This window comes from Grampus griseus (assembly GCF_964374135.1).
Source record: "Grampus griseus genome assembly, chromosome: 6".
Lineage (NCBI taxonomy): Eukaryota > Metazoa > Chordata > Mammalia > Artiodactyla > Delphinidae > Grampus > Grampus griseus.
In genome coordinates, this window is record NC_139000.1 from 28,867,082 (window position 1) to 29,011,260 (window position 144,179).

A 144,179-nucleotide genomic window follows, 5' to 3' on the forward strand; every position below is an offset into this window, starting at 1 on the left:
TTTCAACATTCCAGATTTTGAAAATTGTTCATTCTAAAGAGAGGTCAATGTTAGATATCTAAATTGCATTTTGTATCATCCACAAAGTTGAGGGTCTCTTATCTAATTAATTCACTTTGTTTTTGTTGCTCCAAATTCTCCAAAAGTTATTTGAGGAGCTTATATTAGAGAAAATAGAACATGAAAAATACTTAATGCATTAAAAAATAGTAAAATGAAGTATAGGAAGAATGAAAGGGCTGACAAATAATATTCAGGTATAGCAGTGATGATGACTATGCAAATACATAAAATCTTTAGGCATCCTATTAAGGATAAGGGGATTAATATTTTTAATACAGGTGTTGTTTCATTTGTGCATCTTCCCTTGTTTTACAGACAAGAAATGGAGGTACCCTGTGGTAGTGGTGATGGGAAAGGATTTAAATCACAGTCAGCATGACATCTATACTACTGCTTCTCCTACTGTAGTGTGATTAGTGTGATGATTGCTTCCTCCTCAATCCTTCTCAGTAGCCTTAATTTGACTTGCTTAAATATACAGTGCCAGCTAATTAAGAGTGCCGTGTTTTATAAACAGAGTGCCAGTTGTTGAAGACGTTTCTGGGAAGCTTATTTTAACCTCTCAATTGTGTTGGAGTATTAGGTCCTCAGAAAATTGAAGTGTTGAGAACTTGAAAGTGACATGCTGAATGCTACATATCTTCAGAGTGACTATAGAATATTTCTTAAATTCTGATCTTGAGGAAAATAGCTTATTAACCGAGTAAAATCTCAAATGGCATCAACTTGATAATCAGCTGGCATATTCTACATCAGGCCATTTGATCCTGTGGGTGTTCAGTGAAAGAACATGCAGGTGTATAGATAAAAAAAATGCCTACTTTTGGGAATGCCCAGTGCAAATGTTTATTGCATGAAATAATGGCAGAAGAAGTAGAAAAAGGAGAAAGGCGGTCCCTAAAGTTGAACATAGCTAAGTCTAATTGCAGAATGGCATCTGAAACTTAATATGAAAAAAAACTATTTATAACTATATAGCAATTCCCTACACCCCTTTAGTATAACCTCTCTTTCTTCCATTGTATAGAAAATCGCCACACACAGCTCAGAAATTTTTATCGAGTCCTCAGGTTGATAAAAGTGAAAGAAATTGATTTAGTATTCACAGGTATAAACTGATATCTCTTCATATGTCCTGTACAAGATTGTCCAGATAATTTGTAGGGCCCAGTATGAAATGAAAATGCAAGGTTCCTTCATTTAAAAATTAATAAGAATTTCAGAAAGTGACAGAAGAGCATTAAACTGATCACAGAGCCCTGAGTGACTGTACAGGTGCATGCCGATATAGCTGGCCCTGTTCTTGGATTAGGTTTTCTCTTATTAACCAGGTTTTCCATCACACATACACACTCCTTTCTTTACATATTACCTACGCTGAGGAAGAGCCATGTAAAAGGTACCGAATTAAGAAAGGGATTGTATGTTTCTATTTCCCCATCACTCTAATTCAACTTCCTAGACCACACATAGGTTGCCTTAATTTATTATCTTCTTACAACCCAGGTACTGAGATTTCCTTTGTTTGGATCTGTCTTTTCCTGTCTAATGTCACTGTTTTATTGGTAGGGCCCTTCTCATTTGCTGTCAGCAGAGATCACTGCTGTCTTCAAATCTACTGTCTCTAGAAACACACGTCTTACTAATATTCTCTTCAAGGCAGCTTTTGACTCTATTCAGTGAGTATATTTTTGCGTATCTTGCGTGAAAGGCTTCTTGGGGAAGGAAATTCAAAGGAAAAAGAATCTACCATTAATACTTTTTGAAGTGGGGCACAGAACAGTACATGGAATCCCTGCAATAATCCCTCTTGATTTTCACTTTGAAAGCTAATAGATATAGAAGGATAAAATTGCCCTAGCCTTCTGCTGGGTTCTAATAAACTTAAAAAAAAAAAATGAAGACCATATCAAAAGCTATGAAAATAAGGACTCCATTGCCACTTAAGGTGCAGAAAGCTGGAAAATTCATTGTTCCCATGATAATACCAAGACAAAGTCAAATAATAAAAACATCTGTATTCATAATGACAGTGTTTTCTACAGAAAAGAATCTCAATAAATACACAATTGAACTACTAGAATAGATTAGTTTATCAAGTTAGTAGGATACAGGGTTAATATACAAAAGTACTTTTTATATTAGTAATAAAAAATTGGAAATTGAAAAAAATTTAAATACTATTTACTACAGCCTTAAAAGACATAAAATACCTAGGTATAAATCAAACAAAATATGTGTAATTTAAGATGCTGAAAATTAGAGTACACATATGAATCAAAGACCTAAGCAAAAAGAAATATATAATAGTTTCATGGATTGCAGATGATAATAAGATATCAAGTCTTCTCAAATTAATCTGTAACTTCAACTTTGGTTTTGTTGGTTTTTCTCTATTGTTTTTCTCTATTCCTTTTCATTTATTTTACCCCTAATATAAATAATTTCCTTTCTTCTGCTTGTCTTGGGTTTGATTTGCTATTTGTTTTCTAATTTATAAGAGTAAAAAATTAGGTTATTGTGAAATCATTTTTTCTTTTTTAATGCAGGCATTTAGAGAGATATATTTCAGTATGTACTCATGTGTATTAATGTATATTTATTTTGTAATCCAATTCTACTTTATTTATTTTGTCCCCCAACAAAATGTATGAGACTTTCAAGGTAATAACACAGTATGGACTATGTACATGGAAAAAATAGGGAATCAATAGAAATTGCCTCTGTAGAAACCCAGATATTGAACTCATTAAACAAAAACTTTAAATGAGCTATTATAAATATGTTCAAGGAAGTAAGAAAATTCAGAAATGATTTCTTATCAAATAGAGAATACCAATAAAGAGATAGAAACTATAAAGACAGAAATTCTGGAGCTGAAAAGTGCAACAACTAAAATGAAATACTAACTAGAGGAGCTCAGAAACTGATTTGAATTGGCAGAAGAAAGAATCAGTGAACTTGAAAATTTGTCAGTTGTGGTTATCCAATCTGAGGAGCAGAATGAAAGAAAAATGAACAAAACATCAAAGATCTGTGGGATGCCGTTAAGTACCCAACATACACATAATAGGAGTCGTCAAGGAGAGAAGATACAAAAGGAAAAATATTTGAAAAAATAGTGCCTGAAAACCACAAATTTGGAGAAGATACTGTCATCTATACATCCAGAAGCTCAAATAAGATAAGCCCAAAGAGATCTACTCTGAGACACATCATAATCAAATGGTCAAAAACTGAAGACAAAGAGAAAATCTTGAAAATAGGAAGAGGGAAATGTCTCATCATCATTTCAGACATACAAGTGATCCTCAGTAACATTAACAGCTGATTAATCATCAGAGAATCTGATCAGCTGAAGGCCAGAAGGCAGTGGGATGTCACATTCAGAGTTTTGAAAAGAAAACAATTGTCAACCAAGGATTCTGTATCTGTCAGAACTCTCCTTCAAAAATAAAGGAGATATCAAGACATTTCTAAATAAACCAAAGCTGAGAGAGTTCATTGCTACCCTACCTGCCCTACAGAAAATAATAAAAGGAATCCTTAAAAATGAAATAAAATACAACAACAGTATCTTGAATCTATATGAAGAAATAAAGAACACCAGGAAAGGTAAAAAGATAAATAGATAATAGGCAAATATAAAAGACAGTATAACTCATTTTTATGTGTAAATTTTTTATATCTGATTTAAAAGACAACTGCATAAGGTAATAAATACAGATCTATGTTTATGAACACAAAATGTATAAAAAATGTATAAATATGTAATTTGTGATCATATCAGTATAAAGGAAGGTGGAATATGGAGCTGTATAGGAGCAAAGAATTTATATGCTATTGAAATTAGTTTGGTGTTAATTTTAACTAGATAATTGTAAATTAAGATGGTAATTGTATTCCCTAGGGAAATCACTAAGAAAACAATTCTTGAAAATATATAATAAAATAAATAGCAAGGGGATTAAAATAGTAGATTAAAATCTATTTGTCAAAAAATAAGGCAGCAATGGAGGAAATAAGGAAAAGGACATTAAGATATATAGAAAAACAATAGTAAAATGGCAGAACTAAGTCTTCTCTTTTCAGAAATTACAAGAAATATCAGTGATTTAAACTCTGCAATTAAAATGCACAGATTGGGAGAACAGATTTTTTTTTTTTTAATGTGCTGTTTAAAGGAGACATGCTTCATATTCAAAGAAATAAATTAATTGTATGTGATACTTTTCCATAAAGCCTCAATCTTCATTAAAGTTACTAAACAATTGCCATGAAGAATGTTTTTAGTTTTCTGTGAAAATCTATTTTTTAAAAGAAGCACTTCCATTGGTGGGTAAGATCCATGAGTTTTCAAACTGTCACAAGCATCAAAACATACAAAGCTGGCTAGGAGAATAAAAGTTCAGTCAGTTAAATTATTTATTAAGATTTTAATTTGCCCAGATTGTAGCTTAAATATCTGAGAATCAAGACAGCTGTATCACACTTTCATTCCTATGCCTTAGAGAATTTTGAAGATTTTGATTAAGTGAAATAACTATGTTCTAGTATCAGAGAAATATATCTTCAATTGTTTGTTTAAATTAATATTGATAACTTAAAAAATATGTGTCAACTGTGATCGTGATGGTCTGAGACTTTTTTGAAAAAAGAATAAGGCACGGGTGTCAGCTCAGTCATAGTCTACATTTGCTAGAGACAAAGAATGAAAGACAAAAGGGAAAGAAAGTGAGAAATAACTTGCTTCTATTAGGGTTTGATACAAAAGTAGCATTGAGAAGAACACAAGGAGGTTAAAAAAAATGATAGAGGAAGTGTTCTCTTGTAACATAGCTTTATTTAAAAATGTCTGTTTATTTTTTCATAAGGCCACACTGGCACTGATCACTTACGAAAATATTAATAGTAGTTTAAAACCAGAGACTAGATTTTACATGTAAGACCCTGATAAGAGATTTTACAAGTGAAGAAGAAACAACAGGGACAGACTTTCTTTTCAGGGCAAATGCTTGGTAATGTTGCTCAAGCTTCATTACATGTCATAAATATCTAAACAGGTATCAGTGTTGTTGGAAGTTTGGGGGGAAAGAGTTGAAGATAACAGTTGGTCAAGTGTTAGGGACACATGAGAAAGAATAGAAATACTTAATGAAAATAACTTAAGAGTCTAATAATTATCTCTCTATAATATATGGTCCACCATGACAAATTCAGCATATTATGTTTTTGCCTTGGGAACAACATGACGTCAATATTATTGATTTAGAAGAACTTAGTTTGAATTGTGGAGCTCTGAGGCTTTTGGTGAGTTTCTGTTCTTCACTGAGCCTTCTCTTCCTGGTTGGAGTGAGGTCATTAAATTAGGTGAGTGAGTCAATGCTCACCTCATTGAATAACATGATACTCAACTAATGCTGTTTTATTAACATTTTCCTTCTTAAATCTGAGATATGTCTTCAGGTTACAGGGAATTTGGAATCTCAGGGCTGAGATCCATGATAATTTTAGTTTTCCAATCAGTAACACTGCATGAACACACAGCAAAAATATAATCTTATTTCTCAACCCTTTGAATTAATAACTTGTCCACTGCTCAGACTTATCCTAAGGATACTCTTCTCAAAACTCAGAACTAAACATTGTTTCTTCCAATTTCCCTGGTTCAGGTGTGACATTTCAGAAAATGTCTGTCATTCACTATGATCTGTTTTTGTCTGTGGATATAAGGACCACTTAATTTTTAAAAATTATTATCTTTTTAGAATCAATTTTATTTTATTATTTTTTAACATCTTTAAGAGTATAACTGCTTTACAATGGTGTGTTATTTTCTGCTGTGTAACAAAGTGAATCAACTACACATATACATATATCCCCGTATCTCCTCCCTCTTGCGTCTCCCTCCCACCCTCCCTACCCCACCCCTCTAGGTGGACACAAAGCACCAAGCTGAGCTCCCTGTGCTATGCAGGTGCTTCCAATTAGCTATCCATTTTACATTTGACTGTATATATGTCCATGCCATCTCTCACTTCCTCTCAGCTTACCCTTCCCCCTCCTCATGTCAAGTCCATTCTCTATGTCTGCGACTTTATTCCTGTCCTGCCCCTAGGTACTTCAGAACCATTTTTTGTTTGTTTGTTTTAGATGCCATATATATGTGTTAGCATACGGTATTTGTTTTTCTCTTTCTGACGTACTTCATTCTGTATGGCAGTCTCTAGGTCCATCCACCTCACTACAAATAACTCAATTTCATTTCTTTTTATGGTTGAGTAATATTCCATTGTATATATGTGCCACATCTTCTTTATCCATTCATGTGTCGATGGACACATAGGTTGCTTCGATGTCCAGGTTATTGTAAATAGTGCTGAATTGAACATTGTGGTACATGACTCTTTTTGAATTACGGTTTTCTCAAGGTATATGCCCAGTAGTGGGGATTGCTGGGTTGTATGGTAGTTCTATTTTTAGTTTTTTAAGGACCCTCCATACTGTTCTCCATAGTGGCTATATCAATTTACATTTCCACCAAAAGTGCAAGAGGGTTCCCTTTCCTCCACACCCTCTCCAGAATTTATTGTTTGTAGATTTTTTGACGATGACCATTCTGACCGGTGTCAGGTGATACGTCATTGTCGTTTTGATTTGCATTTCTGTAATTAGTGATTCTAATTCTGATTAGTGATGTTGAGCATTCTTTCATGTGGTTGTTGGCAATCTGTATATATTCTTTGGAGAAATCTCTATTTGGGTCTTCTGCCCATTTTTGGATTGGGTTGTTTGTTTTTTTGATACTGAGCTGTATGAGCTGCTTGTATATTTTGGAGATTAATCCTTTGTCAGTTGCTTCCTTTGCAAATATTTTCTCCAATTCTGAGGGTTGTCTTTTCGTCTTGTTTATGGTTTCCTGTGCTGTGCAAAAACTTTTAAGTTTCATTAGGTCCCATTTGTTTTTGTTTTTATTTCCATTTCTCTAGGAGGTGGGTCAAAAAGGATCTTGCTGTGATTTATGTCATAGAGTGTTCTGCCTATGTATTCCTCTAAAAGTTTTAGAGTGTCTGGCCTTATATTTAGGTTTTTAATCCATTTTGAGTTTCTTTTTGTGTATGGTGTTAGGGACTGTTCTAATTTCATTCTTTTACATGTAGATGTCTGGTTTTCCCAGCATTACTTATTGAAAAGGCTGTCTTTTTTCCATTGTATATTCTTGCCTCCTTTATCAAAGATAAGGTGACCAAATGTGTGTGGATTTATCTCTGGGCTTTCTATCCTGTTCCATTGAACTATATTTCTGTTTCTGTGCCAGTATCATACTGTCTTGATTACTGTAGCTTTGTTATAGTATGAGGTTCAGGAGCCTGATACCTCCAGCTCCATTTTTCTTTCTCAAGATTGCTTTTGCTATTTGGGGTCTTCTGTGTTTCCATACAAATTATGAAATTTTGTGTTCTACTTCTGTGAAAAAGCCATTGGTAGTTTGATAGGGATTGCACTGAATCTGTAGATGCTTTGGGTAGTATAGTCACTTTCACAATGCTGATTCTTCCAGTCCAAGAACATGGTAAATCTCTCCATCTGTTGGTATCATCTTTAATTTCTTTCATCAGGGTCTTATAGTTTCCTGCATATGAGTCTTTTGTCTCCTTAGATAGGTTTATTCCTAGGTATTTTATTCTTTTTGCTGCAATGGTAAATGGGAATGTTTCCTTAATTTCTCTTTCAGATTTTTTATCATTAGTGTATAGGAATGCAAGAGATTTCTGTGCATTAATTTTGTATCCTGCTACTTTACCAAATTCATTGATTAGCTCTAGTAGTTTTCTGGTAGTATCTTTAGGATTTTCTATGTATAGTAGCATGTCATCAGCAAACAATGACAGTTTTGCTTCCTTTCTGATTTGGATTCCTTTTATTTCTTTTTCATCGCTGATTGCCTAGGCTAAAACGTCCAAAACCATGTTGAATAATAGTGGTGGGAGTGGGCAACCTTATCTCGTTCCTGATCTTAGCGGAAGTGGTTTCTTTTGCACCTCTGAGAACGATGTTGGCTGTGGGCTTGTCATATATGGCCTTTATTATGTTGAGGTAAGATCCCTCTAGGCCTACTTTCTGGAGGGTTTTTATCATAAATGGGTATTGAATTTTGTCAAAAGTTTTTCTGCATCTATTGAGATAATCATATGGTTTTTCTCCTTCAATTTGTTAACATGGTGTATCACATTGATTGATTTGCATATATTGAAGAATCTTGGCATCCCTGGGGTAAACCCCACTTGATAATGGTGTATGATCCTTTTAGTGTGCTGCTGGATTGTGTTTGCTAGTATCTTGTTGAGGATTTTTGCATCTATATTCATCAGTGATATTGGCCTGTAGATTTCTTTATTTGTGACATCTTTGTCTGGTTTTGGTATCAGGGTGATGGTGGCCTTGTAGAAAGGGTTTGGGAGTGTTCCTCCCTCTGCTATATTTTGGAAGAGTTTGAGAAGGATAGGTGTTAGCTCTTCTCTAAATGTTTGATAGAATTCACCTGTGAAGCCATCTGGTCCTGGGTTTTTGTTTGTTGGAAGATTTTTAATCACAGTTTCAATTTCAGGGCTTGTGATTGGTGTGTTTATATTTTTCTGTTTCTTCCTGGTTCAGTCCAGGAGGTTGTGTTTTTCTAAGAATTTGTCTATTCCTTCCAGGTTGTCCATTTTATTGGCCTATAGTTGCCTGTAGTAATCTCTCATGATCCTTTGTATTTCTGCAATGTCAGTTTTTACTTCTCAATTTTCATTTCTAATTTTGTTGATTTGAGTCTTCTCCCTTATTTTCTTGATGAGTCTGACTAATGGTTTATAAATTTTGTTTATCTTCTGAGAGAACCAGCTTTTAGTTTTATTGATCTTTGCTATTGTTTCCTTCATTTTTTTTTCATTTATTTCTGATCTGATCTTTATGATTTCATTCCTTCTGCTTTCTTTTTTTTTTAATTCTTCTTTCTCTAATTGCTTTAGATGTAAAGTTAGGTTGTTAATTTGCAATGTTTCTTATATCTTGAGACAGGATTGTAGTGCTATAAACCTCCCTCTTAGAACTGCTTTTACTGCATCCCATACGTTTTGGGTGGTCTTGTTTTCATTGTCATTCGTTTCTAGGTATTTTTTGATTTCCTCTTTGATTTCTTCAGTGATCTCCTGGTCATTTGGTAGTGTATTGTTTAGCATGTGTTTGTATTTTTTACAGTTTTTTTCCTGTGATTGATATCTAGTCTCATAGCATTGTGGTCAGAAAAGAAACTTGAAACGATTTCAATTTTGTTAAATTTACCAAGGCTTCATTTGTGACTCAAGATATGATGTATCATGGAGAATGTTCCATGAACACTTGAGAAGAAAGTGTATTCTGTTGTTTTTGGATGGAATGTCCTATAAATATCAATTAAGTCCACCTTGTTTAATATGTCATTTAAAGCTTGTGTTTCCTTATTTATTTTCATTTTGGATGATCTGTTCATTGGTGAAAGTGGGGTGTTAAAGTCCCCTATGATTGTGTTAGTGTTGATTTCCCTTTTATGGCTGTTAGCATTTGCCTTATGTATTGAGGTGCCCCTATGTTGGGTGCATAAATATTTACAATTGTTATATCTTCTTCTTCGATTGATCCCTTGGTCATTATGTAGTGTCCTTCTTTGTCTCTTGTAATAGTCTTTATTTTAAAGTCTATTTTGTCTGATACGAGAATTGCTACTCCAGCATTTTTTAAATTTCCATTTGCATGGAATCTTTTTCCATCCCCTCACTTTCAGTCTGTGTGTGTCCCTAAGTTTGAAGTGGGTCACTTCTAGACAACACATATATGGGTCTTGTTTTTGTATCCATTCAGCTAGTCTGTGGCTTTTCGTTGGAGCATTTAATACATTTACATTAAGGTAATTATCGATATGTATTTTCCTATTACCATTTTCTTAATTGTTTTCAGTTTGTTATTGTAGATCTTTTCTTCTCTTGTGTGTCCTGCCTAGAGAAGTTCCTTTAGCATTTGTTGTAAAGTTGGTTTGGTGGTGCTGAATTCTCTTAGCTTTTGCTTGTCTGTAAGGTTTTAATTTCTATGTTGAATCTGAATGCGATCCTTGCTGGGTAGAGTCATCTTGGTTGTAGGTTCTTCCCTTTCATCACTTTAAATATGTCCTGCCACACCCTCCTGGCTTATACAGTTTCTGTTGAGAAATCAGCTGTTAACCTTATGGGGATTCCCTTGTATGTTATTTGTTGCTTTTCCCTTGCTGCTTTTAATATTTTTTCTTTGTATTTAATTTTTGATAGTTTGATTAATATGTGTCTTAGTGTGTTTCTCCTTGGATTTATCCTGTATGGGACTCTCTGTGCTTCCTGGACTTCATTGACTCCCATATTAGGGAAGTCAACTATAATCTCTTCAAATATTTTCTCAGTCCCTTTCTTTTCCTCTTCTTCTTCTGGGACCCCTATAATTCAAATGTTGGTGAGTTTAATATTGTCTCAGAGGTCTCTGAGACTGTCCTCAATTATTTTCATTTTTTTTTCTTTATTCTCCTCTGTGGTAGTTATTTCCACTCTTTTATCTTCCAGGTCACTTATCTGTTCTTCTGCCTCAGTTATTCTGCTACTGATTCCTTCTAGAGAATTTTAAATTTCACTTATTGTGTTGTTCATCATTGTTTGTTTGCTCTTTAGTTCTTCTAGGTCCTTGTAAAACTTTTCTTGTATTTTCTCCATTCTATTTCCAAGATTTTGGATCATCTTTACTATCATTAGTCTGAATTCTTTTTCAGGTAGGCTGCCTATATCCTCTTCATTTGTTTTTTCTTGGGTTTTTACCTTGCTCCTTCATCTACTCTGTATTTCTCTGTCTTCTCATTTTGTGGAAGTAACTGCATTTGGGGTCTCCTTTTCTCAGGCTGCAGGTTTGTAGCTCCTATTGTGTTTGGTGTCTGCCCCCAGTGGTAATGTTGGTTCAGTGGGCTGTGTAGGCTTCCTGGTGGAGGGGACTGGTTCCTGTGTTCTGGTGAATGAGGCTGGATGTTTTCTTTCTGGTGGGCAGGACCGTGTCCAGTGGTGTGTTTTGGGGTGTCTGTCAACTTAGTATGATTTTAGGCAGCCTCTCTGCTAATGGGGTGGTGTTGTGTTCCTGTCTTGCTAGTTGTTTGGTTTAGGGTGTCCAGCACTGTAGCTTGCTGGTGGTTGAGTGGAGGTGGGTCTTAGCATTGAGATGGAGAACTCTGGGAGAGCTTTCACCGTTTGGTGTTACTTGGAGCTGGGAGGTCTCTGGTGGACCAATGTCCTGAACTCAGCTCTCCCACCTGAGAGGCATAGGCCTGACACCCGGCCAGAGCACCAAGACCCTGTCAGCCTCATGGCTCAGAAGAAAAGGGAAGAAGAAGAAAAAAAATAATAAAATTTATTTAAATAAAAAATTAAAAAATATTAAAAATGAAAAATAAAAAAAGAAAGAAAGAAAGAGGAGAGGAACCAAACCAAAAAACAAATCCACCAATTATAACAAGCACTACAACTATACTAAAAACAAAGAAACAGGGCTTCCCTGGTGGCGCAGTGGTTGAGAGTCCACCTGCCAGTGCAGGGGACATGGGTTCGTGCCCCGGTCCGGGAAGATTCCACATGCCGCGGAGCAGCTGGGCCCATGAGCCATGGCCACTGAGCCTGCGCGTCCGGAGTCTGTGTGCCGCAACAGGAGAGGCCACAACAGTGAGAGGCCCTTGTACCGCAAAAAAACAAAACAAAAAAACAAACAAAAAATCATACCTACAGGACCCTAGGACAAATGGTAAAAGCAAAGCTATACAGACAAAAGCACACAAAGAGGCATACACATACACACTCACAAATGAGAAAAAGGAACGAAAAAAATATATGAAAAAAAGCAACCAAATCAATAAATAAATCTACCAATGATAGTAATGTAAATATTAATATTTACATTATTATTAATGTAATATTAATGTAAATATTAAACTAAGATAAACATAAAACTAGAAACAAATGAGATGCAGAAAGCAAACATCAAGTCTACAGTTTCTCCCAAAGTCTACTGCCTCAATTTTGGGATGATTCGTTGTCTGTTCAGGTATTCCACAGATGCAGGGTACATCAAGTTGATTGTGGAGCTTTAATCTGCTGCTTCTGAGGCTGCTGGGAGAAATTTCCCTTTCTCTTCTTTGTTTGCACAGCTCCTGGGGTTCAGCTTTGGATTGGCCCTGCCTCTGTGTGTAGGTCGCCTGAGGGCATCTGTTCCCCGCCCAGATAGGATGGGGTTAAAGTAGCAGCTGAGTAAGGGGCTCTGGCTCACTCAGGCTGGGGGGAGGGAGGGGTACGGAATGTGGGGAGAGCCTGCAGTGGCAGAGGCTGGCATGATGCTGCAACAGCCTGAAGTGTGCCGTGTGTTCTCCTGAGGAAGTTGTCTCAGGATCACACGACCCTGGCTGTGGTGGGCTGCACAGGCTCCTGGGAGGGGAGGTGTGGTTAGTGACCTGTTATTGCACACAGGCTTCTTGGTGGCTGCAGCAGCAGTCTTAGCATTTCATGCCCATCTCTGGTGTCCACGCTGATAGCTGCAAAACGTGCCCATCTCTGGAGCTCATTTAGGCGGTGCTTTGAATCCCCTCTCCTTGCACACCCTGAAACAATGGTCTCTTGCCTCTTAGGCAGTTCCAGACTTTTTCCCGGACTCCCTACCGTGTAGCTGTGGCACACTAGTTCCCTTCAGGCTGTGTTCAAGCAGCCAACCCCAGTCCTCTCCCTGGTATCTGACCTCCGAAGTCTGAGCCTGAGCTCCCAGCCCCCACCTGCCCCGGCAGCTGAGCAGACAAGCTTCTCAGTGTAGTGAGTGCTGGTCGGCACCAATCCTCTGTGTAGGAATCTCTCTGCTTTGCCCTCTGCACTGCTGTTGCTGTGCTTTCCTGCATGGCTCCGAAGCTTCTCCCCCCGCCCACCCCCCATCTCCACCAGTGAAGGGGCTTCCTAGTGTGTGGAAACTTTTCCTTCTTCACAGCTCCCTCCTCGAGGTGCAGGTCCCATCCCTATTCTTTTGCCTCTGTTTTTTCTTTTGCCCTACCCAGGTACGTGGGTATTTTCTTGCCTTTTGGGAAGTCTGAGGTCTTCAGCCAGTGTTCAGTAGGTGTTCTGAAGACTGTTGCACAAGTAGATGTATTTTTGATGTATTTGTGGGGAGGAAGCTGATCTCCATGTCTTAGTCCTCTGCCATCTTGAAGGTCCTTTCCTGATTCTATCTTAATTGGTGTTTTGAAGGTAACTTGGAAACATCCAGGAGAAGTCTCATACACAGGGCTTCTTTCCCAGGACCACTTTTAAAAATGTGCTTAGCAGTAATTTACTGAGAATGTTCTATGTGCCAAACACCATGCTAGATACTCTAAATATAAGGCAAACATGACCTACACAGTTCCTGAGCAATTATAATTTAGACAAAGATACAGGTAAGTACACAGGCAAGTTTAACGTTGTCAATAAATGGACCTGATACAGATAATACAGGGAATAGGAGCATATAGAAGAGGCATTTAACTAAACCACTGAGATGGGGGATGGAGAAGTCTCAGCAGTTATGGAAGCTTCCTAGTGCAAATGACTTCTAAGTGAGGCCTGAAGTATGAATAGTAAGTAGCCAGATGGAATAAGTCATAAAAATGAACACAGGAAATAACATGCCTGAACGCCTGGAAGTAATAGAAAAATGAGATGTTAGAGGAACTGAATATAATTTTATGTGCTGTAGCATTTGTGTGTGTGTGTGTGTGTGTGTGTGTGTTTGTGTGTGTGATGTCTAGACAGGGAAATATAAAGGTAAACAGAGACCAAATCAAATTATTTCTTGATAAAAATCACTGTTTGACATTGCAACAAAATGTCTGATTGCTCACACACTCACTTTATAGTACACATTACAAATCTTTCTTCTTCAAATTGTAACTACCACATTTAGTCTTGTTCCTTAGCACCAGGATTCTAAGACAGTCCCATTCTCACTCCCTACAGAAGGCAAAGCTTGAAAAAGGAAACACCCAGATGTTCATGTAAAAAGAAAATAAAACAGAAAATTGCAAGTGCCCTCTGTTAACATGACATACTATCTGCTCCTTATGTATTACTAACATGATTTCTCCAAACAGCAGACATAAAGGAATAAAAAATGTTTTTTCAGGGTTTCCTATCAAATAAAGCCATAGATTCAATTTCCAACAAGTTCAAGGAATAGAATGTTCTGCTCAGTAAAAATAATTCTAGCAAAACATATACTTACACCCATAATACATTATGAAATCATACATAAGGTATCTCTTGTTCATCTATTTATTAGAAAATCACCTTCAAGTAATGTTACACCGTGAGTTGAGTTATGGAACCAAATAAATGTTCAGACACACTCTTCTGGGCACCTTTATAAACTGTTGTCTGAATGAGCCTTGCTTTTGGTGGGAAGTGTCAGCCTTATTTGTTTGGATCTACTTCTTTCTAAGATGACTAACTCATTCTGAATTTATATATTCCAATAAATATATTTTCTTTCCACAACCCTGAAAAAGTCACATTTTAAAAATCCTTTATTGATTTCTGAGCATTCTGGAAAATGGTGGAAATTAACAGGCAAATTATTTTAAGTGCTTGTTTTGGGTTACTGCTGTTTCTTAAGAAATAATAGACTATTTAGTAAACTTCTTAGAAAGACAACACTGCTTTTCAAGGAATCGTCTAGCTATTCAGTTCTATAATTTAAATCACTGTAGAAGCATATGGTGTTGGTTAAGAAAAGTTTACATATATTATTTAATTAGTCCCCCAAATTTAAGGTGTGGATTTACTGATATAATTTTATTTCACTTTTCTATACATGATCATTAGGGTCTTAAATATTAGTTATTCAATTTTTAAACACTGTGTTTAAGTAATGTTTAAATAGTATTGGTGGCTAAAATGGAAGTTTTTTTTTCAAAAGTATTAGCTTCTCAAGTACAGAAATATGTACAGAGTTTAAAAAAATCCAAACCTTGTCAAAACCCATAAATAACGCACCTCACCTTAAAAACATTAATAATTCATGGCCAATGTGGACCTACCTTTTGTAGTTGTCCTCCCTCCTCTGATTCCTTTAATTTTTACATTCTCTTCACTGGGGTAGTTTTTACACAGATAAAAAGTCTGTTCTCTAAGACAGTGCTCAGTACTTCAAGTCTTCTCCCTGAAGATTTAGAAATACCCATGATTTCAGAAAGAGATCAGAGATCACTTCCCAAAGTATTCACCAGACCAGTAATTTAAGTAAAACACTTTTCTCCTCTAAAATAGCTGGGAGGCAGTACACTGTGGTAGGAAAACACTAGGCTAGATGTCAAGCGACATGAGATTTTATTTCAGGTCACAAATAATAGAGTTTGTTTCTTCACCTCAATACTTTTTTCTGTATTTACCCTCATGGGTTTTATTGGTGGAGGAGAATACTTCTAGCTTGTCAAAATAGATTTGAAAATGTTTTAGTAGGAATATCTGCAAGTATTACACTTTCCATATAGGTAAATATGAACACACAGATGCTGAGAGTTATAATCTTGTCCTGATTAACTTTGGGGCTTTCAGGATAACTATTTTCTACTGCTCTGAGGCATTCATTACAGGTTTAGCTTTTCTGGTCTAATCATCCATAGATATATGAGGGCTGTGGTTAACAACTGCACTAAGTGCTTTAATTTGCAAATGATTAAGATATATTATTTTTGATTTAAGTAAAGAAGGAATTTACTGAAAGGACATTTTAAAAATCAGTCAACAGATGGTTTGATGGGCAAGCTCAGAAAATGTACAAAAGTACAGAAACTCAAAAGTCATGTCACAAAACCAGTCCACTGAGGAAACCACTCTCACTAGGAGAGACTAAAACTGCAGGTTGTACCACTGTTACTGCTTTTCCTGGAAATTGGATGTGGTGCACTCTCTTGAATCCATTCTCTCTGCTTCTCTCATCACTAGCTCCTAATTTGGAGTCCTGGACAGACAGAGATGGGTATTTGGGTCTCAGTGATGCTTGAAGGGCTCCTGCTGAAATTATAATGCCTGAAAACTATGAAACTGACACTTTTTCTCAATAAAGCAGCAGTCCTGTTTGCATGACTGCCATCTGAAAATACATTTTGTCTTTAATTGTGGACTGCTAGTGATAGTTAGAGTCCAAACTACAAAAATATTGAAATGAAATAGTTTGTAAGTCACTGAATGGCATTTACATTATAGTCTGGCATATAATTTATATAATTAATATCAAGAAAATGTAAGTTATATAAAGAAATTTCTTATACAATGTACAATAGGAATGATACATTTTTATCTCAATAAAGGTAATAATTCCATGAGCTAAAACATCCTTAGAAGAGAAAATACTGTTCAACCATTTTCCATACTGAATAGATAAGAATGTTATTTTGTCTTCCTCTTTTATTAATATTTGCCCTAATAACAAGCCACTTTAATATCCACTAGGGTTAAATATAACAACAGAGGTATTACTATATGCATTCTGAATATAATTCTAACTTGTTCATTTATATGGTGAAATATCTAAGTTTTAGGAAAACTTTATTTACCACCGGTTGCTTTTAATATCAGATAATGCTATGTGTTGTGTGCACAAGTAAAAATTAAGATGTGACATCAGTTAATGGTACTTTTGTAATAAATCATATGGCATCTTTTCTACAGCGAAGTACTAAGGAAAGGAGCAGAGGGCTGAGGGACAGGGAGGACACTGGAGGATGCAATAGAGATAAAAAGAGACTTTCTGTCTTCCCATATACAAGAGGAAGGAAAAAAGATACAGGAAGGAATTATAGACAAAGATATTGAATTCCTCTCCCACTAATTTGAGAAAGACAGTGTGAATGACGATGCAGCTTGGTCAGAAATAGGACAGACAGGTAATTGTTATCTTATATATAGAAGTAAAGAAAACCAGTCAAAGACACAGCACTATTGCTGGGACTGGGGAGAAAGGAGATCACGGTTCCTCAAATATTAAGATGAAAGGACTTCCCTCGTGGTACAATGGTTAAGAATCCACCTGCCAATGCAGGGGACATGGGTTTGAGCTCTGGTCCGAGAAGATCCCACATGCCGTGGAGCAACTAAACCCGTGTACCACGACTACTGAGCCTGCACTCTAGAGCTCATGAGCCACAAATACTGAGTCCATGTGCCACAACTACTGAAGCCTGCACACCTAGAGCCCGTGCTCCACAACAAGAGAAGCCACTGCAATGAGAAGCCCGCACATCACAATGACGAGTAGCACCCCAACTCGCCACAACTAGAGAAAGCCTGCGGGCAGCATCAAAGACCCAGTGCAGCCAAAGATAAATAAATTTATACAAAAAAAAAAACAGATTAAAGAGAAGTCCTGATCATTTGATTTTTATTGATAGAGTCCTAGGGGAACTGAGAGACTGAAAAGAGGAGTAAGCTCTCATTGAGGTCATTTCTGCCCCACTATGGAAATAAAGTGCCAATGGATTAGTTAAATGGATTTTGCAGGATGAAGTCACTTAAAACTTTTCAGTGTCCAGATATACAGCTGACTTTGACTTAAATATTTATTATACAGAATTTTCTGTTACTTAGAGTTTTAATATGTTTTTACAAAAAAATTGAAAAGGCTCACTGTATTTTCAACCCTTCCTGGAAATGCTAAGAAAAAGGAAATGCGAAAACTAAGGCAACAGAAATTCCACAAAATTAACTTGCTAGAATGTTTGTCAGAACTTTTAAGTATGGTTTTGTGACCATTATTTTTATGGGTTAAGAGGAAACTTCAAACTAAAGTTAGAGCTCATTCACAACCCAAGAATAGTGAATGAAAAGAAACAAAACATGACCTATGTTATCAAAGAGCAGGACCTCCACAGGTAGAAGAGCAGGGATAGTAAGAACAGGAGAACAGACAAACCAGAGGAAGGAGAATTAGGTCTTAATAAAGCAGCTGATATGCCCTAACCTGCGGAGGTCTGTTTTCTTGTGTTCCGCAGTGAGCAAACATTTTTATTTTCCTGGTATTATTAAGCGGCCATTATTGCTGGTATACCATCTGTGGTTACCAATGGGTAATAACAAAGTGTTGGCCTTCAGAAAGCTCTCAGTGAAAACTAGATCAGATAAAAGATATATCATGCAATGTGAATTTGCTCTTTCCTTTCTATTAGTGTTAATGTTAGACTCCATCTAATATCATTTGGTTGACCATGGAACTTAAAAGTACTCAGATACGAAGCCCTCATCATCAGTATATTTTTATTGCCCCAATGAAGGATGTTGCTGTTTACGGGTTTTACTCTAGAGTAAGGAGTGAGGTGACACTCAAATTCAGCATTGTAAGTCCCTAAGCCATTTTATAAATCTCCTGCAACCAAATAACCAACCAGAGAATTTCATTTTACCTAAATTTTTTATCTTGTTCCTGCCTTCTCACACTCTGAAAAAACAAAAACAAAAACCCCAAACAAAATTAATGGCCAAGTCGAACTGCCGCATCTCAAAGGGGACCATATCTTTATTGAAGTATGACCTATATACAGAAAGTTTAGACATCAAATAAGTGTGTTTCAAAATGACCACAGCTATGTAATTCTCACTTAGGTCAAGATAAAGAACATGAGTTCTTTATCCAGAAATATTACTATGGATCATCCCAATGCCAACTACTCTCTGATTTCTATCATCATAGATTAGTTTTGACTAATCTTGAATTAAATTTAAGTGGAATTATACCAAACGTTCACTTTGACATCTAGTTTCTTTCACTTAAAATTATGCTAGCTAGATTTATTTATGTTTTATTTGTTGCAATAATTTGTTTTGTCATTGTTGTGTAGTATTCCAACAAATGAAAATGTGAATATATTACATTATAAGTATCCATTTTACCAAGGAATGACATTTGGGTTGTTTATAGTTTGAAACTATTACAGAAAATTCTTCCATAAACATTCTTGCACATGTTTTTTGCTGCACATATGTAATGTACATAGAGTATGTATATGCCAGTTTTAGTAGGTTTTAACAAACAGTTTTCCAAAGTAATTGTACCAACACAGATCATGCCATAATGGTAAGAGAGATCAATTTCTTTTCATTTTTACCTACACTTTATAGTTCAGTATTTTTTGTGCTTCATACCCTCCCCAAACTTTATTTATTCTTTGATCAAAAGGCTTTTTGATCAAAACATTTCTAAACAAACTGTACAGTATGAATGTGCCTAAGTGGGTTACTAAAGGGAATGGCTCTTAAATAATACTGAACAAAAAATAGTGTAATGGTCAAATACTGAAGAAATAGTACCTATTCTTTGATGAATTTGGTAACCAGGAATATCCCTAGTTGAAGAGCAGAAAAAAACCCAGAGACTGCTCCAAGGTAAGTCACAGTGTATCCTCCCTCTGTCTTTTAGAAAACAAGGGATAGTACATCTCTCCATATGAGATTTAGACAGTAATTATGTCCTTTACTGTTATTTGTGGTATAATGAGATACAGAAGAATATTATCTACAACTTTATCAATGTATTTAAATCTATGAATTAGATATAAAAGTAGTCTCCTGTTACATTTTTTCATGAGGCCTAACTATTGTCCTTCTAAGAAAGGGCAAATAATGACTATTATATTTTAACAATGAACATCCTGAGATCTTCTAAAGTCAAAAAAATTAGAAATACTTGACAAAAGGGAATATCTGAGTTTAACTCAAATTAACAGAAGATGAGCAGATGTTGGAATAAAACCACAATAATAGAAAAAAACCTGATATGTTAAGAAATATTGGAGTTTAATACCACATTAAACTTTGGCAATATACAACTAGGATTTTCAAAAAGATAAAATCAATCATTGGTATATAAAAAGTGGAACTATTTTTTCTACATACAAAATTGCAATATCATAATTCATCTCTTATTTAAGATAAGATTGACTAAGCTGAAAAAAGGGAAATATCCTCCAGTTTCAACAGAATGCATTATGTTCTACTTAAAGATATTAGTGATGAAACATGATAGCACAAAGTATTTCCTTTGAGATAGGAGTAGTTATACACAGTGACAGTAGTTAAAGGTTACAGTTATGTATCGTATGGACTGGAGCTTTGTAGACATGTCTCTGGGCTGGGCTTTGATGGATTGGATTCTATTTGTATGTCAGAAACTATTTTATTTTGTGACCTTGAACAAGCTGCTTAGGGTCCCTGTCTCATAATTTTCCATAAGCATAATGAGTTTGGTATTACTTTTTCCTCCATTCTGAAGATTGATTGAAATGCTCTTTCAGAAGAATGATTATATATTAATCTCATTAGTGTTATTTTTAATATTTCATGTCTTCTTCCTAGGATACTTGTGTGACAGTACTTCCATAAGGCTTTCAAAGAAAGATCTACACTAATATTCTGTGGTTATCATAAATGATAAGACTTGACGTTCACCTTGGAACTTGTATAACTAATAATACCATCAGTCATGAATAGTCTATACAGCAATTTTGCTCATTAAATTAAACAGTTCATTTCCCAAATTTTATGCTTCATAGAACTGTTTTCTGCCTAATCAATCCTGTCATCAAATGAGCAATTAACTTACCCATGGATATTCTGGGTGTTGATCTGTCATGAGCCTTAAGTTTCCTTCTGATAAATTAAGTATTGTAGTTTAAAATAATCTATATTTCTGCAATCATGTTTCTTCATAAGGCATCATTAATGGTAATGACTTGTCCACTTAATTGTTTGGAGAACTTTCGATAAAGTATATTATTTAATGTTATTTCCTTTTACAAAAGAATAAAATATTGCCTCATTAATATTACAAGTATCAGTCTTAGAATATTCTTAACATTAAACATGTTGAAAGATACATGACTTGTGCAAGAAAGGGTGAGGATAAAAGTTATCAACCCTGAAGCTTGATGGTTGGCAATGGGGACATCTCCAATCTTATTCATTATTACTTAAATTTCTTTGAAACGTTAATAGGTTAACAATGTTTATTTTCTCAGAACTCGACAACATTTATATACAAATTGTCTAACTTGTTCTAGGTGGGAAACAATGTTCCCTTTAAAATTCTAATTTCAGAATTTGAAGATTTCTCTACTTGTTAAAGAGTCTGAAATGAAATTCAGTTCTATTCTTGATTTCTATATATCATTATGGTATTTTTTTTTTTTTTTTTTGGTATGCGGGCCTCTCACTGTTGTGGCCTCTCCCATTGCGGAGCACAGGCTCGGACACGCAGCCTCAGCGGCCATGGCTCACGAGCCCAGCCGCTCCACAGCATGTGGGATCTTCTTGGACCGGGGCATGAACCCGTGTCCCCTGCATCAGCAGGCGGACTCTCAACCACTGCACCACCAGGGAAGCCCCATTATGGTATTTAATGGCACTCATTTAATGCTTTTTTTGGAGGGGGTAGTACTCAGTTTTATTTCACCCATCTGTAACACATGATCTGAGAATAGATAACTAATAACTGTTTGAGTAGAGAATAATGGATGTATTTACAGGTTTGCTTACAACTTACATGTTCTAGAGCCACAAAGAACCAACATTCTTTCTTTACAATTTACCTATTATTGTCATATTTTAACATTCCTAGCATGGCTGACAGCCTATTAAAGTAGGAGAAAAATGAATCATATATCATTTTTTAAAATTTAAAAACATCCACAGGAGAATTATTTATCAATCTCCACCCCACCCAAATTCTGGGTACTTACATTTCATGAGCACTTACTATATGCTAGACATTTTATAGAAATCATTTCTTTTAATCCTCAAAGCAGCCAAGTATATTGTACAAAAAGCCTTTTCTTTTTTTTTTTTTTTTTTTGAGAAGAAGGAGGGGATTTGGCCAAATCACAAGTCACGTGGCAGATAAATGGCATAGATCAAATTAAACATCAGGGCCATTTTACTCGAAACTCAAGGCTACTTTCAGTTTCCTCAATTATCTTTCTCTTTCTTCTATTTTTAGGATTGTGAATTAAGCTCCACTATTGGAGACTGGTAATCTCTGAAACTTTGCCAAGTCATCTGTCTTTTAAAATCAGGAGAAAGACAAGAGGGGATAATTAAAAGACTGCAAAGGAGTATGGATAGAGCTAAACTGGATTATAAAAATTTACATGTCAATCTTAGCACATTGACTAGGACCTTAGAGCTGAACTGAAAGTCTGACCAGCATGACAGTCTAAAAGCCCAGAGGCTTTGCACTTCAATGACTGCCAATATGGATCCAGATAAACAACAGTGAAAAGAAAAATCAACACTGTGTCCTGAATTTAGAGATCAAGAAAAATCACACAGTGAACTACCCACCAGCTCCTATCCCACTTCCTATACCAATAACATTAAAATGAACAGTAAGAGAAACCTCATGTGTATATCTGAGAAGTAAGAAATAACATACTGGTTAAAAGCATGGTCTTTGGAGACACACAGTTAGCTACTGGGACACTAATCGAATCCCATTGTGTCACAGTACCCTCTTCTGTAAAATGAGGATAATAATAAAAACTTCAGAAGTGGCAAGTACTAAATTAATTGTAGTTTTTTTTCTCTTTCTGTCTTAATGCTCCTAACTTCTCCTCATGAGTTAAAAGTAAGTGACAAATATAGTCCAAAAGTAAATGTAAGGAATGAGTGGGAAGGATATAGGTAACTAAGTGATGGACAAAGGGTTTATGGACTTATTTTTGCTATATAACAAACATAGGAAAGAGAACTCCTTCTCTCTTCTTGACTTCCAACAATAATAGTATTTATACAGAATTGTTAGGGGGTTAAATGAGTAATGTAGAGTGTTGAACAATATTAATATTACTATTTTAATCATCATCATCATATTATTATTAATATTATGACATATTATAGGATTGTTTGGAAATTCAAGGAGATAATATTAGTAAGTCTTTTAGCATAGTGCCAGATAATAATAATTATAATAAGTTACTTCTGACATATGGACACTGTCAGACTAACAGTGTCTAAACATATACCAGTTCCTATATGTTTAACTCTTTTATGCCCTCAAATTAGTAGTTTGCTATTGATCAGTCTCAAAATACTTACGTAATATTTCATGAAGCACTATCTGATAATTATGTTATGAAAGTAAAATAATGAAAATGTTTATCTAACATTTAGTAAAGTGGTTCCAAAGTCCCCTAATTGGGGACATTTAGCTTATATGGATATAAAAATATATTTTGAACTCTACATTTAAAAATAGAATTTTCAAGTGAAATTGAATTTTTCCTTTTCAAATGTTGTTGGCATTAGTATTAGCCTCCCAAAGTCAAACTGACTAGGTGCTGTTCTCAGTTGTAGCTGCCAGGCTGGGTCTCTAGTGCCTTCTTGCACACTCCTTCCTTGGAGATCTGCTGAGGACGGTTAGAGATCACGATGTCTCAGGATGGCTTCAACTCTGGCAAGATTTATTTCCCAAATCCCAGTGGAATAGCATGGCTAAGAACTTCATTTAAGAGCACTCCAAATAAACCTCTGAGGAGTGAATTTTAAAGAGAGCAAAAATAAACAAATGGGACCTAAATTAAACTTAAAAGCTTTTGCACTTAAAAAGAAAGAAAACCAATAATAAAATGAAAAGACAACCTACTGAATGGGAGAAAATATTTGCAAATGATATGACTGATAAAGTGTTAATACCCCAAATATATAAACAGCTCATACAACTCAATATCAAAGAAACAAATAACCTGATTAAAAAATGGGCAGATGGCCGGAATGGACATTTTCCCAAAGAAGACATACAGATGGATAACAAACACATGAAAAGATGCTCAACATCATTAATGATCAGAGAAATGCAAATCAAAACCGCAATGAGATATCAGCTCACACCTGTCAGAATAGCTATCATCAAAAAGTCTATAAATAAGAAATGTTGGGGAGGATGTGGAAAAAAGGGAACTCGTGTACAGTGTCGGTGGGAATGAAAATTGGTGCAGCCTCTATGGGAAACAATATGGAGGTTCCTCCAAAAATTAAAAATAGAACTATCATATGATACAGCAACCCTACTCCTGGGTATATATCCCCCTACCAAAAACCCCCCAAATCACTAATTTGAAAAGATACATGCACCCCAATGTTCATAGCAGCAGTATTTACAATAGCCAAGATATGGAAGCACACCAAGTGCCCATCAACAGAAGAATGGATAAAGAAGATGTGGTATATATGTACAATGGAATATTACTCAGCCATAAAAAAGAATGAAATTCTGCCATTTGCAACAACATGGATGGACCTAGAGAGTATTATGCTTAGTGAAATAAATCAGACAAAGACAAAATACTGTATGTTATCACTTATCTGTGGAATCTAAAAAACAAAACAAATGGATGTATATAACAAAACAGAAGCAGACTCACAAATGTAGAAAACAAACTAGTGGACACCAGTGGGGAAAGGGAAGGTGGGAGGGGCAAGATAGGGGTATCGGATTAGGGGATACAAACTACTATGTATAAAATAGATAAGCAGCAAGTACAGCACAGGGAAATACAGCCATTGTTTTGTAATAACTTTAAATGGAGTATAATCTATAAAAATATTGAATCACTATGCTGTACAACTGAAACTAACAGAATATTGTACATCAATTATACTTCAATAAAATAAACAAATAAAGAGAATGGCAGTATGCCGGAAGTATACCGAATATCGCCCCTATGGCAGCTACAGAGGCAAACTGTCCAAATCTCCCTTCAAGAAGTAACTTGACATTCATCTGCAAGGAGTGCAGTCAGTTATTAGTCTCCAGCTACAGTGCCTTCAAGATCCTCCTCAATTTGAGCTGAGGTTACACTCACCCAGGGGCAGCCCAGCCAATGCCCGAGCATGACATTAATCCCTCACGGGCAACTTTTGCTTGGGAGTTCCCCATTGGATTGGCCAACACTTCATCAGATCTGCATCATGATCCAGTTCATAGTCTGAAGCTCTCCCTGCTCAATCCTGCTTCTTCTACCATTCTCTAACAGATCTGCATCAGTCTGGAGGCTTTCTCTGCTTAACTCTGCTTCTTCCCTCTTTTATGTTTCCCATGCAATGATTTACAGTAAGTCACTTGTACTCCTAATTCCTTCTCAGTGTCTGCTTCTGAGAGGACCAGTCAACATACCTTCTCTGCCCAGTCATTATTCCAAGGGTTTAACACTCAGTTCTCATCCCCACACTCAAAGGCAATGCCTTTTTGACACTGTTTATTACAGGGACGCTCCTGCTCACTGCTCTCCAGGCATGCAAGCCCCCTTGCTTTTCTTCAAATGATCAAAGTCATTTCTGTTGCAGAACTTCACACTTCCCCCTGCTTGGAAAGCTCTTATACTATTAGTTCAGATTTGTGCCATGTGGTTCCTTGTCATTATTCAGGTCTCTGGTCAAAGGTCATGTTCTTTATTTTTGTCTGGATCATTTTATGCAAAACATGCCCCCTCACTCTGTATTCAATATTTATAGTCTTCATAATATTATTAGCATCTAAAATGTTATTATTGACATGTTTATTGACTGTCTTGCTCCCAAGAGACTGGTCTTTGCCTATTTTGTCTACCACTGTCTCTCCAGTGCTCTGGAGAATATTTGAACAAAAGCAAATTGGGCCAGTCATGCTAGCTGACAATAATTACATGAATGGCTTTCAGCTTTGAGACTTACTTGCAAAAAAAAAAAAAAAATAGCCATGTGTCTTAGAGAAACTGCATAATGTCTTTAAGGTGTTTTTTTCCCTTTTATTAAGAACAAGAACAACTACCTCACAGCAAGTTATGAGCATTACATGAAATTACATGAAGTAATGTGAACTATAGTATTTGTCCCTTAGTAGACCTTCAATAAATGTTTCTGTGGTCACATAAAATATTTATTTAATAAAACAATTCAGTATAGACAATGTATTAAATACTCATTTATATGCAAATTTTAAAAGTAAAGAAATTAAGGCTAAAAGAAGGCAGTTAGTTGTTTATAATTATAAAGTCAAAAGTGATTGATAATTATAAAGTCAAAATCTCAAACCCATGTTTCTAACCTGAATCTCTTAACTTGCTTGCTAAGTCATAGGGGTGACTAGAGAACTGTTGAACTCTGCTAAACTCACCAGTTCATTTCACTTTGAACAGCCAATAGTCATTAAGCACAATGGATTTAAAGTGGTGACCTAGAAATCAAAGATAGTGTATAACCTACTAACATCTCTTGAGCCATCCAGTCTGCCACCATTTTTTTTTCAAAGGAGTTGATTAATTTTTGAGCAGTATTAGACTACAGTAAACATATCAAGAGATCATTGCTCCTACTGTGGTTGAATTGTCAGTCCTCTGATAAACAGGTTCAAATACTCCATAATTATAACAAATTTCTAAAAATTCTGTTATTGATTAAAGAAATAGGATTATATGATTGCACTTAATGTCTAACTCCAGAGTCAGTAATATTAAAAAAAAAAGAAAAGATATTATATAGCCTGAAGGGTTTTTTTTTTTAACATCTTTATTGGAGTATAATTGCTTTACAATGATGTGTTAGTTTCTGCTTTATAACAAAGTGAATCAGCTATTCATATGCATATATCCCCATATCTCCTCCCTCTTGCATCTCCCTCCCACCCTCCCTTTCCCTCCCCTCTAGGTGGTCACAAAGCACCGAGCTGATCTCCCTGTGCTATATGGCTGCTTCTCAGTAGCTATTTTACATTTGGTAGTGTATATATGTCCATGCCACTCTCTCACTTCATCCCAGCTTACCCTTCCCCCTCCCCGTGTCCTCAAGTCCATTCTCTACGTCTGCATCTTTATTCCTGTCCTGCCCCTAGGTTCTTCAGAACCATTTTTTTTTGATTCCATATGTATGTGTTAGCATATGGTACTTGTTTTTCTCTTTCTGAATTACTTCACTCTGTATGACAGACTCTAGGTCCATCCACCTCACTACAAATAACTCAATTTCGTTTCTTTTTATGGCTGAGTAATATTCCATTGTATATATGTGCCACATCTTCTTAATCCATTCATCTGTCGATGGACATTTAGGTTGCTTCCATGTCCTGGCTATGGTAAACAGAGCTGCAACGAACATTGTGGTTCATGACTCTTTTTTTTTTTTTTTGCAGTACGCAGGCCTCTCACTGTTGTGGCCTCTCCCGTTGCGGAGCACAGGCTCCGGACGCACAGGCTCAGCGGCCATGGCTCACGGGCCCAGCCACTCTGTGGCATGTGGGATCTTCCTGGACCGGGGCACGAACCCGTGTTCCCTGCATCGGCAGGCGGACTCTCAACAACTGTGCCACCAGGGAAGCCCCATGACTCTTTTTGAATTATGGTTTTCTCAGGGTGTATGCCCAGTAGTGGGATTGCTGGGTCATATGGTAGTTCTATTTTTAGTTTTTTAAGGAACTTCCATACTGTTCTCCATAGTGGGTGTATCAATTTACATTCCCACCAACAGTGCAAGAGGGTTCCCTTTTCTCCACACCCTCTCCAGCATTTATTGTTTGTAGATTTTTTGATGATCAGCCTTCCACCAATTTTTTAAAACTTTTGATTTTGAAGTTGCTATGTCATTAAATAACATTTTCGAAATTTCAGATAAAAATAATGTAGAGTGTATATATGCTTCAAAACTTTAAATGTCACTGTAACTACTAGAGAAAGCAACAGTAATTTAGTAAAATCGGAATGCATTTTTTTCAAGTCTGGGGATCAGAGAGACAGAAGTTTTAGTGAGGAAATCGTTTATTTGTGTCTTGCCTATAACTAAAATTTTTCTCTTTCCAAATCCTATTCTGATCCTTCTCCCATTCTACTTTTCAGTGCATATCACCACGCTTTATTACCAATTAACACATAAGTAATTGTATGGTGATGATAATGATACAGTGGCTTTCCATCTCTTTTCTCAAGCAGCCCTGCAGATAAATTATAAGTGATCGATTCCTGCGGAAGTGAATAGATGGCCTAGTTTTACTGCAATATTCAAGTTCTTTTCCTTTGCAGTCAATTCCCAGTGTCCCAGTGATTTATCTACCTTTGCTAAATTCGTGTTCATGTTCTTTTAACAGTGGCATGGAATTTTAATTAGCTTTTGATAAAATGCATTAGGATACTCTCTAAACTAGGAATAGAGAAAAATTGAATTTTTTACTAACTCTACATGTCAAGATTTCTGCAAGCTAGTAGAAGCTAAAAGGCATTGATAGTTTGTGCATTTGTAACTAAAGATATATAGGGCTCAATGTGTGATAGTCCCTTGGTTAAGTCCTTTGAAATCTTAAGTTCTATTAAGTTTCTCAGTGCAATACAATGTGTTGAAAAACACCTGAATGCCTGTTTATCATTATTTTTGCCATTTTATTTTAAAATAATTTAAAAGAGAAAATTTGCAAAAAATTGTAAAAAATAACTGAATATTTTCTGCAGATTATTAATTTTAACTTTCCCACATTTGCCTTATTATCCTTTCTTTATAAAATCATACAGTAGATTCATAAACTTATAATACTTCAGCATGCATTTCCTAAAACCAAAATTATTTAATTACATAACACACGATATAGTAAAAAATTTAAGAAATTTAACATCAATACACCTCTTACATACTCTAACATTGAATATTCCAATTTCATCAACTGCCACAAAGATATGATTTATAGTTATTTATTTTCTAACATAAGATCCAGTCTAGGATCAGAAACCGTATTTAGCTGTCATGTCTATTTAGTTGCTTTCAACCTAGAGCAGTTTCTTGTATTTTCTTTCTTTTGTGCCATTAAAGAATACAACTAGTAATTTTATAAAATATTCATCAACTTGGGTATTGCTGATGTTCTGCTATGAAGAGATCCAAGTTATGCATTTTGGGCTTGGACACTACATAAATGATGTGTCTTTTTCAGAGTCTCACATCTGGTAGCATATAATTTTTATTTATCTCTTATTAATGAGGTTAATTTTGATTGCTTGTTGTATTAGTTATCCACTGTTGTATAACAATAGGGCCACATAATTAGCAGCTTAAAGTACACACATTTATTGTATGACAGTTTCATTGGGTCTGAAGACTAGACTGAACTGGGTCCTCTGCTTCAGAATCTTTGCTGCAGTCAAGATGTCAATTGAGGCTGTGATGTCATTTCAATGATCAACTGTAAAAGGATCTCCTTCAAATCTCACTTGGTTATCAGGAGAATTCAGACGCTTGCAGGCCACAGGACTGAGGGCCTCAGTTTCTTGCTGGCTAATTGTCTGAGGCTTCCCATATTTCCATGGATCTCTCAGTAGTGCAGCTCACAATACAGCAGCTTCTTTCATCAAAATCAGCAAGTGAAAGAGTTTACTAGCAAGATGAGTTACAGCCTTATCTAATGTTCTCTTATAAGTGGTATTCTACAATCATTGCTGTATTCTATTGATTTGAGTAGCAGTTTTTGCCACACCCAAAGAAATGGGTTTAGACAAGGCATGACTACCAGGAGGAGAGTATAATTGGTAGCCATCTAAAAGTCTGTCCAACACACCATAAGACGTGCTATAGTATTTTCTGATTCCTTCACCACTTAGATACAATTTTTCCTTCTGTCATTAATGAATTTATGGGATGGGCTATCTGAGGTTGTATAAATATCCCATTCCACATCAATCCCTCCATTCTATGGTTTTAGTACCCATCAATGATTTTTACCAGAATACAATTTACTACATTAATTCTAAAACAGTAGCTTTCCAATTCATAATCTATTCTATATTTGTTAGCATTCTATTATAAGAAAAGGATTTATCACATATTTGTCTGTTTATCTGCAGTCTATATGTGTCACATTTCTGACTGCCTTTAATATTTTCTCTTTATCTCTGATTTTCAGCTATTTAATTATTATGAGCTTTGATGTGATTTTCTTTATCCTAAATTTATTGTGGTTTCTTGAACTGTTTGAATCTATCCATGTATAATTTTCTTCATATTTGGAACATTTTGGCCATTATTTCTTCAATTTTTTTTCTGTCCCAACTTCTGGCTTCAACGGCTTGAACTGAATGTATGCTAGACTATGTGATATTGACCTACAGCTTACTGAGGTTTGCCTACTGATTTTAATTCCTTTGCTCTCTTATTCCATTTTGAATATTTCAAAACTTCACTGGTATTTTCTTCTGTTGTTTCAAATTTACTGTTTAACCTATCCAGTGTGTTTTTTTCTTTCTCAGCTATTGTATTTTTGATCTCCAGCATTCCATTTGAATTTTCAGTACATTTCTCTCATCATATTCAGTGTTTTCCTCTATGTTTATTAAACAAATGAAATGTGTTTATAATAGATCTGAGCACTCCACCTCACTACCTATACGTTCAGAGGTCTTTTCATTCTGAAAGGTGGAAACAAATCTATTCTCTGTAAACTATGAGAGTATTTTAGTATATTGCTCTCCAGTGATTCTTTTCCCTTTCTCACATAGTTTCCATCACACGTGCGGATTAGTTTTCAGCCAAAAATTTGAGGGGAATTTTTTTTAGATCTTCAAAGATCTCTATGAAAATACCTCTCAGGATATTCTAATTTACAATTCTAGCTACCATGTCTTTTCCAAATAATCATCTTTATCATCTCTATAGGCAAGACCATTGGTTCTCTTTGAATTACCACTCCTTGTACTGGGATCTGAATACTCTCCAAGTAGTATAGTGGGACATTTAGGGAACTAAACTAATTTTTCTTCTTTTCACACACAGTTCTGCTGTCTAAGGCCAGAAGTTAAACCTGGTTCTTCTGACAAAATCATGGTCATAAGCACAAATCCTAGCATAATCTCTTTGTGTGTGTGTATGTGTGTGTGTGTGTGTGTCATAAATACCCATTTAATGTTTTGTTTATTCAACAGTAGTGGTCAATATTTATTGAGCTAAGCACTTTTCTAACACTTCAGAGTCATAAACACTTTTATTTTATTTTATTTATTTATTTATTTATTTATTTATTTATTTATTTATTTCGGTATGCAGGCCTCTCACTGTTGTGGCCTCTCCCATTGCGGAGCACAGGCTCCAGACACGCAGGCTCAGCGGCCATGGCTCAAGAACCCAGCTGCTCCGTGGCATGTGGGATCTTCCCAGACTGGGGCATGAACCCGTGTCCCCTGCATCAGCAGGCGGACTCTCAACCACTGTGCCACAAGGGAGGCCCCATAAACACTTTTAATCCTTCCAACATCCCAATGAGCTAAGCACTGTTGTTTGGATATTTATTTTTATTCATTTATAATTGACATACAATATTTTATTAGTATCACATCAAGATACCATCTCTAATCTGATTTATTTGCTACTATTTTATTTTTGAGGTGCTGTGTCAATATGCATAAATGATATCCATCCTGTTATTTTCATGTTATCTTTGTCAGGTTTATTTATCAATTTAATACTTTGTTCCTAAAATACATTTGAAATTTTTCTCTCTTTTTTTTATGCTTTAAAGTTAGGTAGAATTAATATTATCTGTTCTCAAAGAAAAACTACAATCCTGCAGCCTGTGGAATGAAAGCCACATTCACAGAATGACAGACAAAATGAAAAGGTAGAGGACTATGCACTGGATGAAGGACCAAGATAAAACCCCAGAAAAACAATGAAATGAAGTGGAGATAGGCAACCTTCCAGAAAAAAGAATTCAAAATAATGATAGAGAAGATGATCCAGGACCTCAGAAAAAGAATGGAGGCAAAGACCAAGAAGATGCAAGAAATGTTTAACAAAGACCTAGAAGAATTAAAGAACAAACACCTAGAATAATTAAAGAACAAACAAACAGATATGAATAATACAATAATGGAAATGAAAAATACACTAGAAGGAATCAATAGCAGAATAACTGAGGCAGAAGAACGGATAAGTGACCTCAAAGACGGAATGATGGAATTCAATGCTGTGGAACAGAATAAAGAAAAAAAGAATGAAAAGAAAGGAAGACAGCCTAAGAGACCACAGGGACAACATTAAACATACCAACATTCACATTATAGGGGGTCCCAGAAAGAGAAGAGAGAGAGAAAGGACCCAAGAAAATATCTGAAGAGATTATAGTCGAAAACTTCCCTAACATTGGAAAGGAAATAGCCACCCAAGTCCAGGAAGTGCAGAGAGTCCCAGGCAGGATAAACCCAAGGAGAAACATGTTGAGACACATATTACCCAAACTGACAAAAATTAAAAACAAAGAAAAATTATTAAAAGCAACAAGGGAAAATGACAAATAACATACAAGGTAACTTCCATAGGTTAAAAGCTGATTTCTCAGCAGAAACTCCACAAGCCAGAAGGGAGTGGCACGATATATTTAAAGTGATGAAGGGGAAGAACCTACAACCCAGATTACTCTAGCCAGCAAGGATCTCATTCAGATTCGACAGAGAAATCAAAAGCCTTACAGACAAGTAAAAACTAAGAGAATTCAGCACCACCAAACCAGCTCTACAACAAATGCTAAAGGAACTTCTCTAAGTGGGAAACACAAGAGAAGAAAAGAACCAACAAAAACAAACCCAAAACAATTAAGAAAATGGTAATAGGAACATACATATCGATAATTACCTTAAATGTGAATGGATTAAATGCTCCAACCAAAAGACAGAGGCTCACTGAATGGATTAAAAACAAGACCTATGTATATGCTTCTACAAGAGACCCACTTCAGACCTAGGACATACAGACTGAAAGTGAGGGGATTGAAAAACATATTCCATGTAAATGGAAATCAAAAGAAAGCTGGAGTAGCAATACTCATATCAGACAAAATAGACTTTAAAATAAAGAATGTTACAAGAGGCAAGGAACGATGCTACATATTGATCAAGGGATCAATCCCAGAAGAAGATATAACAATTATAAATATATATGCACCCAACATAGGAGCACCTCAATATATAAGGCAAACGCTAACAGCTATAAAAGAGGAAACCGACAGTAACACAGTTATAGTGGGGAAATTTAACACCTCACTTACAACAATGGACAGATCATCCAGACTGAAAATTAAGAAGGAGACACAAGCTTTAAATGACACAATGGACCAGGTAAATTTAATTGATATTTATAGGACATTCCATCTGAAAACAGCAGATTACACTTTCTTCTCAAGTGCACATGGAACATTCTCCAGGAAAGATCACATCTTGGGACACGAATCAAGTATTGGTAAACTTAAGAAAATTGAAATCATATCAAGCATCTTTTCTGACCACAACGCCATGAGATCAGAAATAAATTACAGGGAAAAAAACGTAAAACACACACACACAGAGGTTAAACAATACATTACTAAATAACCAAGAGATCACTGAAGAACTCAAAGAGGAAATCAAAAACTACCTAGAGACAAATGACAATGAAAACATGACCAATCCAAAACCTATGGGATACAGCAAAAGCAGTTTTAGAGAGAAGTTTATAGCAATACAATCCTACCTCAAGAAACAAGAAATATCTCAAATAAACAATCTAACCTTACACCTAAAGGAACTACAGAAAGAACAAACAAAACCCAAAGTTAGTAGAAGGAAAGAAATCATAAAGATCAGAGCAGAAATAAATGAAATAGAAACAAAGAAAACAGTAGCAAAGATCAATAAAACTAAAAGCTGGTTCTTTGAGAAGATAAACAAAATTCATAAAACTTTAGCCAGACTCACAAAGAAAAAGAGGGAGAGGACTCAAATCAATAAAATTAGAAATGAAAAAGGAGAAGTTACAATGGACACCACAGAAATACAAAGGATCATAAGAGACTACTATAAGCACCTCTATGCCCATAAAATGGACAACCTGGAAGAAATGAACAAATTCTTAAAAAGGTATAACCTTCCAAGACTGAACCAGGAAGAAACATAAAATATGAACAGAATAATCACAAGTAATAAAATTGAAACTGTAATTAAAAATCCTCCAACAAACAAAAATCCAGGATCAGATGGCTTCACAGGTGAATTCTATCAAACATTTAGAGAAGAGCTAACACCCATTCTTCTCAAACTCTTCCAAAAAGTTGGCGAGAAAGGAACACTCCCAAACTCATTCTATGAGGCTACCATAACCCTGATACCAAAATCAGACAAAGTTACTACAAAAAAAGAAAATTACAGACCAATATCACTGATGAATATAGAAGCAAAAATCCTCAGCAAAATACTAGCAAACAGATTCCAACAACACAATAAAAGGATAATACACCATGATCAAGTGGGATTTATCCCAGGGATGCAAGGATTCTTCAATATACACAAATCAATCAATGTGATACACCATATTAACAAACTGAAGGAGAAAAATCATATGATCATCTCAATAGATGCAGAAAAAGCTTTTGACAAAATTCAACACGCATTTATGATAAAAACTCTACAGAAAGTGGGCATAGAGGGAACGTACCTCAACATAATAAAGGCTATATACGGCAAATCCACAGTAAACATCATTCTCAATGGTGAAAAACTGAAAGCATCTCCTCTAAGATCAGGAACAAGACAAGGATGTCCACTCTCACCACCATTATTCAACATAGTTTTGGAAGTCCTAGCCATGGCAGTCAGAGAAGAAAAAGAAATAAAAGGAATACAAATTGGAAAAGAAAAAGTAAAACTGTCACTGTTTGCAGATGACATGATACTATACATAGAAAATCCTAAAGATGCCACCAGAAAACTACTAGAGCTAATCAAATATTTTGGTAAAGTTGTAGGATACAAAATTAATGCACAGAAATCTCTTGCATTCCTACACACTAATGATAAAAAATCTGAGAGAGAAATTAAGGAAACACTCCCATTTACCAATGCAACAAAAAGAATAAAATACCTAGGAATAAACCTACCTAGGGAGACAAAAGACCTGTATGCAGAAAACTATAAGACACTGATGAAGGAAATTAAATATGATATAAACAGATGGAGAGATATACCATGTTCTAGGATTGGAAAAATCAATACTGTGAAAATGACTATACTACCCAAAGCAATCTACAAATTTAATGCAATCCCTATCAAATTACCAATGGAATTTTTTACAAAACTGGAACAAAAAAATCTTAAAATTTGGATGGAGACACAAAAGACCCCGAATAGCCAAAGCAGTCTTGAGGGAAACAAACGAAGCCAGAGGAATCAGGCTCCCTGACTTCAGACTATACTACAAAACTACAGTAATCAAGACAGTATGGTACTGGCACAAAAACAAAAATATAGATCAATAGAACAGGATAGAGAGCCCAGAGATAAACCTACACACAAATGGTCAACTAATCGAGGACAAAGGAGGCAAGGATATACAATGGAGAAAAGACAGTCTCTTCAATAAGTGGTGCTGGGAAAACTGGACAGCTACATGTAAAAGAATGAAATTAGAACACTCCCTAATACCATACACAAAAATAAACTCAAAATGGATTAAAGACCTAAATGTAAGGCCAGACAGTATGAAACTCTTAGAGGAAAACCTAGGAAGAACACTCTTTGACATAAATCACAGCAAGATCTTTTTTGACCCACCTCCTAAAGCAATGGAAATAAAAACAAAAATAAACAAATGGGACCTAATGAAACTTAAAAGCTTTTGCACAGCAAAGGAAACCATAAACAAGATGAACAGACAACCCTCAGAATGGGAGAAAATATTTGCAAATGAATCAACGGACAAAGGATAAATCTCCAAAATATATAAACAGCTCATGCAGCTCAATATTAAAAAAACAAACAACCCAATCAAAAAATGGGTAGAAGACTTAAATAGACATTTCTCCAAAGAAGACATATAGATGTCCAAGAGGCACATGAAAAGCTGTTTGACATCACTAATCATTAGAGAAATGCAAATCAAAACTACAATGAGGTATCACCTCACACCGATTACCATGGGCATAATCAGAAAATCTACAAACAACAAATGCTGGAGAGGGTGTGCAGAAAAGGGAACCCTCTTGCACTGTTGGTGGGTATGTAAAATTGGTACAGCTACTATGGAGAACAGTATGGAGCATCCTTAAAAAACTAAAAATAGAACTATCATATGACCCAGCAATCCCACTACTTTGCATATACCCAGAGAAAACCATAATTCAAAAAGACACATGCACCTTAATGTTAATTGCAACACTATTTACAATAGCCAGGTCATGGAAACAACCCAAACGCCCATCAACAGACAAATGGATAAAGAAGATGTGGTACCTATATACAATGGAATATTACTCAGCCCAGAAAGGAATGAAATTGGGTCATTTGTAGAGACATGGATGGACCTAGAGACTGTCATACAGAGTGAAGTCAGTCAGAAAGAGAAAAACAAATATCATATATTAATGCATATATGTGGAATCTAGAAAAATGGTACAGATGAACTGGTTTGCAAGGCAGAAATACAGACACAGATGTAGAGTACAAACATATGTACATGAAGCAGGGAAAGTGGGGTTGGTGGCGGTGGGATGAATTGGACGATTGTGATTGACATATATACACGAATATGTATAAAATAGATAACTAATAAGAACCTGCTGTATAAAAAAAATACTATCTGTTCTCCAAAAATATGTTGAATTTCCTTGTAAAACCATCTAGTACTAGTGCTTTTTAAATGGGATGTTCTCTTGATAACTTTCCATGTGTCCATATATGTGCAAATTGGTCTCTTTAATGCTTCAATCTCCGTTGTGATTCTTTTTGGTAAATTGTATCTGGCTAGGGAATTATCTAGTTTGTCTAGGTTGTTCTTCAAATTTATTGTATAGATATGTACTAAATAGTAGGTAGAAAATTAAGATTTTAAAAATTTCTTATGTGTGGATATTTTCCATTTGTCATTTCTTATTTTCTACATCTGTGTTGTCTCTTTTTATTAATCAAATTATTTACTGATTTGTCAACTCTGTTCAAAAAACCATGATTTCATTTATTAATATGATCTACTACTTTTCTGTTATCTATATTTTCTGTTATCTACTATTTATTATTTTCTTTATTGTGTTTTCTTTTGGATTGCATTGTTGATCTTTCTCTAGCATTTTTAGTTAGGAATTTAAGATCACTGCTTGACATATATTGCACTGGGAATCTTATGTTAAAGTATTTGGTATTTGATTATGAGAGTATTTCCTTTTCTTCCCCCATCCTCTGTAGTTTCTGCTCCATATAAGTGGTTGCTGGGTACATAGAAACTTATACATGTTATAAGTAACTTATACACATCTATATTATGATTTTTGGCTCAATAATTTTACTAAATTTTGTCTTGCAGTGGATTGTTCCAGGCCAATTTTCCCAAGTCCATGTGGATTTTTTGGTAAGAACATTTTTCTTGTATTCTAACTTTAAGCATTATTCTGGTTCTTTGTTTTCTTTTTCTTCTGCATATCATCCAATTATATATGTTGGATTTTTTTTCCTGTCTTTCATTTCAGTCACTTTTGATCTGATCCTTTTTAGGATCTAATTTTTATTCTACTGGCTGTTTTTTCCTATCTTTCTTCAAAGGCCCTTACTAAATTATCATTCAAATCTACCTCTCTTGGGCATTTTGTAATTTATTTTTCATTTTAATGATGAGATTAACGTTTAATAAATTTTTCTTCTTGAGTTCAATCAAATCTTGTATTTCATGCTGTGTTTTTTAAAATGCGAATTCACTCTTAAGTTTTGAATTGCTGATTCCATTCCTGTTTAATATTTGTTCATGTTTGTTTGAAGATTTGGAACGTTATCATCTTTCATTTTGAAGGTCTTTTGTTGTGAGAAATTTTAATCATCTGATTTACATTCTCTCTATGGTTACTTACTACAGGAGCTTCATATACAGTTGGTCTGACTTTTGCCTATTTCGGGGTATTCCATTCTGTCTTCTAGCCCATCCTTGCCATTTCTATGAGAAGCACCACTTACCTCTATATAGCTCCTTTTCTCCTAGAAAAAACAATGCTTCTCTGAGAGTGTCACTGTTGGCCTAGGTCTCTTTGAACCCCCTTCTATGTAGCTAGTGTTGTGAACTACCAACTCCCAGATGTGTGTTCAGTATTTTGACCTTGGTTTTAAGATTCTGTGGGTGACTTTATCTGTGCTTTGTCTAAGACCTCCACACTTTTCTCCTCTTTTGAGAGTCTCTTAAGTCTCCTCTCCCTCATTCCCTGCACCCACAAAATGCATTATTGAAATCTGGTGGTTATTTCTTTATAAATAATTGCATTTGTGAAAAATCTCCGCCTTCTAGTGTAGCTAAGTGGTGAAATATGTGTTTTTATTTCATATTTCTTCTGTTTTATTTGTTCATAGCATGCTCATCTGGAAGGACATGTTGAGAAATTCAGATTTAATCAGCTGCTATTATCCTAAAGCAACCTTATTTATTCTTCAAGTAATTCAGTAGTGTTGAATGGTGGGATAATAGTGCAACCATAAAAAAATAAGCAATGATGATTGATAGCATAACTTGTTCCAAATAATAAGAACTTTCCCTGTTTTTTTCATTTAATTCTTGCTATACTCTAGATAAATATAATTTATATTTTCATTTTAGAAATGAGAAAATTAAGGTTTCAATGGTAAGTGGCAGAGCTGATACTTCAACTAAGCTCTATTATTTCTACAATGTCTATGCTCTTTTCCCAACATTTTAATGTATAGACTTTTTTCTCAGTTCTGCTATGTATGTACCTTGAGCAAGCTTCTTAAATTATCTCAGTATTTCAACTTTCCGAAAATAATAGTTAAATCATAAATAATATATTCTACTTCATTAAGTTGTTAAAAGGGTTAAATGTATATAAATCAACTAGTTTGTGCCTGGTGAAACATAGGCACTTAAGAATAGCAGTTTCCTCTTACTCAACCACTGGATGTAATTAAGAATACAGTAATTTGTACCATGTGCTGAGTACATGTGCACATGTACATGAGTACATGTGCTCAGTACATGTGCCATGTACTGAGATGAAGTGAGATGTGCCCACTGACAATGATGGGTTCAGCTAAAGAGTCAGAAAAAGCTTAGAATCAGATAAAAACAGGTAGACTTAAAACAAATAATTTAACTGAAAGGGTAAGTTTGAGAGGTGTTTTTATAACATGAAACAAAGGAAAAACAAACAAGAACGAGGACTTCAGGTAGAACACAGAGAATGGAGTCAAGTTGCCTCTGCCTTTATGGGACATCTGAGTACGTGATAAAGGCTGGAGGTCAATAGTCAGCAGGCCTACCTGGTTCCAATATTAAAGAATGACTGAAAATTTTTCCTCTTTTATTTTTCAACTGAACTTCATGGAATTCATTGCTTTAGTTAAGGGACTGCACAGATTTCTGGGATTCCATTTAATATATTCACAATTAAAATAAATCAATGCCTAGTGTATAGTGTACATCACATGTTAAAAATCCATGTAATATTTGGGCCAATGTGATCTGTATTCTCTTTAGATTTCTTGTGCTAAATTGTAGCTTATGTTTTTTAAAAATAGGGAATTACTTTTGACAATTCAATTTTAAAGACATTATGTCTGTCTTTCACTATAAACACTAGCTAGAATTGTGTACACAGTGCGTATTTGTAGAAGTTCAGCTTTATAATCAAGTTTCTAATTAAAAAAAAACTTCTAAAAGGAATTTATAAGAAATTAAGATTTTGAAAGATACAATATAGTTGACTATTCAAGTCTCACATTAATAAAGCTAGTGAGTTTTTAAATACACATCTGTATTCCTACACACACATTTTGATCATTCTAATTAAATATAATTAAGCTGAATAATGTGTATAGCTAGGCACCATCTGCCAATTCCTGACGTTGATTCACAACTTATTAACATTTCTTGAATAAAATCCAGAGGCAGTTTTAGTAGAGAGTGGAAAAGTCAGCAAAACTAGGGTCATATCCTGGCATGGCACCTTCTTCCTGAATAAAAAAGGGCAATTCTCTAAATCTCTCTGAGCTTTATCTTGTTATTTGAGAGTAGTAATAATAATATGAATCTTATGCTATTGATATGAGAATCAAAAACAGAGTATGTATCATGAAATCTATGGAGGAAGAGGAGGAGGAGGAAGGGGGAGGAGGAGGAGAAGGAGGAGGAGGAGAGGAAGAAGAAACACCAAGTGTGCAAGTGTAAAGAGGGAGGACCACCTGCATGCTAAGGAGAGAGGCATCAGGAGAAATCAAGCTTCCTGGCACCTTGATCTTGGACTTCCAGCCTCCAGAACTATAAAAAAAAACAAATTTCTGTTTTTAAGCCACCCAGTTTGTAGTATTTTGTTATGGCAGCCCTAGCGAACTAATACAATATCCTATTTTCTCCCATTTATTTCCATATACTGAAACAAAACTGCACAGAACAAATAATATAGAAAAGATACATAGTTCTAAGACTGTAATACTTGTTGATGTAACTTCAGTTACATAAAAGTGTTGTTCTACTGATAAGACTTCACTTTCCAATACTCCCTGAATCCCTTTGCTCCATCTTTCCCAGAAAAATCCCTGTAATTGTCCCTTAAGAGTTGTGTTAAAAGGGCAAATCAAAGCATCACTCTTACAAGAAGCTCTTGCTTTAGTTGAACACTGACCTGATGTAAAGTTCACATGTGCATCTGGGAAAAAAAAAAAAAAAAAAAAAAACTAATGGGAAGGAAAGCTGACAGATGCAAGCAACAAAAATCACTTTTTATTTTTCTGGTACTATCACTTGTTTATAATCATGTGGATGATTGCAACATATTACAAAGAGTAAAGGATGATTGCTTTCTTTTTGAGATGTATTTGTTCACTGCAATGCTTTTGCAGCATCTGTTTCACTGTGGCTTTCCTGTGTCTGTTATTTCTTAAATCATCTTTGACTATCTCAGAGTCTGCTGGACTTCAAGTTCTAACAGGTTAAAAGCATGACTAGTTAAAATTAATCATTGTCTCTTTTGTGCTCTTCAGCTCTTCCATCAAATGTCTAGTGCTTTTCCTAAGAAGACCCTGTACCACTCATTTTAAAATAACTTGTATAATTTAAATGTACCCATTTAGATACACAGAAATAATTTCATTTTAAATTGATAGGATTGCAAACTTTAGAAAATAACACAAAATTATTTTTCTAAAATGCAATGCTTAAAATCTAAGTTATTGGCATGAAGTAAATTCTATAATAAGCTTATGTACAAAACTCTGTATTTCAGTCTCTCTTTCACACACTGCGAAGTCTCATATTCAAGAATGATCCAAGGAACAAAGTTTCTTATTCACTATTCCAGTGCGTGCACCCCCTCACCCCCACCCCCACACACTCATATGGTCATTGTCACAGAACCTCTTTGTTTAAATTTCAATTACCATGTTTTAGGGCTCCATTCTCAATTCCCAACAGCTTCTTATCCTCCTGTCTTAATTCGCTTTACATCCCATACATGGTGCTTACATGATCCAACTTCATTTATCAAATCTCTGATTCTATATTTTCCAAGTCTGTCACCTGAATAGTAAACAGTTTTTTTTTCCTTCAAATTTTCTAATTCTTCAATACACAGAACATATCAATAGAGGACTTCTGTTTGTTTTGCTTAAAATAAATTTTGTTTATAATTATGTGAAAACAGGGCAATGAATATTAACAAATACTAATAACTTGAGCTCATAAAAGTATTACAGTCTTGTCTGTGTCAAATTGCCTAAACATGTGTCAACTTGGCTAAGCCAGTGCTACTTCTCTTTATGGTTCCATTGTGATTGTTTCCAATCATAATAAATTGGCTCATCTGAAACTAAATTACGTAGAACACCAACTCTGATTCTAGGTTGACATTTGTCAAAAAAAGAAAAGATAAAAAAGAAAACCATAATATTTAGGATGTGTAAATGAAGCAGCGGACACTATACTTGGAATATGTCATTGTTGGAGGCAGAGTGAGACATGCCAGCAGCTTCCAGCTTATCTTTGTCCTTAGCCACTACATGTCCATCTCTCCTTCCTAACTTTTTGGCCCTGATGGCCAATAGCAACCCAAACCCCATGTCCAAATACTTGGCTGTGAAATTATGGAGGCTTTCACTATGATAAGGCAACAACTGCCTATAGAAAGTGAATATTTGGGTGACCAAAAAGTTGTTGCAATAGTGAAAATGACGGCATAAATGAACATAAGGAGTATAATGCATTTAATCTGTTACTTCTAATTGCATTGAAAAACTTGGAGAAATAAGATGATGAGCTTAGGCTTTTAATTATCTGTTCATACTTTGGTAAGGATCCAAAAAGCTTCTATAACTGCCCTCAAAGAAACCATTGTCTGCTAACAACCACAGGACTGACCTCCTCAAAACTAAACACAAACTTTAATCCTAGAGGACGCTTTATTATTCCACAAATTATAGTCACGATCTTGCAGAGACCATTGTTAAAGTTAAGGTTTTGATTGGGAAGGAGCCCCTGAAACTTCTTCTGGTGTCATCTGGGCAATTGCCAGTGAAGCTGAGGATTTTGAAGCCTTACATTATTTTGACCCTCCTTTGCCAGTACAAGCAACCCTTTTTCCACATCTGAGGTGAATCTCTCCTTGAATGAAGAACGTGCAATGACCTCTTCTAAGGTAATCCTGTAAGGGCTGCTGATCTACCCACATCACTTTTAATTGTTTCTAAGGGAAAAAAGTGACCAGTGTTTTGTAGTGGTGAAAATTTAAGCCACAGTGATTCTTATGATAGTGTGGAAAATGAAAAATACACCTAATGGAATTGAGTATTTCGGTAAGGAGAATTCTGAGCAGAATTTTGAAAGTGCAATCAGTTTCGATAAGGCTATCTATCTGTCTGTCTATCTATCTATCATCTGATACAGAATGATGAACTAATGAGAAACACAAGTTTCTAATAGAATCCAGAGAATACATTTCCATGTAAGATCCTGCTGGGTTTGAGGATAAAACTGTTTCACACAGGTCTCAAAATAAGAACTGGCTCGAGAGAAAAGATCAGATCCAGGGCTCTGTCAGTAAAATATGGTCTCAGGATTAAATCCCAAGGGTGTGGCCATAATGCTCTTTTGTAAGACCTCAGAAAGATTTAGGATGGTGCCTCATAAATCCTCTCAGCTAGACACAAAGGTTTCTAAGAATTTTACAGGCATTCTTCTTAGACCAACTCTTCTAAATAAGAGGGCTCCTATAAGTCTGTTAAAATATTATCCTTCAACACGTTGACCCTCAGCCCAAGGCAGAGGGAAGTTTGTCTCAAAGAGATTTGTGGTATGACTTTGGTCTAATGGAATGGATTATAATTTGATATACAGAAAGTCTACAAAGACTTCAAAGAAGTTACACAGCTTGAAAAGAGAAGTACAAACATCATTCAAAATGCAAAGAGACCTTTGACTTTCCAACTTCCTACAAGCATGAACCAGGCTAGGAGAGCTAATCAAATGTAAACAATGGACCATTTTTCCTCAAAAATGGAATAGTTAAGAGTCCAGTGGGCAAAGCTTAGTTTAGGAGAACCAGGGAATAGAAACAGAGCTAATCAATGGAGCAGGGGCAACTGTCAACCCATACCTGGCTGGATTTTAGCATTGCTAGGGACTGCTTTGTGTCTCCCATTTTGACATCCCTCTTCTTCTGTTATTATTTGTTCAGTTCTCCTGAACCTGTTTTACAATTTTATGCTGTGTATGTGGAGGACAGAATAACTTGTAATTTTAGTTCACAGGTCTTTGGATCAGGAGGAGATGTACATACCCAAGGAAAGTTATCCACACCTCACCTCATTTAAAGGTAAATATATTTAGCCTCAAGAGTGAGCTTTATGACACAGTAGGATAAGGCTTTTGGGGTTCCTGGGTCTGAGTGCATTTTTTATGAAAGAAGACTATTAATACTTGGGGGGCCGGGTCAACTGTGGTAGCCAATCTCTAAGGACAGTCTGTAGCTTGCAATTACCAACAAATATGGTGGATACTGGCATTTTGCCAGTTCCATTCCTTGACTTTAAGAGGACTGACAGCTTCTGCTTCACCCTCACATAGAACTCTTGCTTTTGGAAACTCTAACCCTCCATGATGAAAGTCCATCTACGCTGCTGGAGAGACCATGTGTAGAGACCCATGTGAAAAGCTATGTGGGAAGGAGAGGCACGGTGATTACATGAACAGGAAGAGAGATTCACTCATTCCAGCATCTCAGCTGAACCTCAAGGTGACTCCAGCATCAGTTGGGGCCTTCATGCACCTTCATGACTGTAACTGAGGCCACCAGAAGAACTGCCAAGCTGACACTATCAACCAAAAGAACCCGGACAGGTAATAAAATGAGTGATGTATTAATCCACTAAGTTTAATAGCATTTTGTTGTACAACAGGTAACTGTGTCTTTTTATCTTACTTCTTTTCTGATGAGATGATAAATAGAGCTCCTGCATTTATATTTTATTTCTGAGGATGCATCAACATTCTTCCCTGATCCTAATTTATCCTAGTTGATAGATAACATTTCCTTCACAATGGTCAGGATTAAGGTGAAATCTAGACATGAATAATGTCTCTTGTCCCCATGGGGTACTTTGACCCTCCGAGACTCATGACGCTGGCTGAGCCAGTTCACTTGGTTGGAGATTTGCTCTGAGATCATCACCTTTGGATATTAATGTGTAAAATGATAATGTTACGTTTGTGGTCTGGTTTCTTGAACATAAAGAGTTTTTGTACTGTTTTCTCATCAAAAACTATTTCTTTAGCATATATTTTAAAAGTGGGAAATATTTGGAACATTTCAAAGCTTTTAATGCATCTAGTTTCAATTTTTCTACTAAAATGTATAATTAATGTTAAACACTAAAACAGGGGTGAAAAATATGTATCATTTTTGTTTCTTGTTTACCTCCATACACAAGACAGACATTATTAACTAACCATGATATTAGTTTCCATTGAGCTCAGACATGACTTCAGGAACCTTCACAACATATTTCTCAAAGCAACTATGATATAATATAATATTATATTATTATAATATAAGACAAATCTCCCATACTTACAATAGATGTATTTCCATCGATATCAGAAAAAAATTATGTAAGTTTTCAACAGTATTACTTCATACTGTTCTTGAAATTCCAGAAAATGCAAGGGAGTAAAAATAATTAAGAGGTAAGAAAAAAGGAATGCTAAAGAATCAATATTAGAGATAATATGATTGAATACTTTGTGCTCCAATATGTTAATTGAGAAAGAATAAAATTTGGGTAGAAATTCTAACTAGAGGGCATTATACAAATAAATCTTTAGATATAATCTTTAGATATCAATAGTTTACTATATTCCTTTAATAAAATAAGTATATTAAAATGATTTCAATATATAAGAACATTAGCAGGAAATGCATAAAAACCAAAGAAGAGAAATCTTAAACTTCACTATGATACAGAAGAATGGAATGAAGTCAAAGCATACTAAATATCTAGATGGGAAGCTCAATATTGCAAAATTAACAATATTTTCAAATCAATTTTTATGTTAATGTGAATATAATAACATAATAATAACAATTATTTTTGGTACCTAAAACATACTCCAAAATATTTTCTGAAATAATCAAGAATTCTTGGTGTTTTAACAAGCTACGTAAATTAAGATAGTATAATATAGACATAATAATGGTCAGGCAGAGAAAAAAAAAAGCAGAATAGAAAACCTAAAAACAAACCCAAGGATGATAAATATTTGTGGTGGAAATTTGGATTATTCAATAGCTGGTACAGGGATAACTAGTTAAGTATTAGAAAAAATAAAGTCGTGTTTACATTGGCACTACACACCAAAATAATATCACGTGAAGACTATGTGAAACAAACAAAAAGCCCCATGAAATGCAGAAGAGAACATACGGGAAAATGTATGCATGATCTTAAGCACTGCTCAACATTTTATAAGTAAAAGCAGAGAAGAAACATATTTATATATTTTACTTCTGTAGTAAGCACATTTTGGTGACTGTACTCAGCTCTTAACAAACTCTCCTTTCTCATGTAAGTGCCTTTCTGCACTGGGTTCACAGAAATGGGAACCTAGCCATCATATTTAAGGATGATGCCATTTTGGGGGGTCAGTTTCTAGAATAGTGCTTGGTAAATATAGGCGTGAACTTGATAGATATTTGTCAATTAATGCCTGACTAAGCATGACTGTTATATAATATATTCCAGGAACCTGGAAATTCAACTCAGAGCCTGTTGACTGCTTCCTTCTTATGACTGGAACACATAAAGAAAATGATGAGAAGAGGTCATATACTTCCCCAAAAACACAAGAGATACTTCATCCTCAGAGACAAAGAAAATGTGGAGAGAAAATTCAAAGGCCATAGGTTTCATTTTCCAAAAATGGAGAAATTACACAAAAAATCTAGTATATTCATACAATATATTACTGTGCATTCAATAAGGAGTACATACTCAAAGCATACTTAAGAACAAAGTGGGGAAAAGGTGTACTATATAAAAGCTAAGGACAAACAAATACACTAATGTTTATTTTATTTTTTGAAAGCAAAATATATTATTAATTTATTAGATAACTAATAGTATAATATAAATAATAGTAACAACGTACTTGCAATTATAGAATAAGGATAAGTGAAATGAATGACAGCAATCTTATAAAGGATAGAAGGGAGTAATTGGGAATATTCTCTTATAAAGTAACTGCACAATTAGTGAAATATTGTAATGTTAATTGAAAATGGACTTTTTTCTGATGTATCAATTAGTAATTCCAAATTTTGGTTTTTTCATCCTGAAGCAATACATTGCTCTACCTCACAATTTTCATGAAACTACACATGTGAGTGTTCTATTTTAAACTGTAAAGTATGTTGCAAATTTGATTTTCTTATTAATTGACATAGTAATATACATACTTGGCTTTTAGATTTTTAAAAAAATATTTATTACCTTTTTGACCCATTTCTCCTGTCTCCTCAACCACCTGTCTCTAGCAACCAATCTGTTCAATGTATCTATGATCCTGGTTGTTTTTGCTTGTTTGTTCTTTGTTTTGTTTTGTTTAGATTCCACATATAAGAGATCATATGGTATGTGCCTTTCCCTGACTGACTTTCACTTAGTAAGATGCCTTCGAGGTCCATCCATGTTGTCACAAACGGCAAGATTTCACTGTTATTTACAGCTGAATAATATTCTATTGTATATGTATATCACATTTTCTTTATCCATTTATCCACTATCGGACACTTAAGTTGTTTCCATATCTTGGCTATTGTATATAATGCTGCAATGAACATAGGAGTGTAGTTATCTTTTCAAGTTAGTGTTTTCATTTTCTTTAGATAAATACTCAGAAGTGGAATTGCTGAACCATTTGGTAGTTCTGTTTTTAATTTTCTGAAGACCTCCATACAATTTTCCACAGTGGCTGCACCAATTAACGTTCCCACCAACAATGCACAAAGGTTCCATTTCCTCTACACCTTTGCCAACACTTGTTATATCTTGGTTTTTTGATTACAGACATTCTAACAGGTGTGAGGTGGTATCTGTGGTTTTGATCTGCATTTCCCTGATGATTAGTGATGTTGAGTATCTTTTCATGTGTCTGCTGGCCATTTGTATGTCTTCTCTGGAAAACCTGTCTATTCAGATCTTCTGCCCATTTTTAAATTGGATTGTTTGTTTGCTGCTATTCAGTTGTATGAGTTCTTTTATATATTTTGGATATTAACCCCTTATCAGGCATATGATTTGCAAATATTTTCTCCCATTCAGTAGATGTCCTTTTTATTTGGTTGATGATTTGCCACTAATGTTTATTTTTATGATTGACAATATATGGGAGTACAGTAAAAACCCTGGGATATTATTCAGTCAAAAACAATCTTTAGGGGGCTTCCCTGGTGGCACAGTGGTTGAGAGTCCGCCTGCCGATGCAGGGGACACGGGTTCGTGCCCCAGTCCGGGAAGATCCCACATGCCGCGGAGCAGCTAGGCCCGTGAGCCATGGACGTGCAGCGCACACACACATGCACAAGCATAAAACTGAAGCCATATATTAATTCATTGACTAGGATATCATGTCTTTTTCAAAAACAAAACCTTCACTTAGAAAAAAAAATAATTGCCATCATTTAATGTACAGTAAGTTCTTTTCTTTAAGATGACTGTTTACAACTCTATATAATCTTCCCTACATAAACTGCAATTATAATACATAACCTATGGCACAGACTTTGGTATTTCTTTAAAATATAACATTAATTTAAAAGCACTTTCAAAGATATCTGAAAGAGGAATCACCTAGATTTTTACAAATGTTTTCCCTAATCATTTCATAAAATTAATGCTATAGGATTTTTGAAACAAACCTTTTCCAAAGCACTTCCTTGAATTTTCATAGAAACCACTCCATATTTTCACAGGTACATATATTTTTTAATAAATTTATTTATTTATTTATGTATTTTTGGCTGCATTGGGTCTTCATTGCTGCACGTGGGATTTCTCTAGTTGTGGTGAGCAGGGGCTACTCTTCGCTGCTGTGCACAGGCTTCTCATTGTGGTGGCTTCTCTTGCTGTGGATCATGGGCTCTAGGCATGCAGCCTTCAGTAAGTGTGGAACACAGGCTCAGTAGCTGTGGCTCATGGGCTCTAGAGCGCAGGCTCAGTAGTTGTGGTGCATGGACTTAGTTGCTCCACGGCATGTGGGATCTTCCCGAGCCAGGGATCGAACCCATGTCCCCTGCATTGGCAGGCGGATCCTTAACCAGTGCACCACCAGGGAAGCCCAGAACACTAGTTTTTTAAGTAAGCCTTTTATTTCAGAAGTTTTAGAATTATTGTGAAGATAGTACAGAGTTCCTGGATACCCCACAACCAGTTTTCTTCCCTATTAGTAACATCTTTCATTCGGATGGTGCATTGGTTATAATTAATTAACAAAAATTAACACTTTATTATTAACAAAAGTTGATATTTTATTCAAATGTCCTTGGATTTTCATTGATGTTATTTTTATGTTTCAGAATCCCATCCAGGAAATCATATTTCCTTTATTAGTCCTGTCTCTTAAGGTTCCTCTTGGTTTTGACAATTTCTCAGACTTTCCTTATTTTTGATGACCTTGATAGTCTGGTAACTTGTAAAATGTCCTGCAATTGGGATTTGTCTGCTGTTTATCTCATGATTAGTCTGGGGTAATATTTTGGGGAAAAAGATAACAGAGGTCAAGTGCCATTCTCATCATATGTCGAGGGCATGTACTATCAGTATGACTTTTCACTGTTGATGTTCACTTTGATCACCTGGCTTGAGTTAGTGTTTGTCAGATTTTTCCTTTGTAAAACTAATTTTCCCCTCCCTTTTTCATACTGTGTTCTTTGGAAGAAGTCACTATGGACAGCTCCCATTTAAAAAGTGGAGAATTATACTTCACCTCCTTTAGAGTGGAGTATCTACATAAATTATTTGGAAAATTTCTGCATGGGAGATGTGTCTATTCTTCCCCATTTATTTACTTACAGCAGTATGGGCTCGTGAATATTTATTTTATAATTTGGATTATAATGCAATACTACATTACTTATTTTACTGCTCACATTGTTCCAGCTTTAACCTTTGGGATCTGCTGGATTTTGTTTGCTAGTATTTTGTTGAGGATTTTTGCATCTATGTTCATCACTGATATTGGTCTGTAGTTTACTTTTTCTGTGACATCTTTGGTTTTCATATCATAGTGGCCTCGTAGAATGAGTTTGGGAGTGTTCCTCCCTTTGCTATATTTTGGAAGAGTTTGAGAAGGATAGGTGTTAGCTCTTCTGTAAATATTTGATAGAATTCACCTGTGAAGGCATCTGGTCCTGGGCTTTTGTTCGTTGGAAGATTCTTAATCACAGCTTTAATTTCAGTGCTTGTGATTGGTCTGTTTTTATTTTCTATTTCTTCCTGGTTCAGTCTCGGAACGTTGTGCTTTTCGAAGAATTTGTCCATTTCTTCCAGGTTGTCCATTTTATTGGCATATAGTTGCTTGTAGTAATCTCTCATGATCCGTTGTACTTCTGCAGTGTCAGTTGTTACTTCTTTTTAATTTCCAATTCTGTTGAGTCTTTTCCCTTTTTTTCTTGATGAGTCTGGCTAATGGTTTATCAACTTTGTTTATTTTCTCAAAGAACCAGCTTTTAGTTTTATTGATCTTTGCTATTGTTTCCTTCATTCCTTTTTCATTCATTCCTGATCTGATCTTTATGATTTCTTTCCTTGTGCTAACTTTGGGGTTTTTTTGTTCTTCTTTCTCTAATTGCTTTAGGTGCAAGGTTAGGTTGTTTATTCGAGATGTTTCTTGTTTCTTGAGGTAGGATTGTATTGCTATAAACTTCCCTCTTAGATCTGCTTTTGCTGCATCCCATAGGTTTTGGGTTGTCATGTTTTCATTGTCATTTGTTTCTAGGTATATTTTGATTTCCTCTTTGATTTCTTCAGTGATCTCTTGGTTATTTAGTAGTGTATTGTTTAGCCTCCATGTGTTTGTATTTTTTACATTTTCCTGTAATTGACAGTCTCATAGTGTTGGGGTCAGAAAAGATACTTGATACGATTTCAATTTTGTTATATTTATCATGGCTTGATTTATGACCCAAGATATGATCTATCCTGGAGAATGTCCCATGAACACTTGAGAAGAAAGTGTATTCTGTTGTTTTTGGATGGAATGTCCTATAAATATCAATTAAGTCCATCTTGTTTAATGTGTCACTAAAGCTTGTGTTTCCTTATGTATTTCCTTTTGGATGATCTGTCCATTGGTGAAAGTGGAGTTTTAAAGTCCCCTACTATTATTTTGTTACTGTCGATTTCCCCTTTTATGGCTGTTAGCATTTGTGTTATGTATTGAGGTGCTCCTATGTTGGGTGCATAAATATTTACAATTGTTATATCTTCTTCTTGGATCGATCCCTTGATCATCATGTAGTGTCCTTGTTTGTCTCTTGTAAGAGTCTTTATTTTAAAGTTTATTTTTTCTGATATGAGTATTGCTACTCCAGCTTTCTTTCGGTTTCCATTTGCATGGAATATCTTTTTCCATCCCCACACTTTCAGTTTTTATGTGTCCCTAGGTCTGAGGTAGGTCTGTTGTAGACAGCATATATATGAGTCCTGTTTTTGTATCCATTCAGCCAGTCTGTGTCCTTTGGTTGGAGCATTAATCCATTTACATTTAAGGTAATTACCAATATGTATGTTCCTTTTACCATTTTCTTAATTGTTTTGGGTCTGTTATTGTGGGTCTTTTCCTTCTCTTTTGTTTCCTGCCTAGAGAAGTTCCTTTAGCATTTGTTGTAAAGCTGGTTTGGTGGTGCTGAATTCTCTTAGCTTTTGCCTTGTCTGTTAAAGTTTTAATTTCTCTGTCAAGTCTGAATGAGATCCTTGCTAGGTAGAGTAATCTTGGTTGTATTTTTTTCCCTTTCATCACTTTAAATATGTCCTGCCCTACCCTTCTGGCTTGCAGAGTTTCTGCTGAAAGATCAGCTGTTAATCTTATGGGGATTCACTTGTATGTTATTTGTTGCTTTTCCCTTTCTGCTTTTAATATTTTTCCTTTGTATTTAATTTTTGATAGTTTGATTAATATGTGTCTTGGCCTGTTTCTCCTTGGATTTATCCTGTATGGGACTCTTTGTGCTTCCCGGACTTGACTATGTCCTCTCCCATATTAAGGAAGTTTTGAACTATAATCTCTTCAAACATTTTCTCAGTCCCTTTCTTTTTCTCTTCTTCTTATGGGGCTCATATAATTTGAATGTTGGTGCTTTTAATATTGTCCCAGAGGTCTCTGATACTGTTCTCAATCCTTTTCATTCTTTTTCTTTATTCTGCTCTGTGGCAGTTATTTATACTATTTTATCTTCCAGGTCACTTACCCGTTCTTCTGCCCCAGTTATTCTGCTATTGATTCCTTCTAGAGAATTTTTAATTTTACTTATTGTGTTGTTCATCATTGTTTGTTTGCTGTTTAGTTCTTCTAAGTCCTTGTTAAATGTTTCTTGTATTTTCTCCATTGCATTTCCAAGATTTTGGATCATCACTACTATCATAATCTGAATTCTTTTTCAGGTAGACTGCCTATTTCTTCTTCATTTGTTTGGTCTGGTGGGTTTCTTCCTTGCTCTTTAATCTGCTGCATATTTCTGTCTTCCCATTTTGCTTAACTTACTGTATTTGGGGTCTCGTTTTCTCAGGCTGCAGGTTTGTAGTTCCTGTTGTTTTTGGTGTCTGCCCCCAGTGGGTGAGGTTCATTCAGTTGGTTGTGTAGGCTTCTTGGTGGAGGGGACTGGTGCCTGTGTTCTGATGGATGAGGCTGGATCTTGTCTTTTTGGTGGGCAGGACCGCATCTGGTAGTGTGTTTTGGGGTATCTGTAAACTTAGTGTGACTTTAGGCAGCCTCTCTGCTAATGGGTTGTGCTGTGTTCCTGTCTTGCTAGCTGTTTGGCATGTGGTGTCCAGCACTGGAGCTTGCTGGTCATTGAGTGGAGCTGGGTGTTAGCGTTGAGATGGAGATCTCTGGGAGAGCTCTCGCTGATTGATATTATGTGTGGCTGGAAGGTCTCTGGTGGCCCAATGTTCTGAACTTGGTTCTTCCACCTCAGAGGCTCAGGCCTGACACCTGGCAGGAGCACCAGGACGCTTTCAGTCCCATGGTGTCTATGTGACTTTGAGCAAGTGACTTAACCTCTGTGTGCCTCAGTGTCTGCTTCCTCATCTATATACTGGTGTTTGGCAGAGATGCTTTGCAGCTGTACTTCGAGAGATATACAGTGGTCAACCTTCCCAGAACCGGCTCCCACTTCAGGAGAAGTATGTGTAGCACAGAGAGCTCGAGTCAACACATTGTAATCACCAGAGAGTAATATACAAGGCTGGTAAGAAACTCTGACATGTTGACCTTCAAATGGAAAACTCCTTTCTCTGTGTGAATAAAAGTGGCCTTCGAGGTCCAGGTTTCAGGTAAGTGGCCCGCAGTCCCAAGGACAGTCGTGGCTTCAGCTGGTGGCGTCCCTCCAAAGCAGGCAGCCTCAGTGAGGCCACCATCCCATTGTGCTCCAGAGCAGCTCAGTGACAGTGGAGGGAAGAGACCACAAGCCTGGAGTTCCAGCTCTGCGGAAACACGGGCTCTGTTCTGGGTGGGGGTTATACTTTAAATTGAGGAACGCATATATGTTATATAGACTTTCAGAATTGTCATTTCTAAAACATAATAGAGTAGTATAAAATTTATAGTAAGCTTATATAAACAAATTAAAAAAGTATAGAAACTTAAAGTAGAAAGGAATGTCATTTCAAGTTCGTATTTGTTTTAAATCAAGTACCAATTGCTTCCATATACAAAAATAACAATAAAAATATGGTGATGGGGCTTCCCTGGTGGCGCAGTGGTTGAGAGTCCGCCTGCCGATGCAGGGGACGCGGGTTCGTGCCCCGGTCCGGGAAGATCCCACATGCCGCGGAGCGGCTAGGCCCGTGAGCCATGGCCGCTGAGCCTGCACGTCCCGAGCCTGTGCTCTGCAACGGGAGAGGCCACAGCGGTGAGAGGCCCACGTACCGCAAAAAAAAAAAAAAAAAAAAAAAAAAAAAAAGGTGATGTTCCAAACACCAGAGATTGTATCAAATAGTATTTAAAATTTTATGTTTAGCTAGTTGGCAGATGGAAGTGACTAAAAATTGACGTTAATATTCCTATTTTATATTCCCTCTTTAAAAGCTAAAAGCATGACATAACCTAATGGAAATTAGGTATTCAAAGGTAAGAATTATGAGTAAAGACAGCAAATAAAACATGATTTTCTATGTGGAATTAAATCAATTATTCATGGTGACAGTCTCAATGAAAGAGATAAGATCAAATGACACAAGGGGAAAAGCATAGCATCTAGAATCAATTTCATCTAGATTCAGTAAGCTTTAATTTCTACATCTGTAAAATAGAATAATAATACCTATCTTATGTGCTTATTGTGAGGATTAGATTAGATAATACTTGTTAAGTCCCTTGCACTTAATATTCAGTATATGGGATAAAATTTTCTTCAACTTCTTGATATTGTTTTTCCAAATACTACCACAACTATTACTAATAGTAATAGTAGCAATAATATAATGCATCTTAAGATTTACTGAGTGCAACTATACATCTTACACTACTAATACTATATAGTAAATACATATACTATTGGTAGTATATACCTGATACTGGGGAAAAGTTATTCATTCATTACATATTGCCCTAATATCCCCAATTTTATAAGTGAGAAAACCTAACCATTCCCCAGCCCAAAGCTAAGTAAATCACTTAAGGTTCTTCAGCTAGTAAGAAGTAAAGCCAAAATATGAAGCCAGGCAGGCTGGCACCAAAGAACCCACTTTTAGCCTCTCTTTGAAGGGCACAGGATAGGGAATGCTTTAAAATAGTCATCGTCCTTAAAATACAGACAAAATACAGTAGTTACATGCATTGTTATATTCCATATATACCACAATAAAGAAACAGAACTTGTAAAATAAGTTTAAATTAATTCAATAATACCTTTGAATATCTGGAGAGGCCTATTATAACCTCTATAGGTGGCTTAGCAAGTATAGCAGCAGGCTGAATTGTACTGTGTTAATTTTTTCTTTCTTTAGCAGAGTTGATATATGCCATTGAGGCAATGCACAGTATCACCCTACCCCCACCTTTGGCCTTGAAAAAATATCTATAGGTATTTTTAAATGTATTTAACAATCTCCTACTATTGTATTATTAAAATATGAGCTCTGCTAGTCAGTGTTTGGGGCATTATGAAAGTACTGTGGGACGACTTTCTAAATGAGATGTTCACTTGATCTGGATTACCACCAAGTATTATATTTAGTCCATACTAACTCTTTTTACATTACTGTGGCATCTCCACAATAAAATTAAAATGCCCTTAAAGAAAACAAAATACATTTCATAAATATAAAACAGATATATCAATCAATTACTGAAGAGTAGACCACCTGATATCCTGCTTTATGATTTAAACCACAGCAATAATATTAGTTTCCACATACTGAGCACCTATGATGTGTGAGTCATATTATGGTGTACTTGACAGACTATTCAATCTCCATCCTCCTCTTCACTTCAATATGAAAACTACTTGGGGTTTATGGTCTCTAACACTACTTTCTTCCCTGTCTCTACTGTTGCCACCTGTCATCCTATGATTTACTTGCTTAGTTCTGGTTCTCGGTTAACTTTTGACATTAATTCTTTTTACAGTATCTTCAGTGACCTCAAGGTTAGCTTATCCACAGCTGAGTCTCTGGTTTCCTTACTCTCAACTCTACTTGAGCTTCACCTCCAATGTACTTAAATCATCTACTCCCACAGTTTTCTCTGTAAATCATCATTACCTGGAAGTTTTCCACTTATTAATTCTTTAATTCTTATTACCTCACAATAACATCTTCACCTTTCAACTTTATTTCTATTATTCCCTCTACCTATTCTTCAAATCCATTGAGACTTCTTTTTTTTTAACTCCAGTAATTTTAAAAAATGATTTCTATTTACTGCATCTTAAGTAAAACATTTTCTGGATTTTACAATGGACACTATTTTCAGTGTTCCAGGCACTTTGTTGTTTTTTGTTCTAACATTTATTCCTCTTTAAATAAACAGAGATTTTTATGACTTTGATATCTGTCCAAAAGCAAGGGAAATGAGATTCTCTGCCAACACCACAGTGCACCTGGTTACCATTAGATTTTACCCAAGGTATGTTAGATTAAATGGTTAGTTGATATAAACTTACATTACTATCTCAGCATTGTACTAAAATGAAGGGAGTTAGAGCTATAGGTGGTCTCAGCAGATGTCTGACAAGAGTTCTGTGCTTGATGAAGCTTATGTATACACTGTGTAGGAGCCAATTTTGCACATCCTGGATTTTTTGGCCGAGGCACCACATCAGTTACAAGTTGTGCCTGTGCCTAGCCTCATTTCCATTGTTACAGGATAGTTGTACTTCCAAATCAAGGACAGTCTAATCACTGTTGTTTGCCTTAGAATAGCTGCTGCTGCATTACACTTCACCTTCTTAAAAACTGCTTTCAAAGGCTAGCGATCCAGGCAATAGCTTCTGTTGGCTTACTGTTTGCTTCAGTCCTTAAGGCTCACAATGTGGGGGACATTAGTGAGGTTTTGTATATCTACCATTTTTTCTCCATCTTTTTCAGGAGAAGTAACTACAAATCAGCATATTTCCTGCTTTTCTTTTCTACAAGTAAAATATTCTGGCATATGAATGAATAATTTTCCAAGTTTCAGGGCCGTTTGGGGTCCTCCTTGATTCTTATATTTCTGTTATTAATTTCAATAGTGATCAGCATATGGGGGGAGTGAATTTGTTTCCTATCAATGTCATAATGTATTGTTGAATTCGTTTGCTAATAGTGTTGATCCTTGAGCAAGAAGGGTTTGAACTGCATGGGTCCAGTTATACCCGGATTTTTTTCTATAGTAAATACTACAGTCCTACACAATCAGTGGTTGTTGAATCTGTAGATGTGAAACTGCAGATATGAAATAACTACAACCATGTATATGGAAGGCTGACTATAGGTTATACATCAATTTTCCATGGCACTGAGGGTCAGCACCCCAATTTCTGTGTTGTTCAAAAGTCAAATGTATTTTGTTGAGGATTTTTGCACCTATGTTCATCAGTGATATAGATCTGTAATTTTTGTAGTGTTTTTGTCTGCTTTTGGAATCAGTGTCAGCCAACCTCAGAGAATAAGTTTGGAAACATTCCTTCCTCTTCAGTTTTTTGGAATAGTTTGAGAAGAATAGTGTAACTCTTAAGTGTTTGATAGAATTAACTTGTGAAGCCACCTGGTCCTGAACTTTTGTTTGTTGGGAGTTTATTACTGACTCATATCATTACTGATAATTGGTCTATTCACACTTTCTATTTCTTCCTGATTCAGTCTTCAGAGATTGTACGTTTCTAGGAATTTATCCATTTATTTTATGTTGCTTATTTTGTTGGTGTATAATTGTTCATAGTAATTGTTTATGATTCTTTGCATTTCTGTGGTGTTGGTTATAATTTCTCTTTCATTTATTTTATTTGGGTCCTTTCTCTTTTTCTTGATGAGTCTGACAATTTTGTCTTTTCAAAGAACCAGCTCTTAGTTTCATTGATCTTTTCTATCTGTTTTAGTCTCTAATTCATGTATTTCTGCTTGGGTCTATATGATTTCTTTCCTTCTACTAACTTTGGATTTGTTTGCTTTTCTTTTCTAGTTCCTTTAGGTGTAAGGTTAGGTTGTTTGAGTTTTTCTTGTTTCCTGAAGTAGGCTTGTATCATTATAAACTTCCCTCTTAGAACTGCTTTTATTGTGTCGATACATGTTGGATCATTGTGTTTCCATTTCCATTCGTCTCCAGGTATTCTTTGATTTCCTCCTTGATTTCTTAAGTGACCATTGGCTGTTTAATAGCATATTGTTTAGCCTTCATGTGTTTGTGTTTTCTGTATTTTTTTTTCTTTCTTGTAGTTGATTTCCAGTCTCATACTGTTGTGGTTGGAAAAGATGCATAATATGTTTTCAGTCTTTTTAAGTTTACTGAGACTTGTTTTGTGGCCTAGCATGTGATCTATCCTGGAGAATGTTCCATGTGCACTTGAAAAGAATATGTATTCTGCTGCTTTTGGATGGAGTGTTCTGTAGATATCTATAAAGTCTACCATCTGGCCTAATGTGTCATTTAAGGCCGTGTTTCCTTATTGATTTTTGGTCTGGATGATCTGTACATTGATTTAAGTAAGATGTTAAAGTCCTCTACTATTACTGTGTTACTGTCAATTTCTCCCTTTATGTGTACTAATATATATTTTTTAGTCATTGCAAGTTTTCTTTCTTTCTTCCTTCCTTCCACCCTCCCTCCTTCTCTCTCTCCCTTCCTTTCTCTTTCTTTCTTTCTTCTTCTTTCTTTCTTTCTTTTACAGTAGGTCCTTGTTGGTTATCTACTTTAAATATAGCAGTGTGTACATGTCAATTCCAAACTCCCAGTCTATCCCTCCCCACTACCCCCCTGGTAATCATAAGTTTATTCTCTAAGTCTGTGAGTCTGTCTCAGTTTTGTAAATAAGTTCATTTGTAAAATATGTGCTTTATGTATTTAAGTGCTATGTTGGGTGCATACATATTTACAATTATTGTATCTTCTTGTTGGATTGATCCTGTTATCATCAAGTAATGTCCTTCTTTGTTTCATGTTACAGTCTTTGTTTTAAAGTCTATTTTGTCTGATATAAGTATTGCTAGCCCAGCTTTCATTTTCCCATTTCATTTGGATGAAATACCTTTTTCTATCTTTTCACTTTCAGTCTGCATGTGACTTTAGATCTGAAATGAGTCTCTTGTAGGCAGCATCTATATGGGTCTTGTTTTTTAATCCATTCACTGACCCTAATTTTTTGATTAGACCATTTAGTCCATTTACATTTGAAGTAATTAGTGATAGGCATGCACTTATTGCTATTTTGCTCATTGTTTTCTGGTTGTTTTGTAGTTCTTTTCTCTTCCTTTCTTCTTTTATTCTTTTCTCTTGTAATCTGATAACTATGTTTATTGTTATATTTGGATTCCTTTCTCTTTTTTTGTGTGTGTCTACTATAGAATTTTGGTTTGTGGTTACCATGAGGGGTGTGTGTGTGTGTGTGTGTGTGTGTGTGTGTGTGTGTGTGTATATATATATATATGAATAATTTAAGTTGATGATATTTTTTGTGTGTATCCCTTTGCAACTTCTTGCAACCTTCATACTAGCTTTATAAAGTTGTCTTGCAACCTTCATACTAGCTTTATAAAGTTGTTGATCTACTACCTTTACTGTACGTTTGCCTTCATCAATGAGACTTTTCCTTCTGTAATTTTCATATTTCTAGCTGTGGTCTTTTCTGCCTTTTTTTAACATTTTTTTAAATTGTTATTTTATATTGGAGTATAGTTGATTAACAGTGTTGTGTTAGTTTCAGGTGTACAGCAAAGTGATTCAGTTACACATTCCTTGTAAAGCCTGTTTAGTGGTGCTGAACTCTTTTAGCTTCTGCTTGTCTATAAAACTCTTTATCTCTCCTTCAAATCTGAATGATAGCCTTGCTGAGTAGCGTATTCTTGGTTACAGATTTTTCCTTTCATCACTTTGAATATATCATGCCACTCCTTTCTGGCCTGCAAAATTTCTGCTGAAAATTCAGCTTACAGTTTTATAGGAGTTCCCTTATATGTAACTAGTTGCTTTTCCCTTGTTGCTTTTAATATTCTCTCTTTAACTTTTGGAATTTTAAATATAGCATTTCTTGGGTGGATCTCTTTGGGTTCATATTGTTTGGGACTTTCTGTGATTCCTGGACCTGAATGTCTGTTTTCCTCCTCAGGTTAGGGAAAGTTTTTAACTATTTTCAGCTTATTTCTTCAAAGAAGTTCTCCACCACTTTCACTCTCTCTTCTCCTGGGACCCTTATAATATGAAAGTTAGTACACTTCATTTTGTCCCAGAGATCTCTTAAAGTGTCCTCATTTTTTAAAAATTCTTCTTTCTGTTCAGCTTGAGTGATTTCCACTAATCTTGTTTTCCAGTTCATAGCTCCATTCCTCTGTAACATGTAATCTACTGTTATACACTTTCTAGTGTATTTTTAAATTTCGGTTATTGCATTATTCAGCTCTGTCTGGTTCTTCTTTATGTTTTCTAACTCTTTGTTAAACTTCTCACTGTATTCATCCATTCTTCTCCTTAGTTCCTTAAACATCTTTAAGATCATGGCCTTGAACTCTTTATCAGTTAGACTGCTTATTTGCACTTTGCTTAGTTCTTCCTCTGGGACTTTACCTTCTTCCTTCATTTGCAACACAGTCCTCTGCCATTTCATTTTGCCTAATTCTCAGTTTTTATTTCTATGTATTAGGTAAGTTGGTTATGCTTCCTGATATTGGAGAAGTGGCCTTATATAGGATACATCCTCTGGGGCCCAGCAGCACACTCCCCTCTAGTCACCAGAGCTATATGGTCTAGGGGTATCCCCTATGTGGGCTGCATAGGCCCTTCTGTTTTGGTGGGGTCAACTACTGTGGGTGTGCTGGTAGGTGGAGCTAGCTTCTGGTTTGGTTAGCTCCCGGGCCCTGCATTGTGCTGAGGCTGCTGGCCTACTGGTGGGCAGGGCTGGGTCCTGGCACAGCTGGTATAGTGCTGGGGCATTCCAGGGCTGATGCTGCCCCACCGGTGGGGCAGAGCCAGGTCATGGGGTAGCTGGCTGCAGGACCCCAAATAATATGTTTTTACTTTTTCAAATAAATTGTCATTCATTCAAGGACTTTTATTCCAATAGCCTTTCATCTCTAAAATTTTCATATTGCATTTAGTCTGAGTATAATTTAAAAGTGACAGAAGAGCCCTGGAGCAAATGATGATTTTTAAATTCAGATGCCCTCACACACGTAAAATTAAACTAGGGAAACTGGAATAAGATGTGGATTGAATCAATTTCAATATCCTGGTTGCGATATTACACTGTATTTTTTCAATTTGGTACTACTGGGAGAAACTAGGTAAAGGATACATGGAATATATTTGTTTTAATTCTTATAACTGTATATGGATTTATACAGATAACTTAGAGTTATCTCAAAATAAATGTTTAACTAAATTTTAAAAATCTAAGTAAAACATGTTCTAATGTGAAAAAATGAATAACACATCTAAATGATGATTTTCTTTATAACGATTTATATGTCTGTATATATATATACACACATATACTGTTATAGAAATGGTTCATAATTTTGATAAGAGATTTAATATCATTTTTTGGCCTAAGTACTAAATTTCCCAAGATAATTTCTCTTAAAAATTGTTAAGTAAATAATTTCCATTTTTATAAATAAATTTGTATAAATAAATTCACATTATTTACAAATAAATTTATAAATAAATTTATTTTTCATATATTTTAAGACAGATAATTTGAAAACATTGAGCTTGAGTGTCATGAATCATATGCTTATTGAATCTGGAATAGTTTACACACCTTACTCTCTCTATTAAACTCATTTATAAATGTCTATTCATGAAAGTGAATGGCATTGCTTTCACAGTTATTTCCATTTAGGTATATTTCTATTCTCACATAATCCATGCTATTGTTTACATGTATCTGGATGTTTTGATAGATTGTTAGCCATCAAATGAAGAATTTAAATAAATGGATGAGACAAGAGATTCTAAAAGTAAAAAAAAATACTGTAACTTTAATGGCCCTATTTGTGTATGTTTTAAAACAGATGAAATACAAATATATTGAATATCCTACAACTAATGTCAAATTAGATGTATTAGATTAATATTAATTATTATGTATATATAGAGAGGGCCTGACAAGAAGTGAATGTCAAAATAAAACTGAATAATTTGCAGAGAGTATAATAAAACATCTCTGTAGGATGTAGAGAAATCACAACGATATTGCAGTAATTTGGGGCTAGTAATAATGAGGTTATGTATCCCCCTTAGGCATAAAAAGACAAGGGACTGAAAAGAAGGATGGGCTGACACAGCCCCCTAACAGGAATGCAGCCAGTCCTAGATGACTTCGGGGAAGGTGCCAGAGGTACATGTACCCTGACCTTATCCTCCTTCCCTTACTGACATTTCTTAACGGTGCCTCCCTTTGGTCAAATCCAATAGGAAGCCAGAAGACAAGAGAACCAGCCAATTCAATCAGTATGGGTCAGTTTCCTGAGGCAGTGTGGGATGAGAAAGAAGCAGCCTGAGTCTTGAGATGCAAAGGAAAGACAGAACGCATAGCATGTTTTTTATCTAAGAAAATAGCAATATCTTTACTCTCTAGAAATCTAAAGCCATTTGATAAAGACCACTTAAACTTATGTGCAATACTCACAGAAAAACAAAACAAAAACTGTCCAACCAGGTTGGACACCTCCAATTTCGTTAAATTTGCAGCACCTACTCTCTCTGTCTTTCCCTTCCCCCACAACAAATAAAAAACGATGCAGTCACACGAATGTGCTTGGGGTTCATTCAGTATGCTGTAGAACATTACTAATTCATTCATTCAATGGACCTTTACTGAGCACCTTTTATGTGTCTGGAATTATGTTAGGTATTGGGATATAAAGATGAATAAACCTAGGTCTCCATGTACATATATCTCAACTAGAGCAATATTTCTTATTTATTTCACAGGTTTTCTGTGAAAGGTTTCCCCACTTTCCATGACATTCAATCTATTTTTATAAGAGTACTGATTTGTACCTCCCTTGATCCTTAAGTTGCACTTTTAATCTACTCCCTTTTCAAAGGGCATTTGTATTGAGTGCTCTCTTCTTTTCTATTTCTGCAAATTAGACTGAGTGACAGTGGAACACACTGAAACAAATTCATATGGTACACCAATGAATAACAGGTAAAGCTGAGTGTATCGCCTTTCAAATATAAAAGCAAGAGAGAAGCAAAAGTCCAGGGTCTTGCTGATTTTGTCAGTTATAGCTTACCTCAGCTCAACCTTCCACTTCTTCTAACCTTTCCTTCTCAGACTGTGGTCACTAGTGCAGTTGCCCTATTAGTGTCACCCTTTCTCTATGTTTGTTGTCATGATTTCTATTATTTTGATATAATTTTGTTACACTTTTTATTAAAGTCCATCACTCCATGTGACACTTGTCCAAGTACCTGTGTGTAGTGGTCCCCAGTAAAACCATCATGGCCTGAGGGAAATAGTTTTAGAAAGTAGCAATTAGGTGGGAGTGCTGGCACCTAGTAAAATTACTTTCCATGGTCCTGTTCCTTGTGTGCAGGGGTAAATGAACTGTTTTAATCGCAGTGTCAGCAGGATAGTTCCAGATGAGAGAGTTGATCATTCTGCCACTTGAAAAGCCTAGGACACAAGTTGGGAAGATGAGCTCTAAATCTTACCTTCTATGATAATTTACCAACCTATTTATTATGCATGCTACCTTCACCAACTACTGGCCATCGTGATCTTACTAAAATTCCAAATAAACACATTATATTCCTTTATTTTGTTATCTCCATTCTTCTTCAGGCTAAGATCCAGACTGGCCAAAGACAATCCCTCTAAACTCATTCCTTGTTTGTCCTCAAACAAGTGATAAATTACCAAATTAACTGTTAAGATTCTAAGATTTCTATCCTGTTCATACTCGTGACTTTTCACATGTCCTTTGCCTTAGCTAGAATATTTTCCCCTCTAAGACCAAGTGCCTAAAACCAACATCAATTTAAAAAATGAGTCAAGTCTTGCCTCCTCTCTAAGAATCCCCTCTGTTTTGTAAACATGTTGTGACACCTTCTTCCTTTAGTGTTGTCATTGTAATCTTTACATATATCTTCTTGCAGTACTTTTTCTTTTTTGCATGGGTATTTGTATCTCTCTTATACCAGTCTCTGTATTATAATTTGTACAGCCTTATTCTTTTAGCTTGGTATTTTTCCATAAAGATGCAAATTATCTTTTTATCTTTATGGCTCTCATAGGAATTTAAAATTACTAGGCACCAAATAAATATCTGTTGAATAATTATATTTGCTAGGAAGTTTCTGGAAAATCCAGAAAAATGGTATTGCTAAAAAGTGTAATAATTCTGGCTTCCCATCACTATTCATAGAGGAAGTATGTGCATAGTTTATAGATTCCAGTTATTTTGTTGAAAAATTAGCTGAGGTAGGAAAAGCATGAATAATTTAGTTTCAATTATTCTAGTATATTTTGCCTTCTCAAGAAAGGAAATGAAAGAGAATGTAACAGAAACAGAGCAAACCTCATTGGGAATTTTGTATTGATTCTTCTTTTTGTGGAAGATTATTAACATGACTATTTTATGGAGTTTATCTACAAATAAATCTGGTCTTAGAAAGAATAATAATTTAAACACAAAGTTTCAGATCTTTGTTCTAATCGTCAAAGCATAATGAAAGTCATAAATCAGTAGTTTGCCAGCTATGAGATACCCTTACTTCCCCTGTTAGTACTTTACAAACATTTTCTGCCTCTTGCTTAAATCAATAACAAACACCTTTAAAGCTCACAGAACTTTCATTTCAGAGATATCTCCAGTTTACTCTTAAAAAATAATAGTGATTGGTAAAATGGATATATAGTCATCAGATTAAGGAATACAATTCTTAAAGTAAAAGAGCCTACTTTTATGAATAATATTCCTGTACTTGATCCTTGGAGAACTCACAATACTACTGAGCTAAAAATAAAGATGAGAAACATGAAAAAAATGAAAAAATATAACTTTCTATGTTGGATTATCTATATAATATTCAATATACAAAAACTTATTAAGAATCATAACATCTATTTCCCATTATGTTCTAATACTGAGAGCTGAACAATACATTAACTCAAAAAAAAATGTGAGCAGTGTGTATAAAACATATTAAGCAATAAAACAAAAACAAATTACTTTTTACACTATGTGGATTAATAGAAATGTGAAAAAGCAAGTCACAAAATTGGAGAAAATATCTGAAAATTCTTATTCAAAACATACAAATAACAAGAACAAATCAATAAGAAAAGATAAAATTGCCATGCAATTTTATAATTGGTTGAAAAACTTGAATAGATACTTCACAGATGAGAACATTCAAATGGACAATAAGTATATATGAAAATGTTTAATATCATTTTGCATATAGAAAATACAATTTAAAACCACAGTGAGATAAAACTATAGCCCTGCATACTGGTTTATACATCTAATCTTCAATATATAGGTAAAATCATGGATATATACATAAGTAAAATTAATTCAGGCAAATCTTTTAACAGTGGGCTTTTTAATAGTCAAAATTATACCTCAATTCAAGAAGGCAAAAAAAAAAAAAGCAAATTGAAAGACTTAGATCATCAGAGAAATAAATATGTACTATGGATTTGGGACTCATTCTGAGAGGTTTTTCAATAATTTATAGGGGAGAAAGCCATATGTATTGAAATTCATTGTATTCATACACCCTTCATTGCCTCCCTTATATTTTTCAGTTTTAAATAAAAATTTTCCTTTTGATGTCAGGGAAACATGCTTGGTTACAGGTTGGGCACAGAGTTAAAGGAAAGAGAATGACAGTTTAGCTGCAGATTTCCTTAAACAAGGAGGGAAGAAGGCAAATAGGGAGGAAGGAAGGGACAAAAGGAGGAAATAGAGAGAGGGAGGGATGGAAAAGAAAACAGAAAAGATATCAATTCTTTCCAGTTTGCTAAATCTACCTTAATGAGCGTTTTGAGTTTGGATTTAATCATCTGTAATAATATACAACTTGGACACAAAATCAAATTCAGTTACTATTTGTTTGAAGCAATGTTTTATTCTAAATAATTGGTTCTCTATTTAGATACTAATAAGTCAATTGTATTATATCTATTTTAATTCTAAGATCTGTTTATTAATGTAAGATTTTTAGGGTAAGAAATTTATATGTATTTTCTTAAAGAAAAAGAGAGCAGGGCTTCCCTGGTGGCGCAGTGGTTGAGAGTCCGCCTGCCAATGCAGGGGACACGGGTTCATGCCCCGGTCTGGGAAGATCCCACATGCCGCGGAGCGGCTAGGCCCGTGAGCCATGGCCGCTGAGCCTGCGCGTCTGGAGCCTGTGCTCCGCAACGGGAGAGGCCACAACAGTGAGAGGCCCGCATACCGCAAAAAAAAAAGAGAGCAAACTGTGTATTAATGCCTAAAGTCTTCATAGTTCATCTTCAGAAATTTATTTAAACTAACAACAAAGTGAAAAGCATTTTAATAATTATTGTAAAAATAAAAAGCAATGTGTGACAATTTCTGAAAAGTAAAATACCACATTCAAAAACACCACATTCTACATTTTTTCTTTTTGTGTTCTCTGATCATTTATTAATCAGACATTAAAATAAGGATTAAAAACACACTGGGCCACAGAAGAACACTCACTTATGTATCACTGTGTTAAGTTTCTGTGGTGACTATGTTGGAAAATAATTACAGAAATCAAGAGCCAAAATACACACATGAAACCAATATTATGCTACAAAAAGCAGATATATTTGAAACTATTAAAGGTTCTCTCTGACAATAGATAACTTTGAAATGTCATTAGTAACTCTGACTACTCTATTATCAACTTTTAAAAAAAATCAGATTTAGATATGTAACTGTCTCGAGATTATTGGATGTAAATATTGAGGTTCCTTTACTTTCAAAGTGTTCCAATTACCCATAATCTGTCATTAATATTATACCATCTGTTCCAAGTGGCTAGCCTATCTTTTCCTTTATGTTCTTGCTCTAAAACTCCCTTTATTTTCCAGAATATATTGCGTCCTCTAGTATGAGCTCTATCCTTCCAGACAGTAGTCTTGTCAATTGGTGGCATCCTGTCCTGTTTGTTATGGGAATTGGGTTGTTTAGAGATTTCTGGGAACATTAAATTTCTCCTTTTAACTATATCCCATCCCTTTGTTTTCACATTTGGATCAGTTATGATTGCAGCCAAATTACTCAGTCTAAAGTCTCTCAACTCTTACAAGCTGTCATCTTTCGAGTCTTACATTATGGATCTTTTCCTGGAACTATTAAACTCTGTCCTTTTCAGGTAACCTATTTGACTCTGGCTCTTCCCATATTATCAGCACAAGCTGATTTGTCAATTTCTGTGAGGATTCCTGTAATTTCTGTTTAACCCACTTTATCCATCTTGATTTCACTTAAACACAAGGTATGAACACCTCTACTGGATTCTTCTATCTTCTGGGAAATATCTTTTTTAAACAAATTTTCTGGGTTAGTTTTTTTTCTTTCTTTTTTCTTCCATAGACCTGGACAATATATTCCAATTTATACATCATTGGCACTACTATAGAGTTTTTTCTCTATTATTCATTTTTCTATGTCATTTGTAATGCACTCAGCCGCTAGTAATTCATCCAAATTACTGTTTAATTGTTTCTACTAATTTATAGCTCCAGTGGTTTCTGTTCCAGGAAAGCAGATCTTGGTTCTTATATTCCTCTAGATGCACTCGGATCTCCAGACCTCAGGGTGCAGTTTCCATGAAACCTAAGTTTTCTGATGGGTCCAAGAAAGGTCATTGATTTTTAGTTTGTCCGGCTTTGCCTTCTTGTATAAATGGCGGTGACATCTTCCAAACTCTTTATATTTCAAGTTTAACCTAGAGATCTCTGCTCTAATTTTTAATCTTTCTGGTTAATTTTGATAACGTTTTTACCTCATTTATTTGATGAATCTTTTACTTAAATATTTAATACATGGTTATTTTATATTTTGTATGTGAATATTTGGATGATTTGGTGTCTAACTATGTTGTTTACCATATTTAATTTTGGAGTTGTTTTCCTCTGGAGGAAATCTCAGTTTGATTCTGCTAGGTTAATTAGGTAATACATTTAATCTCTTGACTTGGGGTTTCCCTGGTCTCAAGGATACTAAATATTCTATCTCCAGAAGCATGTGACAACAGACTATAATTACTTATTCTCAAATGGGACTTGTACTTCCATTCTCTAGTTAGAGCAAATCAGACACGTTCCTTGTGCTTTTATTTTATTTTAGCCTTCATTTCCACTGAAGTTATAGCCATTGCAAGGGACCTCTTTCAGGTTCAACTGTTGATTTACACTGTACACCCCTAAGGATATAAGTTCCCAGAACTGGTATTTTTCCCAGATTATTCTTGGTCTCTGATTTTGCTTTATAGTCTTGTTTCTGATCTTAGTTTATTTTGATGAGTCCTTTAGTGATTTTCTCTTTTTTCTTTTAGTTCAGCAATACATTTTAAATGTTCAACAAAAATTTTAATATTTTAATTTTTAATATTTAGTCTATAGCTCTGCTAGAAGCTGAATAACTCATTCACTCTTCAACTCCCTCTAACTGGCTTCTTTCTTTTCAATTACAATGAAAATGTCCTGTCAAGGTAACCAGTGATTCTCTCTTATGACAACTGCTTTGGCTACTTGACTTTCTCTCTCTTTTAAAATCATCCTTTCATCAGCATTCTGCACAGCTGACCTTGCCTTTCCTTTTTTTTTTTTTTTTTTTGCGGTACGCGGGCCTCTCACTGTGGTGGCCTCTCCCGTTGCGGAGCACAGGCTCCAGACGCGCAGGCTTGGCGGCCATGGCTCACAGGCCCAGCCACTCTGCGGCATGTGGGATCTTCCCGGACCGGAGAATGAACCCGTGTCCCCTGCATTGGCAGGCGGACTCTCAACCACTGTGCCACCAGGGAAGCCCCTGCCTCTCCTTTTGAAATGTTCTTTTTGGTTGCCTGGCTAATAATTTCCCACCTGTTCTAGGCAAACTTCCTGATTGTCAGTATGCCTCTTATTAAAAAGGAAAAAAAAAAGAGGAAGGAAGGAAAGGAGGGAGGGAGGGCTGAAAACTTATAAACTTTTATCTGATTTTTTCTCCTTTATCTAAAGCCATTATCTACCTTTCCTTCTCCATAAAATATCCATGTCTTCTCCATACCATACTGTTCCAATTCTCTCAACTTTTATTGCACATTTTGACAGTATCATGTAGTTTAACAATAAATTTTTGCTCAATTTTCCATATGCATTATTCCTGAAAATAACACATTAAAGACCCTAAAAACAGGAATCATTATGTTCATCAACAACATATCTCTCAACTACAAAATTTAGCATAGTGCACAGTCATGAAACCATCATATTTGTATTCTACGTTAATGGTACAGTGCCTGCACATGGTTGTTACTCAAAAAAATTGTCAGACTCTACAATGGCTTTCTATTTTGTTCAGAGTCCAAAAAAGTGCCACAAAATCCACACTCTCACTCTCTTAATCTGTCTGGTAACATCTACTGATTTTGTCCTCACTCCACACCAACCTCTTAGGCCATCTTGCTGTTACTTGAACATGCTGGGTATGCTTATACCTCAGAGGTTTTTGCAGTTGCTGATTTCTTTACCTTCTAATTTTCTTCCACATATTAAAATTGCTTTCTTCTATATCACTTTTTCTGGTCTTTATTCCAATGTTAACTTACTTCTCACTGTCTACACTTTTTAAAATTGTATCTTTTCCCAAAACTTTCTATCCCCTTTTCTTCTTCCCCAGATTTATTTCTCTCTTTAGTGTATGTCATCATATGACAGTCTATAACTTTAATTCATTTATTATTTTATTGCATTGTTCTCTAGGAGAATGAAAGCTCCAAGAGAGCAAGTTGCTTGTCTTATTATTTTCTTCAAGTTCCTGACACACATCCTAAAACACAGCAGGAGCTCAATAAATATATGTTAAATGCATAAGTGAATTAAGTGGTGAATTGTGTTTATGGCTTTGGATATAATGATAATTTGTCTTTTCTTAATATTATTAACTTCCTCATATTTTGTAAATTCCTCACCTAGGAAATCTCGGTAAGAAACTGAGTCTGATTCCCACTTAGAAGATCAATTTAACAGAGTGACTTTCAAGCTTCCTTTGCAGCTCGACACATAACCAGCTTAACTCATCATATACAGCCTCGACTGTGAATTATGAGTTAGGGATCTAAATAAAACAGCAGGGGCAGATGAAAATGTGATAATACTAGCATTCAATTTATTGGAGAACCAGGGGTAGGATTTCCAATGGCAGATGCTATTGTTTAGTACTTGTGTGGAAATTATGGCATTTAGTACTCAGCAGCAGCAGCAACATGGTGGTGTTCATCTGACTGTCTATGTGTCATGATTTGGGTAGACTCTGGCTGCTGCTTGATTCCTATGACTTTGCTTCTTTTCCCAGGTTTGGCATCACCCTTAAACAGTAGATATAGAAATATACTGCAGACAACAGGAATTACATTTTCCAACACCCTGCTGCAATCCTAATGCAAGCCCCATTAACCCAAGTTAATGCAAGGACCTCTTACTTGGGTTACCTTCCTGCCTCCCCTTTCACAATCATTCTCTCCCTTTCCCCACTCAGTTTTCAAATCACCTTCAATAAAGTTATTTAATAACATTTATTTAATAAATATTATTTAATAAGTAAAATTGTATTTCTTTATTCTCTTACTGCTTTTGAGTAATTCTAGTCCATATTTTTTGTTTTTTTGAGACCTTAGGCCTCTCTGAGAAACCAATGAAAATATATTCTCCCGTGCAATATGTGCATAAATCTATACCCAGAAAGTAATACACTGAAAGTCACTTCTTTAAAATTGATTTTATAAACATTTATAAATACCTTTGTATCTTTATATCTCATTTTTATTCAAAATTAATAGCCACTTAATATAAAAGGATTAATGTATCTAAATTGTGCCAATTAAGAAGTTAAATTTTATTCTAACTCAGAAGTCAATTTCATAAGAAATTCATTGTTTTGCTTGAGAAGGTAGTTCATATTATGGAACCATCTTTGATCTTGCAATACAAATGTATTCCTGAACTTCATGATGTTTTTTAATATACTTCATTTTTTAGAGCAGTTTTAGGTTCACAGCAAAACTGAGTGGAAAGTACAGAGAGTTCCCATATACCTGGTACAACCTCCCACACTATAAAAATCACACACCACAGTGATATATTTTTTATAATTATGAACGTACATTGTCACATCATTACCACCCAAAGTCCATAGTTTACATTAGAGTTCACTCTTGGTGATGTACGTTCCATGGATTTGACAAATATAAAATGACATGTAGCCACCATTATAGTATCATATAGAACAGCTTCACTGCTCTAAAAATCTTCTGTGCTCTGCCTATATATCTCATTCATTACATTTCACTTTTAACTTTTTTTCCTGATTCACAATGTTATAATTGTTTTGCAGTACTTGGCTGAAGGGGCAAAACAAAGTTTAAACTCAATCTGTGCTCTCCTACCTCACTTGAGCACCCTAGCCCTAGCCTATATCTATGAAGATAACACTTATTTCATGATTGAAAGGTAGTATTTTCATATCAAACTTGAACTCTCAGAAATGTGTTATTTTAAGAAAAGTACTCACAATGTGCTTGACCATAAAAGGATATGTCACAGCACAACAGAGTTACATAAAGTGCTATATTGTTGAATCTATGCTGCAAAATTTTCTTTGTCTTCAAATAATTGCAGTCATATTTGACGTGGAACAGCATTTGATTCTATTCATATCAGCAAAGAAAGAATTATGAAACCTGTAGCAGTTATATTTTGATACAATAATACTTGATAACAAAACCTCACAAAACCTCAGGGGTATACAACTGGTATATAAGCCTCATGCATATGGAGACCTAGACTGGGCTCTGCTGATGCAAGTTGGCCCAGCAATATGTCTCTCATCCTCCTCCTGGGGCTAGTAACTAGTCTAGGTTGTAATTTTTTAACCAAAGAGACTGCAAAGGTGTAAGAAGGCAAGTGGAAACAGGCTAGCAATCTTCAAACTTGTATTATAACTGTCCAATATCCCATTGGCCAAAGCAAGTTATGGGCAAGCCCAATAGGAGGGCACTGCAAAGTTGCATGACAAATGGCATGGGTATAGAAGAGGTGAGGGATTGAGAACAGTAAATGCGTAACTAAGATGAATTTAGCCTACCTGCATTTAGCATAAATGTATACTTAAATGACATAAGTATATGTCAAAAGACTTAAGAAGTGTATCCAAGTGTTTGCAGAATTATCTACAGATGCATTTAAAAGGCTTTTAAATATGTCAGTCATAACAGCAGCTTGTAGAAATATTTTATCTAGCACTAGGAAGTTTGTCTAATTGTCTACCTTCATTCTCTTCTTGTTGAGTGACAACCTGACCAAAAAAAAGATTTCAAAACTATCCATTATGGTTAAAAAACTTTGACTTTAAGGCATAATTTTATTCCCTTGAATAAAGTCATCCAAGCCATGCAAAAACTGATCTTTTTCTGAAAGTGAGTTTTCATTTTTCTCAAACAAAAGAAAACAAAACACCCATTATAAATCCAATCAAATAGTTAAAGATGTGTTTGTGGAAAGAAATAAAATCTTTGTTTAGTAGAGAAGAACTGTATATTCCGTTTTCATTTCTTGACAAAATATCTTGAAAATTCCTAGGCTCTGATGGTGACAATTTTCATTTCAACAAATAAGATGGTTTGAGGATCTCTAAGCCAATGCTTGCAATATTAAAGGATAAAACTTACAGAGACATCTGGGCTTATTTCTGCATTAAATCAGCGAAATCACATGCATTAAAAAGCATCCCTGGGGCTACGTCTGTGGTCAGAGAATGAAAATTTTGAAGTCAGGCAGTTTTTCTAAGAAAAAATATGTTTACCTCTTTAAAGAGGCACTAGCCTCAACAATTAGGAATTCTACTTTGCTGATATTAGCAAGTATCAGTTGAAAATCAGTTGCTGGCTGAAATGAAAACTAACAGTAAAATTACACAGTTGCATGGTGAGTAAAGGGAGAGTTGAACTTTTTTCTTTTTTCCCCATGGGATGCTGCAACCTATGTAATATAAAGCGTACCTAATATAGGGTTGATAGAATAACTGTTAAAAGAATCTGTTTCAACTATCTTTCATTGCTTCAAGTCATAAAACAGCTCAGCCATAACCAGAAAACTTGTTTCATCAATACGCCTCCAATTGTGTCTGATTTCTTTTGCTTGGAAATACAATTATAACCTTTTAAAATAGCTGTAGAGGCAATGTTTTTATTTTTATGTTTTTGCTTTATCAGTTTCTTATGATTCTAGCCTTTTCACTTCAGCATCCTTCTCACTGAAACACTCAGCAGGAAAAAAACATGATTTACAAGACGGATGCACTTAAGGTGGTTCTACAGCTTTGTTAGCTTCTTGCTTTCATTAGTAAGAGATCTGAACACAAGGAACACTGACTTTTGTGACCTAATAACATTGGTAATAGAAATTAAACCAAAGTTTTATAAAATATTCATATATTTTCTTTGACACTTTCTACTAATACTAGACCTGTTGTAAAAGTCAATAAAGACATCCATAGTCTTAATAACAAGGTAGAGTTGCTTTCCTTCCATTTAAGGGAAACTCATAGGATTCAAACATGACATTGATAATAATTTGTTACCTAAGAATATAATCATAAATTGTTACTTGATTTATGATGCAAGCTTGCCTATCATTTATGTGGAGTGAAACTCCAGCATATTGACATAATTTTACAAAAAATTTTAATTTTTCGAAGAATGAAAATAAAATTATAGATATAAATATTTCATGTTTTCACTTGCACTGGGTTCATGGGAGACTAGAAGACTTAACCTAATGATTAAGGGTAAGGTCTACACTTCCCCAATCTCATTTCTTAGAGCTGATATGTTTATTTTATGAGTCAAACATATCATATTTGAATCCTACCTCAACAACTTACCAAGTAGGACATCTTAATTACTTAACTTTTTGGGAAATCAGTTTTCTCACATTTAAAATAGGAATAAGTTCTATGTTACTATTTGTTATATGAATTAAATGACAAGATATATGTGTCATACATAAAATATATATGTATAAATTCTAATTATTTGTTTCATGAATTAAATCACATGAGATACATATAAATAGAGATATCCACACTATTTAAAACCATGCACACACACACACACACACACACACACACACACACATACACACATGGCTTTAAACAGTATCAGGTAACTAGAAAGCAAAGAAAAAATGCAATAAATTATACCTAGCTCTGGGGAAAAGATAGTCTCTTCTGCAAGGGGTGTTGGGAAAGCTGGACAGCACCATGTAAATCAATGAAGTTAGAACACACCATCACACCATACACAAAAATACACTCAAAATGGCTTAAAGACTTAAACATAAGACATGACACTATAAAACTCCTAGAAGAGGATATAGGCAAAACATTTTCTGACATAAATTGTACCAATGTTTTCTTGGGTCAGTCTCCCAAGGCAATAGAAATAAAAGCAAAAATAAACAAATGGGATCTAATCAAACTTACAAGCTTTTGCACAGCAAAAAAAACCCTAAACAAAATGAAAAGACAATCTATGAAACGGGAGAAAATATCTGCAAATGATGTGACCGACAAGGGCTTAATTTCCAAAATATACAAATAGCTCATACAATTCATCAACAAAAAAACAAACAACACAATGGAAAAATGGGCAGAAGAACTAAACAGACATTTCTCCAAAGAAGACATACAGATGGCCAACAGGCATATGAAAAGATGTTCATCATTGTTAATTATTAGAGAAATGCAAATCAAAACTACAATGAGGTACCACCTCACACCAGTCAGAATGGCCATTATTAAAAAGTCTACAGATAACAAATGCTGGAGTGGGTGTAGAGAAAAGGGAACCCTTCTACACCATTGGTGGGAATGTAAGTTGATGCAGCCACTATGGAAAACAGTATGGTGGTTCCTCAAAAAACTAAAAATAGAGTTGCTATATGATACAGCAAGCCCATTCCTGGGTATATATCCAGACAAAACTATAATTCAAAAAGATACATGCACCCCTATGTTGACAGCAGCACTACTCACAAAAGCCAAGACATGGAAACAACCTAAATATCCATTGACAGATGAATGGATGAAGATGTGGTATATAAATATATACAATGGAATACTAGTCAGCCATAAAAAAGAATGAAAAATGCCATTTGTAGCAACATGGATGGAACTAGAGAGTATCACACTTAATGAAGTAAGAAAGAGAAAGACAAATACCATACGATATCACTTATATGTGGAATCTAAAATATGACACAAATGAACTTATTTACAAAACAGAAACAGACTCACAGACATAGAGAACAGACTTGTGGTTGCCAAGGAGGAGGGGATTGGGTGAGAGATGGAGTGGGAGGTTGGGGTTAGCAGATGTAAGCTATTATATATAGAATGGATTAAACAACAAGGTTCTACTTTGTAGCACAGGGAACTATATTCAGTATCCTATGATAAACCATAATGGAAAAGAATATTTTAAAAAAAGAATATGTATATGTATAACTTAATCACTTTGCTGTGCAGCAGAAATTAACACAACATTGTAAATCAACTATACTTCATTAAAAAATTATATCTAGCTCCTAAAACAAAGGCATTTGATAGGCATTCTAGAAAATTTGTTGTATGAATTAGTACAACTATTATTATTATTACTATTATTGTTTTATTATGTTCTGCTATACTTCAGTAATATGGAACTACTATTAATTTTATAAGTACACAGTGCTCTTTTTGGTTTCTGTTACTTTCCATACCATTACCCCCCGCCCCACTTTTGGAATGACTTTTCTATTTTTTTCTACCTAGTAATTACCTGCTCTACTGCTATAACTCATATCCAATGTCATCTAACTTTTGACTTTCCTTGACCAAAACACCTGATACCTGAGTTGTTTCTAAAATACTTACATAAGGTGTTTGACAGCTAATATAAGGTGCTTTAAATGTTGTCTACATTGATATCCCTCACTAGAATATTAGCTCATTGAAGGAAAGCGTGTGGATTCTTTATCGATTTTTCTCAAAAATCCAGCATTCTCTAGTCTGATGAAAAATGGCTGATTTCACTATTTCTATATTTTCAAATCAACACTATATTCTCTAATGCATACAATATTCTCTGTTCAGTATATAATATTTATCTTGAAGCCATACTGGAATTAATGAGATGCAAAGAGAGGAGAGCATGGTCTCTGACCCTACATTTCAAGTTTCATTTCATCGCATCTATAATATTTAATGGTAGATGAGGAAGTAATTTGACTGAATATCACTGCAATAGCAATTCAGGCTACTGTGCATTGTATGTTTCTCTAAAAGGAAAAGACACATTATATTCCTTTCAGAACAATCAGGATGATTGTCTCTCTTGGAGAGATTATGAATGTTCTGTTACACATATCATTTGAATAGTTTAAAATATAATTTGTTTTCAGGTTGAGGATTTAGTAGTATGGTGATCCTTAGAAAATCAACTGATACTTCTGAACATTTTTCAGTTGTAAAGTATACATTTTTATAAAATTGCTAATTATAGGGCTGATGTACATTTTCAGAGCCAAAGCACTGATAAATTCCTTTTAATCCTGAATAAGATATATAAAAAAAAAAAGTCACTTAACTGACAATAAGGTTCAAATTTGAGTAATCTGAAGAGACAAATATTCCTTCTTTTTTCAAAGATTTCCACCAAAATATATCTTCTTGCTTTGCTTTCTCATTGTCCAGTGTGGCTAACTGTATCTCATACAGGCCCATGAAATTATGATCCTTCATATCCCTCATATCAAGAACAGAGCCTTTCAGGTCATCCTCATTTGTCTTCCACTACTAAATCCATTCTTCCCCGTTGTAGGTCATGAAAATCACCACACTGGTTTCACCCTACCCTTGTACAATGATGTGTTGCAGAAAAACTGAAGATTCTAACTGCTTTAAAAGCTGCGTACTGATTTGGTTGAGATTGTTCTTTCAGATTCAAAGTGAATCACTGGACATAACTTCAAAGTGAGCCATGCATTCAAAGCTTTATTTTAACAAAAGCTGTATGGAGAGGTCAGTAATTGAAATTTTTAGTAAGTGAAGAATTTTCTGAAATGTACCTCTCAAGGACTAAAGTTCCTTTTTGGAACGTGACTGATTAAGATACACAATGGAAAGATACCTATTATTATTAGCTTTTCTTACGTTTTTTATTTTATCTTAATTTTATTTTAAAATTGTGTGAAAATACACATAAGATGTATCATCTTAACAATTTTTAAGTGCACTGTTCGGTGGCATTAAGTACATTCACATTTATTGAATCATCACCATCCATCTCCAGAACTCTTTCCATCTTGCAAAACTGAAACTCCATAACCATAAAAACAACAACTTCCCATTCACCCTTCTCTCCAGCCCCTGGCAACCATGATGATTCTGTCTCTATGAATTTGACTACTCTCAGTGCCTCATATAAGTGGTATCTGTCCTTTTGTGACTGGCTTATTTCACTTAGCATAATGTCCTTAAGCTTCATATATGTATGTATGATTCTATGATTATAGATATGTTTTTGCACTGTTAATATGAGAGGCACCAGTCACATGTGACTTCTGAACACCTGAAATATGGCTAGTGTGACTTAGGACCTGAAATTTAAATTTATTTTAATTAATTTAAGCTTGAATTGCCACATATGACCGACTAGTGGCTAGTCCATTAGATAGCACGACTCTATATAATAATCTGCATCAATTATTTTCCCATTTTATCAACTTTAGATACGATTTTTATGGATATGATATATTATTGTTTAGCTCATACACGTCTTCCTCCCATTCAACCACTATCACGTTTAAAGATAAATCTCTCTTTCGGTTATCTCTGTAACTTTAAAATAATGCACCCATCTTTTATGTCCCTCTTTTAACAACTATAAACAAAATTGTTGAATGGTATAAGCTCCCTTGACTTCTCTTACAGCTTTCTGTACCTTTATTTTTGCATGTCATAAAAGTTCATAACAATTATGCTATCTTCTGTAATCATAATTCAGGTTCCATTGTTTTGAGTTGGCAAATATTTGAGTTGGCAGATATTATATACTATAAATCCTAATAATTATTTCTTTTCTCTCTCCTTTCTTGTAGTGAGTTTTGTTTTGTTTCTCTATATTTTTAAATCAATATTTTTTCTGGCACTATTTAAAAATTTTTCCAACTTCATTTAATCAAATACAAGGTTTTTGTTTCAGAGATCTCCCTGCAATAGCCTGCTCTTCTTCAGCTTCAATTTATACTGGTTGATCTCTGCATCTGCTGAACAGTAATGACTTGGCCCTTCAATTCTTTGCTTTGCAGAATTCTTTACACCGCTCTCCATAGCCTATGTTTCTACCTTTTGTTTCTTAATTTTGAGCAGTTTATCAAGTAACTTCCCAAGATAGAATGAGTATGCCATAGGTAAACTTTCTGAGTCACTGACTATTTAAAAATGTTGTGGGTATTTTTGCTTTTTTGTTTTTTCACTAAAACATACACACTTGGTTGCAAAGCTGGCTTGATACAGAATTTTGGGCTGAAATAGTTTCCCCTCAGAACACTGAAGCCATTGATTGATTGTAGTCTTGTCTCACTATGGTTTCCGAAAAACCAAATGCCAAGTATATACTGTCTTTTTAGGTAACCATAGGTTCTACCTGAAAGTTTTCACTATCTTCTTTTTTATACTTGGCTTTGTTCTGAATGATAGTAGACTTCATATTAGAATTTATTAATTCTTTTTCTTATTGTTGCAAGGAATTTCTTTTTTTAATTGAAGTATAGTTGATTTATAATGTTGTGCCAAGAACTTATTAATTCTTTGAGATATAGATTTAGGAAGAAATTCAAAATTCTTTGGGATATGTATTTTTTGTTTATGAAGCTTTATTCTATTTATTTGGAATCCTTTTCACACTCAACGAGAGACCACGCTTTTTAACATATGCTACGTCAAACCAAGCTTCCTGGACCTTACCTTCCCTGGAACAATCTGTCCATAAACTGTGGCATCTTTTTGGACATTTCATGCATATTAGGGTAAATCTCAATATGTGATATAGGTATTACTGAAAAGTGTAGCCTCTCTAAAATTCTCTGATAATTAAATGGTATTAACAACTTTTTTGAGTTGTTTTCACTAAATAAATATACATTCCAAAGGAACTAAAGTTGTATCCAACATTACAATACACTTTAATCGACTTGCTAATTATATAGTCCTCTCTCTCTGCTTGAGGTGTGGCAATGTCTCATATCCAACAAAGAAATGTAGAAATGCAAGTATTTAAATTTTGGATGCTAGAATAATGGAATTTCGGATTTGCAGGCCATACCAAGAACCAGGCAATATTTCTCTCATATATTAAGTTTAAATTCCCATCAGTTTACTGAGAATATTTTATGGAAATCCTCAGGAAGACATTCAGAGTAATTAATTTGATGACTTAATGGTACCCAATAATTTCCCTCTCTCATGCTTCAGCTCAGTGAGAGGCTATCTCCTGTTAATACCAACTCCCAAAGTGGCAATCCCACTGTTGATACTCATCAGCAATTAAAAAAAAAAAAAAGATATGTACAATTATTTAATTAGTTGACTTTTTTTTCTTCCATTGCAATGTCTTAACCTTTGGACACAGGCATATTGTCTTGAGATAAGGCTTATGACAATCCATGATTAATAAATGGTTCTATGCTTACCTTAGCCTCAGAGAATAACACAATTATCCTATGTAGTATTTTACTAAAATAGTTAGGAAACTTTCACAAAGAATAGAATCTAGGGCTACTAGGTCACAATTTTAATTTTTGCTTCTTCCATTAAAATGCTCTAACACAAAAAGAGTGTAGGTTCCTTCTCTCATAAACTAAATGAGCAAAGGATCCCAGAGAGATAAGAAAACTGAGCTATTTTTCTTATATTAGAAAATTCATCAAGTCTCAATCTAGAAAAAAAGGTCAATAAAGAGCAACCACATCAGCATTCTCCCTAGGGCATTATGTCAAATTCTTAAAACTGTGAGCTTAAAGTTTTTCAGGTAATTTTAAACTTTTAATGTAATATTCTTCTTCACCTATGGTAATTTATTCTAGTTATTTCTATCTCATCTCATCAGCAGCTCACAACTGATTCAAAACTGAAATGCTCTTCTAGATGTGTCTCTTTTGATTTTCGTGTCTGTCAATAGAATTTTCATAAGGCAAAAATCCTGTTGGGAAAGGAAGCACACATGACAATAATCTGATAATCTAGCTAAATTTGAATTTGCTCAAAACAAAATTACAGTGACAACTAATTCTTTAGCTGTAACTGGAGGGATCTAACCATTCATTTTCCCCCTGGTTCCAGGTGTTAATCAGGTTCAACATATCAAATATCTCCTAAAGTTTCTTTAATTTTTATTTTGAAATTTCTCATCCAAGGCATAAAGTAATTCCTTATTAGAGAAGTTATATTTTCCTCAAACTCTTAGTTTCAAGTTTGCAAGTTTCCATTGAAAGGATAGATTTTTTAAAATGAGAAACCTAACTTGTACTTCAGAATGTGCCCTGAAGTTTTAAAATGTTTATCTTACTCCTTCCTGTTCACCCATATGTCACTGCAAATCATATTTCTATTCTTTATATTGATTAGGTTTCTTTCCCTGTTTGATTTTGATGGCCAATAGGGACTGAGCTTTCATCCTTTCATTATTGTTTCAAGCATTTATTCCCTTGTGATTAATTAGCTCTGAATTATGTTTGAATCTCTCTCCATGTGCATCAGACTGATGGAATTTCTTTCCTGTAGAAGCTTCTTTAGGGAAACAAGACCTGAGCTCAGAATAAAACTCCAAAATTAATTAAAATGTATGGCTTACCTCAGGGGCAATAGCAGCGTGGTATACCCAAGCAGATTTCCCTATTATATTTCTATTTTTCTTTCCCTAGACTATTGGCAGTCAAAATGATTAAGGAAGATACAAATAATTCTGCCAGTTTTTAAGACATGTAAATAAGTTTGTTACTATGGTAAAAAGAAATAAACTAGGAATGGCACGTTTTCCCAGTTGTTTTAGAAGATGTGATTTTGTTATCCATTTAGCTTTTGTAATCTTTGTTTCTAAAATGAAGGAAAACAACTTGATAATAGTTAGCTGATGACAAACAGTTAACTAACAAGTACCTCTAGACCGCCATTAAAAAAATGAATATTTTTCCGGGCATCTTGTAAAGCAAAGCCAGTGCTACCTGTAGAATGTGCTGGTGTGTGAGTGCAAGTGTTTCCCTTTATGCTAAAGAGCAAAACTGAACCCCACGTGCATCCTAATTACTCACTATTTTCAACATACGCTGCTCTCCAGAGTAGCATGATTGAATCATTGCTGTAATGATTCGTGGATGTAAGTGTGTCAAGTGTGTTGTGACAGCAAGAATGTTGGGAAATACCCTTCAGGTGAATGAACAGATTTTTAAGTGTTGGGAAACAGCAGTATGATAGAAAACAACCCCTCAAATGTGTTGGGATTTCAAGGTATTTTATTCTAACTAAGGGAATATCAAGTTATAGAACAGCCCCATAACCAAAGAAGAGGTAAAGCCCAAGAAATCTATTGTTCAGATGAGAGATGTGGAACTACCAGTTTTCCTTCTTTTTTAATAGTACAGGACTCTTGTCTAGCAATTATGGTGCCACTGCAAAATTATATAAGCAGGATTACTCTATTCATAAGCACTAACTACATTTCTTTTTAAAATGTATTTTGCTTTTATTTTAAAAAATTTTTAAACTGATGTATAGTCAATTAACAATGTTGTGTTAGTTTCTGGTGTATAGCAAAGTGATTTAGTTATATTCAGTTTCATATTCTTTTCCATTATGGTTAATTACAAGATATTGAATATAGTATCCTATGCTATACAGTAAGACCTTGTTGTTTATTTCTTTACATACAGTAGTTTGTATTTGCTAGTCTCAAACTCCTAATTTATCCCTCCCCAACCTTTTCCCCTTTGGTAACCATAAGTTTGTTTTCTATGTCTGTAAGTCTGTTTCTATTTTGTAAATAAGTTCATTTGTATCATAGTTTAGATTCCATGTAAAAGTGATATCATATGATATTTGTCTCTTTCTGCTTGACTTACTTCACTTAGTATGATTATACCTAGGTCAATCCATGTTGCTACAAATGGCATTATTTTATTCTTTTTCATGCCTAATATTCCGTTGTGTATATATACTACATCTTCTTTATCCATTCATCTGCTGATGGACGTTTAGGTTTCTAATTTGAAAAGATATATGCACCCCAATGTTCATAGCAGCACTATTTATAATAGCCAAGTCATGGAAGCAACTGGATGCATTTCTAATAAAGGTCTCCTTTTAGAATAAATCTAAATGGCTTTCTATCTCTCTAGTTTCTACTGACCAGAAGATGCTCTAGGAACTAAGCTCTGTGATATATTCTAGGCCCTAATCAAATTGGTCTTTCAACTGCAAAGAACCCCCCAAAATGTGTCTCAAGTGGTTTTTTTTTTTTCTAGAACTACCAAAACAAGATATTCCTGGGCCCAACTACATGACTGTTTTATAAAATATATTTTCTTTTCATTAGATAAACTCAAAGCTATGTATACTCAAAAACAAACAAAAACAAATGCACATGCACACACACAAAATAAAATAGAGACCAAATGAAAAATTCTGCCTCATTTATTAGCCTTATGTCAAAAAAGCTGTATCATGAAGTCTTGAGACATACACGTTGGGATGCCATGTGAGTAACAAGAGGATATTTGTCAGCCCATTAACCCCTTCCATTCTGGTTATGTGAGTCTGATACATTTACTAAGCATCACTGGTAATTCTATCTCCTATACTAGTCAAAGGAAAAAGTCAGGTACTTGGTATTTCTGTTTTAAGTTTTTCTCAAGAGGTAAATGTTATATGAACCTCAGACACATTGAGATGAGTGTGATGGAATATGATTTAAAATTTTCAATAAGGCCACCATTTAAAAAAAAGTGAATTGAAAATTAAAAGTAAATTTAAAAAGGGATAGAAAAATTTGAAACTGTGATGCGATAAATTATTAAGTGATGCTTTTAGATAGGGAAACTTGTTAACTTCTTTTGGTTTCATTCTAATATTTTAATAGTACCCATGTGTTATTTTAAATATAAAAATATTTTTAAAGTAATGTCCCTTGCTTGATAATAACAGAAAATATTTTTGACAATGTCATCATATCAAAAGAGACACAGAGGAAAAGTATTTAATGTTTCAGAGACTTGAAGTGTTGAATTTTTATTTATAATCAGTTTCATTCACTTACTTATCAAAAGTCAACTGGAGCTAAGTTCTGCAAGGAACATGATACTGCATGGAGCCATTCTTTTGAAGATTGGTATTAAATATTTAACAGCATATGAAAACTGCCATTGCAATAGGATTCGTACAGCAAGATTAATCTGAGGTTGGAGTACAATATGCCTGAACATGTTTCTTCAATAATAAAAAATTTTACTTGTATTGTGATTAGAAAATCATCCTGCTTGGTTAAATCTGCAACATAGAAGCTCACTTGTTATTTAGAGAAACTGAATATACTTTGGTTTTGAAAGTAAATTTTTGTTTTGATTTTTTTTTTTTTTTTTTTTTTGTGGTACGCGGGCCTCTCACTGTTGTGGCCTCTCCCGTTGCGGAGCACAGGCTCCGGACACGCAGGCCCAGCAGCCATGGCTCACGGGCCCAGCTGCTCCGCGGCACGTGGGATCCTCCCGGACCGGGGCACGAACCCGTGTCCCCTGCATCAGCAGGCAGACTCTCAACCACTGCGCCACCAGGGAAGCCCAATTTTTGAATTTTTGAAACTCACCATCTCAATATGCTCAGTTCTATTTCTTTTGATCAATTTTGAGGATGGTCAGTGTGAGAGTTATCGAGAACAGACTCTCATGTAGCATGGCCCCTAGGGACTTAGGATCACAGAAAGATACTGATGGAAGGCAGAATTTAAGGGATTTTACTGACTTCATCGTGTTCCTAATAACTACCATTATCAGGAATTTTCAAGTCCACTCTTGACTCTGTGATTCCTGTATAAAGATTTCATGAGCCAGTCTTCACTTCTTCAGTACTCTACCACTCTAGCCTAACCAAATATAAGTTATAGGACTTGAGAAGTGAGGATGGAGATGGGGGTAAACAGAGAGAATACTATCAGTAAAGGAGAAATAAATCAATTGTTCTGAGAACAATCCTTTATAAGTCTCCTTAAATCTATGCATTTTTATCATTATTGACATCTATTCACAAATCCTTGGAAGTCTAGGCTTTACTACATAGCTTGGGCTTTTTGAACTCTTTTCTTGATCAGCATCATTAGTTCAGGAAGCAAATGCAAAGGTTGTATATGCCAAACACATGACCTGTGGACTTTGATAAATCACAGGTTTTTCCAAGTAATCAGTTTTCTTGGTAAGGAAATGCAGTTGAAGACTATGCATTACCTAATTCTTTACATATATGACTCCCAATCCCTACTGTTCATATGAAGAACCCTAAATATTTCCCCAAATCCAGTAAAGCTATTTTAAAAATCTTATCTCTTATATTTCACCACTCTTACAAATCCTGTACTGCTCTGCCTTATAAACAATTCCCAATCTACTCGAAATTTACCAATTCCCTATTTAAGGCACAATATCCATAATTAAAGGGAAAGATGAAAAGAATAGGATAAAAAGGAGGGCATGGTGCTGGTAATTTTTTTGTCACCTCCTTCCCCAGGAATCCATTATTCATTTTCTCTTCCCCGCTTTGTGAAATGAAGACCAAGCCCTATGGAGCATTAATTCATTCAGACTTCCTTTACAGTCAGCTTCAGATTGGGTTCAGCACATGGAAATTATATGCAAAGAACAGAAGGTGGGAGGAGAGAGAAGTCAAGATATTTCTTACATGCTCCCTCCCTGTCCTGATATTAGTTGTACCTCTGTAGGGCTACAATGACTACCAGGAGGTCCCTCTGTCAAAATTCCATGTCTCACTTAGCTTTAGTAACCCCATTTGTTCTTTTGTTCCTTCACCCCAGGCATAGTAATAATGACTTATCCCTTACTATGAGTGTCTGAATCCACCCTGATGGATTTATGACTTTCACTCTTGAAATAAACTTACTATATTTTTAAAGTTGATTTATTGGATTATATGCATTTGTTCAACAAAATAATGTTTTCTTGCATTTTTAGTCTTCAGTGTTATGAATTGTCTTAGCTTTCTGTGCCTTCATGGGTAGTTGTATTATTGAAACTGTTTTAGGAGATGTTGGCCAGGTACCAATTTAAATCTTACATATTTAATTTGAAAAGAATATATTTTAGTATTATGATAAGAGTTTTTTCTCAAAGTTTAGAAACAGTGTTTGAAATATAATTATGCCTACACCATTCCTCTGCTTAAAATATTTAAATGGACTGCACTGCTCATAGGATAAAGTTAAAGTTCCTTTACAACTGCGATCCTCAAAGTGTGGTTCATAGATTTCTCAAATATCCTTCCAGGAGATCTGAGCAGTCAAATCTATTTTCATAATAATGCAAAGACAGTATTTGCTTTTTTCATTGCCCTGACATTTATAATGATGGTTCAACCACTTGAGCATATAAACAGCTTGTGCTTTAGCATGAATCCCAATAGCAGTGACAAACTAGAGTAAGTAGTCTACGAATTCTTCATCACATGAATTTGTCAAAAAAAATTAAAAAGCAGCAAATTTCACTTCAGAATGTATGTAATGATGTATAATAGTACAAATTATTAATTTTATTAAATCTCAACCCTTGAGTATATGTCATTTTCTATGTGATGAGACTGGAAGTTCATATAAAGCAGTTCTACTATATACCAAAGTGTGACGGTTATCTCAAGAAAAGGTATTTGTGCAATGGTACAGGTTTTGTAGTGAATTAATGGCTGTTTTTTATGGAATGCTATTTTTATGTGGCTTTTTTATGAAATGTCATTTCTACTTGGATGAATGACTAAGAGAAAAACTATCATTATTTAATCCTGAGTAGGATTCTCAAAAATGGCAGATGTGCTTTCAAAAATGAACTAAGTAAAGCTACCACTTCAAAGAAAACAACTGCCAATATGTGTTTCCAGTGATAAAACTTGAGCTTTCAGGCAAAAAAAAAAAAAAAAAGAAAATGTTTTGGAAAATGTGTATTTACCATAAGCTTCACACTTTTTAAATAATAAAGGCTTTTCTGAGGAGACTGGTGATGCTATTAATGAATCTCATTTTTTAAGGTATTGTGTAGTGAAATGAGTCACCATTTGAAAGAGCTGCATAATGAGTCAGTGAACCAATATTTTCCAAATAACCAATGTACAATGTTATGAAATTATGCATGGGCAAAAGGTTAGGTTCATTCAAGATGCAAGACAGAAATGTATTTTAATGTAACCTTGCAAAAAGTTAATTTACATAATTTTAGATTTTATACTGCTAACCTTATGAAACTACTCGTCAAATTTTGTATCAAAGAATATCCAAAATTATTTGAAGTATCTATTAAAATACTCTTCTTTCCCAACTACAAATCTGTGTGAGATCAAATTCTCTTCAAGTACATCAACCAAAAAATAGTGTAACAAATAAAATGCAGAAGACTATATGAGCATGTAGTTCTTTTCTATTAAGCCAGAAATTTTAAAGAGATTTTTAAAATGTAAAATAATGCCATTCCTTAAACTAAGTTGGGGGTTTGGAAAATACAACTATTTTTTTCATAAAATCATTATTTATGCTAACTCTGCTGTGTTTATTACTGTTATTTTCAAATTAACTAATAACTATTTGTAACTTTTGCCTTAATTTATTTTTTTTAATTAATTAATTTATTTTTGCTGTGTTGGTCTTTGTTTCTGTGCAAGGGCCTTCTCTAGTTGTGGCGAGCGGGGGCCACTCTTCATGGCGGTGCGCGGGCCTCTCACTATCACGGTTTCTCTTGTTGCGGAGCACAGGCTCCAGACGCGCAGGCTCAGTAGTTGTGGCTCACGGGCCTAGCTGTTCCGCGGCACGTGGGATTCTCCCAGACCAGGGCTCGAACCCGTGTCTCCTGCATTAACAGGCAGATTCTCAACCACTGCGCCACCAGGGAAGCCCATGCCTTAATTTCTAATATGGCAGTACATATAGATACAGCCCACATAATCAAAGTTGTTGGAGTTCTCAACGATTTTTAAAATTTCAAAATAGTCTAGGTTTAACACATTTGAGGAGTAAAAAAATGTAATATTTCATCCATGTCTATTTTTCCAGCCTTATTTATTAACACCAATATCACCTCTCTAAACATCCAAAGTATCAGTTTTCATATTGCCTGAACAAACAAGTTTCCCTCTGCTTCAAGTGCTCTACCAGACCTTCTTGCCTCTGAAATGCAGGGCTGAGTATACCAAGATTAATGTCCTTGACTATTGCTGATTTCTGTGGTTCATTTAATACAGTGTAATTGTAGTATGAGTATATATTTGGGATCTATGGAAGTGTTGAGAGCACAGATATCTACTATTCTTATTTCTTCTTTATTAAACGTTGTGGGTTTGGGTTGGGGGAGGATAATGGAAATGAATAGTTGGCTTAATTAAAAAAAATCAAGTGTGATTTGATTTATCTATATGAGAGAAGATTTCTCAAAAAGGACAGAGACATGAGCAGCATGTATCTTATGAATTTTTATGGAAATTAGAATTAGTGGATTTGTAAAGTGCTGAATACTATATCTGGGAGGCTAAAAATGACATTTAATAATGGCAAAAAATATCTATGTAGAGCTAAAATTTTATGATAATAAACAAAACAGATGTCTGAAAATTCTTAGGAGTGAAATGGCTGAAAAGAAGTTCAGAAGCCAAGCTCAAAGTATCCTATATCTATGCATCCATGCACAGAGAAGCATATAAACCTGAAGATTTAATAAAATTGCCAAAATCATACTATAGATATTAGCAGTCTTAACGGAATGAAAATCATGATTATGGCAGGGAAATAGCATGCCTTATCCACAGGAAATGAAGAAAGGATGAAAGATATCAAGAGTAGACCAAGAAATAATTCATTTGTATAGAAGTACACAAAACTTACATAAGATATTGATGAAAATTTTCAGGATGAGGATAAATTAGAGGGGTATAGATATGGTATTTTGATGGATAATTTGGAATATTTGAAAATTCTTACAAGGAATAATTAAACTAAGAGAGATCCAACAGGGTAAAATTATTTAATTATAGTAACTTTGAAACGATAACTTTGAAATAAACCAAATTTTTATAAAAACAAATGAAAAAGTGTTTATAAATATATCCACCATAATGTAATTATGAATATCATGATGATGTAGTCCTTTAGTATTTCTCCCATTCTCAATTAAAAGAGAGGCTTTTAGTCCAACCAGCCAGACTTTTCAATAGTCCACTATCATATAAAGGACATTTCAAGAGTAAAAAATATCAAGCGTTATAACAACTACATAGAATATATGCTGGATAGTATACTAGACTGGTTTCAGTCAACCTTTTCTTAATGGAAAAGAATACATAAGTGCAGCCTTATTTTGCACAAGATACTTTTCATTTTGATTTTTACCTATTTTTATATCTTTATTATGTAACCGATGCCAATTAATATTTGAAACTATAGAAACTCTAAAGATGTAAGAAAAACTCACCACCAATTCCACCACCTATTAAATAATAACTAACATTAAGCATATTTATCTTTAATATTTCTTATGTTTTTAAACTTACTAAATTTTAGTTAAAACTCACTATTTTATATTTATTTACTTATTAGTTTGATATAGGTTTAGACTTAATGTTGAGTTTCAAAGACAGTAGAATTTCTGTATACACTTCACCGAGATTCCCCTAAGGTTAACATCTTAAGGTACAGTGATCAAAACTATGAAATTAACATTGTTTTGATGCTGTAGCTAAACTATAGACTTTATTCAGATGTCATCAATTTTTCTGCTAATGTTGTATTATGGTTTCAGGATTTTATCTAGGATACATTGTATTTAGTTGTAATTTCCTCTTAATCTTCTGAAGTTTGTAATATGCTTCAGTCTTGTATTTCATAACTTTTGAAGAGTATTGGTCAAGTATTTTGATGAATGTCTCTCAATTTGGTTTTATCTGATGTTTTATCATAATTATATTGAGCTATAAATTATTGGGAAGACAATCACAGATATATTTAAACAAAATTGAAAGTATTCCCCTTAAACAATTTTGAAACTTTATTTCTCAAGATATTATGTCATATGTTTTCTGGCCATAGCAATGACACTTTTCATGGGCATTATTTTCTCATTGAGAAAATTATAGGGAAGTAATAATAGATTACATATACTAATAATAAACTAGTACAATAATATGATGGCAAGATTTAGATAATGTAAAAAGGCAGTTACAAATCATTAATGATGTCTAATATCATCAGGGATGATTAACTGGGTAGGCAGAATTTGAGATGGGTTTTTCAAGGTAGGGGAAATGTTGCTAATTTGGCAGGTTGAAACTAAATATCAGGCAAAAAGAGTTAGAGATATAATGGAAGTGGGGACACATAGGATGGCATGAAGATGCTATAAAGAGATTATCCAGCTGATTTTCAAAACCTTTCACAACTCTTACTATATTCTAAAAGCGTAACTATGAAATATGTCATTATCTATTTTAATTAATGAAATTGAGACAAGAAGAAATTGAATTATTCTTTACTAGATCGCCTTCTGTAGATAGGGCAAGAAGAACCAAACCCAGACAACTTGGATTTCTAATTTTATTGTCTTTCTATCTCATTTTTTGGGTTTTCTAGCATTAACTTGGAATAAATTGGTGATGCAATAAAAAAATCATTCCATCTAAATAATGTCTTCCCTCTTTGTAAATTCCTGTTTTGCTTTATCTCTTAAACAGCTGAAATAGTTAACTTTTTTTTCTCAGAAATCATATTTTTAAGCCTTTGAATACCTGTGAGTATTTCCTTTCTGTTGCCTTTACATGTAAGGGAACACTTGTATCAGGAAACATTTGGAGGTCAACATCTTTCATCAAAATGCTACAGAAGGTGCTTTTATGGAATTCAGTATTACTGAGAAGACTGACAAAACCCTGACATTTATCGTAATTTTTAGATAACTTAGCAAGACAACAAAACGTAAAACAAATTTTAAAAAATAGGTTTGATGCTTAGTGGTTTTACTTAATTTCAATAGGTAATGCAGTCAGATTTTCCATAATATTATATGCACACTTGTTTGTTTATTATTTTCTTTCAGGCCCACTATCATCTATTTGCCTAGGTCTCCCCCATGCCATCCATAAGGAATCCCTGTTATCAGTTTCTCATGTATCTTTCTAGCATTTCTTTATATGTGTATATGTGTGTAACATATATGATATTTTCATACACAGTATGCATTCTTATTTAATACCGAATGGAGCCTAGAATTTATACTGTTCTATATCTAACATTTTCATATAAAATAAATATTGGAGATTTTTCCACAGAGAATTTATCATTATTTTTATAACTACATAGTAGTCTATTATCTTACATGCAGAATTTAGCATATATTAAGCCAGGAAAAATATTTAGTAATTATGTACATTAGGATAAGAGCTCAGATAATTATTAACAGTTTGTCTTCATCTAATTGAATGTCCAGTGGGACACTGAAACTGTGTGGAACATGGGTCAATTCTTCCAAGTATAGGAGGAATATTCTGCCTTTTGCATCTGTCTAATATCCTTGGCATCTAATCACAAAATGTCATTAATGCACCAAAATCACTGGGAAAAATAGCAAGTACCCTAAGGATTTCTAAAATAATTCTAGAGGGAGCTGTTGTCCCAGTTGACAACCATTAAAATCACAGAATAACTAATGCTACAGTTTCTGCCTCATGAACGTTTGACAATTAATTTAAAAAAACAAACAAAATGGCCTAAGACTAGAATAGTTACAAAGAGTAATTTTGGTTTGTATCTAACTACGTTTTGATGATTAGTCCTGTCCAACAGTTGAATGGCCTTTTGCCAAGGCTCTGATCCATGGAGATAATGTTAGAGAAGGTTGTGAGTCAGCTAGGTCTTCTTATGATAGCATTTCTGAGGTTGGAGCAGTGCTGTGTTTAAGGTTCCCTGAAAAATGTGCCATCTGGTACATTCTAAGATTGATCTAGACGAGTAAGATGTTATACTAGATGACCTTCTAACACTCAAATGTTACGATTTCTAACATAAGATATTCCCTAAATATTTATAAAAACCCTGAGGATGACTGAAGAAAACAAATCCCGATTATAATGTACTTCCCATGCTGCTATTTCAATCATTTGCTTTCATATATATGACATTTTTTTGGGAACTAAAAGGTTTGAAGATTTCGGGTTGTCATTCTTTCACTCACATTTCACAACGAATTTTAAGAAATAAAAGGACATGTTATATTAACTTTGCTTGTATTGAGTGATGTAGATTGTAGTTTCAATAACTAAGCACAGCCCAATTAAAGTCATGCATTCAGTGCTGAAATGTAACATTAAATCAAACACTAGACATTTTAATTCATGTTTTAGTACTTTCAGGTGGTTGTATGAAAACATTAGTCATCATAAGCTGCTCACTGTGCTCAATAATGTAAGATCACCTGTTTGTCTTTTCAACTCACACCTGGAAATCACATTCATTCTGCCTACTGCTCTCATTATACAGTTTGGAAAAACAGAAATACAAGGTCATAATTTAATTTCACATCACCTTCTAATCTTCCAAACATTTTTTTCTTTTGAGATACAGATATATAAATAAATGCATTCTCATTATGAAATCAGTGATTTTAGAAAGTTTTATGAACCAAATAATCCTTGGGTTATTTTATAAATTAACCATATTTTAATTATAAATATATACACATTTTGTAAACCCTGACTTTATGGAATATTGGTGTTTTATATTGGGTTCATTTGCCAGCACCCTGATGGAAATGTCATCTCATTATATATTAAAAAACTTAAAATATATAACTTTGGAATAAATAATACTTGGGAAATATTCTATTTTTGCTATCTATTAACTGAGGAAACTTGGTCATGTTACTTAAACTTGCTACACTTCTGTTTCCTCATCTGTAAGGTATAGATACAAGCATCTTTCTTCCATGGCTACTGAAAGGAATCATTATTTTATATATATATATATATATATATATATATATAAATATATATATAAAAGCTCTTGGCAAATGGCATCTCTTATAATCAACTACTTCTCTTCTATATGATACTATCTTTTTTAATGCCAGCCATAATGATTCCTCTCTTCCCATCCCACTTTATCTAATCATTGTCAGTTGATATCTTTCCACCTTTAGGCAGAAAGTGAAATTACTAAAATAAAATTCACAGAATAGGGGTCTAAATGTAGCATATTCTAAGTGGATTCTTTAGTCCAAATTTCTAAAGTGTTTCATGTGAGACCACTGCTGTTAGCAGTATATACTTAGAAAAAAATTTTCCACATATTCTAAGGTTTTAAAATATTAGAGAGATTTAACATGCAAGTTAGCTCCTGAAGAGATAATGAAAATCTTCTAGAAACCTAAGGCCTGAGAAGTAAACTCTAACCTAACTACCATCTGAGAAGAAAATCTGAAATACCCATGTAAACATTGTAGAATAAGAAAAATCATAAATCCTGTTTGAATGAAAATACAGAATCCAGCAAGATTCCTTGCTTAATGCCTAGTAATGAGAAGAAAATACAATCTTACTTGAAGACTACTAAATAATACTTCAGATGAAATAAAGGGATCATTAATTTATAGATTCAAAGAAATAATATACATTCAAAAATTATAGGAGCTGTAAGAATATATATGTTTGGCATAATAAAAATACAATATTAATATGTGACTTTTTTCATACTATTTCCATAGTTATATCGTAAAGAGGCATGTATGTAGGCAGAATTGCTGAAGCCATTTTTGTAAAATAAGCTACCATAATGGAATACCATACTTACCTATGAAATTTTCCCCTAAAATAGAAAAAATGGAAAATGCCAAGTATTGGTGAGGATATAGAACAACTGCAACTCTTCTCACTGCTAGTGAGAGTATAAGTTAGCACAGCATTTTGGTAAACCGTTTTACATTATGTACGAAAGCTGGATATATGCATACTCCATTACCTAAAATTCCACGTTCAATTATATATCCAATATAAATGTACATAGAAATAATTTTATCTAAAAGAATTAAAATATTCATGGCAGCATTAATAGTAGTCAAAAAACTGAAAACATCACAAATGCTCATCAGCAATAAATGTTTTTAAAATTATGGTATATTCATACAATGAAATACTGTACAGCCAGAGCCACTGTCACATGAGTGCCACCTGGGAAGTCACATAGAGCCCTTCACTCAAAAGGGCCTTGTGCTTGCTTGATTTACTATTATGTTGTCACCATCTCAAATTCTTAATAAATTTTAAAAGGGTTTCTGAAAATTACGTAGCTGGTCTTGCATACATCAATGAGAACATATAACCTACAAGTATGTGCAAAGATATGTATGAATATCCCAAGCAAAATATCACATAAAAATACATATTTTATTATTCCAACCAGGTAAAGTAAAACAGACAAGATGAATTAATTCTATTAGAAGTCAGGGGAAAGTTTAGTAGCTAGAATTGGATCATGAGGGAGATGATTCTGGGATATTGGTGAACCACATTTCATAATCTGAGTCTCAGTTACACGTGTGTTCACTTCGTGAAAATTGATTGAGCCATATTCATAATACCTGTTCACATTGCTTTATGTATACTACACTTCAATACAAAAATAAAGTGAAGATCACTGAAACCTTGGTGTGTGAAAATAAGTAAAAGTAGGAGTAGGAAGAGAAGGAGGAGGAGTAGAAGAAAGAAATGAAGAATGATCTACAAAATTTAAATACAACATAATAATAAGCCAGTCATTATTTCATATACTCTGATGATGGTATAGTGCTCTCGGACCACCAATTCTTAGTCTACCTTTCTTGGCTTGTATCTCTTAATGAGACTCAGGATTGGGCATTTATAAATACATGGCCCTGTTCTTTGTTTTGTAGTTTTTAATGTTTAATCAACTTTATTGAGTTAACTTACATACAATAAAATTCACTTATTTTACTTTTACAATTCAGTATGTTTTGATGAATGTGGATGATCAGGAACCATCATCACAGAGTGTTGAACACTCCCACCACCCCAAAAAGGTCCTTCAAGCTCCTTTGAAGGCAATCCCCATCTACCACCGCTAGCCTGAGCAACCACCAATCTTTTTCCTATTACCACAGTTCTGTCTTTTCGAGAATATGAAATATGTGGAGTAATATATTAGGTAGGCTTCTGAATTTGGCCTCTTTAACACAGCATAAAGCTTTTGAGATTCACCCATGTTGTTTTGTGTATTAGCAGGATTCTTTCCTTTAAATTGCCAAGTAGTATTTCATTGTATGTGCCACAATTTGTTAATTTTCACAGTTAATTTATTTGTGGGCATTTTGGCTGTTACCACTGTTTGGTAATTGGGAATAAAGCTGCTGTGAACATTAGTGTACAAGTTTGTATGGATCTGTATTTTCATTTCCTTTTGGTAAATACATAGGAGTGTGATTGCTAGGTTATACAGTAAGTATATACTTAACTGAAGTGCCAAATGTGACTCAAAGTGGTCATACCATATCGTATTCACACCAGCAATGTATGAACGGGTGAGTTGTTCCACATCCTCTATGACACTTGTTATTGTCAATCCGTTTGATTTTAGCCAATTTAGTTGATGTGTAGTAGTAACTTCCTGTGACTTTATTTGTACTTATCTAATGATGAGTACATTTTAGATATCTTTTAATGTGCTTGTTATTCATATATCTTTATTGACAAAGTTTCCTTTCAAGATATTTTTTCCTATTTTTAAAAATTTATATGGTTTGTCTTCTCATTTTTATTTGCAAGAGTTCTTTACGTATTCTGGATATGAGACCCCCATCAAATACCTGTTTTGCAAATATTGTCTCCCAGTTTGTGGTTCACCTTTTCATTTCTTAAGTATCTTTCAAATAGGAAAAAGAAAGTTTATTACTGATGGTGTTCAACTTATCACTTTTTTCTTTTACAGTTCTTTTTTTTTTTTTTTTTTTTTTTTGCGGTACGTGGGCCTCTCACTGTTGTGGTCTCTCCCGTTGTGGAACACAGGCCTTGGACGTGCAGGCTCAGCAGCCATGGCTCACGGGCCTAGCCACTCCGCGGCATGTGGGATCTTCCCAGACTGGGGCACGAACCTGTGTCCCCTGCATTGGCAAGTGGACTCTCAACCACTGCGCCACCAGGGAAGCCCTACAGTTCATTTTTAAAGAATATCTAAGAAATCTTTCCCTAACACAAGGACATAAAGATTATCTCCTATATTTTTTTGAAAAGTATTATAGCTTAAAGTTCTTATATTAGGCCTATAATTCATGCCAAGCTTCTTTATCTTTTTCTTTTTCTTTTTTTTTTTGGTACATGGTGTGAGGTAAGTTTTGAGGTTTACTATTTATTTTCAAAAGAACATCCAGTTATTTTAGCACTATTTCTTGAGAAGATGATCACTGACACATTTGCAGAAGATCAGTTTACCAGCCAATCTCTGGCTCTGGCCCTTTCTCCCCATACAATCCCATAAGAATAAGTTCCTGTATTCTTATTCTTCCACTATGGGCCTAGACCCTGCCAAGTTTGTTCTCCTCCCCTTGCATGGGCACTTCCAGAAACCTTAACTGGGGCCCCAAGGCAAATTCCACCCTCTACTCCCATCCCTCCACCACCAACCTTGGCCCTCCAAAAGAAGGGAGAAACAACACCTGAATTATGATATGCTCAGCCATTACCACTCTGGTGATCCACCCAGCCCTCCTTCAAGCTGAAGCTGACCTAGATTATCTCTTAAATCTAAGCCATGTACTCTGTCTTAAATAATGTATTTGTTTTGGAAACACTTTACTGCCATACCTTCACCTCTTTCTGATGCTGTGCCAAGATGCCCAAGGTTACAGAGAAAGAACAAAGGGCAATCAATGGTCAGTTGACAAGAGCCTAATCACAGCCCACACACAGACACAGAAAGGGCAGGGGTACACATCATCACGGCCAAGATTCTGGGAATCTCATCCTACAGTATTAATCTAACTGGTGGCCTAGGTTGCAACCACTGCCCACTGAGAACTTCAGCATCAAAGATGTGCCAGGGAAAGGGGCATTCTGGTGTTGTCTGCTGCCCATCCACAAGCCTAGCTCTGGATAGCATGGGGATGGGGTGGAAGCAGTTCCCCGGCAGCCCTTGCTATCCTGTGAGAAGGATCTAAGTCCTCTCCACCTCCTCCCCATTCTGCTGGACAGCTTCAGTTTCAGGGAAAATGAAGGAGAATTCTGGGTCCATACCCCTCTCAACCTTGAGCCCTGGATCAGGCCCCTCCAAAATGCTTCAGGGTATAATAGGCAGAGGTTTGATAGGTAGGCACAGGGCTTTGCCTACTTCCAACTAGCCCATTACACTTTCAACATAGAAATGATCCTAGTCACTAGCCATGCCCTCCATGGCCTTTGCACCCACCCAGCTCCAGCACACTGGGGTTGCCCAGTGCTTATATGTCTCTCTTTCTCCACTACTCTGGAACCTAGATGTCATCTTCCAGAGGGTACCACTCAATAAAAGCATTTGTGAGTTAGCCATTCTCAGACCTGGCCTTGCCAGGGTAATGTTTGCCCCAAAACCCAGTTGACTGATCCCCTGAGACATTCTGTAATTGCCTCCCAGGGAGGGCATGTCCTCCCTTTCCATCCCTTTTCCACCAATCCAAGTCCTCACCCAAGGGTTTGTGGACAAGAATACCAAGACCAATACAGTGTCTACAGACACACAGCACCCTTTCAAAATCAGGCAGCAAACAGGCTAAGCATCCAAAATATTTATTGGGCTACTTCATGGCTAAGATTCTGGTCTAGCTGGGTAAAACCTTGACCTCGATGGACAGTCATTCCTTTTCTTAATGCCCAAGAGGCTAGGATGGAAAGAGGAAGATGTATCTAGAGTAGCTCTTCCTGTTTCCTTCCCATTCTGATCTTCTCAACTTATCCATGTATCCCTCCATTCATGATCATCTGTCACCACACTCTCCCTGACTCCAGGCTGAGTGAAGGGGAAGCTAATTACAGTCCTAACTAAATTATCTGGGAAGACAGAGACAGCACCTATTTTTTGGTAGGTGGGTAGGGGTGGAAGGCTGAGGAATTAAGACTGGATCACATATTGTCTTCATGGATGTGAGGAAAATAACAATAAAAGAACTTGAATCAAAAACAAAACAAAATATCAATGACCATATATGTGTGAATCCTTTTCTAATGTCTCTATTTCATTTATCTGTATATACCTTTTTACCCTAACCCAACATTTTCTTGATTACTGTAGCTTTATAGAAAGTCTTAAAATCAGCTAATATAAATCTTCCAATATGGTATTTCTGTTTGAAAATTTTCTGTTCTAGATCCCTTTGAATTTTCACATAAATCTTGAATTTTAATTAGGTTTGCATTGAATCTATAGATCAGTTTAGGAAAATCTGACATCTTAACATCTCTTGACTCATGAAAATGATGAATCTCCCCACTTATTTATGTCTTCTTGGATTACTCTCCTTGAGGTTTTACAGTTTTCTTGCACAGAATTGAATAAATTTGTTCCTCAGTATTTCATGACTTTCTTGAATATGGTATTTTTAAAATTAAATTTCCAATTGCTTGTTACTAATATATAGAAATACAATTTATTTTTACATAGTAGCCTTGTATTTTGTGACCTTGCTAAATTCACTTATTCTAGTAGTATTTTTGTAGATTCCATAGGAATTGCTGTATAGATAATCATATCATTTGTTACATGTTTTACTTTTTCCTTTCTAATATTTTTTTATTTTATTCCCTTTTACTGCTCATTACTAGGAAGGACCTAGATTATAAAAGAGAATACAGACAATATCTCTGCCTTACCCTAATTTTAAGGGGGAACTGTTCAATTTCTCACTGTTAAGTTTGGCATTAGCTGTAGGTTGTTCATGAATAATCTTTACTGGTTTGTGAAACTTTTCTTATAGTCCTAATTTGCTGAGAGTTTTTGTTATGAATTGGTATTGAAAACTGTCAAATATTTGATATACACCAATTGAAAAAATCATATGGCTTTCCCTTTATTTTCTTAATATAGTGAAATATATTGTTTGGTTTTCTAATGGCAAACCAATTTTGCAATTCTGGGATAAATCATACTTAGTCATCAAGTATTTTCTTTTTTAAATATTTCTGGAGAGGATTTGCTAATATTTGTTAGTGATTTTGGCGTCTACATTCTTGGGGTATATTGATTAATACTATTCTTTTCTTGGTAATGTCTTTAGTAACAGGTTAATGTTGATTTCATGAAATAAGTTGGGGATGGTTGCTCGGGAAAAATTCATATAGACTTATTTTTTTTCCTTACGCGGGCCTCTCACTGTTGTGGCCTCTCCCATTGCGGAGCATGGGCTCTGGACGCGCAGGCCCAGCAGCCATGGCTCACGGGCCCAGCTGCTCCACGGCACGTGGGATCCTACAAGGCCGGGGCACAATCCTGCGTCCCCTGCATCGGCAGGCGGACTCTCAACCACTGCGCCACTAGGGAAGCCCTCATATAGACTTTTATGATTTCTTCCTGAAGTGTTTAAGAGAAACCACCAGTAAAGGCATCTGGACTTGATGTTTTCTTTCAGGAAAATTTACTGTTCATTAATTTCATTTTCTTTATAAATGTAAGTCTTTTCACATTATTTATTCTTTTTTTTTTTTTTTTTTGCAATACGCGGGCCTCTCACTGTTGTGGCCTCTCCCATTGCGGAGCACAGGCTCCGGACACACAGGCTCAGCAGCCATGGCTCACAGGCCCAGTCGCTCCGCGGCATGTGGGATCTTCCTGGACTGGGCATGAACCCATGTACCTTGCATTGGCAAGTGGACTCTCAACCACTGCGCCACCAGGGAAGCCCCACATTATTTATTCTTGAGTAAGCCTTGGTTGTTTGTATCTTTTAAATAATTTTTAAATTTCATCTATGTTGTATAATATGTTGAGATAAAATTTTAATAACATCCCACTCATTATCTTTCTAATGTCACTATTCTATACAGCAATATCTCATTTTTCATTCCTGTTATTAGTAACTTAGGTCTTTATTTTTCTTTATCACTCTGTTCAGATGTCTATCAATTTTAGTGACCATTCCAATAACCCTTACTTAGCTTCAGTGGCTTTCTCTATTTTCTGTTTTTCTATTCCATTGATTTCTGTTCACATTTCTATTATTACTTTCATTCTGCTTACTTTGCTTTTCTTTGTCTACATTCTCAATCACTTTGGACTTTTATTCTTTACTACGATAGGCATTAAAAACAGCCTTTTATGCATTGCTTTAACAATTGCCCACATACTTTGATATCTCCTGTTTCCCTTTTAATTCTTCAAAATAATTCTAACTTCCTTTAGATCTCTTCTTTAATTAATGTCATTTACAAAAATGTTTTTAAATTTTGAATTATGTAGAAATTTTCTAGATCTTTCTATCAATTTCTAGCTTAACTACATTTTGGCTAGAGACCACACTATAATTTCAATATTTTTAAACCTGAGATTTATTTTTATGGGCCAGAATACTGTCTGTCTTCATGAGCTATCCATGTGATCTTGAAAAAAATACGTATTCTGCTGCTGTTGAGTGGAGAGGTCTATAAAGGTGAAGTGGGTTGACTTATTCACAGTGTTATCAAGTCTATTAAATCCTTACTGACTCATCTATTCTTCTATCAATTTCTAAAAAAGGAGTGCAGAAATATGGTCCAAGTTCCAATTTAGTGTCTTTTTCTCTGCCTGAAGAACTTCTGTTAACATCAAGTGCAAGTCCGACAGATTTTTTTCCCAACTTTTAACATTTTAGAGATGCAATTTCATTGTCTTCTTGCTGGCATAAGTTTTCACAAGAAGTCTGCAAAACTTTCATTCTTCTGTAATGTGTCTCTTAGGTTGCTTTTATAATCTTTTTCTTTATTACCATTATATAAAATTTGATTATGTTTTGGCTGGAATGCGTTCTGGGATTTTTTTGTTTGTTCTTTGTTTCCCACATGGGATTTGTTGAGCTTCTTTGTTGAGCTAGAGTTTTCATAAAAATTGGAGCATTTGCAGTCATTCTTTCTGGTTTGTTTTGTCTTGATTCCTTTCTATTTTCTGGACTCAAATTATACACATACTGAACCACTTGAAATTTTCCCACAGGTCACTGAGTCTATGTTTATTTCTCTCTCTGTGCATCATTTTGGATAGTTTCTATTTTTACAACTCTGAAGTCTCTGAACTTTTCCCCCACAGTCTCTAATAGTCTATTATTTTTACCCAGGCATTTTTCATTTCAGATGGTGTATTTTTCATCTCTAGAAGTTTCATTGTTGTTGCCTTTGCAATTGTCCTTCCATTTTTTACTAACTTCCCCCCCTAATTTGTTCATAGCTTGCTTTGTATTATCATGCATATTTATAACAAATATGTAATGTAAGTATTCAAAATATTTATAAAGTTTAATAGTTCTTGTTTGCTTTTTCTTTGTAATGATTCTTATTTTTCATGTTTCTTTGCATGCCTAGGAATTTTTCATTTGATTACAGATTGAAGTTTAGATTGTTGAGTGCTAGATTTTCTTGTATTCATTAAGTGTGCATTGGACTTTGTCATGGCACACTGACAAATGCCTTGGGATTAGTGTGATCCTGTCAAAGCTGTTAAAATAGACTCAGAGCAGCATTTACTCTCCCACTGACTTAGCTCCATTATTAAGTTGTGACACTTCTGAGGCCTTACAAGGTATTTTTCTACCTGGTAGGAACACAAATCCTTCTCAACACGCGGGAAAACGGAATTTTTCAGCCTTTCTGGTATTTATTTTCCTGGCATTATGGAGTTTTAGCTCATGTGGGTACAAGTCAGTACTTATCCAAAAATTTAAAGGAATTACTCTGGAGTTGCTCTATATTCCTGTATATCTCCCCTTTATGCAGGAGCCGTGGGGCTGACAGGGTCTTGGTGCTCCGGCTGGGTGTCAGGCCAGTGCCTCTGGGGTCGGAGAGCTGAGTTCAGGACATGGGCTAACCAGAGACCTCCTATCTCCACGTAATATCAAACAGTGAAAGCTCTCCCAGAGATCTCCATCTCAATGCTAAGACACAGCTCCACTCAATGAACAGCAAGCTACAGTGCTGGACACCGTATACTGAACAACTAGCAAGACAGGAACACAACCCCACCCATTAGCAGACAGGATACCTAAAATCATAATAGGCACCCCAATTTGGGGTGTCATCACAGACACCCCAAAAACACACGACCACACACGGACCTGCTCACCATTAAGACAGGATCCATCCTCATCTGCCAGAACACAGGCACTAGTCACCTCCACCAGGAAACCTACACAACCCACTGAACCAACCTTAGTCATTGGGGGCAGGAACCAGAAACAACGGGAACTACAAACCTGCAGGCTGCGAAAAGGAGACCCCCAACACAGTAAGTTAAGCAAAATGAGAAGACAGAGAAACACACAGCAGATGAAGGAGCAACGTAGAAACCCGCCAGACAAAACAAATGAAGAAGAAATAGGCAGTCTACCTGAAAAGAATTCAGAATAATGATAGTAAAGATGATACAAAATCTTGGAAATAGAATGGAGAAAATACAAGAAACGTTTAACAAGTACCTAGAAGAACTAAAGAGCAAACAAACAATCATGAACAACACAATAAATGAAATTAAAAATTCTCTAGAAGGAATCGATAGCAGAATACCTGAGGTACAAGAACACATAAGTGACCTGGAAGATAAAATAGTGGAAATAACTACTGAAGAGCAGAATAAAGAAAAAAGAATGAAAAGAATTGAGGATAGTCTCAGACACCTCTCTGAGGTTAAAGGCACAAACATTTGAATTATAGGGGGTCCAGAAGAAGAAAGAAAAAGAAAGGGACTGAGAAAATATTTGAAGAGATTATAGTTGAGAACTTCCCTAATATGGGAAAGGAAATAGTTAATCAAGTCAGGAAGTGCAGAGTCCCATACAGGATAAATCCAAGGAGAAACATGCAAAGACACATATTAATCAAACTATTAAAAATTAAATAACAAGAAAAAATATTAAAAGCAGCAAGGGAAAGACATATATAACACACAAGGGAATCCCCATAAGGTTAACAGCTGATCTTTCAGCAGAAACTCTGCCAGAAAGAAGTGGCAGGACATATTTAAAGTGATGAAAGGGAAAAACCTACAACCAAGATTACTCTACCCAGCAAGTATCTCATTCAGACCTGATGGAGAAATTAAAACCTTAACAGACAAGCAAAAGCAAAGAGAATTCAGCATCACCAAACCAGCTTTACAACAAATGCTAAAGGAACTTCTCTAGGCAGGAAACACAAGAGAAGGAAAAGACCTGCAATAACAAACTCAAAACAATTAAGAAAATGGTAATAGGAATATACATATTGGTAATTACCTTAAATGTAAATGGATTCAATGCTCCAACCAAAGGACACAGATTGGATGAATGGATACAAAAACAGGACTCGTATATATGCTGTCTACAAGAGACCCACTTCAGACCTAGGGACACATAGAGAATGAAAGTGTGGGATGGAAAAAGATATTCCATACAAATGGAAATCAAAAGAAAGCTGGAGTAGCAATTCTCATATCAGACAAAATACACTTTAAAATAAAGACTGTTACAAGAGACAAAGAAGGACACTACATAATGATAAAGGAATCGATCCAAGAAGAAAATATAACAATTGTAAATATTTATGCACCCAACATAGGAGCACCTCAATAGATAAAGCAAATGATAACAGCCATAAAAGGGGAAATCTACAGTAACACAATCATAGTATGGGACTTTAACACCCCACTTCCACCAATGGACAGATCATCCAAAATGAAAATAAAAAAGGAAACACAAGCTTTAAATGATACATTAAACAAGATGGACTTAATTGATATTTATAGGACATTCCATCCAAAAACAACAGAATACACTTTCTTCTCAAGTGCTCATGGAACATTCTCCAGGATAGATCATATCTTGGGTCACATATCAAGCCTTGGTAAATTTAAGAAAATTGAAATTGTATCAAGTATCTTTTCCGAGCACAACGCTATGAGACTAGATATCAATTACCAGAAAAAAAAATGTGTAAAAACAATAAACACAGGGAGGCTAAACAATACACTACTTAATAACCAAGAGATCACTGAGGAAATCCAAGAGAAAATCCAAAAATACCTAAAAACAAATGACAATGGAAACACGATGACCCAAAATCTATGGGATGCAACAAAAGAAGTTCTAAGAGGGAAGTTTACAGCAATACAATCCTGCTTCAAGACACAAGAAACATCTCAAATAAACAACTTAACCTTGCACCTAAAGCAATTAGAGAAAGAAGAACAAGAAAAACCCAAAGTCAGCTGAATGAAAGAAATCCTAAAGATCAGATCAGAAATGAATGAAAAAGAAATGAAGGAAACAATAGCAAAGGTCAATAAAACTAAAAGCTGGTTCTTTGAGAAGATAAACAAAATTAATAAACCATTAGCCAGACTCATCAAGAAAAAAAGGTAGAAGACTCAAATCAATAGAATTGATTGAACTGCAGAAACAGAAAGGATCATGAGAGATTACTACAATCAAATACATGCCAATAAAATGTACAAATTCTTAGAAAAGCACAACCTTCCGAGACAGAACCAGGAAGAAATAGAAAATATATACAGACCAATCACAAGCACTGAAATTGAAACTGTGATTAAAAGTCTTCAAAGAAACAAAAGCCCAGGACCAGATGGCTTCACAGGTGAATTCTATCAAACATTTAGGGAAGGGCTAACACCTATCCTTCTCAAACTCTTCCAAAATATAGCAGCAGGAGGAACACTCCTAAACTCATTCTACGAGGGCACCATCATCCTGATACCAAAACTAGAAAAAGATACCACAAAGAAAGAAAACTACAGGCCAATATCACTGATGAACATAGATACAAAAATCCTCAACAAAATACTAGCAAACAGAATCCAGCAGCACATTAAAACGATCATACACCATGATCAAGTGGGGTTTATTCCAGGAATGCAAGGATCCTTCAATATATGCAAATCAATCAATGTGATACACCATATTAACAAACTGAAGGAGAAAAATTATATGATCATCTCAATAGATGCAGAAAAAGCTTCTGACAAAATTCAATACCCATTTATGATAAAAACCTTCCAGAAAGTAGGCATAGAGGGAATTCACCTCAACATAATAACGGCCATATATGACAAACCCACAGCCAACATTGTTCTCAATAGTGAAAAACTGAAACCATTTCCAGTAAGATCAGGAACAAGACAGGGTTGCCCATTCTCACCACTATTATTCAACATAGTCTTGGAAGTTTTAGCCACAGCAATCAGAGAAGAAAAAGAAATAAAAGGAATCCAAATCGTAAAAGAAGAAATAAAGCTCTCACTGTCTGTAGATGACGTGATACTATACATAGAGAATCCTAAAGATGCAGAAAACTACTAGAGGTAATCAATGAATTTGGTAAAGTAGCAGGATACAAAAGTAATGCACAGAAATCTCTTGCATTCCTATACAGTAATGATGAAGAATCTGAAAGATAAAATATGGAAACATTCTCATTTACCGTGGCAACAAAAAGAATAAAATACCTAGGAATAAATCTACCTAAGAAGACAAAAGACCTGCATGCAGAAAACTATAAGACACTGATGAAAGAAATTAAAGATGATACAGATAGATGGAGAGATATACCATGTTCTTGGATTGGAAGAATCAACATTGTGAAAATGAGTCTACTACCCAAAGGAATCTACAGATTCAATGCCATCTCTATCAAAGTACCAATGGCATTTTTCACAGAACTAGAACAAAAATTTTTCACAATTTGTATGGAAACAGAAAAGACCCCAAATAGCCAAAGCAATCTTGAGAAAGAAAAACTGAGCTGGAGGAATCAGGCTCCCTGACCGCAGACTATACTACAAAGCTACAGTAATCAAGACATTATGGTACTGGCACAAAAACAGAAATATAGATCAAGGAACAGGATAGAAAGCGCAGAGATAAACCCATGCACATATGGTCACCTTATTTTTGATAAAGGAGGCAAGAATATACATTGGAGAAAAGACAGCCTCTTCAATAGTGGTGCTGGGAAAATTGGACAGCTACATGTAAAAGAATGAAATTAGCACACTCCCTAACACCATACACAAAAATAAACTCCAAATGGATTAAAGACCTAAATGTAAGGCCAGACACTATAAAACTCTTTGAGTTTTAGGCAGAACACTCTGTGACATAAATCACAGTAAGATCCTTTATGACTCACCTCCTAGAGAAGTGGAAATAAACACAAAAATGAACAAATGGGACCTAATGAAACTTAAAAGCTTTTGCACAACAAAGGAAACCATAAACAAGACGAAAAGACCACTCTCAGAATGGGAGAAAATATTTGCAAGTGAAGCAGCTGACAAAGGATAATCTCCAAAATATACAAGCAGCTCATGTAGCTCAATATCAAAAAACAAGCCACCCAATCCAAGAATGGGCAGAAGACCTAAATAGACATTTCTCCAAAGAAGATATAGAGAATGCCAACAAACACATAAAGGATGCCCAACATCACTAAATCATTAGAGAAATGCAAATCAAAAGTACAATGAGGTATCACCTCACACCAGTTAGAATGGCCATCATCAAAAAATCTACAAACAAAAAATGTTGGAGAGGGTGTGGAGAAAAGGGAACCCTCTTGCACTGTTGGTGGGAATGTAAATTGATACAACCACTATGGAGAACAGTATGGACGTTCCTTAAAAAACTAAAAATAGAACTACCATATGACCCAGCAATCCCACTACTGAGCATATACCCTGAGAAAACCATAATTCAAATAAAGTCATGTAGCACAATGTTCATTGCAAGTCTATTTACAATAGCCAGGCATGGAAGCAACCTAAATGTCCAACAACAGATGAATTGGTAAAGAAGATGTGGCACATATATACAATGGAATATTACTCAGCCATAAAAAGAAATGAAATTGAGTTATTTGTAGTGAGGTGGATGGACCTAGAGTCTGTCATACAGAGTGAAGTTAGAAAAACAAATAGCACATGCTAGCACATATATATGGAATCTAAAAAAAAAAATTGTAAAAAAGGTCCTGAATAGCCTAGGGGCATGACAGGAGTAAAGAGGCAGAGGTAGAGAATGGACTTGAGGACACAGGGCGGGGGAAGGGTAAACTGGGATGAAGTGAAATAGTCGCATGGACATATATACACTACCAAATTTAAAATAGATAGCTAGTGGGAAGCAGCCGCATAGCACAGGGAGATCAGCTCAGTGCTTTGTGACCACCTAGAGGGGTGGGATAGGGAGGGTTGGAGGGAGAAGCAAGAGGGAGCAGATATGGGGATATATGTATATGTATAGCTGATTCACTTTGTTATAAAGCAGAAACTAACACACCATTGTAAAGCAATTATACTCTAATAAAGATGTTTAAGAAAAAAAGGAATTACTCTGCATATGTCAAGAGTTGCCATTTTCTTTAGCACTCTGCCCCCCAACTTTTCACTACCTCTTCCTCCTTGAACTCTGGTCTCTGTCTTCTCAAATTCACATGACTGACACTATTTTTGTGTTCTCTCTCCCTTCTCTAGAGCCTGGTAACCACCTTCAACTAATAATCTAAAGGTGATCATTTATTTCTCTTTTATCTGAAATCACAATCCTGTGCTTCCTGTTTTCCAGTGTCTGAAAAAAATGTGGTTTCACATATTTTTCTATTTTTCCTGTTGTTTAAAGTAGAATGGCAATTATCACTGCAGTTAATTTATACATAAAAGTAGAAGCTCAATAATCCTGTCTTTTAAAACAAGCAATAAACTTACAACCTATTTGATAAATTCTCATTTGTATCTAGAAGAACTTGAGTTCTCTCTTTTGGAAATTAGTGTAAGTAAAAATAAAATTATTTCAGTGTATTATTGGCTTTTAAGTATGGCCACAGGTGACTAAGTGGTACTAGTCAATCTTTAATCCAGATTTCCAAAACAGGGACAGTAAAATGATGGCATGTATCTGAGATAAAAAAATATTGCCAGTATATTGTTGAACAAATTGTCAGAAACAGAAATTTAGTAAGAGGAATAAAATGATGTTCTATTTCTTGTTTTCCTGATCTGCATAAATTTTGAGTACAAGATTGTTCCATTTCTCTTCAAATCAAGAATGGTAATTTAATACCCGGCTCTTATGTTCCTTGTATAATAAGGCTTCTTATAAATCAAATGACACATGTATGGAATGAAGTGATTTCTCATGGTAGTTCTGTATGTCTTAATTATAACAACTTGTTTCTCCATTTGTCACTGACAAGATTCTTTTATTAAAAGGATTAAAATGTTCCCATTGTCTGGGAAGTTTTAATACATATGGTCTCAAGGTAGCATACATTCTCCATAAATCTAGAAGTCCGTTTTGTCACTGCTCTTTTCCCCCCCTTTTAGAATGTATGATTCATGTGTACTGGATGCACTCATTTCAGTTGAGACTTAAAAGCATTAGACTTACCTGAACATTTAGAATTAACAATCAGATAGCTATGCATACGACATATATAAAGACATTCTCAGAGCGGCATTTCTATACATATAAGAATACACTCTAGTCAGTAATTAAACTTGCCAAGGCACAAGATACAGATATGCTGATCTAGGAGTAAATCCAAAACGGCTCGTGTGATTAACTCTAGCCATCCTCCCTCCAAATCTTGCAAGCACTGCCCTTGGCTCCTTCCCTTTTGAAACATTTCATGGTTCCTCTGGTGTTATTTCTCCCTTGCTAAAGCACATTAATAAAACTCTCTCCAGAACCTGACCATAATGGCACCTTAATATCAGACTTCCAGCCTCCAAACTATGAGACAATAAATTTCTGTTAAGTCACTCAGCTCACGGTATTTTGTTATGGAAGACTGAGCTTACTACAACAATGTTTATGATACAATTTAAGTGAAAAGAGCTGTTTATAAGCCTATCTAAATAGCATGATCACAATTTTATTTTTAATATATTTATATGTATACATGATTTTATATAAATGTATCTACATGAAAAATAGGTAGTAAGATTATGTGTGTGGTCTTTATTTTGTGTTTTTACTTTCACTATTGTCCTATTGTCTGCAATGTAGAAAACTCTACAAACATTTTGAGATTAAACTTTATCACGTACTCCATCAACTGTCTTCCCCATGCTGTGTGCTCTTTCTCATGTATAAATAATAAGCAAAGCAAGACTTAGGGCTTACTATGGGCTTTTGCTTCCCTGTTACCACCCAGGCATTCTCAAATCCATCCCACTCTTTCCATTCCCAATACGACTTCCTCTGTCTGGACCTCAATTTCTTTTTCTTTTATCAATGATTGGCCTCCTTACTTGTGTCTTACATCACCCAAATTTGTTCGCCACAATGCAGCCAAACTGAATTACTTCTCTAAAACATAAATCTTGGCTGTTTTCTTATCTTCCTTAAATTTCTTTTAAAGGCTTCCCACTTATACACAAAATAAAAATAAAAATTTTAGTTAGCATGGTTTACATACTGCAGTCAAACAAATTCCTGAGGAGGAATGAGTTTGTGGCTTTTCTAGCTCTAGCTTGTTGTGACTTCTCCGTTGGGATGCCAGCAAATTGCATTCCTGTGACTTAGGAAAGAAGACATGGATATGGTTAAGTGCCACCTGAGGCAATGAACTCATTGCAGAGTATGTTTTGGCACAATCATGGTTTTTTTTTTCCTCTTGAGAGAGGTAGGCCAAGGAAATTAGGTGTTTAATGACTGATTATCTGTATAGGATAATCTGTGTAGGATTATATATTATTAATTAATATCATTATGCTCTGGGGCTCTTTAGAAAATCTAGCTTAAAAGCATGAATATAATAAACAAAAGATGGGTATTTCAAGAAATAAGGTAATATCATTTTTCTAAAATTTCAAAAAGTTTATCTAAGTGTTTTATTAAAAAAATTACGTATTGAGCACTTCCTATTTACCAGGGACTCTGGTCTTTGGGACGAGAACATTAGTCAGAAAAATGAGACAGACATTGTATTAATAATATGTATAGCTTTAAATAATTAATATCACTGTGTACAATACACTGCTGTATGATAATATCAAGTTTAGCAAATCCAAATTATCTCAAGTTGCTGAGTTAGGAAAACAACTTTCTGCATACCATTTATTATATCTGCCTACCTGGTCTAGGAATAAGCATTTTGCAACATACTGTTCAGGTTGCAAATGCTCCTGATATCAGAGTGCAGTAGGGGAAATAATTGCTTCACCAATGATAATTGAAAAGATAGCACACAAGTAAACCTTAAAGGTGAGGGGTTATACCTTGTAATTTTTTATTCATTACACTTTAGCTATTTTCTAAGGAGGGAGGCTTTTGCCAGCTACAGAGACCTTAGACATTAACTAGACTCTGAGATTCCTGGAGGAGGGTAAGCCCTGAGAAAGAGGAGATAAACATATAAAGATGGAAACAGTAATTTCACAAAATCATCTTTGTCAACAGGTTTTACTTCCTAGTTGCTGAGTGGCACCACAGGTCACATAGCCATACATAAGCTTCATTTTTTAGGAATTTAAAAGCAGTTTAAAAAATACACTACCCTTTTTATTATTTCAGGATCATATTAATATAAAGTGAAACTTTGTCTCAATATTGGCTAATTTTTATATTTAAATGTTAATGCAGTTGCAAAAGACTTTTGACTCATACCAACAAAAGCTTGAAATTATTCTTTTTGAGATTAAACATGTAAAAGTTCCTTAAAGATATATTTTTTAAGGATAAACTTTTTAAGACAAAATTTCATTGTTAATATATTTTAATTATTTAATGTCTTTTTTATTTTTAATTAAATTCAACCTATATGCACTACAACTTGCACTTTGTTTATCAATAACAAAGGCAGTAAATAAATACAGGGTAAGATATCAACAGATAAACATTCTTAATGGAAAATCATCCATATAATTCGTTGTCTTTTCCCTTCAAAAGAAGTGTTACAAGTGGAAAAGGAAAGGACAGACAGATGAAACTATTTAAACAAAGAAAAACCATTAACCTGGGCTACAGGTGCATATTCCAAGGGAGTAAGTAAAATAAACCCTGCTACAAATGCATGATATTCCTTTTCATTACCCTTCCATAACTTTTCTGCTTGACCTGATTACAGAAAGGGAATTATAATTTAGTGTTGCCAGCATTCATTACTAGTGATATGAGAAGAAAAAAAAAAGAAAAATATTTAGTTGCATCAATTAGTGATAACTAACATTTAAAGAGTGCTCTGAAATTCACAAAGCACTTTTTATACACATTGTTTCTTTAATTATCAAATTAATCTTTAATTAATGACCTTCTCAAAAAAGCTTTTCCAATTGATCACCCACCCACTGTTCTCTCCTTGTGGTATTATGAAAGTAACACTTAAAAAAGAGAGAGTCTATTGTAACTATTACTAAGCCAGTGAAGCTAGAAGATGAATTAAAATGTAATAAGTATATGAAAATGAAACCACTGAAATCTAATACATAAGAAAGGCATTATTTCTTTGGCATTGACTTAGGATATACCTTTTCATATATACAATAAAAGGAAGAAATCATTTTTAAAAACGTATAATGTTAGTCACAACTATATAAATAAAAAGGAACTTTATACCATTTAATACCGCAAACAGAATTGAAGGCAAACAATAAACTAAGACAGAATACATGCAACATATATAAAAAGAGTTACAATTTGTAATACTATATTTTATCTGTATTATGTTTTAATTTATACCTGATTTTGTCCTCAAAATGGGGTGTGGTGGACTTAATATACAAGTAACTTCAACATAAAACAAAACTAATGATCCAGGGGGGAAATATGTTGGACATGAATAAGAAATATAAAGAAAATAATAGAAATGGCTGATAATATACAAAAAACTGTTCAATCATAGCAATAATTAAACATGCAAATAAATAATAATATACAGATTTCTCCTATCATCATGAAAAATTCTCATTACAGCATTATTTTTTAATAGCAATATATGGGATAAATCAAAATGCCCTTACAAGGACACTGTTAGTTTAAAATGATGAAATAAATCAGGATTTGAAATGTTTTATAACTTATGATAGTGATGTGAGAAAGTTAAGTGAACATAGCATTAAATAAAATGTAAATAGCACATTTTATGTATGTTCATATATATATATGTAGAGACTTTAATATGTAGTATCTCAGATGAATACATATATATCAAATACTGGAAAGGAATCAAATCATAAATGTTTGTATTAAACCGAAGACTTTGCTTGGAGAATCCAGACATGCTTACTATGAAAATATTCATTTTAAAGTAAGTTTTGGACAGCTTCTATAACTACAGAGGAAAATAAAATTTATTAATTTTAATTGCAAAAGTATAAAAATACTTTTTAATGAGAATTCTGATTAAGATAACCCTTTTGAAACTTTTATCTTTTATTTGATGTTAAATAAACAAGATTGGAACAGAAATGCCACAATGTTAACAATTATCTTTTCAAAACACAGAGCAGAACCTTAAATCTAAGAGCAGCTTTTTCTCATGCTATATGTTAATTTTCAAATAGGGAAGACAGAGAAAATGCTAAGTAGGTGTCTCACTGGGAAACTGACAAGATAAATAGAAGAACAGATCAGAGCATTTAATTTACACATCTGCAGCTGCTTTAAATGCTATTTGACAGGTATTGCATTTAAATCTGTTGGGAAAAACTGATTATCCAAAAGAACACACACACACACACACACACACACATGTGTGTATATATATATATTTCTGTTAAACAGAATAGCTATAGGGTACTTGTGGTTTACAGCAAAGATGTTTAAATCCTCCATGTTACTATTTTACCTTCAAAGATATTCTTAGAAAACTATATTTATTTCCCGTACCAAGCTCCAACAGCAAAATGCTGCCACAATTCAGACTGCATATTTTAAATGTAATTCCACAAATAAACCCAAAATGAGCCTTTCACAAAAAGTTTTTTCTTGGCTGTAGCACTAAATCCACTGAGCTAAAGTCTTTTCTCAAACACAATTTACATCCACACTGATTATTCAGAAACGGATTACCTAGTTTATGGGTTTTCTAGGTGTTTGACTTCTTTCCTCTTTCAGCTTTTCTTGCCTTTCAGGTTGCTCAATAGCTATGCTACTAACCTTAGAATGCAGCTCAAACCGAGCATAAATTCTGAGGTTCAAATAGACCTTATTGAAAATGTTAACTAGGTCACACATTAGATGTGAAACCTTCAACAAATAAGTTTGAAAAGCACAGCGTCCAGGAAATAAAAATAGTGACTATTGACTACTTATTATGTACTGGTCACTCCTCTAAGCTACCTTAACTCCTTTAGTCTTCACAATTAATAATAAGAGATGAGGACAATGAAACAGAGAGGTCAATACATTGCCAAAAGTCAAGGGTTGTAGGTGTTAGTTGTACTTCAAAGTTAGGAAGTTTGAGTGAGAACATGATCTCTTTACCACTCAATCCCTTTAATAAACATTTGCATTGCTGAATTAGATAGTCATGACAGCTACCTCACTTTTTATTTTTATTTTTTTACAATTTAAGAAGATACTGTTTTATTAGTTACATTTTGCTGATTCTTTCCTTTAAAAATTGGGCTATGGTTCTAGAAAAATAAATGGATAGACATCTACCCAAACAAGATATATAAATGGCCAATAAGCATGTGAAAAGATGCTCAACATCATTAGTCATTAGTGAAGTGAAGATCAAAACCACAGGGAGATATCACTTCATACCTATTATGCTAGTTATTATAAAACAATAAACAAACAAATAGAAAATAGTAAGTGTTGGCAAGGATGTAGAGAAATAAGAACACTTGTGCATTGCTGGTAGGAATGCAAAGTGATACAGCTGCCACAGAATACAGTTTGGCAGTTCTTCAAGAAGTTAAAAATAGAATTACCATATAATCCAGCAACTCCACTTCTGGATATATATACAGAAAAGAATTGAAAGGAGGAACTCAAACAGATGCTTCTATATTAATGACCACAGCAACATTATTTACAATAGACAAAAGGTGGTAACAACTCAAACATCCCTCAACAGATGAATGTATAATTAAAATGTGGTATGTACATATAATGGGATATTATTTAGCCATAAAAACAAATTCTGATTTGTGTTACTGAGGCAGGAAAGACAGGGCTGGGTCCAAGGACAGTCTCCTCATGTATAGGCATTAGGCAGAAGGCAAAGCCACCTCCTTGTTTTGCACTTAATGAGGCCATGATGCATGTAGGAATGGCATCTAAAACAGAAACTTTGTAACAGCTGAGCAAGAAATTGACCATGAAAACTCTGGAGTGCACAGCATATAAAAATGCACAGGTTGCTGATGACGCTTTACGACCTTCCAAGTGTGGCCCTCGACTAGTAAGGGAAAATTTAAGGGAAAACAGCTCTTAGAGCTCATGTACAGTGGCTTCAGGAGACAAATGCACAGGACCAGAAGTTGATGCAACCTGGTGCAATCCAGGCCATACCTCAACCCAACCCCCGATGAATATTCTGCCCCTAATCAAAAAGACCCCTACCCATTCAAAGGGCTAAAAATAAGATAAAAAGTGGGGATCAACAACCCTGCAGGGGGCGCTCCTCACTCCCTCCTACACTCTTCTCCTATGGAGTGTGTAACTTTCGTTTCTGCCCTAAATAAACGGATTCTTTGTTCTCTATGTTCCTCAGCCTCAGTGTGCGTGTGTGTGTCTTTATTTTTCCTTGGTGCCTTTTGGATAAGTTGAACAAGAGCCTGGACTTTTGATAAAGCTCTTCCAGTATTACTACAATATGAACGAACCTTGAAAACATTATGCTAACTAAAATAAACCAGACACAGAAGGACAAATACTGTATGGTTCCACTTACATGAGCTGCCAAGAAGAGCGAATTCATAGACGTAGCACAGTAGATATTATCAGGGACTGGTCGGGGGGGATGGGAATCACTATTTAATGGTTACAGAACTTCTGATGATGAAAAAGTTCTGGAAATGGATAGTGGTGATGATTGCAAAACACTGAGAATGTAGTAATGGTAATAAATTGTACACTTAGAAATACTTAAAATGGTAATTTTTGTGTTATGTATATGTTACCACAAAATAATTGCCCCCCCAAAGCCACCTTATGAATTCCATTCTACAAAACAGATCTAAAAACACCACCTCTCCCTGTTTCATCATTTGCCACCTTACTCCAAGCCACTATCATCTTTAATACAAAATTTTGCAATTGTCCCAAATTGATTTTTCTATTCCTATCCTTGTCCACTTCATTCTATTCTCCATACAATATCTAGCACCAGCCTTTTAAAATGTAAGACAGATCATGTTACTCTTCTGCTTGAAACCTTCCAGTGACTGTCTATTTTATATGGTTCTTTACATAGTTTTTAAGAACATACATGATCTGATTTCCCCATTAACTTTTCGATCTCACCAAGGTCAAATCAAAGTAAGAATGATGGAAATGGTCTGCCCTGGGGAGAGGTTAAGTTTTACCACTGACATTGCATATAATCGCCAGATACATGGTGACAACTGAAAGCAAAATTACTTTTAGTCAGTTCTTTATAACTTTATTACATTTATATAACTTTATTACAAGTTATAAATTTTCTGCAGAAAATACACCCATTCTGCCTTCATCCAGGATTGGGCAGCTGCCACAGACTCCTTGCTATCCCATTGACTCCTAGCACTTTTACTTTCTTCACTCCACTCTCTCCAATTTGATCTCCTAACCTGTTGAATCAATTGACTAAGCAAGTGTATGACTCAGGGCCTTTGCATTTCCTGTTCTCTCAGGTTGGAACACCAGTTATCTGAGAGGCCACCTCCATTATCTACAACAGACATTATCTCATACATTACTTTCTCTATGTGGTCTTCCCTGACTACTCTTCTGCAAAGTACACTGTCACCATCATACCCTAAATTCTTTCCATCTTCATTTCTTACCAGTTTTTACCATCTAACATATATATTCCAGTTATTTACTGTGCTTATTTCTTGTCTCTTCCACAGGAATAAATGCTTCCTGAGTGCAAGGATTTTTCACCTGATTGTTCAGTGTTATAAATCCAGCAAAGAGAGCACAACCTGGCTCACACCGAACATTTAATAAATTCTTGTTCAATGAATGAGTGAAGGAAGGAAGGAAGGAAACAAGTCATTGGTGCTTAACTATATAACAAGTCATTGGTGCTTAACCATTAGATCCAAATACCACTATCTGCCTATCCAGAACACATACGAAAATGTTTATCACTAATAATTGAAACAAAATAAAGTTAAATGATAAGCATCCATTTTATCAATTATCAAATTCAGAAACATATATAATTGCAAATGGGTTAGCAAAGGAAAGTGAAACAGGTCTCTTTATACTACTTGAGACAATGATAAATGGTATATTTTTGGAGGGCAAATTGGATAAACATAAAAACAGTTTTAAGATGGCCAAAATTCTCACTCAATACTTAATAATACTTCTTTTAAAATTTAAAGGAGGGCTTCCCTGGCGGCCCAGTGTTTGAGGGTCCGCCTGGCGATGCAGGGGACATGGGTTCGTGCCCCGGTCCGGGAAGATCCCACATGCCGCGGAGCAGCTAGGCCCGTGAGCCATGGCCGCTGAGCCTGCGCGTCCGGAGCCTGTGCTCCGCAACGGGAGAGGCCACAACAGTGAGAGGCCCGCGTACCGCAAAAAAAAAAAAAAAAAAAAATTAAAGGAAATACCCATGAATGCTATATTTATTTTTAATATGTTCATATGTTCATATATATATATATATGTATATATATATATATTTGGGTGTGTATATATGTACCTGTGAGCCATGAAGATACTTCCTTCCCAAGAGACCCTTCAGAGGTACTCTATTCATCTTTTAGTATATTTCTGTGAATGGAGGCCACCATTAGTTCCTATGAAAAATAGATGCTGTGTTCAAGAGTAATTTGATTACCTACAAAGGAATCTATGGCTGACTAAATTAGACCTCTGAGGAACGAACTATTTGGTTTAGTTGCAAAACAGGAACGTATGAATGATGACATCAAAGGGAAGTTGGACATTTGGAATATTGTAGTATAAATTGGCTACTGCAATATTCTAGCCACCTACCAAGACCTGATTTACAAATATGTTTGAATCTGTCAAACTGTTTGAGAGGTTCATATCATGTTGGCATATTTCCACACATTATTAGGGTATGCACATCTTTTAGTCACTTGGTAGTGTTTTCTAAAACCACTGCTTTTGCTTATCTGGGAAGCAGGAAGTAAACCTGTAAAATAAGTTATTTATAGATGAATAACTTCTATAATTGACTGTGAATGAGCTTTGGGACTACTAGAATGCTTATGTGAAAATGAAAATCATCGTTCTAGAAGAAACAGTAAAAATATTCCAAGTGTCATCTAGATAAGTATTAAGTAAAATAGGCATAAAATATGTATTAATTCCAGTGAAAGATTTCCTTCCAATTAAATACTCTCTGCTAAAAGGTATCTGACAACAGTAGAGGTCCCTGATCTATGAAATCATCCAACACACTAAATCTGAGCCTAACTAAGTAAAGCACCATGCAGGAGAAGAAGAATATTCTATAAATTAGTGAAAAAGCATTCTGATTCATACTGTATCTATAATTATCACTATATAGTAGCATTAATTCATAATTATAAATGGTGCCCACATACTATTATAAAGCTCAAGGAATGTGATCAGCCTCCTTCAGCCTTCAACTAATTTTTAGATAGCCTTTTTGTGGCTTCAAGAAAATTGACAATACTGACATGCCATTAAGTTTGACCTAATTTTGCAAAATTTCACTTAGAAGCAAATGGTGAACTCAAGTTGAATGAGTGAATTGATGAATGAATTAATTCATTAATAATCCAATAACACTTATCCTACCTATTTTGGCTGTTAGAACAGAAATATCATAGATTGGGTGGCTTATAAACAAAGAAATTTATTTCTCACAGTTTTGCAGGGTGGAAGTCCAATATCAAGGCACCCACATGGCTGCGTGAGGGACTGCTTCTGGGTTGCACACTTCTCATTGTACCCTCAAGTGACAGAAGGGCAAACTGACTCTCTGGGATCTCTTTTATAAGGGCACTAATCCCAATCACCAGAACTTTGCTCTCATGACCTAATCATCCCCAAAGGTCCCACCTACCAATACTATCATCTTTGGGGATTAGGATTTCAACATATGAATTTTAAGGAAAAATATTCAGACCCTAGCAATACTTAAAAAACAAACATTTTTTTAAACAAAGAACTTTTCTTTTGTCCTGTAACATATAATGTCACCAGCCTATTAAAGACTCATCCTCTTTTTCTTTTGAAGAAATGGAGGCTTGGAAATGCATCTCAAAAATATCTCCCAGATATTTAAAGTATTTTATTGTCATTGTCCTTTTAAATTATTATGACTATTATATTTCATCATCTATCCCTACATTACTGACTTCACCATTAACATAATACATAATCTTTTAAGTTGTTTAAAACTATTTCTAGTCTAAAACATCATCTTGCTAGGAAATTATGGCATTGTCTCTCAAATTCTTAGCAAACTATTTGAAAATAAGAAACAAATTAGTAACTCTAAAAGGGAAGTCTGAAAACCGACATAATGCCTGAATATGAGTGGTATTTTCAGTAACTACAGGACAATGGTATTGAAGTCAGAATTCTCAGTGATGAACACAGGTTTTACCACCATAAAAGTTTGCTAGACTGAAAAGAAAATGGGTGCCTCTTTATCTTTCTGCCTCTACCTGTATCTAGTTCAGGCACTCAGAGTCTGTACCAAAGAGATAACTGGACAGTCAACCATCGATTTCTCAACCATTGATTCCTCTAGTGCTAGAGCTTTGTCCCTATATCCTAACAAATACCTCTATTTCTACATTAATTTACTGCCTGAAGTTCTTAGGAAACAACTGCACAGAAAGTGAATGAAAGAACCAAAGGGAGCAAGGTGGATCCTAAGTTGCTCATGCACAGTGACGTGTAGTTCTAACAAGTATATCATTTAGGTAGGGTTGAAATTAGGAACACATCTCTGGTTGAATGCAGCTTAAAAGTTTTCAAGTGTTAGTCACACTTTCTACAAAAAATATTTATTAGTTTTAATAATTACTTTTAAGTCATACATACTTTCCAGTAAGACATGTTCCAAGGTGCTGGTTCCCAAGAGAAAAACTTTATAACTCCACTACATTCCCTTCTCTTAGCACAATGAGTAAAGGTGTGGTTAATCACCTATCTACTTCTTCCTAGTACTTGACACGTTCAAAAATTAATTGTTTGTACTTTGAAAATGATATGTCCCACATCCAGTGTGGTGTTTGGCATTTTTATAGTAGTGGCAAAAAAGTATGAGCATTTACAGCCAGTAGCAAATTTTTTTAATGGGGTAACAGTAAGGAAGGTGGACCATGAGACATGGGGTGGGTATGTGTGCTGGAGCCAAGAAAAAACAGTTACAATTCTCAGCAAGACAAAATGAGAGATTTGGTTTCCTCATGAGAAAGATAAAGAAGAACTGAAAAGGAGAGAAAAGAGAAGCATGAAAATATCCAGAGAATTCCAGGCTACAGAAGTTTAAGTAGGTATTAAAAGTCCTCAGTGGCCAAAGGCTCTTTACGAAACAGGGTTGCTAATATTCAATTTGAAGGTGTTTATATTGCTCTGATATCACATTCCCCTTCCCATCTTTTCCCAAATCTTCAATAACATCTAACAAACAATTGCATTTCTTGGGTTAAAGTGGTGTGTGTGTTTATGTGCGTGTTGTGTGGGGGGACGGGTGGTGTTATGTTTTATTTTTCCTCAGAAGCAAGGGCTTGGCTCATTTTCAAGTCTACGTTGACATTATGTAGGTCAGATGTTGCACATATAGAATGGCAAGAAAGCATATCAACCAAGGAAGTAAGTGAACCATGAGAATATGAATCATTTTTACCGTCTTCCAAGACACTTCAAAATACTTGGGGACAATTCTGGAATTCCAGAGCATGAAAATTTCCATTTTAGCCAATCATATCTAGACCTCAAGTGGGAAGAAGAATCTAAGACCCATGTAGCACGTGAGTTACAATGAATAAATTGATAAATACTTATAGCATTGAGGAGACCAGTGAAATCAATAGACCATTCCCTCATTTACATATAGGAAGGAAAAGCAAAAAGAGGTGAAGTGATCTGATTAACTACATCAGCAAGAAGGTGGCAACATCAAAAGTATAACCCAGGATCTCTGCTTCATAGCATTCAACAATACCAGAGCTCTTTGTAATATTCTAAGACTCTATGACTCAAATCTCTCTGCTGTAATAAGGCTATATACTCTGAATTTAGATAAGGAACATTCTTTAGATAAGGAAGATTCCTTCAGGTTTCCTATCTGAATGCATTTCAATGTATAAATGGATTTGAATGTAAGGTCACACTTCAAAAATCATGCTCAGAGTACAGTGTTTTTTCTATCCATTTATCCTGCGATACATGCTTAACTAGCATATTACCTTGGATAGAAATGTTCTTCCCTGGGTCTCTTAATATTAGTAGATATTTTTGAGCTATACTGTTAAATAAAACATATAAAACCAAAACAGCTTTTCTAATATATTGCTTCCTAAGTTTTAACTTAATGCCTTCCTTAGGCAGGAAAGTTGTAAGTAGCTGAAAAAAGGGAACTACAGTATAAGTGCTATTACTGGAAATGCTGAAATACATATAGAACTGTGTTTGATTCTTTCAGAATTACTCATTTTATATTGTCTGCTTCCATTCTTTTTCCAAGCATTAGAATCAGGGATGCTAAGAATAGCAGTTACAGCATTCTCCATGAGTAAAAATGGACTGGGTTTCTATAAATAATGTATTTTAAATTAACTAGCTGCAACATCCCTGACATGCAAAATCCTTCCTGGATCTGAGTTTCACAGATATAAAATGTGTATACAAAATATACTCACCACCATGCATTACTACTACAGACCTTTATTCTTTTGCAATTGATTGTTACCCAGCTTATACTAAGAAATTGTTCAGCTGTGGAATTTGAAGTGTGTTCATATGTATGTTTTCAAACCTCATAAATATTACAGAATATTAATAATTGTTCCCTGGAGAAAAAAATATGGTGCCTATTTCTGAAATTATTATACAATCCATTTGAACATTTTTGAAGCACTGGAAAAGTGAAATAATTAAGATAAGAGTAGTGATATAACTCTTTATACCTCAAATTTAAAATAATAAATTCAGGAATTTATAGATGATAAATATTTTGGATATATTTACTAGAAACTAAATTCTCAGAGACAAGAGCCCAGATGACTTTGTTATCTTTTAACTGCTTCCTTCCTAAGGCATCCAACCATTTTCTTTATATTTCCTATCTGTATTAACATTATTAAATTATTTGTAATTCTGACTGAGTTCCATATTTTTCTGTAAAAAGTGTTTTAAACGTGCCTTGATAAATAATATCCAATCTGATCATTATTATGATACGTGCAGGTATGATATCATGATTCATAATAAATATATAGCTGGTATTTGTTCCTTCTCTGGCATAGAGTTCCTAAATTGAAATTTGAAATTTCCTAAGTGATGACAGCAATAAAGTTGTCTTTTGTTATGTTAATGAGACGACTCTTGAACAGCACTTAAGGTTGAAGGTTGGTTGCCAGGAGAACCAATCTAATGGTTAGAGGGTTAGACTTTCCAGTCCCACCCACCCTGACCTTTCAGGGAGGGGAGAGGAGCTGGAGGTTGAATCTGTTGCCAATGGACAATGATTTAATCAATGATTCCTATGTAATGAAGCCTACAGATACCCAAAAGAACTGGGTTCAGAGAACTTCTGGGTTGGTAAACATGTGGAGATTTGGGAAGAGTGGCAGAATTAGAACATGGAAGCTCCGTGCTCTTTTCCATATACCATGCCCCATGCATCTCTTCCATCTGGCTGTTCCTGAGTTATTCATATATACTTTTATAATAAACTGGTGATCTAGAAAGTAAAATGTTTCTCTGAGTTCTGTGAGCCACTCTAGCAAATTAATCTAACCCAAGGTCTTGGAACCTCCAATCTGTAGCTGGTCAGTCAGAAGCACTAGTAATACCTGGACTTGTGACTGGCAGTGGAAGCTGGGGTCGGAGAGGCAGAAGTCTTGTAGGATTGAGCCCTCAACCTGTGGAATTTGATGTTATCTCTGGTTAGATAGTTTCAGAATTGAGTTTAATAGTATAGCACTCTGCTGGTATCTGAGAATTGCTTATTGGTGTGGGGACCCTCCCTGCCTCCTAATACACACACTGGAATTTCAGGAACCCAAAAGAGCAAGACACTATTTCATAAATGAGTAAATAGTTTTCTGAATTTGTCAGTAAAATTTTCATTACCTTAGAATCTTCTGTTCTTGCTGCTCCATAGAAAGCAAGAGAAATTTCTGTGATTCTGAATCATCAAATCCCAACCAGTTTGTCCAGCCTCCCCAGGTTCCTGAAAGAAACATGTGGAAGAGAGACTCAGGGCAAAGGGCCTTTTTACTTCTATAAGGCTCTGGGAACTCATAACCATGGTATATTGGGCCAAATTACATATAAGCACAATAACTGATTTTAAGATTCATCTTGACAAAAACAGGCTATTCACTTTGTCCTTCTCCCTTGAGGCCATAGTAGAGTTTAAGGGTAAGTATTCTGAAGGCAGATTGTCTGTGTTCAAATCCTACCTCAGATACTTCCTGGCTCTATGGCCTTGAGCCTGCTACAAACTTCTCTAGATTTCTGTTTGATGTATATAACTCAAGGATTTGATGTCAAGGTTTAAGGAGATAAGGCTTAGGAAGTGCCTACCACAGAGCAAGACACAGAATTAGGATTCAATAATAATACTTGTTATTATCATTTTCATTTTTATGAGTTCATGAGCTCTTAGTATTTCAATAGCAGAATAAAAGTAGAAATAGAAAACCTAAAAAAAAAAGGCCCAAGACTTAAGACTCAAGCACAGATGAAATAAAATACCATTTTCCAGCCATTTTTAGGACAGGTCTACATACAAGCAAGAAATAGCCCCAAACAGTCCCACCAGTCCATATGGTGGAGAGCTGTTTGACCTCACATGGTACAACCAAGCTAGTTTGTTCAAATACGGTTCATGGTCCTGTCTCCAAATTACTTGTGATGTTTCTTAAAAATATTAAGTAGCAACTATAATATTATTAAGCCCACAAATGCAAAAATTTGGATTAGATAAGGAATATTTCAGATTTTTATTCTGACTAAATAAATGGAATATATAAATTTGAAACTTACTTATGCCATAACTTTCAACTTCAGACTTGGGACAAACTGACAATACACACACACACACACACACACACACACAAACACACACACTTACTCTCTCACACACATACACTTAAATAAATTTAATCATTGTAATTCCAGTTAATCTCAGTTACATCTGTTACATTATGGATGTATGTCTTAGTTATTTAAGGTATGAATCTCACTTACTCCCTCTCCTTACCCCACTTTTGTTCAGACTGATTCTGTATTCCAATACTAAAGTACCACTGGGAAAGGACTGTAGAGTACTAGTTTGTATTCTTCCGCTAGGCTGTCGTCAGATGAAATGCATGTCATCATTTTGGGCCATGACAGGCCCATATTTCATAACCTTTAGTGACTCCCAATTTTCTACACAATTACATCTAAGCTCCTTCGTAAGACACACAAGACCCAACACTGACCTGCTTTCTTCTACCTTCTCATTTTCTTTATCTCCCTGCTTCAATTTCTATCCAGAAACATTGAACTGTTCCAAGCTAAAGACACAATCTTTTATTGAATTTGTCTTTGCTGATTTTTCTCTTTCTACTTGGAATATTTTTGTCTTGCTTCTTCAGTTGGCCCATTCTTTTTCATTTTTAAGATTCAGCTCAGAAGTCACACTTCTTAAGAAAATTGCCCTCACTGCCCATCTGAATACACACACACACAAAGGCATACCCTTATTGAGATGGGTATTCCTCTTCTGGGTCTCCATAATACTCTGCCACTGGCTTATCACAACACATTTTAATTATCTATTTGCGCTCTCCTGCTTGCTTCACAGGAATATGATTAGTGCAGTTGTATAGTGCCCAATTCTCTGAAGGGTTCCACACTTGGGTTTCAATGATATACAGTCACTGTCTTGAAATTTTTAATAATTTCATCTTGAATTTGTGTTTCATAAATGAAGTCTCATAGGACAATGGAGAGAGAGAGAGAGAGAGAGAGAGAGAGAGAGAGAGAGAGAGAGAGAGAGAGAGAGAGAGAGGGAGTGTGTGGTGGAGAGGGGGCTTGGAGCCTTGGTTAACAGGTATCTGACCTCCTATTGCCTTCTACCTCCCTGAATGGGTTCTCTGTCTCCCATTCCTCTGCCACCTGGTGCCCTGGACCCCACTCCATCTCCCCCTCCTGTCCAGTGACCACTGCAACTCTGTGCTCCAGCTGGGGCTGGAGAGTCTGGGTGTATGGCTCTAGGATATATGGCTCTAGGGTGTCTCTGTTGGGGAGTATAGTGGCTGTCTCCACCCTGGGCTGGCACATGACTGTGCATTCAGAGAGTGATTTGCCCATCCCTGGTCCCGAAATCAAACAGTGCCTGAATAGATTGCAAGCTCCTGAGTGTAGGCTATCCATTGGGGGTTAGGTCAGTGATCCAGGGGAAACAAGGCAATATGAAATATTAAATCTGGATGTTTAATGATATGTATAGCATGTTTAATGATACGTTGTGAAATATGTTTATGACTGTGTAAGAAACCAGAGTTTATATATGAAAATTTTAAAGACAAAAAATTCCAAGTTATGGGATTAGAGACCATTTTATTTTCTTGGTGCTTTTTTTTGTTGTTTTTTTTTACATTTTCTAAAATGTAAAATTCTAAAATGAGCATTACTGAATTACTACTGAAATAATTTTTAATAAATGCTTTGAGAGATAAAATGGAGAAACATTTTTTTTGTGGTTAAAGCTTTTAAGTATCAATTAAGTAAGTTGCATGGGGGGGAGTAACGGGAATGAGGAAAATTTGTTTTAGAAAATGGCAACACTACATGTTCTGAAGAATTCATGAGAAAGGAAAGTTGTATTGGAAACTGATAAGCTCAACTTAGAAAATAGTGAGGGAAACTTTGGACTTAGAAACTAGTAATAATTAACTGGAAGCTGGAAGTTTAGTTATGAATTTCAAAAATGTTACAGCTAGAAATATGGATTGGGGAATATCAGCAGATAAATGCAATATAGCTATAAAGGGCATAGTTTAAAAATCTGTTTACGGAAAGCTAATTTGTTTAAATGGCTGAGTATACATCATGGAGTTTTACATTCTGAAGCAGTGGCACGAGGAGATTTATTACTAGCATTAAGTGGGTAAGGTACATGTTACATCCTAAGGGCAGTGGTGTTAATATGCATATTTATAAGAACAAGAACTTCCTTCTCTATATTTTACCACTTAAATACACCTCTGATTGTTACAGTAATTTAACCTTCACCTAATTTCACTAAATTAGTTTAAACATCAGCTAGTAAAAGTTAATTGAAGAAAATGTAATTGGATACCTTGAGTACCGCCCTACTATGCAATTAAGCAATCCTTTGTGACTGATAGTTTTAATGAGACATCAGTTCAAAGTAAAAGCTAGGAAATATATACTGCTGACTTTTGTTACTGGGCTTTAGATGAAGCAAATCCTGATGGGCAAAATAGCTTCATTTTTTAGTCAAGAAATACTTACTGAGTACCTGCAAGGAAAACAGCAACATTCATCGGTGGCCTCCATATTTTTTTTTAATATTCATTCAATTACCATTGTAGTAGTTCAAAATAAATACCAGTACTTAGAAAGTTAATTGACTATGGAGGGGTCAAAAAATTGCTTATATCAGGAAATACCATTTTTACTTAATTGTGTAATTTTGGAGTAGGTCAAGGATGACAAGTGAAGGAATAAGACTAGATTAAAGGCCAGCCATGGAAGGAACATATAACACAAAGAAATACAATCAATGCAGATGCTATATTTAAAGTCTTATATTTGAGCAATTTCAACCAGAGGGCTTGATGTCAAACCCTGAACACAAGGAAACAGCCATTCCAATTTATATCTATGAACTCTAAACTAGATGGCTTTCATAGTAGGACCTACAGAATATATTGATACTGTAGGGGAGCAAAATTTGCCACCCCAACTTCTGTCTCTTTGGCATGAGAATTTAGGTTATTTTTAAAAATAGAGGACTCAGGAAGTTTTTCTTTTAACCTCCCTGTTAGCTGTCTAAAGAATTTAAATAAAGGGCCTGTTCCTGGAATAGAGCTATCACCAAAGATATCTGCAAAGATAGGAACTAGGTGTGGTGAGGGAAACTCAGCAGGCCCTAGAGATCAGAGTCTACTCTGTGTCACTGTCTCTGCATGGCCTAGCAAACATTTGCTTTTCCATCTCCGTGTGAATTGCCTTCTTCTCAAGTCACAAAACACTACCCCAACATCCTCTTTTGTCTTTAGCTGAATAGGATATTTAATGTGAGGGTTTCAGCCATTTTGGTGAGTTATTCAGTTTTCCTGGGTCTCTCCCAGGTTTAAATGTTATTAAACTTTTGTTTGACTTTCTCTTGTTAATCTGTCTCAGGTCAACCAAGTTCTTAGGCCAGCCAGAAGAAACTAGAAGAGTAGAAGAAAATTTCTTCCTTCCTGATAACAAGAAGCACACAAAATAAGAACTGGTTCCAGGTTCGATCAAACACTTATTTTTGGTCATAAGTGAAAGATGGTTTCACTATTTCCCAGTGAGGGAGGAGTAAAATCATACTCTATATTATTTGCTATTTGATATGTTAACATTTCGGTTAAATAAATGTGGCTTTCATTACTTACTACTGTTAGAATTAACAAAATGGAGTCATTTGCTCCCCACAACAGCAAACCAAGACCTAATCGCATATCCAGAAATGTGACCTTTAAAACAGTCAATCTGAAATTTCTTGATCAACACTAGTGAGGTAATCTGCAAGATAAAGACCCCTGACATTCCCTTCCACCAAAAGAACAGCCTGGCTGGAAACAACCTCTTCTTTTCTTTTGCCAATACTTTCTTGTCCCATCCTCCTTCTGCCTATAAAACCTCCCATTTTGTACAGCTTCTCTGCGGACCTATTTACTACATGAGATGCTGCCAATTCATGAATCTTTGAATAAAGCCAATTAGATCTTCAAATTTATTCGGTTTAATTTTGTTTTTTAATATTACAAATGGATTATGGTATGATTTATTATAAAGTCCAATTTTTATTTTCTGACTTAAATATTTATGCATTTATCAAAACTGTCCACATTAAACATTTATGAATTCAAAGTAATGAAACATACTGATTAATATAAAGGCATTTTATTTATTTTTAAAATAAATTATAATTGACATAATGTTATATTAGTTTCAGATGTACAATATTTGATATTTTTATACATTATGAAATGACTACCACAATAAGTCTAGTTACCATCTGTCACCATACAAAGCTGTTACAATATTATTGACTATATTCCCTATGCTGTACTTCTTCGTGACTTTATTTTATAGTGGGAAGTTTGTACCTCTTAATCCCTGTCACCTATTTCTTCAGTCCCGCACCCCTCTCCACTCTGGCAACCACCAGTATGTTCTCTCTATAAGCCTATTCCTGTTTTGTTTCTTTTGTATTTTAGTGAAACATATAAGTGAAATCATACAGTGTTTTTTCTCTAATTTCACTTAGTATAACACCCTCTAGATCCAATCATGATGCTGCAAATAGCAAGATTTCCTTCTCATTTATGGCTGATTAACATTCCATTATACATGTATTAATATTCCGTTATATGTATATATGTGGGCGTGTGTGTGTGTGTGTGTATATATATATATATATATGTATGTCACATCTTCTTCATCCATTCATCTATTGAAAGACACTTAGGTTGTTTCCATATCTTGGCTATTGTAAATAATGCTGCAATGAACATAGGGGTACATATATCTTTTTGAACAGTATTTTCATTTTCTTTGGATAAATACCCAGAAGTGGAATTGCGGGATTGTATGATACTTTTATTTTTAGTTTTTTGAGGAATCTCTATACTGTTTTCTATAGTGGCTGCACCAATTTACATTCCTACCAACAGTGCAAAAGGGTTCCCTTTTCTCCACATCCTAGCCAACATTTATTGTTTCTTGTCTTTTAGATAATAGACATTCTGACCAGTGTATGTCACTATGGCTTTGATTTGCATTTGCATTTGATTACTGATATTGAGCATCTTTCTATGTGTCTGTTGGCCATCCGTATCACTTCTTTTTTTTTCGTATCACTTCTTTAGAAAAACGTCTATTCAGGTCCTCTGACTTTTTTAATTAGACTTTTTTTTTTTTTACATTGAGTTGTATGAGTTCTTTATACATTTTAGATATTAACCCCTTATCAGATATATAATTTGCAAATATATTCTCCAATTCATTTTGTTTGTGGTTTCCTTCACTGTGCAAAAGATTTTTTTAGCTTAATGTATTCCCATTTGTTTATTTTTGCTCGTTTTGCCCTTGCCTGAGGAGACAGAGCCAAAAAAAAAAAGAAAAAACACATTGCTTAGACTGATGTCCAAGAGATTACTACCTATGTTTTCTTATAGGAGTTTTATGGTTTCAGGTCTAAATAAAGGCCTTTTAATCTAAAAATGAAACTGGCTTGTAATCACAAGTCTTTCTGTACAAAATTTGCTTCAAATTATTACTGAAGTCAAAAAAAGAAAAAGCAGTAAACTTATACCAGAAAAAAAAAGATGGAATTAAAAAAATCACACTTTACATGGGTGAACAAAATTCTAAGTATAAATTTAAAGAAAATATCCTTTAAGAACCTAGCCTGCAAAGTTTTATCACCAAAAGCTAGGCTAAGACTTCTCTTCTGTAATTCTAAATTACTGAATAAAAGGGAAATTTCCAATGGATTATGAGGGAGAAATACTGCACATCTAGAATTTTATATTAGCCAATTGTCTTTTCTCTATAAGAGCAGCAGATTGATAGTTTTGGATATAAACCAGCTTATTTCTCTTAAATTGTTGTCATTCAGCAGAGTGAGTTATTAATTGAAAAAGAAAATCTAGTCTGTGAGAGTCATAATATAAAATATTTGGTAATCTCTTAAACCAGTATCAAATACTGCCAAGTATAAACAGTATATCACGATTAACATAAGTCAAAGAATTGATTTCAACTCTGTAATTTTGAACAAGTTACTTATCTTCACTTAATTTAATGATTTATGCAATCAGTATATCAGTACAGTCAGCCCTCTGTATCCACAGGTTGTGCATTCACAGGTTCAACCTATCTTGAATTGAACTGAATCCATGGATGGTGAACCTAGGTGGATACAGAGGGCCAACTGCACTACTCCATTTTATATAAGGGACTTTAGCCCCCACCAACTTTGATATCCATGGGGGTCCTGAAATCAATAACCTCTGATACTGAGGGATGACTGTACCAACTCTTCCAAATCCTATTTCAGTGTGAAAGGGACTTTCAAAATGCTGTAAAAGATGATAATTATAAGCTTAAAATGTCACTTAATAAGCAGCAACTACTGTTCTAAGTAATTCATTTAATTAACTTATTTCGTCCTGGAAACAGTACTATAAGGTATGTAGTATTATTATTGACTATTTTGCAGGTAATGAAAACTCTGGTACAGAAATGTTAAGTTTTTTGCTCAAAGTCACAGGGCATTAAAGTGGCAGAGGCAATATTCAGGACCAGGCATTCTGGACCTGGATCCTGTGTTTTGAGCCATTATATAAAGAGATTTTTAATACTTACTCAGGAATTTGCAAATTATAAAGTAGAAAAAGAGGAATTTTTTGCAGTTTTTTTAACATAGATTTTACAGTTTATTTACTTCTTTATAAATGTAGTTGACATAGTATAAGCTTCCCTATCTATTAAACTACTCTATTAGGTTAAACTAATAAAACAACTATATTTCATATTTATGGAAAACTAAACTTTGTTTTTCTCTCAAATTTTGACACATTTCAGAATGTGACCCCAAAACATCTCTAATTTCCTTCTCTCTGTAATATAGAAGAGGTAGGCTTCCATTCCTTTCTACGTTTCCCCTATGTGGTAGATAGAATTCTAAATTGAACACTAAAACTCCCATCCTCTGATGTACAAACTCTGATAATCTCTTTCCCTTGAGTTCAGGAAGAAACTGAATATATTATGGGATATTGCGTCTGTGATTTGGTAACCTTATATAGCAAAGGTGTATCAATATTGCAGATATAATTAAAGTTCCTAATATACTGACTTTAGGTTAATCAAAAGGGGCATTTCCTGAGTGGGCCTGACCTAATCAGGTGAGTCCTTTAAAAGATAATCTAGGGCTTCCCTGGTGGCACAGTGGTTGGGAGTCTGCCTGCCAATGCGGGAGACGCGGGTTCGTGCCCCGGTCCAGGAGAATCCCACATGCCGTGGACCGGCTAGGCCCGTGAGCCATGGCCGCTGGGTCTGCGCGTCCGGAGCCTGCGCTCCGCAGCGGGAGGGGCCGTAGCGGTGAGAGGCCCGCGTACCGCAAAAAATAAATAAATAAAATAAAATAAAATAAAGATAATCTAGAGGTTAGCAATGGAAAGAGTCAGGGAGAATTCAAATGAGAGATTCTCCTGCTAGATTTGAATAAATAACCTGCCAGGTTTTGAGAAAACCATGTGACTAGAATCCAAGGGCAATCTCCAGGCTCTGAGAGTGAGCTCCAGCTAACAACCTGTAATAAAATGTTGACTTCAGACCTTCAACTGCAAGGAAATGAATTCTGCTAACAACCAAGATCAGCTTGCAAACAGATCTTTCCCCAGTAATGCCTTCTAATGAGAAGGCTGACACTCTGATGTCAGCCTTGTGAGACCCTGAATGAAGGATCCAGCTAAACTGTGCTCAGACTCCTGACCCACAGAAATTATATGGTAATAAAACTGTGTTCTTTTAAGATGCTAAATGTGTGGTAATTTGATATTCAGCAAATAAAAAGCCAATACATCCTCTATTCAAGTTTGCTTTTTTGAAGCCCTTTTACAAATTCAACTGTTTTTTGGCATTATCTACTATCTGTATAAAAAATGGCCATTTTATACCTACTGTTAGGCTTCTCCTATTTTCCCCCACTCAAAAGCCTTTCCTGATGATTTCATATCACTGATCTTCCATAATCTTCTTGAAACTTATCATTCTGACCTATACAATTATATTATGTAATGCTAGTCCTATTACATACTTTTCTCTATTGCAAAATCAAGAAATTTTCTATTTTGTACGAATGGTATTGACAATTACTCTCAATCTGGGTAAGGTTGGTGTTCATCTAACATTTTAATAGCATAGACGTTTTTACTATAAAGTGTTTTAGTGAACTTCACTGTATAAAACATATGTAATGCATTTTAAAAAGAAGTAGCTATCAAAATTATGTATAATTCAGTTTATGAAAAATTATAGAAGGGTGTGTGTATGCATATACATGAATAAAAGAGATCTCTTAATGAACACCAAACTGTTGCTGATGCTTATCAGTATAATGAGAGTTTAGGTGATTTTTATTTTCTTCCAAACGACAGTATGTAAAGTTCAAATTATTTACAGTAAATCATACATTATTTTATAATCAAAGCAGTTCCCTGTGAAAAAATAGAAGGGAAATTGTGAGAAAATATATACTAAAATATTGACAGTGATTATCTTTGATTGATGGGAAAATGAAAAGTGTTGTTTTCTATTTTTATTCTTGCAATTTAAAATTATAATTTGAGTATATACCCTATGAAAACAGTTTAAACAACATAGGGTGCATAGAGTAGAAATTAAAAATATTTATACTAACACTTGTATCTCTGTACTCAATCCCAATGTGATTCTTCTTTCAATTAAAACACACTTTTTTAACAGTTTGATTGTCCTATACCTTCACATACATAGTTGTAGGGGAAAAAATGACAAGCTGTCTATATCCTGAGAGGCAGAGAAATAATTTAGTACTATCTTTACATGTGTGATGTGTGATGTGTGATCAGTTTCTTCTTTTTCCTCTAGGTCCCAAAAGGAGGGAAGAAGGGAAAGAAACTCTTGGCTAAAGTGTGCAATTTGATGCATTTTGACATGTGTATACACTTGTAAAATCACTGCTGATATGAAGGTACAGAATATTTTCATCACCAAGTGTTTCTTTGTACCACTTTGCAATCTTTGCATACTGTTACTGTCACTATAGATTGGTTTTCTTTTTCTAAAATATATATAAATAGAATCAGCCATCATAGACACTTTTATTTCTTGGCTTCTTTAACTTGGCATAATGATTTTAAGATTCATCATTTTTTTATTATTTTTTATCAGCGGTATGTTCATCTTTACTGCTGAGTCACAATCTTTTGCATGGATATTTCACGTTTTGCTTAGCCATTCACCAGTTGATGAGCATGTGTTGTTTTCAGTTTTTCACTAGTATGAATAAAAGCTACTATGAATATTCTTATACAGTTCTTTGTGCAGACTGTTTTCATTTCTTTGGGGTATACCTACGAGTGGAAAGGCTGAATTTCGTGATACGTGAATATTTAACTTTTAAAGAAATCACTAGACAGATTTCCAAAGTGGTTGTACCATTTCATATTCCCACCAGCAGGGTATGAGAAGCTGCTCCCCATTTCACCAACTGTGAACTCAAATCCTTTTAATTTCAGCCATTCTAAGAGTTGTGCCTTAGCATCACATTGAGTTCTTAGATTGTAATTCCCTCATGATTAATGATGCTGAGTATGTGTGCTTATTAGACATTTGTATATGCTCTTTTGTTAATCATCTGTTCATATCATTTGCCAATTTTTCTATGGGATTCTTTTCTTATTGTTGCGTTTTAAGAGTTCTTTATATATTATGGATACAGGTCCAGTCTTTGTCAGATTTATTAAGAATATTTTATTCCAATCTGTGTCTTGCTATTTATTTTCTTCACGGTATCCTTCAAAGATCAAATGTTTTCAACTATGATAAATTCCAATTTATAACTTATTGTTATTTTATGCTTCTTCCTTTATACTACTACCTAATAAATATTTGACAATGTTAAAATCATAAACATTTTTATAGAAATTTTATAATTTTAGCCTTTATATTTAGATCCATGGCTCATTTTAAGTTTATTTTTGTGTATGGTATGAGGTAAAGTTTGAGGTTCTTTTTTATTCATACAGCTTTCCAATTCTTCAGGCACTAATTGTTTATAAATCTTTCCATTCTCCATTTAGTTACTTTGGAAACTTTAGGGAAAATCAACGAAAGCTACATGGTGATTCTATTGCTTTACTTTTTATTCTGTTCTTTTGATCTAGTATCTATCATTTTGCCAACACCACCTCCTCTTATATACTGTAGCTTTATAATAAAACTTGAAATCATGTAATATAAGTTCTCCACCCTTTTCTTCTTTCTAAAAATTTCTTTGAGAGACTTCTAGTCTGGACAATACAGTGCAGAACCATTTTTTTCCCTCTGCTCATCATCAAGCACAACTATAAATCCTAGAAATGACACAAGAAACAAACATAAGAGAATTCTAAAGGTAGTAAGAGAAAGGTAGGGAGTTGACCACAGGAATGGAGGAATAGCATCATGTCAGGGGTCTGGTATCCTCCCAACGAATAGAGGAAAGCCATACAGAGGTTTCCCACCTCCAGCTCTCCCAGCTGGGGAATGAGGGCAACCAGGGGGCACTGATAAGACAGACCATTTCCACACATGCTTTCCCCACCAAGACACACTCCTGGCGGTTCTGGAAAACCTGTTCTGCCTACTCATGCAACATCAACAGAGACCAGAAGGAGTCCAAGCAGTACCAGATAAAGTGAGCAGACCAAAATAAGATTGCAAAGGCTTTCAAAATTAAACTGCCATTGGAAACACAGCCCCCTCTCCTCAAATACACAATGTTAAAAGACCCAAAAGGATGATATAATGATTTTAAATGTATACACACCAAACAACAGAGACTCAAACTGCATGAAGCAAAAACTGATAGAGCTGAAAGAAAAAAGAGACAAATCTGAACTTATAGTTGGGTACTTCAACCCACCTACCCCCCTAAAAAATGGAAGGAACTCTTAGAAAATCAGCAGACACATATAGGATCTGAACAATGCCATCATCCAAAAGAATATATTTTACACATATAGAATATTACACTTAACAACATAAGATTGCAAATTTTTTCAAGTGCCCTTGGGACATTCAACAAGATTGGCCATATCCCAGGCCATAAAATAAATTTCAATGCATTTAAAAGAACTGAAATCATACAAAATGTGTTCTCTAACCATAATCAAATCAAGTTAAAATCAATAAAAGAAAGACAACTGTCAGATGGTTTTGCATTTTGATTACACTGGTGGTTAAAAGAACCTACACAGGTAATAAAATTGCATATTTTTTATGCAAATGGTTCAAATGTAAATACTTGAGCACAGTGTTAAATAACTGTGAGAGCAGGCATTATTGTCTTGTTTTTAATCTTACAGGAAAAGCATTAAATATTTCAACATCAAGTATATATTAGCCTTATGTTTCTCCTAGGTGACTTACAAATTGAAAGTCTCTTTCTTGTTTGCTGAGATTTTTTTTTTTTAATGAATAAGGAGTGTTGAATTTTACCAAATTCTTTTTCTGCATCTATCAAAATATGTTTTACCTCCTTTGTTAATATGATGAATTAAACTGATTAATTTAAGCACGTTCAAATATCCTTCTATTCCAGGAATTGAACCTATTTGTTCATAAGGTACTACCCTCTTAAATATTGTTGTATTCAATTTGACAATACTGTTAACGATTTTTGTGTTTATGTTTATGTTCATGGTGGATATATGTCTGCAATTTTTTTTTCTAATTTCATTGTCAGGATACATATTTAGAGTTAACTGGTCTCAGAAGGTGTCTCAGAGAGGGAGAGTTCCATCCTCCTCTGCTTTATCTGAAAAACTTCAGGGTTGAATGTTTGATGGAACTCTCAGTGAATGCATCTAACCATGAAGAGTTTTTTGTGAGTTTTTTTGATAATTAATTCCTTTTTGATTTGTGATATATATATATATGGGGAAGAGCGAAAGAGGGGGCAGAGAGAGGGGGGAGAGAGAGAGAGAGAAAAGAGAGAGAGGGAGGTGTGTGCGGAGGTCAAAGATCTGCAACAGTCAGAATTTGAGCTAGAGAAGATCGATGGCTTGGTAACCGTCTGTTGGCGAGAACATAACTGCTTTTCCAGCAGCTCCTGGAGCAGGTGCATCCACTGATTCGCTGGGACTGTCCTACAGAAACCTGGAGACGATTAGGCGCGAGTCTTGCTGGGGTGAGGAAACCAACTTCTGGAAGATTCCCGAGCCCATCATCGTAAAAACCAGTCTCCCAGTAGTTTCAAAAGGGCCACAAAACAAACCAGCCCCCCAAATCTCGGCAGCCGAGAGCAGCGAACAAGGCGTGCAGGAGGAAGACCGCTGCAAGGGACGCTCAGTCAGAGAGACAGAGAAAATACTGCCAGTAACTACTTCCAGTCCAAGCCGGCCAGCCAGATCCCGGCCAACGACCCTCTGAAGAGCCTCACGCATCACAAGCCGCCGCCTGGCCTCCACGCCCGCCTCAGCAACAACTCTGGCGTCCTGCCCACTCAGGCCCCTGAAAGGCGCCAGCCTCTGCCCTTCAGCCTCCAGCCCTCGACATCGCCTTCACCGAGGCCAAGCGTAAGGAAAGCAAAGACAATTCTGGCTTCTGGCAGCGGCCTCGGTTGGCACAGCTGCCTTGGGGCTTCTGTGAGGCTGCAGGCCTCGGCCCCTCCCCCCCCCCACACACACACCCGTGACCCGGAAGCCTTAGGAGACACAGGCTTCGGGAAGAAACGTTCCTTCCCTCTTCCCCAGAGAGCCCACCTCTGGCCGGGCTGCGAGCCCCTCGGAGGCTGGCCCGTGCTCCTTGGAGAGGCCCGCCTCGCTCTCCACGCCAGGGCGTGTTCCCTTCTGCTCACCTGCCTCGGAGCCTGCCTGCCGTCAGTGCCCACCCGCGACGGTGTGAGGCTCGGTGGACTCGGAGCCTCAGCTCTGCCTCAGGGCCTCTGACGGAGTGGGAGCAACTTCCACGTGGCTCAAGCGCAGCATCTCGGCGCCTGGGAATGGTATCCCCAGCTGACGGGCCCCACGTCCTGAGGTAAGCCCTGTGGAGGTACTGGAGGAGGCTTGGAGTAGAGGGCCGGGGCGGCCCGCTCGTGGCTGGTCTGCCTGCGCCTTGAGGAGACCGCTCCGCAGTCAGCAGCTCAGTCAGCTGCCGTGTGGGGGTGGGGAGGACGCGCAGCGTCTTCTGTAGCGCTGCCTCAGATTTTCTGAGTCATAAAGACAGCTTTCCCCTTTGTTAATTTTGTACACTGCTTGCCTCATTTCTGTTTTATTGATATATACTTTTATCTTTTTCTCATTTCTACTTTTAGTTTCCTTTGCGTTTTTTATTTTTGTTACTTATTCAATGCAGAATTTTGGGTCATTAATTTTAGACCTTTAAATTTTTTTTTAATATGAGCACTTTAAAAATTTCCCTCTAATAATTTTCAGTGGCCTCTCAAATTTTTAATTTTTTTTGCCCACACAGCAAGGCATCATAGTTCCCCCACCAGGGATCGAACTCGTGTCCCCTGCAGTGGAAGCTGGGGAATTCCAGCCACTGGGCTGCTGGGGAACTCCCCTGCCTATCCAGATTTTGTATGCTGTATTTTGTGTACCATAAAGTTGAAATTATTCTATAATTTCTACTTTGATTTTTTGTTTGTTTGATGGATGTTTTCGAAGTGGGTTTGATTGAAAATACTTAGTTTTCCTAGATACGGTTATTGATGTCTAATTTAATTATAGTGTGATCAGAGAGAGTTTATTCCATATGATTTCTAGACAATGATGATTGTCTAGCTCAATCAGTTGTTCAAGGGGACTGTTAATTCCACAATCATAGTAGGAGATTTTGTCTAATTCTTTCTTTAATACTGTAGTTTTTGCATCATGTGTTTTGAACGTTGGTTCTCAGGTCATACACACTTATGATTGTTAGATCATCCTGATGAATTTAGCCTTTTACCTTTGTTAAATATCCTGCTTTATCTCTGGCAGTAGACTTTTCTTGACGCTTACCTTATCTCGTATTAAAATAGGTAATCCAGGCTTCTTATTCTTAGGGTTTGTATTATATATAATTTTTATACATCTGCTCTCAATCTATCTGAGCTTTACATTTAAATTTCATCTCATATTTAACATACAGTTAGGTCCTGCTTTTATTAATTATTCTGTTAATCTCTGCCTTTTAGTTAGAGGGTTTCATCCATAAACATTCTGTCATTATTGATATCATTTGATTTAGGTTCACCATTTTATTGTGAATATCCCCTCTATTTCTACCCTTTTCTGATTTTCTGGTTCTTCTTTGAATGAATTTTCGAATTCCATTAGAAATTATCTATTGGATTTTTTTTGTTAGTAGTTGCTCTGGGATTAAGTCTTTACAGTCTATATAGGGTTAATATTTTACTACCTCACATGATATATAGAAAACCTGCAACCATGTGGATCCATCCATGTGTTACCATAACCTCATCATTCTATGTATGTTAATTATTATCTCGTGCTAAAAATGTTATACACCAAAAAGACACCATTATATTTTTTGCTTTAGTCATGTGTGTGTTAACTACACTAAGAGAAAAATTTATATTTATCAATATATTTATTATTTAATCTGTTCTTTCCAGATGGTATGTATTTTCCTCTGGTACTATTTCTTTTTTCCCGACTGCAAGAAATTGTTTTAGCATTTCTTTTAGGTGCAGTGCTGGTGACAAATTTTCTTACTCCTTTATCTGAAAATGTCTTTATTATTGCCTCCATAGTTTCTGATATGGAGTCTATGGTGATATGAACTATTCTTTCCCTGTGTATAATATTCCATTTTCTCTAGCTAATTTTAAGATTTTCTTTTTCTCTGATTTTTAGCAAGTTAACTTTTCTTTGCTGGGATTTAGTTTTATTTATATTATTCCTAGTCCAGGTTTACTGAGCCTCTTGTTAGTGTAAAAATACGTCTTCCATACATTTGGAAAGTTTTTTGGCCTTTATTTCTTCAAATTTTTTTTGTCTCATTCTCTCTTGCCAAACCTTCTTGAGTTCATATTACGTGTACTTTATACTTTTGACATGTCCCACAGGTTCCTGAAGCTCTATTAATTTTTCTTCCAAACTTATGTCATGGTGTTCTGAAGACTGCATTATTTCTGTTGATCTACCTTTAAGATTACTGATTCTGTCCTCTATGATCTGCATTCTGCATATCCAAAGAATGTTTTGTTTAGATATGTATTTTTCTTGAATTTCTATTGAGTTTCTATTTATTTTTTATTCTGCTGAGATTTCCTAGATTTTTGTATGAGTGTTTCTTCTTCACACTCCCTCAACACACACACACACACACACACACACACACAAGCTGATTTAAAAGTCCTTCTATGATGATTCCAACATCTGGATAATTTAAGGGTTCAAATCTGTTGATAATTTTTCCTTTAAGAATGAGTAACAATTTTTTCTGGTTCCTCATACAAGATTAATTTTGACTGTATCCCACTGATTCTGATATATTTGCATTTGGTTATATTCTTAAGAATGGTGATTTTTTTGGTTTTGTTTTAATAGGCAATCGATTTGGTTACATTTAAATTTCAAACCTTTTATTACATCTCAAATCTCTGTTCAGTTATTTTAGAACCATTGGAGGCTACCTTGAGTCTGCCCTATGCATTTATGGGTCAGGAGCAAGCCAGAGACTTGGGTAGAGCTTATAATTTGGGTCTCCTCCTCTGTGGCTTTCTCCTTTCTGGAAGTCTCCTCTCAGTTTTTAGAAATACAGTTGCTTTGAGATATGTCTTCTGGTTTTTCAGGTCAGGAAGTCTGCAGGATTTCTCTAAGAATTATAGTCACTTCACACATCGAAAATGTTGGTCTAACTTCAAACTAAAAGCCAGGAGAAAAAAACCACATACTCACACAGTACCATTCTTTATTAACAAGTGTCAATTCAGCTCCTGAATGTACCTTCATTTGATTATTCTCCATTGCCTTCTAGTCATTCCTTTTTTGTAGTTTGTCTGGAGTTTATAGTTGCTTTACACAGGAGAATTGGGTCCAGTAGGAGCTACTTGATCATGCTGGAAGTGATAGTCCTTGTCCTTTTCTTTTATTCTTTCTTATTTTGTACCTCCATGCAAGGAAGCAGGAGAAGAGGAGCCAGAAGCTGCAGGGCTGGGGCTGGCATGGGTTTCCTGCTCCCCAGTGAATGATATGTGTCTTCAATTTTAGGCAATGCTAAGATACATTTGCACAGATGTCACAATTTGCATTATGTGTGTGTATGTGTATATGTGTGTGTATATATATATATATATATATATATATAGGAGTTCTGAATCATATCTTACAACATCTCTTTATAGCTTTTTATCCTCAATATATATTACCTCCTATTCTAAGCAGGATTCATAGAAGGGTTGTAACTTGAATATATTTAAATGCTCAGGAAATAGCAAGGCTTCAAATCAGTCATGTTCTTTGTCTCATATTTTATTTCCATTACAACAATTGATAATAAGTTAATGGTTACCTTTATTGAAATTAATGTTACTGTTGCATTATGTAATTTTCAAACTTCACTAAGCTCTGCAAATATCTTCAGTGACAGCATATTCTGGATATGTTCAGAAACAATAGCCTGGATTAATTTAGATGTGTAGAATCATCAACAGAAAATTCAAAATTGCTTTTATAAGTATTTGAAGGGAATTAAAATCTATATATAATCTTTATATTGCCATTTTATTCTTCAGAAATACCATATGCTTACTAATTTAAGATAAAGTAGACACCTTAAACTTGTTTGTAAGGGAAAATACAGTCTGGGTGTCAGTTTCCATGGTGCTTGATTGACTAGCACAAATTAAAGCACATATCTGTTTTAATTAATTACTTGCAATGAATCAATCAAAGATGAATAGGTGAACCAAATAAATTTTGCTAAATATATTGCCATGGGTATGTCATTAGGAAAAAATTCATAGCTATCATAAAAAAAATACTGGTTCAGATTCCAGCATGCTTATTGGGGCATTAAATATTCTAGATACATGCTCGTTTTCAATTCTTGGGTGATACAGTGAGGCAACTCCCTAAAATTTGAAAATGAGGGAATTAATTTTTACTGACCTCTGACCTTAAACAGAGAACAAACATTTAATAGGGGAATTTGGTAAATTCTTAAATCACAGACTTTTACAGTAAGTTTTAAGAAAAGTTTACGGATTTCTCCTAGTCAAGTTATCTGAGTGTAGCTTAAGGCCAGGTTGCTCTGTAGAAGCAAGACAAATTTAGGCCACAAAAAATGACATTAGTACTCACAGAGGGAAAATTAAAGATAGCCAGAGAAGATAAAATAACCCAAAGGAAAAGGAGTCTATTTAATAAATATTGAAATAGTCTAATAAATATTGAAAATAAATGTTTTTAAATGCATTGAAATTGCAGTGTTCAGTGCATATTGAACATGGTCAATGTGCAATCAGAAATTCAAAGAAACTATAATCGCTTTGATTCTTATGTAACTGGGCAATAAGATGTAAAACAGATAATAACTGATATGTGTATATTAAGTGCTCACTACGTTTCAGGCTTCACATGCATTATCTCTTTGAATGCTAATGGCAGTGCGTTTAAGTTCAATAGCTTTGTATAAGTTAATAAATTGAATTTCTGTCGTCTACTCTGGTATTGTATACATCTATTAGTTTTATATTTGTTAGATTAGGCATGTAAGGACAGATTTTTCTCTGGGCATTGAGCAGCAAGCCTGAACTTTCAAATAACTTTTATATTAGTGAACACGTCCAAACTAGTTGAGATAATATTTAGTGTTGCTATTTAAATTCATCATTCTATCCCTTGTTCTTTAATTCAGTGACATTGAAGTTCATGTAAAAAATATATACAAGATATATAAAGCTTAAAATTGTGTATTACTAGCATGCATAGTACGTAAATCTAGAATCATGATTATAATAAAATATAATTTGCCATTCACAGAATAAGCTAAATGGTGAGTTATAGAACAGCAATAATAGCTAAAATCATCAGCAGTACCGTACAGAATAAGCAAATTGAAATTAGTGGAGGACAGAGAATGTCACACTGTTGGAGCAGGGAACACAATGGGAAGAAAACATAAGACAAAACTGAACATGTTCTGAGCAGTTAGCCCAAGAAAGGGATTATGATATGCAAGGGGGCAAGCTTAACTGGTTCATGATGGGAGATAGAGAAAAAGAGTTTGACTAGAAAAAAGGGTGAGATTCTGGGCATTGTATTCAGGGTAAAGACTTATTTCCTTTAGCAAAGACAAATTATTTTACTTTCTGGGTAAATTTAGGATTAATTTTTGTCATAAGCAATGAAGAATTTTCCAATTAGTGGAATATATCAATACTATACCAGACACAGATTTTTTATTCACATGTAAGGAAGAAGCTTACCTGTATTTTTATATGGATTCTGCTAGAAGCAGTACAAACTTCTGTTACTGCTGCTAGATAATTTAAAAATTATCAGTGATTTTTCATATTTTATGTATATGCAGATGTGTCTATTTATGCACTCTAAGAGAGATTGATTTGTCCCAGGTCACACACTTATCCAGGATTCATATTGAGAGTTTCTGACCTTTGTCTGCTTTCCACTCCCTTATAATGCACTTGCAGTGTTAGGTTGGGTGGTCCTTGATTAGGAGTTAAGGTATATGTCCCTTCCAGGCTTGAATTCTTAATTTTTATATATATCCTGACAGAGGGCTTTAATATTCATAAGATAATTTTGTCATCTGCAGTGAGCAGGTGATGTTATTTCTAATCCTTTGAATATTTGAGAAAACTTTGTTTTCTTCATGCAGGAAAAATATAGTTGGATTTACATTATTGGTTTGTAATATATTCATATCAAATTTTATTAACATTATTTATTTATTTCATCTTACTTTTGACTTTAGTGTTGAATTTAATGTTATAGAGGCAAATTCTGAAGCCAGTTTAACAGCTGTTGTTTTTTTGCTTATGACTTGTTAGGACATCTTTAGTGATACTGTTGGTTGTTTGGTTGTTTGCTTTGTGGGGTTTTTTTGGTCTGTTTTTTTTTTTTTTTTTTACTATTTATTTAGTTTTTTGCCTTCATGAGTCTTAGTTGCAGCACGTGAGCTCTTTTAGTTTTGGCAAGTGGGATCTAGTTCTCTGGCCAGGGATCAAACCCGGGCCCCCTGCATTGGGAGCAGGGAGTCTTAACCACTGGACCACGAAGAGAAGTCCCGACCTTGCTTTGTTTTTTTTGTTTTGTTTTTTTTCTTGTGTTTATTTGTTTTATTGATTTTGCCCTCATTTCTCCTTAAGATTCTAGCGCTTGTATTAAGCCCTCATAAATTTCAGGACAAGTTTCAGTTGGTGCTCAAGTGCAAGTGGATACATTCTTTTCTTGCATTTAGAGTTCTGCCATAAAATCATCCCTCTAAACAAAAAGCCCACAAAAAATATTGTTTTAAAATTCCTTGATATATAGCAACATTTATATCCTTGTTTTGTTTACTATGTGTACATCTTTATTCAGTAACCTTGATATCTGAAACTGAAACTGAAACTGAAATTTTGTCTTCCAAGCCCAGGACAGTCTTGCAGTTTGTCTTCAAGGATTCTGTCGTAATTTGTGCACACTAATAGAGGTATCTAACATATGTGTATTAAATTAAGTAAAACAGGGAATTCCCTGGTGGTCCAGTGGATAGGAATCTGCATTTTTCACTGCCGAGGGCCCGGGTTCGATTCCTGGTCTGGTCAGGGAACTAAGATCCCACAAGCCATGTGGCATGGCCAAAAAAACCCCTCCAAAACAAAGAAAACTAAATTAAGTAACACAGACCTTTCTGAAATTAAATTGTTTGCAGTTAACATATGGATTCTTTGCACTTTGTCCCAAATAGAAAGTTGTTGATAATCAGGAATTATACCAAATAATTTTAAATATCTCTAGAGCATTGTTCTTAATTAATCTATTTGTGTACCTATTCATGCATACATCATCTAATTTAAAATAAATGAAAATGTAAAAATATTTTAAAATACATCAGGAATTGTGGTATTGAGAGACATTAGCTGAATCTTTGGTGATTCAAAGTGAGAGAGGAATAGAAGGTGGGCCAAGATTTAATAGTAAGTTTTTAACAGAGGTGCAAGTAAAGAATTATGGGGCTTGCCTGGTGGCGCAGTGGTTGAGAGTCCGCCTGCCGATGCAGGGGACACGGGTTCGTGCCCTGGTCTGGGAAGATCCCACATGCCGCGGAGCGGCTGGACCTGTGAGCCATGGCCGCTGAGCCTGCGCATCCGGAGCCTGTGCTCCGCAACGGGAGAGGCCACAACAGCGAGAGGCCCGCGTACAGGGAAAAAAAAAAGAATTATGGATACCTAGAGGAGGGATTGTCATTCGCTTGAAATGAGCAGTTGTTTGCATGTCTCAAATACTATTTTAACTTTAATATTCCCCAAGCAAAAGATTCTTCATAGGAAATCCATATAATCCATTTACCTACTATAGAACTCACTAGTGATTTTTATTTGTATGCCTCAATTAATGATTTATGTTAATTTCTATAATCTAAGTGATCTATATTTTTGGTTGAGAATAAAGAAAAATGATGTATGTGTTATTTTAATTTTTTTAAACTGAAATAAATTTTCACATAATGCTATAGAGGAGGAATGTATATATTAAAAGCTTCTTCCTTCAGAATAAATTCTCCTATAGAAAGAGGAGACGGAAGGAAAGGAGGAAATATTTTCTTCTTTTCTTATTTTAGGTCCTCAGTCTAGTCATAGTAACCTGGTCTTCTTACAAGATGCTATTGTTTATATGTAGGCAGAAGTATCATCTTTTTTTTTTTTTTTACATTTTATTTATTTATTTATTTATGGCTGCGTTGGGTCTTCGTTCCTGTGCGTGGGCTTTCTCTAGTTGCCATGAGCAGGGGCTACTCTTCATTGCAGTGCGTGGGCTTCTCATTGCGGTGGCTTCTCTTGTTGCAGAGCACGGGCTCTAGGCATGTGGGCTGCAGTAGTTGCACCGCCTGAGCTCAGTAGTTGTGGCTTGCGGGCTTATTGCTCCGTGGCATGCAGGATCTTCTCAGGCCAGGGATCAAACCTGTGTCCCCTGCATTGGCAGGTGGATTCTTAACTACTGCGCCACCAGGGATGTCCCAGAAGTATCATCTTATTGGTAGTAATAACTCAGAATATAATGCAAATGCACGTGTTTATTACTTTATACATTTTTCTCATTTCTTTAATCATTTGTTATCATCAGTTTATGTAAGAAATCACATTAAAGTGTATGATGAATATACACCTAGATGCTTTCTTTGTCCCTAATACATTAAGCCAGATAGTTAAGATAAAATATGTATGCCGACTAGAATTCAATGAAAAACAAACTATTAAAAAATGATATATAGTACTTGAATGGATGTTCTGAACCCCAATTTCTGTTGTGGGAATGTCTCCCCACAACAAGCAATGCTCTGACACCAGCTGGGTGTCCTACAATACAGCTCAA